This window comes from Phascolarctos cinereus, unplaced genomic scaffold (assembly GCF_003287225.1).
Source record: "Phascolarctos cinereus isolate Bilbo 61053 unplaced genomic scaffold, phaCin_HiC Scaffold_5;HRSCAF=322, whole genome shotgun sequence".
Taxonomy (NCBI): domain Eukaryota; kingdom Metazoa; phylum Chordata; class Mammalia; order Diprotodontia; family Phascolarctidae; genus Phascolarctos; species Phascolarctos cinereus.
The window spans coordinates 146,105,312-146,249,490 of record NW_027555958.1 but is presented as its reverse complement, the minus strand read 5'-3'; the positions used below and the strand labels follow the sequence as shown (position 1 = coordinate 146,249,490).

Below are 144,179 nucleotides of genomic sequence, written 5' to 3'. Positions count from 1 at the left end.
CTGGGCTGGAACAATGTCTCACCCTGTTGGCTCTGACACTCCAAATTCAATTTGAGGTGTTATTTTAAAGTTGTCTGGAGGGGAATGTTGAAAGAGTCTAGCTGAATTGTACCTCTTCTCTACCATCTTGGCTCTGCCCTCATGACATTAAATTCTTAATTCAACTTGTTATATGATAATAATAATAATAATAATAATAATAACAACAACAACAAATAGCTAGCATTTATATAAAACCTACTATATACCAGGCACTATGCTTAATGTTTTGTAAATATTATCTTATTTGATCCTTACAACAACTTTTGGAGTTAGGGTCTATTATTATCCCCATTTTACAGATGAAGAAACTGAGGCAAACAGAGATGAAATGACTTGCCTAAGGTCACAACTAATAAATATCTGAGACCGGATTTGAACTCGTGTCTTCTTGATTTCATGCCCACTGAACCACCTAGTTGTTTCTATGAGGCATTCTTAACCTGACATCGGAACTTGTTGGTTTTTTAAAAATATTCAATATAATTAGTTTCTCTTGTAATGCTATGTATTTTATCTTACGCATTTAAACACATTATTCTGAGAGGTATCCACAGGCTTCACTAGAATGCCAAAGGCATTCATGACACAAAAATGGTTGCAAATCTCTGTGTTATAGCTTCTAAACAGATCCATTACCAGCTATATGAAGGAAAAATGTCTAGACTAACAAGCCAGAGTTGGATAACTTTTGCATAAGACAGAGTTCCACTTACGTCTTTTGAAGGCAAAACTTCTACTCCTGTGGGTCTTTATAATGCTAGCTGAACAATGCCCATATATCTTATTAGTCTTCATTGATATGTATTTTCCTTTTGAAAATGCATAGCATGCTGTTTTACAAAGGCCCTTCATGGGCCTCAGCTTATTGGGCATCTTCAGTAGTACCAAAACAAATCAGCCTTGGGCACATCAGTTTCCTCTTGATACCCTTGACTTTCCTTGGCTCTCTGCCACTCTCTTGCCAGTTTTTTTTTTCATCTTTTCTTTCTCCACCACCCACTTTGCTATAGCCTCTGGGCATAACTTTTACTAAATTAAAACATACCAGTGAAAACACAATCCAGAGGCTATATCTACACCTACTATACAAAGAGCTTGGGTAGACTGAAATGTAAAGGAGGTTTCAGAAGGAACACTGGGGACCTGATCTTGAGAAGAAGGAAAGACATTTTTTATCTCCCTACACCTGAAGCTATTAGATAACTGCTCAACTTTCCATACCATTTTGCACACAATAATAAAAGCTCGTGGTTATAGAGTATTTTAGGATTGTAAGGCTTTACACATAAACCTTATTTGAGTCTCATAAAGACCCGACCAGATAGGAAGCTGAAGCATTATTTTTGTCATATTAAAGTTCAAAAAACTGATCACAAATCTTCCAGTGTTCTATTCTTTGAAGCTTGTTACATACACATTCATATATGTTCAATTCCATTACATAACTATAATCCCAGCTACCAGGGATGCTGAGCCTGGCAGGTATTGAGTTCTGATATATACAAACTTATGCCAACCAGATGTCCACACTAAGTTTGGCATTAATGTGGTGAACCCCCAGGACCTGAGGGTCACAAAGTTGCCTCAGAAAAAAAATCAGCCCAGACTGAAAATGGAGTAGGTCAAAGCTCCCAGGTAAATCATTTACCAGGTAGTTGTTGTTGTCTATCCTTTGTTCTTGAAGAGGACCATGGCATCAAGAAGATAATGCCATGACTTGAAAGTGAATTAGATTTAAGTGAGAGCAGGAGGTGCCAAGTCACCAGCCTCACTCTCTCCTCCAGAGACATCTGGGTCCAGCAGTAAGATATAAATCAGAATAGCTGGAGACTGCCCCCACCAAGTAGTAGAATTGGGCTGTAAATAGTCCCTGCATTTTAGCTCAGAGGAGAAGGGGAAAAGAATGCAGGTGAGAAGGAAGAGGACAAAGATAAGGACAAGGAAGATGAGAATGAAGAAGAAGCTTCATAGTCATTAAGGGAGATTAGGTTTATAGCACTCTAGGAATCTTGACACTCAGAATAAATTCAATTTGGGTGGAAGATCTGGGGGCGATACAGAAGACAGATTCAGTTGGGTGGAAACACAGCAGGAAAGGGAGCAGCCTGTTCCCCAGAAAGTCCATCCCCAGTCCCAGCAGCATGACCAACAACCTTTGACCACTTTAGCCTTTACCAGTCAATTTTAATAATATCCCTTCCCCCCCACCCAAAAGTGTTTGTCCTAGGTTGACAGGCTTTAAAACTTTTATGCAGTTATAAGGATCTAATATAAGCTCTTCTCATTAGCACTCAAAACCTTTCACAACCTAGCCCCAAATTATTGTAATCTGGTATCTGACCTTATCAAACAACTGAAACTATTCCCTCCAAAATGAGCAATGATCTCTTAGTTGTTACCTCTGGTTCTATTTTCTTAGTTCTCATCTTTTTGATTTATTTGCGTCCCTTAACACTGCTGACCACCATCTTTTTATGGACACTCTCTTGTCTGGGTTTTCATGATGCCATTCTCCTCCGGTTCTCTTCTGCCAGTCTGTCCACTCCTCAATCTCTTCTGCTGGGTAATCATCCAGATCACACCCTAAATGAAGTATTCCCTAAACTTCTGTCCTGGATGCCTTTCTCTTCTCCCTCTATATTCTCTCCCAGTGAAGTTATCAGCTCCATTAGTTTGTTATCTTTATCCGATAACTTACAGATCTATAAATCTAAGTCTAGTCTTTCCTCTGAGCATCTATCCAGTATCACCAGCTGCTAATAGGATATTTCAAACTGGATGTCCCAGTGATATCTCAAACTCAATGTGCATGTAACAGAACACATTATCTTTTACCCAAAACCCATTCCTCTTCCAAACTTCCTTATTTATGCAGAAAACATCATCATTCTTCTAGTCTCTCAAGTTTGTAACCTCTACTTTATCCTCAATCTTTTTTCAATCATACCATATATCGAATTAGCTGCTAAATTTTGGCATTTCTACCTCCACAATATGTCTCACATCTGTCCCCTTCTTTCAGGCCCTCATCACCTCTCACCTAAACTATTGTGACAGCATCCTACTTGAATTCACTGTTCAAGGCTCTTCCCACTCTAATCCATCCTGCATATGGCTGCCAAAGTGTTTTTCTTTAAGCTCAAGTCAGACTACGTTACTCACCTGCTCAAAAATGCAAGTGGCTCCTCTAGAATTAAATTTAAATTCCTCTGTTTAACTTTTAAAGCCCTTCACAACCTGGTCCCAATCTATTTTTCCAAACTCATTATATATGACTCCCTCTTCCTGACTCTTCAATCCGAGTACATTGACCTATTTGCTATTTCCCGGACAGGATGCTCCAACTCCTTCCTCTAGGTCTTTTCACTGCCCATCCCCCATACATGGAAAGCACTCACTCCTCACTCCCATTTCAAAATAATTCAAGAAGCACCTTCTATACGAAGCCTTTTCTGATCCTCCCCAACTGCTAACACCATCCCCTCTAATGTCTTGTGGGATTTAACGACCTTGTATTTATTTCCATTTATTCTCTTCACATTTACGTTGTATATATGCTTGCTTATTCTCTTTATAAACTGAAAGCTCCTTGAGAGAAGAGATCATTATAGTCTTCATTTTTAAGTTCTCTGTGCCTAGCACAGTGCCTGATGCCAAGCAGGTATTAAATGTTTGGTGATTAATTGGTTGATCCAAGGCCAACTTTGTATCTGCTGTACTGGAAATGTCAAACACCTGGCTGAAAGACTCCCAAATGTGGACCAAACCAGATTAAAATGTAATTGGGAAAGATTGAATGAAACAAATAAAATGCAATAAAATATAGATGTTAATATACAGTTTTCTAAATCAATATGTGGCCCACAGAGATCCTTGTGTACAATTTAATGTCCCTTCATTATATCTTATTATCCCTCATACTTATAGCTATTGCCTAAAGATATAGGGGCAGCTAGGTGGGCCTATGGAGAGAGCGCCAGACCTGGAGTCAGGAAGACACATCTTCCTGAGTTCAAATCTGGCTTCAGACACTTACTAGCTGTGTGAACCTGAGCAAGTCACTTAACCCCGTTTGCCTCAGTTTCTTCATCTGTTAAAATACGCTGGAGAAGGAAATGGCAAACCACTCTAGTATCTTTGCCAAGAAAACCCCAAATGAAGTCACAAAGAGTTGGACACAACTGAACAACTGAAAAAATATAGACATATATATGTGTATATACATATATATACACACATAAATATATGTTTATGTATCTATATAAGTGTGTGTATATCCATATATACATATGCACATCTGTATGTTATATATTACCACAAGTGTGTACATATGTATCTATATAAGGAAGGGGAGGTCCCTGACCAATTGATTTTCCCCTTAGCCCAGGTGATAAAATTAAAGAAGGGGGCAAGTAACAGAGAGATGAGGTGTTAATGCTTTAAATGTTCAAAGACATGCATATGCCCCGTTAACTTTTTATAAAGATTGAGAAAGTTTCCCTGATGGAATTAGAAGGGCAAGGTGCCATTGGCTAACTGAAGGCCACACCTCTAGTGACTCCTAAAAAGCAGTCTTGCCTGCTCTGAAATGCAGCTGAACACTCATATTAGGAAGCAGCTCTAAGAAACGTGACCCCTCGCTGCAGAGAAGGCACTGCTCTGGATTTCGGAAGTTGAGCTTCAGATAGGAGTCTGGAGAGCCTAGCTGAGCTGCCTGCTTGACTGAGGTGCTATGTCCAGAGGGGAGCAGAGTAGGGACACCACAAGAAGATATTAGGGCCCTGTAGTAACAGAGTTGCCTTGGCCATGTGTTTTCCTTACATGTGTGTCTCATTACCAATGAACTCTAAGTTTATGCTCCTTCTTCCCATTGAGGCTATGGGCATATGTCAAAAAGTATATCCCAGATTTATGGGGAAATGTATAGCTACTGTTCTGACTGTGCTGCTTTAGTTAATGTCTTTGCTTTTGAGCTATTCGTGTCTATTGGCTATTAAGAGCAAGGGTACAAGTGGGGTCTCATGAGCTATAATTTTAGAAATGTGGACTGACAGAGTACCTTGAAGCCCCTTGAGCCTGGGAGTAATAACCTTTCCCTGGAGACCCCAGGCTTTCCTACAAGTATAAAGATGAAGTTATAGGGAAAAGGGAGTCCCAGAGGGGAGCACTACATAAACACATATTTATATTTGTACAAATGTATATAGTGTAACTATATGTTTGTTGTTTAGTTATTTTTCGGTCATATCTGACTCTTTGTGACCCCATTTGGGGTTTTTTTGGCAAAGATACTGGAGTGTTTTGTTATTTCCTTCTCCAGTATAGCTACTTATTACAAATGTGTATATACGTGCATTGTATGTGTTGTGCATGTGTTCATTTAGTATGTGTATTATTATACAACAGTTAGTTAGTTTACAAGTATAAAAGTTTCTAAAAGAAGCTAGAAGGCAATGCTAATAGGTGTAGACCATCTCTGTCAGGTAGGCTATTCAACTAGGCTCCTCACATACAAATATGTACAAGTATGTCTATATACAAATATATAAGTGTATGCATGTGTACAACTGTATGTGAGAGAGAGAAGAGAGAGAGTGGAAAAAAATAAGAATGCACTAAAATTCTCTGGTTCAGTGAAAGGAGTCAGAAGTTTGGAGTCAGAAGGTATGGGTTCAAATCCTAACACTTCCATTTACTATGTGATCTTGAACACATCTCTTAATCTCTTTAAATCTCAGTCTTCCTCTTCTTTAAAATAAGGGACTTGGACTAGATAACCTCTAATGTCCCTTCTAACTCTAATCTATAACCCAATGTTCTCAAGTGCTCTGGAATCCCTCGCATACTCCTTCCATACTTTCCCCCACCACTTTATCACTCAGTCTGCACACCTTAAAAAGAAAGATAACAAAAGTGTCAAATCCAGCTCTAAATGCACTGCAAAACAAGAAAATAAATTTGCAACTTTATAATAACATCTTCAAAATCTTTAGTACTTTCTCTGAACTATTCCTCTCCTAAGGCTGGAATATTTATAACAAGAGAAAGCTTCCAATCAAACACAGCACACCATCTTTCCGTTTTATAACAGCAACCAACCAAAGGGCAGCATCTAAGCTGCCCTTTGGCACCAGGGTATAAACTTAACTGATAAATGCATCCCTGATATAACTGGGGTGCTCTCTCCCTCTCTCTGTCTCTGTCTCTGTCTCTTTCTGTCTCTCTCTCTTTGTCTCTCTCTGTCTCTCTCTCTCTCTCTCTCTCTCTCTCTCTCTCTCTCTCTCTCTCTCTCTCTCTCTCTCTCTCTCTCTTTCCTGCTCAGTCGGCTCCTTTGAACAGGGGTATCAGCTCTCCCCAATCACTATCAAAAACATGGCCATTAACTGAGGCAGATAAAATTGTTTGAATACTTCATTTGAAATCCCTTGTAATCTCTCCTGGCTTGGACTAAGTAGAAAGTCATTTGAAGCTACCTGATAAAAAAAGAAAAAAAAAATCTCACTGGGGTTTGTCTACACCCTGAAAGCTTCCTTTCTTGACTTCATGCTGAAGATACAGTACTGAAGGCAGTCAATCCAATAGAAGTTCACTCAAATTCATAGCATCATAGAATATCAGAAAGGAAGAGAATATCCGGTCCAACCCTGACACTTTATAGAGCTACCTATCCATTAAGTATTTATTGAGCAATTATTATGTGCCAGGAACTGGGCTAAGCACTGTGCTAGGCAAAGTCCAAAAATGAAATTGCTCTTGTCCTCAAGGAACTTACATTCTATTGGAGAAAGATAAGGAAACTGAGGAACAGTGAGAAGAAGTAATTTGCTCAAACTCACACAGCTAGTTAATGGCTCAGTCTGTTTCCTGGCTTCCATGGGAAACACAAAAGCATTCCGGCATTTGTCCTTTATTCTCCACTCATCCAGTCTGACATCACCCTAGTTCAGAAACTCATCATTCAATATCTTTCTCCTACATTCCGTAGGTCTCTGTTTGGGGCAGCTAGGTGGCACAATGGATAGACTACCAGACCTGGAGTTAGGAAGACTGTTCAAATCTGGCCCAAGATGCTAGCTCTGTGACCCTGGGCAAGTTACTTAATCCTGTTTGCCTCAATTTCCCACCTATAAAATGAGCTGGAGAAGGAAATGGCAAACCAGTCCATTATCTTTGCCAAGAAAACCCCAAATGGGGTCACAAAGAGCTGGCCATGACCGAAAAACGACTGAACGACACTCTTGCTCTGTTTGGCTCCAGAGGTGAGAATCTGGGGCATGCATCAGGTGGAACCTGTAAAATGGCAGATGTAGGCTTCATGAGAAGTAAATCTTTCCAACAAAGCCATCCAGAAGTGTGGTGGGTTGCCTCAGGAGATGGTGAGTGCTTGGTCATCTTTAAGCACCAGCTGCATGTTCAGTTATTGGCTCTGTTGTAATGGAGATTCCATCGTGCATATGGATTGGATGAAATGGCTCCTATGACCCCTCGTAACCAAAATTTTAGGTTTCTAGGATTCTAGAGTAACTTCCTACATGGTTTCAGTGTCTTGATTCTCTCCCCAGATGCCAAACTAAAATACTAAAACACAGGATTACACTAATTAAAAATCACAATTGCGTCTCTATAACCATTTGGTTAAAGTACAAATTACTCAGTTGGGCATTCAACACCCTCTGCCAACTCTAGGCTTCTTTGACATTTTTCCCCTTCAGGAATTTTACTTTCCAGTCATAGTGAACTACCAGCTACCTCTGAACTAGACATATCATCTCCCAGCAATCCCTTCCTCACGTTTACCTTCACAATCCTTATATTTCTTCATGGTTCAAGTGCTAGAGGAAATCCACTATGAAGTCTTCCCTGATAGTTCCAGTTGTAAATTTATCTTTCCTTTCTCAAATCACCTTATATTTGCTTATCTATGAGCATGTTTATCTATGAACTTATTTACCTATCTATGAACATATCTTTCCACAGATTAAAAATTCTGTGAGGGTAGGAACATTTTGGAGGTCAACTTTTTTTTGGAATTTTTTTATGCTTGGTACCTAACACAATGCCTTGCCCATTAAATAACATTTTTTTTTCAGCTGAATTGGATTTCTCTTTTTCCTTAGATCATACAAGTTAGGAGATTTGAGACAAGAGGTTACCAACCATGATTTTTATTGGTTTAAATGAACTCAGGCCACTTGAACAGAGAATTAGGATCAGTAGAAATAACGCAAATACCCAACCATTCTGGAAAATAATTTGGAAATAAGGCCCCCAAATCAGTATATTTTGACCCAGTAATACTGCTGCTAGGCCTCTGCCTCAAAGAGATCAAAGAAAAAGGAAAAGGACCTATATGTATACAGATATTTCTAGAAACATTTATTTTTGTGGCAAAGAACTAGAAACTAAGGGAGTACCCATTAAATTGGGGAATGGCTGAATAAAATACAGGAATGGAATAGAATGATAATAAATCATGAGAAATTATGAAAGGTACAGAGCCAGAACAATTTATACAATAATAACATAACTTAGAAAGACTTAAGAACTCTGGTCCATGCAATGACAAATCATGCTTCCAGGGGACCATTATCTATCTTGTTAGATAGATCCAGAGGATTGTTATCTACCTCCTAACCAAGAGATGAGGAACTCAAAATGAAGAATTTTGTTTGACTATGCATATTTGTTACAAGAGCTTTCTTTTTCTTTCTTCTTTTTTTTGTTCGATAGGAGAATAGGAGGTGGGAAAAAGAGAAAATAAATGCCTATAATGTTTTTTATAAATTACATTAATTTCTTGAAAAAGAAATGGACCAAATGGATCATTCAGTCTTCATTAAGCCAAGCCTAGAAGCAGTAATCTCTATGCTCTTGTCGTAATATTCAATCATATTCTATTAGGCTTGAAATCCAAATTTGGGGATTAAAAATTGAGGGAAAGAATATTTGTGACCCTATTTTGATACTTTGAATACCAAACACACCAATATGAGGGCCATGTGCTCCCCAGGGTGGAAGCTGCTTTGCTGACCACATTTGCCCTTGTACAAGCATGTTATGGGTTAATGACTCTCAAGAAATAGTCCCCCTTCTTTGGATACTCGTTTAGTTGATTTTAAGAGAAACAAAATCTCCATTGTAATCATCATAGAGAATCCTTATAACCAGCTTCAATTGACCTAAGAGCTGTAGCATGAAAGCATTTTGTGAAGGGCCCCAACTGTTGAACGGAAAATGCCAGAGCAATGACCATTCATCAGCCTGAATGCGTGCAAGGGAGAACAAAACTGCTTTATGACATTAACCAAAATTCCCAAAGGTACTTCACCCCTTCCTGACTTCTCCAGCACAATAAAAGCAAGTCAGCAAAATCCCAAGTGCTTTCACTGTACCCAGTTACTGCAGTCACCTCTCTGCTAGCCCTCCAGGGAAGGTCATACTCAGACAGAAGTCACATATTCTGCGCTATTTTCCCATAAAATCTCAGAAGACCTTGCTTAGTGGTTTGATCCCCCTTGTGAGTAAGGCTAGTGATTGTCTTTTCACTATACTTTTGCATCTCAGGAGAGGCAGCAGAGAAATGTAATACCCTATCGAAAAACACAGATCCTGGGGTCCTAGCTTAAAAGAGGAAGTTGAAGGGGTAAAGTCCTGGGAAACAATGTAAGGAGTTCAATTTATTCTATCCTTCTACCCTACAGGGAAAATCATTGCCCAATACATTGTGTGGGTAAGACCACAGAGTCTTATTTGGTCTCAATGTCCTCCAGAAACCACCAAGGCAAAGCTCAGAAGTTGTTTCAGCCCAGACCATATCTACATTGGTAGCCTTGAGATAAAAAAGAGAGGTGTGGAATAGCAATGAAGGTGAATCAGCAGAAAAAGCTAATTACTTGCTGATCACAAGCCACTCTTGTGACAGAGATGGCCTCCTTATTTTCATGCTGAAAATATGTACCTCTTAGAACCTTTACATTTGCAGTCAGTTGTGTGCTATTTGAGTTATACTCTGGAATGTACTGGGCTTGTGTTCACATGCATTCGGATTTGGGAGTCAGGTTTCCATTATGGATGGCATCCATGGTGCCTTTTGTGGTGGTCTCTGATTTTTATTGAGCACTTTCTTTATGAGACTTTATTGGCTTTATCAGGCCCTGAGCCCCAGACACCCCTCTAGAAATGGAAACACACTCTGCAAGTGCCCAGACATCTTTAGGCATAATTCCACAACTGTGCACCCATGAGGTCTAAGATGCTAGAGGTTTGGCATTCAGGAAGAGCTGCTACATATATATGAATAGCACTGAGGTCCGGAAACATCCTCCTTGGCTCCATTCCCTTGGCAGTAATTGCCTCTTGAGGAGCGTGGGGGTGGACATGGCCAGATGTATGGGATTCCAAGCTGCTCAGAGTGGTGTGATGGATCTCCTGGAAGCCAAACTTATACATTCTCTGGGACTGTTTGTGTAAATATCTGCTGCTTCCTCCTAGAGCTATATCTATCCTTGCTGGAATCACACTGGCTTGCGGCAGTGGGATGTGGCCGAAGGGGCACAGGGCTAAAAATCAAGGGGTTGGTCAGTGTGTTAGTTCCAGCTGTCTCACTGTCTGAATAAATCTGGTTGCCTTGCTGGAATATCATAGGAAGGGCACTGGAATGGGTGGGAGGCAGAAACCTTGGGCTTAAATCCCGGCTTGCTACGTAGTCCCTGTGTGACAGTCAGCACGTCTGAACTTCATTTTCCTCAGTTGTAAAATGAAAGTATTGGACCAGATGATTCCCAAAGCCCCTTTCCACTCTAAACCCCATGATCACATGGCTAGGTGATCATAAGCCTTTGTATTAGCATCATACTGCTGCGATCTTTTGCTGAAACAAACAAACAAACAAAAAAAGGCTTTGCAGAAGACTCAGGTGGCCAAGGCATTTTTTTAACCAAATCAGTAATTTCATTGGTAGAGAGAACTTCACATGAGGCAATTCCCTCTACCATTGCAGACTGGCACCTCTTCTACAATTTACACCCTTTTGGATCTTCTTGAGAAGCTAAGATGACAGTGAATTGCCAAAGGTCAAACGGCTAATACATATCGGAGGCAAGATTTGAACCTGTCTTCTTGACTCTGAAACAACTCTCTCTTCATTTTACTACTTAGTCTGAAAGCAGACTGAAAGTCTTGAATTTGGTGCCTTTATGTGAAGGCCATGAGGCTTAACTTGAGACAACCAAGAAGATATGGTAGAGGAGAGAGTCTACCTCATCACTACCCTCTTCCTCTCTGATTGGAGGGAGGGGCCAGGAACTCCACACCTCTATTTAAGGGGAGAGCTCAGCTCAGACATCCCCTCAATTTCTTACCTGGCTGCACCACTTTGGGATTTCTCTGACTTACTTCTCCAGTATGTCCCCAAGGTGAGTAACCTCCTCCTCCTCCTCCTCCCCCCTTTGACCAGCCCCTTTTCAGCCTCCTTTTAAGTTTTATCTTCCCCCATTAGATTGTAAGCTCCTGGAGGGCAGGTACTATCTTTCTTTTTTATTTGTATTTGTACCCGCAGTGCATACAAAGTGCCTGGAACATAGTAGGAACTTAACAAATGTCCATTGACTATTAGCTATTGAGAAGGCAGAAATAGTCGATTAATCAACAAGGATTTATAAAGAGTCCATCATATGCCAGGTATTATACCAATGGCTGGGAATAGGGCACAAAGAAAAAGAAAACAGTCTCTGCCCTCAAGGGAAATTGCAATGAAAACGGTAGCCCACTGAGTCTCCACACTAAGTGATATCTCCAAATTGGGACTGGTAAGCACAAGAAAAGATACAACTAAACGTGTTATCAGGAAGCTTTCCTCACAAGGGCCTGCAGGCCACACCAGCAGGAACAAGGTCAGGTGAAAGGCTGCTCTCCAGATTTACTGAGTTACACCAAGCTTGTGGATGCATCTTCACTTCATGCTGCAGAACAGCTCAGGAATGTTGTAGGGAGGAGTGAGGTCTCCCTCATGCTAGTCTTATTGGCTTCCCACTTCAGAGATCACAGACAAGAGGGTGTTGATCAGCTGGGAACTTGGGAGTTTTGAGCCTGGATGATTTTAGAACTAGAATATCCAGATATCAAGGGGTCTATAGAAGAGGAAGGGCAAGAGGGAGCCCAGACAATTGATATGTGACTAGGGCTTAGAAAGGTTGTTGGAAATAGACTAGTCTGGAAAACAGAGCTTTTTCTTGACTAGAAGAGATGTTTTATAGTCCTTGGAATCTTTTCACATACAGTTTCTCTTTTGATTCCCACAGCAATACTTCAAGGCCAGCAGCATTTGTAATCCCATTTAACAGATGAGGAAGTTGAGGTTCTGTGACTTGTCCAAGGTAAATAAATTACAGATTCAAGGCTATATCAGCAGCAATTAGAACTGCTACTATTTTTATGACACTTTGGGGTTTAAAAGCATTTTATATAATGTTATCTCGTTTGGTCCTAGCTAGATGGCTTACAGCAATGAACCTGAAATCATCTGGAAAATGAGGATGACAATAGCACCTGCCTCATAGGGTTCTTCTGAGGTTCGTATAAGTTTAATATAAGTAAAACACTTTGGAAACTTTAAAGCATTATATAAATTACAGGAATTATTTTACAAATGAGGAAACTGAGTCTGGTAAAACATAAGTGATTTGTTTAGGGTAACACAGCTAATAGGTATCTAAATCAGGATTTGAATTCAGGTCTTCCTGACTCCAACTTCAGCTCTGTAGGACTTCTAACTGCTAAAACAACGTTAATTCTTCTTTCCCCTCCCCCCCTTCCCATTATACTTCATTACTTCTAGATTACCTAGATTACAGGGATAGGGCCATTTGGCCTCTAGGCTGCAGGTTCCCCATCCCTGACCTAGAAATTCCATGATCCTGTGACTGCAATACATATTGAAAATATATGAAAACATATCCCTGGATTTGGAGTCAGAGAACCTGGGTTCAAATCCCTACTCGACTCCTTGTGACTTGTGTGACCTTGGACAATTTCTAGGCCTCCATTTTCTCATCTATAAAATGAAAAAGTTGGACTAGATGAGCTCTAAGATCTCTTCCAGATTTAGATTGATGGTCTCATAGTTTTATGTATGAGTTTATGCTTTGTGTTCCCTTCTTGGAGGACAGAGGTTCTTTTCACAAAAAAGATCCCTGTTTATTAGGTAACTGCTTAGCAATCAGGATTAGAAATAGCCCATTTGGGTTTAAGGCACCTATATGACCAACCAGATTTTATGAGTAGTCAAGTAAAGCCAATTATCAACCATGCTCACAGGTCCCTAAGGACACCCAGAATCTGCCACTTGCCCCAGCATCACAGGACATTCTGCTGTCTCTTAATGGTGTGGACAACTCACTAAGTCGGGGCCTGTTCCAGAAATGGTCTCTAATGGTCTTGTTTTCCAAATACGTTTTCTATAACCTTTAGACACAGGTTGCTAAGGTTGGCAGGATTCCTCCAGCCTCCAGCTTTCACTGACATAAAGTCTATTTGTGTTAGTCTCAGTGGTGCTGGCTCCTTTTAAAAACTGGGTGTCAAAACAGCAGAGCTAATAAAAGAGGAAAGGAAAAAAATAAAAGCTCAGTCTGGTAGAAAGGCATTAGGTGCTCAGACCATACTTGTTAATCCCTGTGGGGGAAAGTCCTCTGTGAGAACAGCACTGGACTTGAAGTCATGAAATATCTGGGTTTAAATCCCACTTTTAACATGAGCTATGTGACCACTATTATGTCATTTAATTTCACCAAACGTGGTTTCCTCATCTGTAAAATGGAGATAATAATAAATATGAATTAATCTGCATTAATTTATTTGTAAACCTTTAAGTACTATGTAAACATTAGGGATCTTATTCTATACACATTTATATTCCCCTGGGAACTTGCAGAAACAGTAGGTGCTTAATAAATAGCTAATAAATGACTGAATGAATTTACCCTATCAGTTATTTTACAGTTGCCCCCTCATACACACTTCCCTGCATTCAAAGTCATCATTGTATTTAGCAGACAGTGAGCCATGAGAAAAGAATCTGAAAAATTGCCATCTTCCCAGACAAGACAAAACACCATGCGCTTTACCCCCATGATGCAATTTCCCAGGCTGGCTCTTCTTACCCATTTTAAAAGGTTATTACCCCTAGGAACATGCCAGGGCCTTTTCCATTTCAAGGAAAAAGTAACTCCTTGGAAAGCTTCACTGAATTTTATACTTGAAAAGGGGAATTTATTTTTACTGATGGTAGTGAATTTCTTGCTTCAAGGGTAATAAACAAATGGATAGAAAGGTATATAGCCAGTCCCATCTTGGAGCTCAAGCTTGGCTTGTGTGCAGCTCCCTCCCTTATTCCTACTTAGGAGAGAGAGAGAAACTTACTGTGTATACTGAGGAGGTGAGGGGATAGAAAAGAAGCTTTTCTCACCAAGTAATTGAAGAGGAATACTATAGCCCTTCTCTTGGTGAAATTGTTTTTGCTTTTGCTTTTTTGTTTTGTTTTATTTTCCTATCAAGGAGCTGGAGAGGAATGGAGGTCTCTGCTAAGTTCATGACCACACAAAAGAGAGAAAGGGGGGAAAAGTATTCTAGCGGTGGAAAAACTGATGACTGGATACCACAAGCAAGAATGATAAATAGTGCCTAAGGCAAGTCAAGCTGGGAGCTCTGGGAAGCCACATGGTTGGGGAGAGATGGAGCAGGGTTTTGTTGGGTGAGTGTTGAGTAATTCCTGAGGCAAACTAAACTAAGAATTGTCTGGAGAGGCTGTGTTATGAGAAGAAATGTTGGGAAAGTAGGCAATCCTAGAAAGAGGCTGGGACCTTCAGTTAAACCTTCAGCCCAAGAGGATACTGTGCCCATGCCTTCCTACCAGAACTCTGAGTCTGGAGGAGCTTGAGTCCCAGTATACTCCAAGAAGAAGGAGAAAGAAACTGTACTTGTCCAGAAATATAGCAGAGATTCTTTCTGTTAGCCTGCTTGTTGTTGAGTGTTTCAGTCGTGTTCAACTCTTCATGACCCCATTTGGGGAGTTCTTGGCAAAGACACTGGAGTGGTTTGACATTTCCTTCTCCAGCTTATTTTACAGATGAGGAAACTGAGGCAAACAGGACTAAGTGACTTGCCCAGAGTCACACAACTAGTGTCGGAGGCCAGATTTGAATTCATGAAGATGAATCTTCCTGATTCCAAGCCAGTGGAATTTTATTCACTGCACAACCTAGATGCCCCTATTCTCTGACTAATTTCAGTCTCTCTCTTTCTACTTGCTGCTTCCCTGTTGCCTACAAAGAAGCCCAGGTCACTCCATCTTTAGAAATTAAAAAAAAATGCTCATTTGATCTGACCATTCCTATTAGGTGTCTCTTATATCTCTCCTTCCTTTTGTGGTCAAACTCCTTGAAAAGGTTGTCTAGATCTGTGCTTCCATTTCCTCTCCTCTCATTCTCCTCTAAACCCTGTGTAATCTGGCTTCTGACCTCATCATTCAGCTGAAGCACCTCCCTCAAACGTTACCAGTGATGTCTTTCTAGTGAAATCTGCAGGCCTTTTCTCAATACTCACCCTTCTTGACCCTTCTGAAGCCTTTGACACTGTCTCAGACTTCCAGATATCTTCTGCTTTCTAGGTTTTTCCCTAGCCTCTCCTGGTTTTCCTCCTACCTGACTGACTACTCTTTAGTCTTCTTTGCTAGACCTTCTTCCAGTTCATGACCACTAACTTTTTGGTATCTTCTAAGGCTCTTCAGTTTATCTGGGCCCTCAACTCTTCTTCCCCTAACTTATCTTGCTTGGTGATCCTATCAGCTCCCAGGGTTTCAATTGTTATCTTTATGCCTCTTTTTCCTAGATCTATTTATCCAGCCTTAATCTATCTCATGAGCTCCAGTCTTACATCACCAACCACATCTTGGGTACCTTAAACTCAATGTCTTATAGACATCACAAATTCAATATACCCTAAATAGAACTCATTGTCTCCCCACTCCACTCCCCCCCAAAAACCCTTTACTACCTTTGCTATTACAGTCAAGGACACTACCATCTTCCCAGTCAACTAGGCCCATAAATTAGATGTCATCCCCAATTTGACACTTTCACTAAGCCTACATATCCAATCTTTTGCCAAGTCTTATTGTTGAAGAGAATTTAGAACTCAGATTTAAAGGAAAAAAAAAGAATGTTAATAAGTAAACAAATGAAAGAATGAATGAATACAGTCTGTCTCCTTCCTACCTTTCCAAGTCTCCTTATATTTTACTCCACTCCATATATTCTATGATCAAACGATCCAGTGACACTGGTCCATTTGCTATTTTTAACACACAGCTCTCAGTCTCCCAACTCTGTGCCTTTTTAGTGACTGTCCCCCAAGGCTGGAAAGCTCTCACTTTGCCCCCTAACTTCAGGGCTTCCTTCAAGACTCAGTTCTAATCCTACCTTCTGCAAGTGGTCTTTCCTGCCCCGTTTCTTCCTACTGCTACTGTTTTCCCTCTGAGATTAATTCCCATTTACGTTGTATACACACACACACACACACACACACACACACACACACACACACACACACATACACACACATCTTGTATGTACTTAGTTGCTTGAATTGTTGTCTCTCCTATCGGAATGTGAGTTCCTTGAGGGCAAGCACCACGTTCTATTTTCCTTTTTAATTTTCTCTGTATCTCTAGTGCTTAGCACAGTGCCTAGGACACAGTAATCTTTTAATAAAAGCTTGTTTATGGATTGATGCTTCTTTCTTCTTCACTTCTATTCCAATTAAATGTTTTACTGCTTTATTCAATTCACTTGAACAAATATTTCTTTAGCAGCCATTATGTGTCCGGAATTGAATTTGGTGCTGGGGAATACAATGATAAAAATGAATGCTTGAGGCTATAGGAGTCAGTCATTGTGGTGAGATGGAGTGCTGGATTTGAATTCAGTTTATCTGAGTTCAGATCTCTGGGTTCTCCTATGTGGCATTAAACCAGTCACAACCTCTCTGGGCCTCAGTGTCTTCAGCCATGAAATGGGAAGGTTGGACTACGTGACCTCTTAGGCATCCCTTCCAGCTCTAAACCTATGATCTTAGCATCCAAAAATGAGATTGGAGGACAAGATAATCTCCAAGGACACATCTAACTTTAAATCTATGATCTTGTGTACTGGGATTAAAAAAAATAACCAAGGTAATTTCCTAACAAAGTACTAGAAACAGAGGGAATCAGGGATCTTCATTGACTATACCTATTAACATGGTGAGTCACTAAATACCTAGATATGAGTTAATTCTAAATTTTCCCTAGCTTTTTGTTTTTGTTTTTATTTTTGTTTTTTCCAGACTGAATAATGGCAAGTATGCCAGAGATAGGGAAATTGCCATTAAAAATCCCCTACATAGGGAGGCATCATGGTCTAGTTTAGATCTAGAGCTAAACTCAGAGTGCCTGGGTTTTAATCCTAACTCTACTGGCTATTACCTATGTGATCTTGGGTAAATCATTTAACTTCTCTGGGCCTCAGTTTCCCCATCTCTCAAAGAATCAAATTGGACTATAAGCCTTTGGAAAAGATGTCACCCTGTCCAGGTCAGTACTATGTCTCCCACCTTGTTTTGAATCTGTCCTGATACAGGACATTCCATCATTTAATCTAAGACCTATCTGTCCAAAGCTAATAATCACTAGAGATACCATTGCATGTCATGGACCATCATGACATTCCAGCCTAACAAATACTACCTCCCAATGTATGCTTTTCCCCACCACCCCCAACCAATGTCTCTTTGCCATTCAAGGTTTCCTTCCACCTATGTTATAAGTATCTTTTATGTACCTATTTATTTATATGTTGATTCTGCCCTTAGAATATAAGCTACTTGAGGGTAGGGACTGTTTTTTGCCTTTCTTTGTATGTCCAGAACTTAACACATTGGATGAAAGATGGTAAAAACTTAATAAATAGTTACTGATTGAATGATTGATTTTGTGGATGTCTATAACATGGATATGATAAATTACCCTTTATTTGTTGGGAAGAAAACACACACACACACACACACTCACACACACACACACACAAACACTTCACCAGGTAAGGTGAGACACAGAAGAGGAAAAAACAGAACCAGGAAGTGGTAACACAGGAAAAGGATATAAGCTAATGAAATACAGAAATTTTAGCAACTGGTTGTTATTGAATATTTCTGTACCACCTTACAACTGTCTTGATTCCTTCTTGGTGAGGCAAAACAAACTTGGAAAGTATCTCAGAGCTTTTTGCAGGTGGAGGTTGGAGTGGGGAGGATGATTATACCTGAAGGTAACCAAAACAGTCAATAAATTAGCAATTATTAAGAGACTCCTATGTGCCAGACACTGTGCTAAACACTGAGGAAACAAAGATAAAAAAAATCCCCACATTCAAGTATCTCATAGTCTAATTGGGGACACAATATACAACAATTACGTACAAACAAGATACATACTGGATAAGTGGGAGACGGAGGGAGGGTGCAGGGGGGTAGTCTCAGAGGGAAGGTGCTAAGATTAAGGAGGACTGAGAAAGGTTTCTTGTAGAAGGTGGAACTTTAGCTGAGACATGGAGGAAGTCAGGGAAACCAGGAGACAGAGGTGAGAAGAAATCTCAGGCATGGAATCTAGCCAGTAAAAATGCTCTGAGGGGCAGCTAGGTGGCACAGTGGATAGGGCTCCAGCCTTGGAGTCAGGAGGATCTGAGTTCAAATGTGACTTCAGACACATAACACTTACTAGCTGTGTGATCCTGGGCAAGTCACTTAACTCCATTGCCTAACCCCTCCTCCCCCCCCAAAAAATGCTCTGAGCCTGGAGAGGGAAGTGTCAGAGTGGGAGATACAGCAAGGAGACCAGTGTTCTTGGATCACAGAAGAATTTGAAGGGGAAGAAGTTGTAAGAAAACTGGAAATGTAGGAAGGGGCCAGATTACGAAGGGCCATAGTGTCTTGGCGCTTGAAATTATCACGTCAAATGAAGTAATACTCTTAGCAGGCTGTGTCCTGATATTTATCCCTAATCTCCCCAAAATGCAACTAGATTTCTGTTCCTTCATAAGTATTTCCTTAGCTGCAGTATATAGCATAGAATCAAGAGGTTCCTGGTTATGCAAAGTAGATAATAGGGTAATATAAGGTCTTTCATAGCAAAAGCCCTGTGTCCTTGTCTTCTTAGCAGTAGTGGGAAGATGGCAACAGGCAGGAACTGTTTGACACTTTACTGTAACTCACTGTCTCGTAATTGGCTATCCTGTCTCCTTTCTTCTCCTGAATCTAGCCTCAGTATGATCCAGGGCCTTGTTATATTTCTTCAGCATGTGGATTAAGAAGATAAATAAAGACAGTCCCTGAGGGCTTTCAGCACAATGAAAGATGAAGGAGAACTCAAGACTGACTCACATGGGACAAAGTAAAAATGTACTTTCATATTAAACACCAGAAAATCCCCCGGAATATTGATTATCACACATTAGAACGAGAGTATCTCAGGGATCATCTTGTCCAACCTGTGTCACATAATGGTCAGAAGTCTGGATGGAAAACACTCCACCTCCAGACGCTTGGTATTTTCAGTGTCTATCTCCAATACCCCCCTAGGATATTTGCCCCCTCTTATGTCCACTTCTACAGGACCTGAAAGGAGAGGAAGGTGACCCGATCCTCAGCCCCTTCCTTTGCCACTTACTGCCTGGCATCCTTGCTGTGAGTGAACGCGTCCTTCACTCTGGAATGCTAGAGGAAAAAGAGAAAGAGACAGAGAGACAGAGAGGGAGAGAGAGAGTGTGTGTGAGAGAGAGAGAGAGAGAGAGAGAGAGAGGGAGAGAGAGAGAGACTGTGCCTCATTCAGATAGATTTAAAGATGTAAACCATTCCAGCTACACAGTTAATGGAAAGAGGCTACTCCCAACAATATGACAGGCCAACTCAGAATATTCACTTATGCACTGGTCTCTCTGTCTCTCAGGAGATGGTCCCAAGTGTCTCCAGCACAGAGACTCCAGCATGGGTGCTGCCATTTTAGGTGGTCTAGGCATGTTCCAAACCTCGTTACACTTATCTGTGTACAATGTTATGTGTACAGAGCTTTTTGCTCTGTATCCCAAACAGGGTACACATAGAAGACACTAACATTTCAGGAATGGATGAACGAATGAATTTTCTTCATTTCTTACCTATGTGAGGTCTTGGGAAAGAAAAAATATTTAAATCAGATATACTTTCAGGAACAAGCCATACTTAGTGATGTGGGAGAAGGAATCATTCACCATACAATCACAGATTTAGAGCTGGGAGGAACCATAAAGGTTATCAAGTCCAACCACCTTATTTTCTAGATGAGGACTGAAGCTCACAGAGATTCATTGATTTGCCCGCAGCCACACAGCTAATGAGTATCTGGGGCAAAACCGAAACCCAGGTTCTCCTGACTCAACAGCCAGCACTCTGGTCACTATATCACACTGCCTGTAATCAAAGTATTTGAGAAACAAGTACACATAAGGGCCTGCCTTTGGTTACTGTCGGTTGCCTGTCCACTGTTTGCTAAATGCAGGACAGCCCCGATCTCCTAATTCTACCTTCTCTTCCCCTCAGGCTTCATCACTGCCCTGGCCAGTTCACTGCCCCTGCCTCTGTCTAAAAACACAGTTTCCTCATCACAATATGAGAGAGCTAAAGTCCACTGCTCTCACAGAGAAAAACTATGCTTCAACCCCATGGCCTTGAGCCAGACCACTGGCAGTAATATGGGCAGAAGCCAGGACTAAGCCTTTGTGAAAGAACTCCTGGCTTGAGTTCCTTCCCAGTAGTCACCTTGGAATTTCCTTTCACCAACAGAAGTTGGTGAAAGGAGGTTTTAAGTTCCAGTGATCTCTCTGGATTCTGACTTTATAAGATGATCAGGAATCATTTCTATTTCCAAATGCTCTGTGTGGCTGTGAATTGCAAAATTTTTATAGACTCAGATTGATGAAAGGGATTTTCAAGATCACTTACTCCTGAACAAAGTATTTTTCCACAAAAGGGAACTGAGACTCAAAGACAGTCAGGACCTTATCAAAGGCTACATAGGTAGTGATAGCATATGAACTGGGCCCAGACCCTCTAACTCTCAGTATAATTTTCTTTTCATTAAAAATACCACCCTATAATCTTTTCAAGTCCTGATTAAGAAGGTAGTATTACATTGAGGAATGAATAATGACCTTAGAGTCATCATGGCCTGAGTTGGATTCTTAGCTCAACTGCTGACTAGTTGTGTGACTTTGAGTAAGTCATTTAACCTTTCAATATCAATCAGATGTCTTCTATAAAATGAAGGGACAAGACTAGATCATTTCTAAGGCCCCTTTCAACTCTAATATCATATGAATCTATGAATATCTGAACATCAAAAATTTATCTTCCACTTGAAAGGAATGGCAGAGTAATTTCAAATACCCTGCTTTTCATAGGGAAAGATGTTACTAAGAATTTAAAGCAGAATAAAACCACATTGAAATGGTCTTACTTATGAGAGGCTGAGGATGATGATTGAGAATCCTGCATACCGCCTAGAGGCTAGTGAAACAATTCTAAAGGAGGCAGCAAGAAAGATCACCCCTCCAAACGAGATTCTTTCATATGCAAGAGCAAGACAATCTTTCCATTCTAAGTTCACTTGGCATGGAATGTGATCTAATCATAGACTCTGCAATAGGCACTAGGAAACATGGGTTCTGTTGCCAATCCAGACACTGGCCGTGGAGTCTCGGACAAATTGCATCATCTGTCTATGCCCCCGGTTCTGCTACCAAATAAAGATCATGTCGGAAAAGCAATGAAGTATACAGAAACTTATAAACACCAAATGCTTGTCTTCTTGTAATCATCCACAAAATAAAGCCTTCCAAGCTCACTCTGAGACGGCAGTGGAATTTCAGGGTTTCATGGGAAAAGCTCAGAAGAAGGAGGCAGGGTTTGTTGGGGGAAGGGAGGTGGAAAGGGTTTCAGAGGAGTCTTGCCATTAATACATTGATGGAGCTGTTCAAAACTGTTTCTACATAAGATACTACACAACTTCTTTAATGAGCCAAGTCTAGTGCCAAAGCTACAGAAAATTATGCCACTGCTGCCTCAAATTAAATTTGTTACTATCAACATTCAGGCAGGATTTGTAAAATATTGCTCCTTTTGCATTTGGAGTCAGGCCTTTCTTGTCTTTTCTTTTTTCCTTTTCTCTTTTATTTCTAAGTCCCTTTCACCTAGCAACTCCTTCAAAGCAATAAATAAACTTTAAACTTCAGAATTCCTAAATGCCAGTGCATGATTTTTAAGAAGAAAAAAAAATTCCTCAATAGCACAGCATTATTTACGTTGAATCTATTTTACTGAGTTGTCAATTTATATGTAAAATATACATGGAGATATGACTGAGAAAAAATCTGAGGGCATATATCCTCTATGGTTTAATTAGAGCTGACTGTTTTCCATAGGAAGTGGACGGCTATAATATACCATGTTGCCTGTGAAAGAAAAGCAATAAATATATTGAGTTTGATCTCACAACAGAAAAGGTAACAGACTGCTCTCTTTTAGCAGGAATATTAATTCTTGCATATCAGCAGTGAAAGGTTGCCCCATTTTGCCAAACTATGACATGCCTATGAATTTGCAAAGAGGGAATGGTTTATTTCCCCTTCTCCTTTTTCCTATCCTATCTCACCTCTCAGCCTCATGCCCCACTTTGGATCTGGACACATTAATATTTATACTCTCAAATAATCAGTCTATATATTGAAAAGTTTCTGTGCACAAGGATTCACGTTCTAGGAAATGCAAAAATGCGTGAGATAATGCCCCTAGACTCAATGAGAATGAGATAGCCTAGAAAACTATGATTAGCCATTCATGCACCAGAGTATCTGTACAACAGATACCTTCTCCTCCTGCCTAGTACCCTCTCCTTCCCAACCTCCCCCTTTTCTGTTGGCCTTGGCACCTTAAATCTTCCTAGCTAAGTATTACCTTCCAGTCTGTAATGTCAAAGTGGAAATCCAATCAGACTCATATAAACATGACCTTTCATTTCCATTCGTATAGCTGGCCCCTATCTGCATCATTGAGGAAGCTTATTTTGTGTAACTGCCAGAGGCATATCCACACTAACTGGACAGGTCATTAATCCCATCCCCTTCCTCCTCCCAACATAGCTTCAAGGTCATCTCATCTAAGTCCTGGATATTATACTGTTTGTACATAGTTGTTTATATATTGTTTTCCCCATTAGACTGTGAGCTCCTTGAGAGTAGGGACTGGGTTTGTTTTTTGTTGTTGTTTTGTTTTATTTTGTTGTCTTTCTTGTATCCCTAGTATTTAGTACAGCTTCTGGAACACAATAGGAGCTTAATAAATGCTAGTTGACTTTGATGTGATGCTGGAAATGCTAGTAACAGTAATAAGAGAAGAGAGAGAAATTGAAGACATAAAGCTAAGAAAAGAGGAGATAATTATTCCTATTGCTGATGACAGGATGGGATAGTTGGAAAATTCTAAGGAATCAGCAAAAATACTAAAACAACTGTTTCAGCAAAGTTTCAGGCTATAAAATAAATCCTCAAAAATCATCAGCATTTCTATACAATAATAACAAAGCACAAGAAGCAATAATAGAAAGGGAAATGTGATTCCGAATAATAACAACAAAATACATAGAATATGTGGGGAATGGCCTACCAAAGCATCCAAAGGACTTGTGTAGATTTAATTACAAAGTGTTCCTTAAAGAAGTAAAGAATAACTTAAATATTTGGTGAAATATTCAATGCTAGTTACCAGGACATACCAACTTAATAAAAGTCACAATACTACCAAAGTTAATTTATACTTAATGCTCTCCTGATCAAATTACTAAGGGAATACTTTATAGAACTTGATAAAATAATAACAAAATTCATTTGGAAAAACAGAAGATCTAGAATATCAAGGGAGATGATGAAAAGACATGGAGATGAAGGAATAATTGAATTTCCAGACCTCAAGCTATATGATAAAGCAGTAAATATCAAAATCATCCTATTAGTTAAAGAGTAGGGAGATGGGTCAATGGAACAGAGGTGATATTGGAGAATGAGAAACCATGAAATTTCATAACTCAGTGTTTGATAAAGTGGAAAACACAAATTACCTAGGGAGAAAAAAAACCTCCTTATTTGATAAAAACTGCAGGAAAAACTAAAAAGCAATTTGGCAGAAATTTGGCTTAGATCAACATATTACACCATATTCCACAATACATTCTTAATGGATTCATGACCTTAACATTAAAGATCAGACTACTGAAAAAATTAGAAGGGAAAATGTTTAATAGGAATATATATATGTAGAGCCTATATCAGATTGCACACTGTCCCGGGGAGGGAGGCGGGGAAGGAAGGAGAGAAAATTTAAAGTTCAAAAGTTTATGGAAGTTAATGCTGAAAACTAAAAATAAATTAATTATTTTTTAAAAAATTAGAAGAGTAATAGATTACATACTTCTCACAGCTATGGGTAGAAGACATGTTCTTAGCCAAACCAGAGATAGAGGCAATTACCAAAGATAAAATAGATAATTTTGATTACATGAAACTGGAAAGTTTCTGCACAGAGAAAATCAATGACTAATAGCCATTCCCTAATAGATTAGGATATGAACAAGCTTCTCAAAAGAATTGTAAACCATTAGCCATGTAAAAGAATGCTCCAAATCACTCATAGTAAGAGAAGTACAAATCAAAACAACCCTAAAGTTTTACCTCATACCTCACAAATTGGCAAAGATGACCAAAAACAAACAAACAAACAAACCCAAACAAGGCGAATGACCAATGAAGGAGTTGTGAGATAGTAGACACACTAATACATTGTTGATGGAACTGTGAAATGTACAACCAATTTGGAAAGCAATTTAGAATTATGCAAATAAAGTGAATAAAATGTCCATATACTTTCAACCAGAAACTCCATTACTGGGCTTATATTCCAAGGAAGATATCAATAAGAAAAAAGTCCCCACAGATACCAAAATATTTATAGCTGTACTTTTTGTGATAATTAAGAATTGGAGGGGCAGCTAGATGGTGCAGTGTATAGAGCACTAGCCCTGAAGTCGGGAAGACCTGAGTTCAAATCCGGCTTCAGACAAAACACTTAACACTTACTAGCTCTGTGACCCTGGGCAAGTCACTTAACCCCAATTGCCTAAAAAAAAAAAAAAAAAAGAATTGGAAACAAAGTAGGTGCCCATCAATTAGGGAATGGTTAAACAAATTGTGATGTATGAATGTAATGGAATATTATAATAAATGTTGTGTGTGATGAATATAGAGAAGCATAAAAAGATCCAAATGAGCTGGAGCTGATTAAAAGAGCAGAGTCAAGAAAACAATATATACAGGTACTGCAACAATGTAAATGGAAAGAGCGACCACACACCAAAAAATCAAAAGTAAAGGAATGCAACAAAATTATAAAGATTAAGCAAGACTCAGATGAAGAGTTCTGAGAAGATACTCTCAATCCACCTCTTCATGGATGTGGGAGGTCCACAGCTGTTATATATTGCACATGTTTTCAAATTTTATCAATGTATTGATCAGTTGAGTTCATTTTTTTCCTCTTTAAAAGATACTGTTTGTTATAAGTGGTGGCTCTCCGGGAGGGGAAGGAAGAAGGATGCTTGGGATGAATATAGTCATATGAGAAACAGAAGACATCAATAAAACTTTTTTTAAAATGTTAGTTGATTGACAGACTGGATACATTCTGACTCCTCAGAAATATGATTATAGCTGGTCATTCCAGCAGCAATGATACCTGGATAACCTTGCCCTCTCTTCTCTTTGCCCTTTTTTATGTCCCTGGATGTCAAATCTTAAACATTTTCCCATGTGTGATGTAAAATGAATCCATATTAAAGGCTTCTTGCTTTTAGCATTTTGGGTTGGTTTGCTTTTTCTATAGAAAGTAACCTCAAAATAGCAACAACAGGGACAGAGTTTATAATCTAGCTGAGGGAGATGCCATATATACACAAAAGAGTTAAGTAACAAGACATTATGTGAGAAGTAATGACTGATCAGAAAATATAAGAGCCATTGGAGTTCAGAAAAAAAAAGAGGCGGGGAGGTCCTGGGGGCTGAAACAATCAAAAAAGACTTCATAGGGGATATGGGATTTGAGATGCACTTTAAAGAATGTCTAGGATTCAAGTAAGTAGGTAGAAAGATTGGGAGAAAGCATATCAGGACAGTGGGGGTAGTGGCATGAGTAAAGGTACAGAGTTGGGAATAATAACTCACATTTATAAAGCACTTTAAGGTCTACAAAGTGCTTTGTTTACAACGGTCCTACAAGGAAAACAGTCAAAACTACTGAGTCAAACATCAAAGATAATTTTCCCACATACCAACCCATCCCCATACCTAGTGGCTTAACAGTGGAAGGAAAACTTAGTAAGAATGAGTAGTCCCAGGAAGATATAAAGTCCTTGATTTGTTTTTATAATAGACATATCGTAGATTACATATACCTTATCTTAGATCAGGTAATACCAATAATGTTGATGTGGTAGCCAAAGAAGTAATGGAATCTATGACTTCACATTTCTTTTTCTTCTTTTCTACTAGGTGGACTTCTTGGAGACTTCCTTCTTAAGAACACAGAGCCTGTCACACATGTTTTTCTGTGTATTTCCAATCCCTAGAACTTCATAGTAGGTATTTGATGAACGTTTGTTGATTTTTTTTTAACAGACCTATAAGGCAGTTAGTGCAAGTATTACATAATGCACTGAGAAAGAAGTTCACTGATAAAATTTATGAGCTTAACTCAGGAATGGGACTTTGGTTTGCAACTTTAATTGATTTGAATGGTGTAGACATATTCACTAGTGCTTGTCATCCCATTCATATCTCATTGAGGGAGAATGATTGACTCTCAGTGATTTGGATCTAAGCCACTTCTTTTATTCTAACTTATAGAAGGATAGCTTCCTTGCACACCTGAACATGAGTCCCAAAGAGCCAGGCCAGAGGGTAGCAGAGCTGAAAATGGACCTGGGTTCCTCAAAAATGGAAAAGTTTTTCAGTAACTTACCTCAAGGATAATACACAATGACCAGATAGGATTTATACCAGGAATGCAGAGCTGGTTCAATATTAGGAAAACTATCAGCATAATTGACCAAATTAACAACAAAACTAACAGAAATCATGTAATTATCTCAATAGATGCAGAAAAAGCATTTGACAAAATACAATACCCATTCCTATTAAGAAACACTAGAGAGCATAGGACTACATGGAGTCTTCCTTAAAATGATAGGTAACATTTATCTAAAACAATCAGCAAGCATTATATGTAATGGAGATAAGCTAGAAGCATTTCCAATAAGATCAGGGGTTAAGCAGGGATGTCCATTATCACCACTATTATTCAATACCGCCCTGGAAATGTTAGCTTTAGCAATAAGAGAAGAAAAAGAAATTGAAGAAATTAGAATAGGCAAAGAAGAAACAAAACTATCACTCCTTGCAGATGATATGATGATATACTTAGAGAATCCTAGAGAATCAAGTAAAAAAATTACTTGAAATAATAAACAAATTTAGCTAAGTTGCAGGATATAAAATAAACCCACACAAATCATCGACATTTCTATATGTTCCTAACAAAACCCAACAGCAAGAGATAGAAAGAGAAATTCCATTTAAAGTCACTGTAGACATTATGAAAATATTTGGGAGTCTACCTGCCAAAACAAACTCAGAAACTATATGAACACAATTACAAAACACCTTTCACACAAATAAAGTCAGATCTAAATAATTGGGAAAATATCAGTTGTTCATGGGTAGGCCAAGTTAATATAACAAAAATGACAGTTCTACCTAAATTAATTGACCTTTTCAGTGCCATATCAATCAAATTAAAATTATTTTATAGAGCTAGAAAAAAAATAACAAAATTCATCTGGAAGAACAAAAGGTCCAGAATATCAAGGGAACTAATGAAAAAAAAATGCAAAGGAAGGTGGCCTAGCTGTGCCAAATCTCAAATTGTATTATAAAGCAGCAATCATCAAAACTATTTGGTGGTGGATCAGTGGAATAGGTTAGGTGTGCAAGACATAACAGTCAATGACTATACTAACCTACTATTTGATAAATCCAAACACTCTAGCTTCTGAGATAAGAACTCACTATTTAACAAAAACTGCTGGGAAAACTGGAAAATAGTGTGGCTGAAACTAGGCATAGACTAACATTTACATCCTATACTAAGATAAAGTCAAAATGGGTACATGATTTAGATATAAAGACTGATACTATAAGCAAACTAGGACAGCAAGGAATAGTTTACCTATTAGATCTGTGGAGAAGGGAAGAGTTTATGACCAAACAAGAGATAGAGAACATCATGAAATGCAAAATGGATGACTTTGATTACATAAATTGAAAAGTTTTTGCATAAACAAAGCCAATGAAACCAAGATTAGAAGGGAAGTAGAAAGTTGGGGAACAATTTTTACAGCCAGTGTCTCTGATAAAGGCCTCATTTCTAAAATATATAGAGAACTGAATCAAATTTATAAGAATACAAGTCATTCTCCAGTTGATAAATTGTCAAAGCATATGAACAGGCAGTTTTCAGAGGAAGAAATTAAAGCTATCTATAGTGATATAAAAAAAAATGCTCTAAATCACTATTGATTAGAGAAATGCAAATCAAAACAACTCTGAGGTACCACATCACACCTATCAGATTGGCCAACATGACAAAGCAGGAAAATGATAAATGTTAGAGAAGATATGGGAAAATTGGAACACTAATGCATTATTGGTAGAGTTGTGAACTGATCCAAACATTTTGGAGAACAATTTGGAACTATGCCCAAAAGGCTATAAAATTGTGCATACTCTTTGACCCAGCAATACCACTTCTACATCTGTAACCCAAAGAGATCACAAAAACAGGAAAAGGACCCACATGTACAAAAATATTCATAGCAGCTCTTTTTGTGGTGGCAAAGAATTGGAAATTGAGGGGATGCCCATCAAGTGGGGAATGGCTGAACAAGTTGTGGTATATTAATGTAATGGAATACTATTGTACTATAAGAAATGATAAGCAAATGGACTTTAGAAAAACCTGGAAAGACATATATGAACTGATGCTGAATGAAATGAGCAGAACCAGGAGAACATTGTACACAATAACAGCCACATTGTGCGATGACTGACTGCGATAGACTTCGCTCTTCTCAGTAATGCAAGGATCTAAGACATTTCCAAAAGACTCATGATGGAAAATGCTATCCACATCCAGAGAAAAAAAACTATGACGTCTGAATGCAGATGGAAGCATACTATTTGTTCTCCTTTTCTTTTGTTGTTTTGCTTTGTTTCTTCTTTCTCTTGGTTCCTCCCATTAGTTCTAATTCTTTTTGACATCATGACTAATGTGAAAATATGCTACATATGAATGTAGAAGTAGAGCCTATATCATATTGCACACTGTCTTGGGAAGAGGGAAGGAGACGCAGGGGGAGAACATTTAAAACTCAAAAGCTTACAGAAGTGAATGTTGAAAACTAAAAATAAATAAATTACTAAAAAAAATGAAAAAGTTTGTACACCCACCAATTCTGTCCCCAGGGAGCCAGATAATAATGGCTACCTTGGGGAACGGGCCCTCTTACAGCTTTTCATGCTCTTATCCACCCAATCTGAGGCAAGAATTCCTGGATCTCAAGTTCCTGGTCCCATCCGTAGGAGAGACAGTGGCTTATCCTCTCAGACTGAGAAACAGCAACTTTGGGAAGGGGTGCCATGTATATTCATGGTAGGAGTTCTTAAAACCCCTTCCATCTGAAGAAGTGTCAAGATCTTTGAACTATTGGCAATCTGAAAATGTCTTAGTAATGTGGTGGTGGGGATGGGAAACTGGGGATGACTGGGATAGAGCCTTATTGGAAATGAAGGCTCCTACATTCCTCGTTCTGTTGTGCACTTACCAGTTCCCACATCTCAATTCTAAAGGCTAGATTGATGATGATTCTTATTATTATTATCATTTTAAAGCATGACCCTGTCAGCTGTTTCTCCATGCTGTTAAATACTTGGATTTTATTTTTCTCTTTATATATTTCCCTGTGCTCTCCCCTTGATTCCTATGTAAATAAAAGTTTCACTGTAACCAAACGGGGACACACCCAAACACAGAGTTCTCAGACCAAGTGTTCAGAAATATTGAGTTATTTGAACAGTGTAGATTCAATAAGGAAGTTGCCTGTTTCTGAGTGTCCAAGTTAATTTCCTTCTAGGGGGAATTCAGTCACCTAAGTGTAGTTCCATAAGGAGGGAGGCCTATTAGGTTCCTAGGTATAAAGGACTTCACTGGAATATTGGCGGCTGCACCTCTAGCAATAACTTCTCTTCTAAGACTGTCTAAACCACTGGATGGTACAAGGAGTCTAATGATTGTACAGGGCCTAGGGGGATGGGATGGTGATGATGACAATGATTATGATAATAATGATAATGATGAATAGGATTTTTATGCCAATTAATAGATTTTTAAGTTTGCTAAACATTTTACATACAGTATTTCATTTGATTCTCACAAACTCTATGAGGTAGATAGCATTATTATCCCATTTACATGTTATCATTAGTTTTCTCAATCAACGTTCATTAAGCAACTAATGTATGCTAGGCATTGTGTGAAATACCAGGAACTGTATGAATTGCAAAGCCTACAAAATAAATCGTCTCTGCTCTCAAGGAGCTTCTATTCTGTATCTGTATATAAGATATATACACACACACACACATACACATATACATGTATATATACATGTATGTATGTGTGTGTATGTATAACAGAAATAGTCCCTGCTCTTAAGGAGCTTATATTCTATATGTGTATACATACATACATACATACATATGACATGTATATTGTGTGTATATATGTGTGTGTGTCTGTGTATAATGTATATTATGTAATGCATATATACCAATGATCAGATATATCATGTATGCATACATGCTTGTACATGCATGTGTACCCGCGTACAGAAACATGTGTGTCTATAAGATACGTGTATTGTGTGTGGGTATATTTTTATGTATATTATACATACATATATTTCGTCATTTGGAGTGGTATTATAATTGAATGAAAAGAACCTCAGACTATGAGCAAAAAGACAAGGATAACTTAGATTATGCATGGATATATACATAGACATTTATGTACACAATGTACTTACATATAATACATATATATTATAAGCACACATGTATCTATGATCATATATATGTATTGTGAGTGCATATGTGTTTATATGTATAGGTGCATATATACATAAAGCACTGTATAGATAAGATCTATATTGTGTATGTACATAATACATATATCTTATATATATATATACATATGTATTATGTGCCTTCATACATAATACATATATTTGATCATTTGCGGTGGCATCATAATAGAGTGAAAAGAACATCAGATTATGAGCACAAAGGCAAGAAGACCTTAGTTTATATGTACATGGATGTGTTTACACATATAAAGATATGAACATATGCACATAGTACATATATTTTTATATACACACATCCATGCACATGTATCAATGACTAAAATGAATTGTGTGTACATGTATGTTTATGCATATATATGTACAGACACACATGGTGCACATAGTACATATATTTTTATATACACACATCCATGCACATGTATCAATGACTAAAATGAATTGTGTGTACATGTATGTTTATGCATATATATGTACAGACACACATGATGCACATATTTCATATAGACACATACAGGATCGAGTTGGGTAAAAGTGAACACCAAAGGTGGATGAGGAGCCCTGAAAAGGGCTCTGCAAGCCCTCACACCAGAGATATTAGCCTTCCCTGAAGACCCCATATACCTTTGGTGTTCACCTCTCACCCAACTCTTACCTGTAGCTCCAAGAGCCTCTAGCATGCACACTGGCCACATCCCAGTAAAACTATTTCAGTAGATGGGCTAAACTAGGTTGAGGGTAACTGATAGACCTCAAATCCATCAGTGAGTTAGGGTGATGTCTACCTGTAACATATGAAGACTTCCTCTAGCGGAATGGGCAGATGAAAACAATTTGTTCCAGTGTCCAAGAAAGCAACTGAAGCAGGTGCTGTGGAGCACTTAGAGCTTGGTCAAACATCAAAGATGCCAAGGTCATCCACTGCATCCTGAGCCATCTCCAATTGTCCTGACTTTTGTCTTGCCACTGGACTTTGATGTATCTGGAAAAGAAGGTGAAGCTGATGACTTTGTGCAGCTCTGACTCACTTAAATCCAATTAACGTGCAAGTTAAGACATCTTAACTTGATGTCTTTGGTCCTCTTTGAAAATGAAGGACAAACAATAATATACAGCTACATACACATATGTATGTATATTTGTATACATATATTATATATAAATCTAGTAGGGGTGCTCATTTAAAAAAAAGTATTGGTCAGATATTTCCCCTTTATCTCTGGATGTATTTCCTTGTGAGACACTTCTACCAAGGAGGGTCAGCACATTCTCTGCCATATAGATTCTGAGAGCATCGCTAAAGCACTGAGAGGTTAAGTGATTTGCCAATGTCACACAGCCAGTAATAATCCATTGATTTTGTTTCCTAAGGGGTAAAGTTTGGTTCTTGTGCAGAGGTGAGAAGGAATACAATGGGGAAGTGTTAGCCTGTAATGATGAAGTTAAGTGTGTTTATGTTGAAAGTAGCCCCATGATTGGCTTACATGAGAATAGGGTGCTTCCTCCCCTCTGACTGACACAAGTCAAACCAAGACCCTTAGTGGACTCCTACACTTTGTAAGCAACTATATTAGAATGCTAGAGTATTAAAAGATAGATTATCTCAGTGGTCTAAGTTGCTATGTGAAGAAGGGAGCCATAAATGCAGTCTGCTGGTCTTTCACTTTCACTTCTATTTCTTCTCACAAAGATTCAAGACTCACATTTATATTTATGCTGTCTGGCCTTTAAATGAGTAGTTATTTGGTGATTTGTCACTTTCTGCTCAGTTTATCTCTTCTGCTAAGAGTTGTCCATCATATTCAAGTATAATAACAAAAACCCCACAGTCTAAATGACAGATCCAAAACTACCCTCCTAAAAGAAAATAAATAAGAAATAATCATTAATCAGAGAGCTAGCCACAATATGAGACACAAGGGTATTCGAGTTCATAGATTGCAAATAATGAGCTGACAGTAATGAGTTTAATTTACACCAGAAATTGAACTTCCCTGGAACCGTGTTCATGACCATGTCACGGGAATTATAAGAGCCAAGAAATAAAAATTGTTATCATTAACCACTTTCCTGCCTCAATGGGGTGAGGGGAGAATGGGGGGGTGGGGCTAGAAGTAGTAATTATCATTTTCCTGTAGAATCATAAAATGTGGGAGATTATTTTAGCCCTATACCTTCTTGAGAAAGGAATCTTTTTTACAACATCCTCAACAATCTTATTCAATTTGAATGAGGAAGAGCCTGCCATATGATTGTGAAGAGGAGACTTAGCTGGGCCATAATACTTTAAACTAAAGAATCTAAAAGGGTTGTCACATGGAAGAGGAGTTAGAAATGCTCTGTGTAACCACAGAGGACAAAACTAGGAGCTTTCAAGGCTTCACTCATTGCTATCTCCTACAGGAAGCTTTTCCTGACCACCCTAGAGGTTGTAGCTCTCTCTAATTTTTTAGTATATGCTTGCCAGTTTAATTTTGAACAATTCTAATTGTTAAGGAAGGTCTTCCTTAAACTAAGCCAAAACCTGCTTCTCTGTAAAGTCAGGCATTTTCTCCAAATACTGTCCTTCTGGAGACAAGGAAAATAGGTCTAATTCCTTTTCCAAATGACAGCTTTATAAATATTTGAAAACATTGATCATATGTTTTCTAAGGTTTCTCTCCTCCAAACCAGAACATAGTGTGACAAACTTTGAGTTAACTTTGCTTCCAGTAGATTGACCTGAAATCCAGATGTGGACCCTTTAAGCAAGGAACATGCATGTGCGCACACACACAATATACATACATATACATATATATATGCGTGTGTATGTATATGTACATATAAAAATAATACATGCATATACATACACATGTATGTATGCATGCATACATGCTGCTTTATATACTGGTGGGGAGAGCCCGGACCTCTTGGAACCTCTTTGTAGGCTGCTTTCACCTAGGCATCATTGAATATATCTTTATTATAATAAGTGTTTATCTCAATAGACAGGACCCAAATGATCCATTATATGAAATTTGGGACCATTCGTGAAACACATTTTCATCCTTAAATGACCTTGGGATGATTTTGCTTTGTTGAGTCTCTCACCAAATTTTCTTTAAACTGTTTTTCTCTACTTCTCTTTGCTTTATAAGATAGCACTGCTCATAATTTCTAATCATCCTTCTCATAATATTTTACAGACAACTCTATATTCAAAACTTCTATTGCCTTAGCTACCAACTCTCTCTCTCTGGCAAGTAAGTTAAGTGTTAGCTGACTAAGCATTTTTTCATTTTCGGCTCCCTTTCATTCTCCAAGTTATAAGAAAAAGAAATTAAGGAAACAAACACATACAAAGAGAAAACAGAATTATGGCTTTTTGCAGATGATCTATTTAAAGAATAATAGGGATTCAACTAAAAGTTAATTGAAATAACTAATAATTTCAATAAAATAGCTAGATATAAAACAAATCTATACAAATCATCAGCATTTCTGATATTACCAATAAAACCCAGAAAGAACGGGCAGAAAGAGAAAATCACATTCAAAATAATTACCACCTATATAAAATAAATGGGAGTTCACTTACCAAGTGAATGTAACTACAAAACACTATTTTCAGAAATAAAGACAGAACTAAATAATTAGAGAAATACTAATTGTTCATGGTTGGACCATTCTAACATAGCCAAAACCATATACTGCCTAAATTAATGTATTTAATTCTATACTAAACTACCAAAAAGTTACTTTCTGTAGCAAAAAAGAAAAAAATAATAATAAAATTAATTTAGGGGAATAAAAGATCAGAATCTCAAGGGAAATAAGAGAGGAAAAGTGGGATATTGAATGATCTGGCAGTACCAACTTTCAACTACAATTAAAAGCAATAAGCATTAAAATTATTTAATAGAGTAAAAAAAATAGAAAAGTTATTCAGTGGGACAGATTCAAAATACAAGATTCAGAAGCCAATTACCACAGTAGCTTAGTATTTGATAAGCCAAAAGAATGCAAATACTGGTGTAAGAGCTCACTATTCGACAAAAACTGATGGGAAAATTAGAAAGTGTTCTGGCAGAAAATAGGCCATCATCTCACAGCAATAACACAAGTTCCAAATAGATAGAAGACCAAGGTATAAAAGAATAGAATGGAAAGGAATACCTTTTGCAACTATGAATAGAAGATTTATTGACGAAATAAGAGATAGAGAGTATCAAAGGAGATAAAATGGAACATTTTGATTACATAAAGTTGAAAAGCCTTTGCAAAAACAAAATCAATGCAGTTAAAATCATAGACTCATAGATTTTAAATTGTAAGAAATCTTAGAGATCAATGAGTCCAACCCCCTCTCTTTAGAGATGAAGAGGCATATAGAACAGCACAGCTAGTAAATGTTTGAGTTGGGAAAAAGATCTTTGCAGCAAGTTTCTCTGATAAATATCTGACATCTGAGATAAATAAGGAGATGAATTAAATATATAAGAACAAAATCCATTTTCCAAAAGAAAAATGGTCAAGGGATATAAACAGGTAGTCCTCAAAAAAAGAAAAGCAAGCTACCAACAGCCACATAGAAAAACACTTTGAATTACTAAAAATAAGGGAAATGAAAACTAGAATAACTCTAAGGCTCTATGTCACACCAGATTGGCAAAGATGACCAAAAAGGACAGTTGCTGGAGGATATGTGGGAAGACAGGCACACTTCTGGTGGAGCTATGAATTATTACAGCCCTTCTGGAAGGTAACTTAAAACCAACCACCCCCACCTTCAAAAAATTACTAAAATGTGCATGCCCGTTGGCCTAACAATACCACTAATAATCCTATAGCACAAACAGAAGAAAGAAGAAAAAAAAACCATAAGTTCAAAAAGTTTTGTTGTAGGAAAGAACAGGAAACAGAACATAAAGAGAGAAGGCTTTCATAAAGAGATGTTTAAATGAAAGAAAAGGTAAGAACCTGTGATTAAGAGGAGGTTAGAACAAAGACTGAAAAAAGTGCAAAGAATAAAATGGATAGAAATATACTATTAATGATAGCGATCATAGGATGAAATCACCCATAAAATAGAAGAGGATTGCAGAATGGATAGGAAGGAAGAAAGGAAGCAATGACATCAATAAAGCATTTAAAATGCACAGAAGAGAAAAGCACAAGGTTTAGAGGGAAACAGATAAGTAGAACAACTTTTGGAACTAATGTGCTGAATTTAATATATGCTGAAAAAAACCCAAAACTATACACAGTAAGATTCAGGGTTTTATATATAGTGCTCTTTTTTTTAATTCTTCTTTGCATACAGAAATGTTTAGAATAACAAAAAAAAAATTTAAATTAAAAAAAAAATAAATTCAGTGGATTGCTGAATACCACAGTAATTGTTAGTATTGTAGTAGTCACCAGCCAAGGATGGTGTCATTTTCCTTCAGTTAAAATGTCATGAACTTTTGGTTAATTTACTTACTTCAAAGTAGTAAGGAATGAGGTTGAGGGTAAGGAAGAGAATTTCTTTATCAGTGTGGGAGGCAACAGGCTTGTCAGAGAACAACAGGTTAACAAGTATAGCAACTTCATTATCGTGGTCTTGATGAATTTTTTTAATGGGTGAATGTGAATGTAAAATTTAAATCTCTCTAAAAAGATTTTAGAAAATCTTGAAAACTGAAATAACAGAATGATTGAAAAGAAATGAAAAACAGGAATTTTTTTTAAGCTTAAAAGATAAATTAAAATAATGGGAAGGATGCTAAAACACCTCCCAATGATCTGGTTTTCCAGGACAAATCAGACATAACCACTCAGCAGAGGGAAAGCACAGATGTCTTAAAGAAAGTTTATGTAAACTCTCAGCAGCTGAACCTGCAGTTGGCAGCTGAAGCATTGCTGAAAGGTTTAGGAGGCAATGACAACAAAGCTATGTCCTACCAGCTGTTGGACTGACCAGTCTAGAGATAAATGTCAAGACTCTCTTTGCACAGGACTTCCCAAATGCGTAGAATCTCCTGGGGATTTTGCCTCAGTGTGCATTAACTAACCTGAGCCTCTCCATGCTTTAGGAGAATCAGGCAGGGGCAGAAGTTTGTTTCATTTCTCAGGATGTCTCCTTACAATATGGACAGGAGAGACAGCACATACACATACACACATACATATACATATATGCATATACATATATACACGACGTGCATATACACACATACACATCTACAGGTATATGTGCATATGCACATACAATGCATGTATGTATATGCAGCATGTGCACATGTTTCCATGTACATTTGTATGCATATATATGTCGATTCAAAGGAGAGCCAAGAGAATTTGGGGGAGGAAGGCACTAACAGTCAGTCACTATCAGCTGGGGGGATTAGGAAAGTCTTCATTGCTATAGAAAGCCAGGAACTAGAGCTAAGCCTTAAAGGACAATTCATGAAAGTTAAATACAAAAGTTCTTTTTTCCCTAGGAGCCCATACAATTTACAATTACCCACGTGACTTACTGGGAAGTTACAAAGAGGCAAATTTAGGCTTAAAATAAGGAAAAAGTTCCAAATAACTAGTTACCCAAAAATGATTCTGAACTGCCTTAGGAAATAATGAGCTCCCTGCCCCTGGAGGTTTTTAAGCAAAGACTGAATGATCTCTTGTTGGGTATGTTGCAGACAAGATGCTTGTACTGAAATACATCAGACTAGATGATTCCTAAGGTCTTTTTCCAACTCTGAGACTCCGTAATTCTATGAATGCCCCTTTGCCTTGTGGAAAATTCCATTTTGGAAAAACTGAGAGGCAACTGGCTTGACCAACAGTACCTGACCACGCCTCCATTTAATAACCAATCTGAAATTCAGAGTAAGTTTATGTGGAGGCTCCTCGTGGTAGATAACCTCTTCATGAGCCTGAAACCTGTGGTATCTGTACCAAGGCCAAGTTCTGAGTGAACTCCAAGGCTATTTATGGTTTCAGGTGCGAGTCATGTGCTTTTCAAGATGAAACCTGGCAAATTGTGCCCAAATTCGCTTGGAATTTTATGTTGGGTAGCACCTGAAATATGAAGCATGATAGGAGGAGGCCAATTCCATTGCCACAAAAAAGACTAATAAGAAAGGCTGACCCCAATGTCATTTAAACAGAACCTTCAGGTGCTGTCTTTCCACTTGTCAAAAGAGTCACATAAACAGTACTTGAGTGAGTGTGTGCTCCTGAAGGTTTTGGCACCAGCATCTCTATTGCATAGTTTGGGCTGCCAAGACACAAGCTGAGACAGACTAGCTGGCAGAAGATGATTTAGAGAACAAGGCCAATAGACAGAGGAGTGATATTTGATAGTGTTCTCCCCAAAATAGATAAACCTCTTCTCAGAAAAAATTCTGACCTTCACACTACAGGGCAAGAAAATGGGAAAACATTATTCGACTGCCTACCCTGGTATTGAATAATAAGTCATACCTCAATGCTTCCAGCACCTGGGAATCATGACCATGGATACTCCTTTATCTGTAGCCTTAGAGGCTAGTCTCCCCTAAGGGACAGAGAGCGATGCATCGGTAGAGAATGATGGATGTGGAGTCAAAGGACCAGGCTTAAAATCCTGGCTTTGCTACTTACTACCTGTATGACATTGGGTAAGTCATTCTCTGGGCCTCAGTTTCCTCATTTGTAAAATGGGATGGGGGACTGGACTAGTGGCCTCTAAATTTTCTTAGAGCTCAAAATCTATTATCCTATTAATCTAGAACAGCCCATCACCGTGCCCACACGTGAAGCCTTTACAATCTGGTAGGACCTGTCTCTTCCTACACACCAAAGAAATGATGTATTTCTTTTTAATATATTTTGTATGTACTTACATGTGTGCATTTTGTTTCTCCCCATTACAATGTAAACTCTTTGAGGCAGGGACTGTTTCATTTTTGTCTTTGTATCCCCAGCATCTTTATGGGTGCTGATTGATTCATTGATTGCCAGAGCTCTACCAGCAGAGCCTTTGAGAATCCATGGTCACTTCTGAGCCACAATGAAGCATCAAGTAGGACTTTAGTCAAGCATTTATTAACATGGAAGAGGTCTTCAGTGCAGTTTGGTGGCACAGTAGATAGAGCCCTGGGCATGGAGTTAGGCAGATTCATTTTCCTGAGTTCAAATCTGACCTCAGACACTTACTAGCTGTGTGACCCTGGGCAAGTCACTTAACTCTGTTTGCCTCAGTTTCTCATCTGTAAAATGAGCTGGAGAAAGACATGGCAAACCGCTCCAATGTCTTTGCCAAGAAAACCCCAAATGGGATCATGTGGAGTCAGACATGACTGAAAATGACTGAAAGAAGGCATCATCTTTTTGTTTGGTGCTTACATTTTCATAGTACCTCCTATTGCATAGGTCTCAGAGTTATGACAGATCTGACAGATCATTTAGTCCTAGATCATATTTTATAGATGAGGAAACTGAGGCCCAGTGAGAAGTGACTTGTCCAAAGTTATATAGGTAGTAAGTGCAAAAGCCAGGACTCCTGACTCTAAATCTAGGGCTTTGCAGATTTCTTTTGATGAAGTAAGCATTACTCTACTCATTTTGGTTATGAGGAAATTGAGGCTAAAAAGATTGAGAAATTTTACCTAAAGTCTTTCATCTAGGAAGTAGTAGTAATTGAACCTGAACACAGGCTCTGATTCCTCAACCAAAGTTCTAGCTACTTTATTTTTGGTCTACATCTATGATAGCATTGGGGCACTCCTGAAGAGTGCCAATGCAAATTGTCACCCACTCTTTTTAAAGTCTTAGAAAATTTCCTGTGAGTTACTTCCCCAGGGTCACACAGCCAGCATGTATCAGAAAAGGAACCTGAACCCAGGTCTAGTCCATTCTAACACCAGCTCTCCATCTACTACCCCATGACTAATCAACTAGTTCAAAGGAAACCAATGAGGTTTGATGGGCAGCACTCTCTCAGTCAAAGGACTTGAACCTGTCTAGCAGCTCTCTCTATCAATGGGGGTGAGAGTGGAAGGGCGATGAGAAGTGAAGATTAAAAAGGAATGATCAATATAGTCAATTCATAGATCTTAAGAACTTCCTGAAAGGGAAGGAGAAGGAGGTCAAAGACTTTATCAGAGATTTTCATAACACAGAAGTGCTAGGAGTGCTAGGAGGTAATTCAGGTCAGGAAGCAGTTTTTCTAAGATTGGAGAGTGAGGTTTTTGCTATAGTGTAATTAAGAATATATACACACACACACACACACACACCACACACGCACACACACATCACACACGTATATATGTATATAAATAATATATAATGTGTATATGTACATGTATATACATATAATACACATACATGTACATATATGCATGTATATACATTATGCTATATGTACTATAGTATAATTAAGATTGTTTATCATACATAATTATAATTATATGTGTATACATGTATATTTACATATATACACAAATAATTGAGATTTTAAGATATTAAGATATACATAAAATCTTAATATACATAAATCTTATATATTTATACAATTTAAACAATTATACACACACATACACAAACATATAGACACAGGACAATCCCCATTGCAGAACTTTCTGTTGCGCCTTTTAGGGTAGAAAAAGACTGACCATGGAAAGAGAAGTCTAGGCAATGGAATGGCTCATAGCATTAAAGAATGTTAGCAGAGGAAGGTACATCAAGGATCATGTAGTATTACCTTCTCACTTTACACAATGGGAATCTGAGGCCCAAGAAGGGTAAGTTATTCACCCAGTATCGCACAGGGCAAGTCAGTTTGGGGAAAAGGTTAAGGATGATCTGCATCTCCATCTGTAACATGGGGGTACTATTAGCACCTAAGGCACCTCTCAGGGATGTTGTAAGGATAAAATTAGATAACATGAAAAGCAATTTGCAAACCTTAAAGCACTATGTGATGATGATGATGAATGAAAACAATGAAGATGAAGATGATGAAGATAATGGTAATGGTGATGGTGATGATGATGATGATGATGATGTGATGATATCAAGAGACAGTGTGGCACAGTGGCTGGAGAGCTGATTCCAAAGCCAGGAAGACTTAGTTTCAGGTTCTGTCTCTGACACACACTGGTTATATAACCCTAGGAAAGTCACAAGCTCTAGAAGCTTTAAGAGACCCTAAAACTCTAAGTTGCACAGAAAGTCTCCAGCTTCGTTGGTAGAGAGTTCTCTATAACAGTGAAATAAGAAGTCCAGTATCTACTTTATTATAGTATCATAAGTCTAAGAACTAGAAGGTCTTTCAAAGGCTGTCTAGTTCAACTTCTCATTTTACAGAGAAGGAAACCAACTGAGGCCCTTGAAACTAAAGCAACTTGCCCACAGTCACACAAATATTAACTCAGGAAGCAGAAATGGAACCCAGATGCTCTAATTTAAAACATATTGCTCTTTCTACTATATCACTGTTGAGCAGAAAGATGCTATAACATACTATAATATATAGAGAGGTAGCTTTGTATTCAAGAAGACCTGGGCTCAAATCCCTCAAATCTCACATTGGCTCTGTGATTCTGAGCAAGTCATTTAACCTCCCTGAGACTCAGTTTCCTCATCTATAAAATGGGTATAATAATAGCATCTACCTCATAGGATTGTGTGAATCAAATGAGATAATGCCTGCAAAGTACTTTGCACATTTAGTAAGTACTATATAAATGTTAGCAATTATTCTTATTACCACATTGCCTTCCCCAAATCAGTTTTGTTTCTGTGAGGCCAAGAATGTCTGCTCAAGTCACCAAGCATTTACTAAGTGACTCTTCTTTGCCAGGCACTGTGCTAAAGCTGGGGATACAAAGAAAAGCACAGAATAGTTCCTGCCCTCAAGTGGAAATAATTGAAACAAGGAGGGTCAAACAAAATATATAAAGAATAAATTAGAAATAATTTGCAAGGGAAGGTACTAAGTTTAAGGAAGACCACCAAAGCCTTTTTGTCAAAGGTGGTCCTCCTTAGCTGAGACAAGGAAACCAGGAGGTAAAGAAGAGAGGGAGATCTAGGCCTCCAAAGGGACAGCCATGTGGGAGAAACATTGTCCTTAGGACCACAGGTTGAGAACTGGAAAGGCCCACTTGCAGTCATTTGGACCAATTCCCCTAATTTTATAGATAAGAAAACTGAGGCCAGGGAAAGTGAAATAAGTTGTCCAAGGTCACATGGCTAGTGAGTAGTCTACTTGGTATTTGAACTCAGGTCCCTTTACTCCAAATACAGTACCCCTTTCCTTGTGCATTCTCTCCAGAATAAGAGTCCTCTGGCCTGGAATGCAAGAAAGGGAACAGTTGTGGTTGGAACCCCAGGGTCACCCAGTAAGAATGTGCCTGGTTCCACTTTAATTGTAAAGGGAGTGTCTCCCCACTCCTGGATTTGTTGCCAATTTCAAAGAATGAGTAGACCAAAAATATTTGAACTACCTTTCCCTTAGATAAAAATCAAGATATGCCTTCCCTTAGTAGTTGATGGGGAGGAGTTTGTTTTGAGAAAAGATTGAGAAGTATCAATGTGTAAAGGTAAACTGGCATCAAGGTGCTAATTGAGGTGACAGCTGAGAGCTGAGGCTGCTTCAGAAAAGTGAACAATAACACAATCTAGGTGTGCCTGGTTTTGAGAAGCCTTCCAGATGCTATTTACCTAGGCTTCTGCCTGTAGCTGCTGAAGCAGAAATCTTCAGTTTGGCTTCATTTGCATTACTAGATTTTTTTTTTCTTTTGAAGAAGCTGACCTTCTTTTGGTCTAATCTTTATGGGAAAAACACCAGTCACTAAATTGGCCTTTAGACTCACAACAGAAGTTTGATATTTTATTACTTTTTAATTGAATATACATGTCTCATATATAGAGAATTGTCTGAAAATGGGGAGCAAAAAGAAACTCCCATCCACCCTTGTTTTAATCTCTGCTAATCTAACTCTACTCCAATCTGTCTTCTACAAGCTACCAAAATGATATTCCTAAAGCACGGGTCTGACTATGTCAGGACTGTGTGAGTACCCCTGCTCACAAACCTCCAGGGGCTCCCCATTGCTGCTCAGATCAAAAACAGTGTAAACATCCCATTTTGACATTTAAAGCTCTTTGCAATCGAGCTCCAGCCTTCCTTTCCCAGGCTTATTTTATAATATTGGCCTTTACTCACTCTACCCTCCAGTCAAACTGACCTTCTGGCTCTTCCTCATACATGACGGTCCATCTACTGTCTCAGTGCTTTTGGCTAGACTGTCCCCTATACGTAGAATGCACTCACTTCACACTTCTCCCTTCCAGACTCCCTAGCTGCCTTCAAGGCTAAGCTCAGCTGATACCTCCAACATCAGGTCTTTTGTGATTTCCCCTCTACTAGTGCCTTCCTCCTCCCTCCCCTCCCTTTTTTCTACACTTTGTATCTATTTTGTGAATGCAACAGGGTTTGGGCACATACCCAGGTTATCACATAAGATAGAGACACCCACATCAGGGATACGGGGACCTGCTTTTGGGAAAAGACAGTCTGTATGGGAGCAGTCCCTTTCTATTGTCTGGATAGCCACAGTTAACTGTGTCTTTAAGACTACCAAATTGGGACACTTCTCTCTCTCTCTCTGTCTGTCCAATTATAAGAAGCTCTCTCTCTCTCCCTCTCTCTCTCTCTCTCTCTCTCTCCCTCCCTCCCTCCCTCCTTCTCCCTCCCTCTCTCTCTCTTTGTGTTCTTCTTCTTCCTCCCTCTCTACCATTATAGCCAATGACCCCGCTTCAGTCATGCCACTCCCTGCCTCAGTGCCTTCAAAGTCTCCTTATGTTCCAAAGGATAAAGTCCCAACACCTTAGTATGAAATTCAAGACTCCCTACAATCTGAGCTCCCCTACCACTCCACCATCATCTATCTTCCCCTACTAGCCTATATCATAGAATTAAAAGCTAGAAGAAATATTAGAAATTATTACCAGTAAGATGGCTTTCTCAGCCTCATCTACTGAATTCCATACATACCAACCCCTGTAATTTCCTCAAATGGACACCAATATCCCCCTTCTCTGAAAGAAATCCAAGAGCACTTAGGGTCAACATCACACAACTTAACAATTCATAGCTATTCATTTCATTTATGTTATCCTTCTGGCTAGTCTATAAGACCCTTAAGAAAAAACTGGGTGCCTTAAACTTCTTTTATTCTTCCCTCCCACCTCTCTAAACATGTAACAATGCTGAACACATAGTAAGGACTCAAACAAATATTTAAATGATTAATTGTGTGTGAAGTAGAAATGCAAAGAATTACATCAACCAGCTTTGCAGACCTTTTTGCTTACTCCTTTATTGCATGTTCCTTACATGAAGCAGAGAATTAAGCTGTTCATTAAGTATAAATGGAGAAAATGCTAGTTTTGGAGAAGTCTCTAATTTCTTTTTTTTTTAATTTTTCCTTGCCCAGAGCAAGCACCACTGTTCTGTTTAGTTTTGGGTTTTCTCGTAGTCATCACCGGAGTCACTAAGCTTGAAAAGTAGACAAATACGCGTAAGACAACAAGAAAAGAAATGCAAAAGGCTACAAGTTCTTTCTCTTTTTCCCTCATTCAAACTTCAGGCAACTTTGAAAGCCAGTGACAGTTGGTCTTATAAACATGATAATCAGCCTACTTTTCTCACTGATATTTTTCTAACCAGCTGTCCAGAAATTGAGTTTCGAGTCAATTGAGAGATCCAGGCACCAGGCCAGTAGGTTACCTTGTAGAAAAGAAAGCCTTGAAACCACATTTCCTATGACTCCTTTCAACGATTGCCTCGGCTTACAGAACTTCGCATTTATGTCATGTCGCTGGAATCAACTGAGCCAAACAAAAATGAATTTCTGACACAGCATAAGACTGAGAGTAGCCAAATCCACATCTGGGATGAGATATTAGCAATCTAGGCTTCACCATGACGGGCTGTGTGTTGGAGGAGAAGAAGGTAGAAGGAAGGAAGCACAAAAAGAAATACTTTGCAACATTACCCTTTGGATTTTGATTTTTTAAAAAATGTTTTGTTATTTAAAAGAAAAACAGAAAATATGTTTTACAGACTTTTGTTTTAACATTATGGTCACTTCCTGATATACCAACTACCTCTCCCCCACCAAAGAAGCCTTGCCTTGTAACAAAAAGCAGTTAAACAAAACTGACCAACACAGTGACCTCATCTCTCCATGTATATACCTGTCTATAGCCATTGCACGTACACATATACACCTTTCTACTGAAAAGGAGGCACTTCCTCATCTATTTTATGGGGTTAAGATTGGACATTAAAAAATAGAACTGAGGGGCAGCTAGGTAGCACAGTGGATAGAGCACCAGACCCTTGACACTTACTAGCTGTGTGAACCTGGGCAAGTCATTTAACAATAATTGTCTCACCAAAAAAAAAATTTAAGAAGTGGAACTGGTGCATCAGGAAGTAGTAGGCTCCCTTTCCTTGGAGGACTTTTACGAGGAGATGACCACTTGAAGTATGTGTTTGAGTGGGGATTCTTTGCTGCATATGGGTAGGACTAGGTGGCCAGTGAGATCCCTTCCAACTTTGAAATTCTGTGATTCTTCTTGTTGGAATAAAAAAGAAGCATTCGGTGGCACCTAGGAGAAGTGTATTCCTAATGAGGAAGGATTTATATTTTCTTCTGTGGAGGCCAGCAAGTATTTCATTGGATCAGACTCAACTAGGGGCTAGCAGATTAAACATAAGGGAGAAAACAACCCTCAGTCCCAATAGGCACCTCTACCCAACGGATCCAAAAGGATAGGTACCCAGAATACAAAGGGAGATAAGGAATCTACTGGAAAGGAACTCAACTCAAAGCTACGAACAGTATCTAGATGAAGTAGGCATGATGTGTCATGCAGAAGTTCTCTAGTTTTTTCTTTTTAACTCAAAAATCATATGTGTGTGTGATGCCCAGCTAGAGCTTGAAAATTAAAAAAAAAACTTTATTATTCAGATGCTTCCAAATATCTAAATGTTTGGGATCAAATCAACTAACTGGTTCACTGAGCTTCTCATTTTTCAACTAAATATTTGGCTTTAGGTGGAAATACTCTTGGAATAATCATTGGATCTACCATATAGGGAAGGAGATATCTCTTTTCCTAATTACACAAGGAAAAATTCCAAATAAGGTTCACAAGCCACCAATACCATTTCTATCTACATAGTAAATAACTTTTCACCATATCCAAAAATGTAGGTCTCATTCTGCATATGGAGTCTATCATTTCTTTATCACGAAATGGGTAAGTATGCTTCAACATCAGACCTTTGGAGTCATGGATGGTCATTGAATTGATCACAGTTCTTATATGTTTCAAAGTGTTTGCCTTTAAATTTTGTTGTTGTCACTTTAACTGTGTCTAATTCTTTGTGACCCATTTTTGGAGTTTTCTTGGCGAAGATACAGAAGTGGTTTGTATTTCCTTCATCAGCTCATTTTAAAGATAAGAAAACGTAGGCAGACTGGTGACTTGTCCAGGGTTACACAACTAGTAAGTTTCTGAGGCTAGATTTGAATTCAGGTCTTTCTGACTCCAGGCCTGGCACTCTATCACTGAGTCACCTAGCTGCCCTTTGCCTTTAAAATGCTATTGTATAAAGTGGTCTAGTTCTGCTCCTTTCACTCTGCATCAGCATTTACAAATCTTCCCAAGTTTCTCTGAACATTGGCATAATAATATTCTATTCCTTTCATATTCCGTAATTGATTCAGTGATTTCCCAATTGAAACGACCCTTTAGTTTTCAGGTCTTTGTCACTACAAAAAGAACTACTATAAATATACTTGTAAACATGGATCCTTTTCCTTTTCATTCATCTTTTTGGGTATAGGTCTAGTAAAATAAGTATTTCTTTTGCCAGGTACATTTTCACAGCCACACACTTGATTGAAAGGTGCAGAGAATATGAAATGCCACTATGTGTACTGTTCGTTTATTACCAAAAAGACAACAAAAATGACTGTACAGCAAAATGTAGCCTCAAAGATTCTCTCTCCTCTAACAAGGATGGCAGGTATGAAGATCATGCATGTTTCCTTAATAAATAAAAATAAATCTGTAACTAGAAATTTTGCCCCCTGGGATAAGAGTCATGAAACATACTTTCAAATCAACTCTACAATTCATGATGGGGGGAAAAACTGCAAGAGGTAATTAAGACAACTTTAGTTAAGCAGAAGGGAGAACTAGTTACATACACATGAGTATTGATGATGCCTGGGACCAGATATTTTAATTAATGATTCTAACCAGGGACTAAGCTTTCAGTTAGTAACTTTCATATTTCTAGCTGCTGAACAATGTATGTGTTAAATTTTTTGGTTCCTCTAAATTTTGGTGCCCTGGGACAAAAATCTCAACTGCTTTATAATTATAGCTCTGTCAGTGGTCTTCTGATTATTGATATCAAGAGACACATAAAACAGGGAAATATATGTTCATCCCAGGCGGTTGCCCCTGTCATAGAGAATGTCTTATACAGGGTTTGTGAGGAAGAGGGATTCTCTATACACAATTAGTTTGTCCAGATGCTCTTGTGTGTAGATATTATAGTACCAAAAATCCATGGAACATTACTGGTTGCTTAGTTGTTATCTTTTGTTCTCAGAGAGGACCAAAATGACATCACTATGTTGGGGTCAAGGTACAAAGTGTCCAACTATAGATAATCAGACCAATATGAGTTTGAAAGGCTCTATCTCAGGTCTTGCACAAATAATCCATATGAATATCTGGATATCTCTAAATTTGTGCACCTCATCCTTCTTTTGAACTGCTGTAATTCTGCTTCACTGATATAGCACAGTGCCTTCTTTGATGTAGGCACATTATGCTGGACAGTCCTATGCCAGTGCCTCCTGTGTCTCACAATTGATTTCAAAGTTCTCTAGAGAGACCTTGAGAATGTCCTTGCATTGCTTCTTCTGACCTCAGTGTGAGCAGTTGCCTCATTCGAGTTCGCCATAAACTAGTTTTTTAGGTAAGTGCACATTTGACATTGGAACAACATGGCACCCTATCATGGCTGTGCTTTCTGCAGTAGAGTTTAAATGCTTAGCATTTCAGCTCCAGAAAGGACCTCAGGAGGGGCAGTTAGGTGGCACAGTGGACAGAGCACCGGCCCTGGAGTCCTGACGACTTGAGTTCAAAACCTGCCTCAGATACATGATACTCGCTAGCTGTGTGACTCTGGGCAAGTCACTTAACCCCAGTTGCCTCACGAAAGAAAGAAAGAAGGCAGGAAAGAAAGAAAGAAGGCAGGAAAGAAAGAAGAAAGAGAAAGAGAGAAAGAGAGAAAGAGAGAAAGAGAGAAAGAGAGAAAGAGAGAAAGAGAGAAAGAGAGAAAGAGAGAAAGAGAGAAAGAGAGAAAGAGAGAGAGAGAGAGAGAGAAAGAAAGAGAGAAAGAGAGAAAGAGAGAAAGAGAGAAAGAGTGAAAGAAAGAAAGAAAGAAAGAAAGAAAGAAAGAAAGAAAGAAAGAAAGAAAGAAAGGAGCTCAGCGTCCAGTACCTTATCTTACCAGGTGGTCTTCAGGATCTTCAGAAGACAATTCAAATGGAAGTGATTCTTTTTCCTGGCATGGCACTGGTATACTGTCCAGGTTTCACAGGCATACAACAGTGAGGTCAGCACAACAGCTCCAAAGATCTTCAGTTTGGCAGGCTATCTAATATCTCTTCTCTTCCACACTTTCCTTCAGAGCCTCTCCAACACTGAGCTAGCCCTGGCAATATGTGCATCAACCTCATCATCTATGTGTACATCCCTGAAAAGTACACTGCCAAGGTAAGTGAACTTATCCACAGCATTCAAACATTAAGGAGTTATGGAACATTATAGAACCTCCTAAATGAGGTCCAGTAGTACTCAAAAGATATCAGTCTAACAATCCACAGGAGTAAAACTAAATGGATGAAAAGTTGCTCTTAGACAAGTCTCTGGGGAAACTTACCCACTCATTTTGGGACTTCTCACTCTGGGACTGAGCATTCTTCATTCAGCCACCAAATTTATTTTTCTGAAGTTCAGATCCATCCACGTCACGCCCACTTCCCACTCAAAAAACTCCAGTGGCTCCCTATTACCTAAAAGATCAAATTCAATCCTCTATTTGGTGGTCAAAGTCCTTCATGACCCAACTCCCTCCTACATTTCTAGTCTTATATCTTACTCTCTATCCCATACTCTTCACTCTAGTGTATAAGCCTCCTTGCTCTTCCACGAACAAGACATTCTCATCTCTCAGCTCCAAGCATTTTTGATGGCTTTCTCCCATGCTTGAAATGTTCCCTCTCCTCGTCTTTACTTACTGGCTTCCTTCACATCCCGACTAAAGTCCTACCTTCTACAGGAAAGCCTTTCCCAACACCTCTTAATTCTAGTAACTTCTCTCTGTTAATTATTTCCATTTATCCTGCACTATATGTAACTTGTTAGGACATACTTGTTCATGTGGTATCTCCCCCATTAGATTGTGAGCTCCTTGAGGGAAGGAACTATGTTTTGCCTCTTTTTGTATAGCCAGTACTTAACATCTTGCCTGCCTTATAGTAGGCACTTATTGAATATTTATTGACTGACTAACTGATATAACAAATGATGGAAGAGGGAATAGACCTGTGGTTTCATTGGGGCTACAGAAAGTCACAGAACAGGAAGTTCCTTCTACCAACAGGTCAGCACTTTCTCTTCAATTTACAATCTTAGGGAGTCATCTAAAGCACTGAGAAGTAAAGTGACTTGACCAGGTTCACACATCCAGGCTACCATCAAACAAGGCTTGAACCCAGTTCTTTCAGGCTCCAAGAATGTGGGAAGACCTACTTAAACAAATGAGTAGTGAAGAAAATGGAGCCAGGAGAACAATTGATACAACTACAATAATAAACCTGAAAATCACCCATAAAATTGGCTGAATTCAAATGAAGCATGGTACAATGGAAAGGACCTTAGTTCAAATCCTGACTGAATTTTTTTATATCTGTGTAATATTAGGCAAATCACATAACTTCTCTGGGCCTCAGTTTCCTCATCTGTAAAAAAAAAAACAGATTGAACTAGAAGGTTTCTATGGGTCCATTCCAGGTCTAAATCTATGATCCTAAAAATACAATGATCAGAACTTGGTCTAGGATGACATTTGATGAAACTTGATCCTCTTCAGTAGAAAGATGCAGGATGTTCCATATGCTGCCAGATGTATTTGCAGTGTGTTCCAGTTTTTGCTTACAGTTTTTCTTTGTTATGACTAGCATTTACATAGCACTTTAAAGTTTACAAAGCACTTTACATGTGTATTCCCATTTGTTCTCACAATGACCCCACGAGGTGAGGGCTATTATTATCCCTATTTTGTAGATAAGAAAACTGAGGCAGAGAGAGGTTAATTAATCTTGCCCGAGGATCTTTGATTCTTACCCAGCATCAAAAAGTTACTAAGTATCTGAGGCAGGATTTGTACTTAGGTCTTCCTGACTCCCAGTCAAGCATTCTACCCACTGCATCACTAGGCAATCTTGTTGAGAGGAAAAGGTATATCAGGAAATGATTGTGGTATAAAGAATAAAGTTCAGTTGTTTTCAGTCATGTCCTGCTCTTCATGACCCCTTTTGGAGTTTTATTGGTAAAGGTACTAGAGTGGCTCACCATTTCCTTCTTCAGCTCATTTTTACAGATGAGGAAACTGAGGCAAACAGTGACTTGCCCAGGGTCACACAGCTAGTAAGTGTCTGAATACAGATTTAAACTCAGGTCTTCCTGACTCTAGGCCAAGGCTCTATCTACTGCTGCCTCTTAAAGAGTAAAAGTCATCACTAAAAACTTTACAAAAATAAAAATTAATCACAAATATCTTTTTTGTTATTCCTTCTTTTCTGTTTGCATGTACAAGTGTTATTCCTGGGCTTCCTGATCTCTACTGAATTCAATAATGGTTCTGGACTCAGGGAACCTGGGTTCAAATCTTACCTCTGATGCTTACTAAAATGCAGGGGTTGGCCTAGTTGGCTTCTCAGGTCCCTTTCTGCTTTAAATCTATGACTCCAAGACTGTCATGTCATGTCAGAAAACATACTCGATCACACTCTAGAAACATCTCCCTGGCCTCCGGTGTCCCCAAGTAATGGAATTTCTATTCCTTATATTATTCTGCCATTAGGTCAAAATTCCATGTGTTTCTCCAGAATCAGCCAAAACAAAAGTTAAAGTCAGTACTAGAGGGAGATTTCCTGGTTCTCCTTCAAAATGCCCAGTACACCCCCCACCCACCCATCCAGAGCAAATATTTGCACTTACTGAAAAAAAATGGCTTTTGTAATCTTCTCCCTGGATAGTTACCTTTTAGGTAACTTTTCCTAAGGGCAAAGGGCAAAACAAATATGTTTCCTTCAAGTAAAGTCTGGACCAGAATTAAGCTGAAAAAAATTGAAATCTCACCAAACAAACCCCATGCCCCCTCCTCTGCCCCCCACCCCGAGCCCAGACTCGAATAGGTTGGGAAGTGAGTGGGACAATCTCAGTTAAATCATTTTGCAGCTGGCCGGTTATTTTCCTAGGAGGGCCAAGTCCTTTTAGGATAACATTTGCAAAAAGCAGTTCCTGGAGATGGCTACTAAGATAAGAAGGAAAATTTAGAATGGTTCCTAAACAGATGGAAATGATACTTCGGAGGAGATAAGAGGAATAATAGGTATTTGGAGCTACCCCCAGCTAAAGTAAACAAGCAGCCCCAGCCTTAGGAGAACACATCCCCACCAAGAGAAAGAATAAATAAGAGCCTAGAGGACCCCCCCTCCCAAGCAAGTGAAAATGAAAATCTGTCCCGTGGGCTGAAGGAAGCCCACCTGTCTGCTCTTCGCAGCATAGCAGTAATTCATCTCAAACATGTCACTGCTGTCTACCTGGATGCTTTACTATAATGAGCTCCATTTTGACCGACATTTCAAAAAGCGTGGAAGTTTAGCTCTTCTCCCCTTTAAGCCCAGTTGAGACTAATTGGAGAAGTACTGGGTCTTTCAAACTCGAGGAGGGAGCATTTGGATAATTTCATCTCCCAATTTCAAATCTGTCAAATAGTTTCTAAAGCTACTGTTTACTTTCTTCAGCATGTAACATTAAAACAAACAAACAAACAAAAACCATGATTCCATCACTTTGGGTACTCTGGCTAAAAATAATTCTGAAAGTAAGTGATGGAGAAAGCAGCATGGGAGATTCATATATTTGGAGAAGTGGGAAATCAGATGCACCCATTTGCCATAGGTTCAGTGAATTTCAGAGCCGGGAGGCCCATGGAAAAGATGGCCTACCACAAAACATCCAACAATTAACGGTCCAGCTTTTGCTTGAGGGAAGTGACTTAACATGGTGCTTGGCACACAGTAGGCACTTCATAAATGTTTGTTGACTGATTAATTGGTTGATTGAAGGCACCTCCATAGAAGGTGAACCTACCACCTTCTGAAGCAGCCCCCTTCCACTCGTGGTCAGCACTATTTGCTAAAGGTTTTCTGACCTGAAATGTGTCTCTACCTTCCTCCTATCACTCCCAGCTCTGCCGTCTGGGCCAAACAGAACAAGTCCAATCACTCTTCCAGGTGACAGCCTTTAAAATACTTGAAGACCGGTAGCTTTCTCTTCCCCAGGCTAAATATCTCCTTTCTTCAACATAACCTCATTTGACTTGGGCTCAAAGCCTTTCACCAGCCTGGTTGCCTTTCTCTTGAAACTTTCCTGCTACATTGTAGTTCTTCAGTCCAACCTGACTCCTCATGACTTCATTTGGGGTTTTCTTGGCAGAGATACTGGAGTGGTTTGCCATTTCCTTCTCCAGTTTGTTTTACAGATGAGGAAACTGAGACAAACAGAGGTTTAAATGGCTTGTGCAGGGTCACACAACTAATAAATGTCTGAGGCTGCATTTTAATTTAGGACTTCCTACCCCATTTATCCCATTTACTGAAGAAGTTGTTATTTATAATTGTTCCACAGTGAATCCATTGGTATCATGAATAATGACTGCCTTAAGTATCTTTTTGGCAGCATCAGCATAGCTGTTATTATTCACATTAGCAGTTGATTCACCTTAGAATGCCTGTAAACAGCAACATCCCCAGTGAAGGTAAATGAGATTTGATTTATAAAAGTTTGATTTATGAGGGACTTTTTAGAAACATGTCTACTGTGTAAAGTGAAGATCATAGATATCTAGCTCACTCTGTAAGAAGAACCCATGCTGTCACTTCTAGAGGTGCCGGACATAGCCAGGGAATCTTTTCTGTCCTGGCAAAAACTGGCTTAGTGATATTTTCTGTAGAAACAAGAGGAGTGAGATAATTGTCCCTTGAATTTGGATTCTGCCAGTATCATATTGTAAATACCCTGTTCTTCAAGGGCCCACTGTACAGGAAAAGGAAAGGGAAGTGCTATCAGCAAACACAAACAAAAGCTGAGTCCCCTTAGGAGGGGCATGGGGCTTCCTGCCACACCTCCAATCATTTAGCCCAGGATGTGATTCCCAGAGACAGGTTAAGGAAAGTCATTTAACCTCTGTAAGCCTCAGTTTCTTTATATGAAAAATGACAGGTCCACTAGACCCATAAACCAACAAGCCTTTGACAGGCCAAGCTATCTGTTTGTAGCTGCCTGTTGACTGAGTGAAACAGTATTCCTGTATGTGTGTAAAGCTGTCCTAAACTCAGTGTTAAAAATATTTGCAAACCAGATCGAAATATACTATTTGCTCTTTTTTTTTCATTTAATTCTGCTTCGTTTTGTTTCTTCTTTTTTGCGGTTCCTCCTATTGGTTCTAATTCTTTTTTACAACATGACTAATGTGAAAATGTTTAATAGGAATGTGTATGTAGAGCCTATGTCAGATTGCACACTGTCTTGGGGAGAGAGGTAGGAAAGGAGGGGGAGGAAATTTAAAACTCAAAAGCTTATGGAAGAGAATGTTGAAAACTAAAAATAAATTAATTTAAAAAAATTTGCAAGCAGTTTTGGGCAAGAACTACCAAAGAGATTATTCCCCCATTATATATGTAGCCATCCATCCATTGTTAAGTATCTGTTTGACATTCTTTTGGGGGCCCCAGAAATAGTTGGCTCACCCAATGTTCGTTTTATCATCCAAATTTCTCTGGCAGAACAAATGAGATAGAAAGGTCATCAGTCAGAAACATACGATTTGCTACAAGGCTTTGGGAATGTTTTAAATCTACATGTAAAAGAAGCCTGCCCATTAGCAAGTCTAGCTAAGAACAGCCAACTCAAAGAACTACTCAGGACCACTGGAAACCATGAGGTACACTCATTCTGAGATGAGCTCATTCAGGAATCCCTACTCCTCTAAACCCTTGTTCCTCTACCTCTCAAGAAGGACTCTTCATATTCTATTTTTATTTTATTTTATTAAAGGGGCCATCCCTTACACCTCTTAAATAGGCCTGTTCACTGAATGGGCCTCACTCAAAGTGAAAACTGGGAAAGATCTTAGCTTAAAAAGGCCAAGGTCTTCCACTACATTCTGGTCTATCTCTAGTCATTCTAATCTATATCTGGCCACTGGACTCAAGTGACTCTGGAGGAGAAAGTGATGCTGGTGACTGCACAGCCTTCCCTCACTCAAATCCATTCAATTGCAAGTCATGTCATCATCTTCCTGATGTCATAGTCCTCTTCGAGAATGAAGGACAAACCACACACACAATATTCCTCTCACTAGAGTACAACTTCCTTGAAGGGAGGGACTAGGTCTTTTGTTTAATCTTTGTATTCCTCAAGATGTCCAGTCTTGCAATAAATGTAACAATATAAAACCAGCTGTTAGTACAAGTGTGGATTGGGTGCTCTCTGTCTTTTTTTCTGTGTGTGTGTGTGTGTGTGTGTGTGTGTGTGTGTGTGTCTGTCTGTCTGTCTGCGTCTGCCTGTCTCTCTCTATTTCTCTCTGTCTCTGTCTGTCTCTCTGCCTCCCTCTGTCTCTCTTTCCCAATAAAAGGCCCTAGTTTACTCATGGGTAAGGACTAGGTTCAGTTCTTGTAGAACCCGGTTTCAAGAGAGAGGGGTAAGGTTCTTTTTCTCATACTTTCTGGGTTTTTGCACTTACCTCCCAACCTGGAGCCCATGGAATAACCATTTAAAGTTTTAATTTGGCTTATTTCTAGGGTCTCCTCAAAAGGGGAGGATAGCAAGATACTGAGTGAGCAATATGAATTAAGTATAGGTCAGCTATTTGTTTCCTTACACAAAAGACACTCCATCTCCCAACTTCAGACATTTTCTTGGCTATCCCCTATGCCCCCTGGAATACTCTCTAACCCAGGTTTTCTTGACTTCCTTTAAATCAAAGATAAAATTTCATGTCATATAAAAAGTATTTCCCAGACCCTCTCACTGTTAGGGCCTTCTCTGAAATTACCTCCAATTTACCTCGTGTACATATATATATATCTATATATATATCTATATATATATATATATATATCTTGTTTGTGCATGGTTGCTTGCATGTTGTATAATGTGAGGTCCTTGAGGTTAGGGGCTGTTTTCGCTTTTCTTTTTATCCCCACTAAGCGCTTGATAAATGATTGTTGACTTATAACGTCTGATAAGGCATACAACTCTCTGTACCCCTGGATGCTTACATTTTGAGAAGCTTTTCAAAGACAAAGTTGAACAAAAAAATGTTTTCTATTAACTCTTGGTTATTGTCATTCAGTCATTGAAGACTCTCTGATCCCATTAAGGGTTTTCTTGGCAAAGATACTGGGGTGGTTTGCCATTTCCTTCCCCAACTCATTTTACAGAGGAAGAACGAGGGTCACACAGTATCTGAGGCCAGATTTGAACTCATGAAGATGAGTCTTCCTGACTCTAGGCCCGCCACTTTATCTCTTTGCCATCCAGCTCCCCCTATAACTCTTGGTTAACATTAAATCAGGTTATTCAACCATTTGTCTGTCTGTTTATCTATCTTTCTATCTATCTATCTATCTATCTATCTATCTATCTATCTATCTATCTATCTATCTATCTATCTCTTGTTTGCATATTGTTGCTCGAATTTTTTCTACTCCATTAGACTATAATCCCTTTGAGGGAAGGGGCTGTTTTTGCCTTGCTTTGTATACCCAGTGCTTATCACAGTACCTGAACCAGAGTAGAAACTTAATAAATGCTTGTTGACTGACTGACCTGGAAACCAAATACCTGAATTAGAACAGAGCTCTGACACTTTTTTGCTATATGGCAATAGGCCCATAAACTCCCTTGTTCCCGGCCCTAATTTCCCTAACCTCGTATATGGGCACATGATCCTCATGTTACCTAATGTCATAAGGAAAGTAACGTGCTTTTTTCAACCTTAAAACATTTATAACAGCTCCAATGGGAGCTCTGTTCACAAAAAAATGGCCATACTCTGCCTGTTGCCAAACTACGCACTACTTCAGCGCATGTTCAGAGATGACTATTTCCAGTCTGCTAACAGTGTGGTGAAGAATCAGACTTCCTATTGGCTGCTGTGCTGGAACTGAGAGTGCACATAAAGTACTCCTTTAAAAGTGGAACAAGGAGGGTAAGCTGCTGGAGGCCTCTGGCTTGGCCACACGACCCTGCTCTTGCTGAATGAGCTGGTATCGTTGCTGTTGGCTGACTCTCCCCATTCAGAACAGACATGAAGCTGAGAGCAAATATCCCTGCTGGTGCTTCTGTACCTGTTGTTTCTATGCTTTCTTTATCTTACATGAAAGAGTATTAGAGATCAGATTGCATGCCATCTGGGGGAGGGGGAGGGAAAGAAGGGAGGGCAGAAAAATTTAGAACTCAAGATCTTATAAAAGTGAATGTTGAAACTTAAAAATAATTTTTAAAAAGAGTATTAGAGATGGAATGAACTAAACTGCAACCTTGTGGGTTTTGAAAGGTCAGATGAGAGGTCCAGGGACATACCAGAGTTTATACTAGTCTTTCAGTACAAACCCAAGGAATGAATGGGACCCAGCCCATCAGTGGAGTGACCTCACAGTCAGCCAAGTGCTGCAAACAAGGGAGCAACTCTGTCCTTGGCTATGTCAAATGTGGAAGTGAATTTGGTGAGGGTGAATGCTTTGTAGCAACTGTGTTAAGGTTGAGCCCACTCTGCTCAGTGACAAAGGTGGTATAGGGGAGAATGCATCCACAATTCTGAGGGAATGGTTTGTACTTCTATCCTTGCTATATTTTCTCAGTAAATATCCCTTTGTAAAGGCTAATTGGTTTTTACTGATTAAATGGTATTGGGACTTGAATCACTGGAGGATATTTGTGATATAAAGGACAAACTAACTATAATTGGTGATAGATATTGGGGAGAACATACCAGAATGAGAACTTAAGCCAATAGCATTAGGGGAAAAAACCCCAATTACTCAAGAATGCCCCTAGAACTTCAAGAAGGTGAGACATGCAGTGCTCTGAAAACTTGACTGTTTTCAGTGAGAATGAGAGTTGGTATAAAGATCTCCAGAGTCTAATATAAATACTATAAATTATTGATGCTATTTCAGAATTAAGCATAGACATTCTATTCAAGATCCTTCACGATATAGATCATATGCAGATTTATCTCTTGCTATTCCCTAAAATGAGTCCAAAATTAAATCTTGGCCCTATAGAAGAAATAAGAAAATGGACCATTGTACTTTCATTGGAATGATGGGGAACTATAGGTATGGAATTTTTCAGACATAGTCACTTTCTTGGTTATTTTTGATGAACTGGTTTTTTTTTTTTATTTAAGGGAAGGATTTAAGGGTGAGCCCTTCCATGGATTTCACACTAATTTCTGCCTCAAACCTTTTGCACATGCTGAAATGCCAGCAGAAAAGGAAGGCTGTCTTCTCTTCTCTTCATTCAGGGACAAGTTCAACACCCATCTCTTCCAATAAACCTTCCATGATCACTCTAGCCCAAACACATTTTTCTTTCTGAACTCCTAAAACAATTACTATCTTTACTAACCTTTTGGAGACACTTAATCAAATATGTTTTTGTCCTTCCATTTAACTTTTTCCTGGGTATGTTTCATCTCCCCAGTGAGACTGTAAACTCCTTGAAGGTCAACAGGCAGCATATAGAAGGACCTTGTTGAATTACATTTACTCTGGTTACTTTTTTCTACTTTCCAAAATTATCAAGAACAAACTTCCTTTAAGGCTGAATGTCCCACAAGTACCTACCAATGGGTTACTTTTTAGATTATTCTTCCTGGAAGGTCAGAGGTAAATTGACTTTTGTATTACCAATAGTTCTCTTTCAAAGTGTGTTGATAACTTTATTAGTTTTGAATGAACTGAAACATTTTCTGTGTTTACTGGACAGAGCTATCTACAAATGTGCAGGTTTCTACACATGGGTTGAAATTTCTACTTAGACAGGTGTCCAATCTTGGGTATTTCCTGCTATAACCCATAAAAATTCAATTTCCTGGGGAAACCACTGGGGATTCATAGCCCTGGAGGTTGGATTACTCTCTAATGAATCGGTCCCCTTCCCTGACATTAATTGCTACTCTGAGGTCTCAGTCAGTTTGGTAACCCCACCCCATAAACATAAAGGAGAGAAGGGCTCTCAGGGTTGTTAGGAAAGGCTTCGAATCTTCTCTTGGTAATTTGAACCTAATTGTGGAAGGAAGATTTTTCTCCAGCTAACCTGAGGTCAGTGAAAAAAACAAAGGTTGCCTGACTCTAGACTCAAGCTTCAGGGAGACTGCGCGGCAGCTGATCTCACAGACCAAGATGCAACCAAGATGTCCCAGGGGTACCATTTCCCTGAAACATAACACTGCTTGTGTATGGCTTTTGTTATTTCACCTGGTCATTAATCCAGGAATCAAAAAATATCTTGCCATTTGGTAGCAAGGGGAAATAATAAAACTGAATCTTCTACAATGATGTCTTGAGATGCTCAGAGAGCTCATCCTCTCTTCTTCAAGGTCTAACAAATTTGGATGAGTTTTATATTTATGCTTTTGTCTTCACATCACAGTCATTTACTCAGATATAGCATCACCACACTACCAGAGTATTGAATCTTCCATTATGGCAGAGACACTGAAGAAAAAACAATATGGTGACCATTTCTAACTACACATACAGAAATCTATCCTCATCCCTTCCCTTTCCCTCCCCTCAACTTCTAACCAAAGACAACTAGGAAGGCAGGTATGTTTCACTATCCATTCTCTGGGACCAAGATTTTTCATTACAATTATTTAAAATTCAACTTCTTAGTGTATTATCTATTTACATTATTATAGTCATTGAGTATATTGGCATGTTGGTTCTGCAAACTTTATTCTGCCTTAATATATACAAATCTTCCCATGTGTCTTTGAATTCCTCATTTCAACATTTCTTAATGGGCAATAATATTTCACTATATTTATATACCATAACTTGTTCAATCATTCATTTTGTTTTAGTTCTTTAATATCATAGAAGTGCTTCTACAAAAAATATCAATACACACATAGAAATTGTATGTGTGGGGGCAGCCAGTTGGTGCAGTGGATAGAGCTCCACCTTGGAGTCAGGAAGACCTGAATTCAAATCCAACATCAGACACTTGACACCTACTACATGTATGAGCCTGGGCAAGTCACTTAACTCTGATTGCCTCACCAAAAAGCAAAAAAAAAAAAAAAAAGGAAGACACTGGCAAGTCACTTAACCCTGATTTTCTAATCAAAAAGAAAAAGAAAAAGAAGAGAAAGAAAAGAAATTATGTGTGTATGTATGTATGTGTGTGTGTGTGTGTGTGTGTGTGTGTGTGTGATACATACAGACACATACACTAATGCATCTACAGATATATGATGGGCAGCTAGGAGGCACAGTGGATAGAGCTCTGGTCTTGGAGTCAGGAGGATTTGAGTTCAAATCCAGCCTCAGGCACTTACTAGCTGTGTAACCTTGGTCACTTAATGCTGTTTGTCTCAGTTCCTCATCTGTAAAATGAGCTGGAGAAGGAAATGGCAAACCATACCAGTATCTTTGCCAAGAAAACCCCACATGGGGTCACAGTCAGACATGACTGAAACAACTTAACAACAACAGATATATGATATATATGTATGAGATCATATATCTATATATGTATATAAAATTTCTATATATGTATTGATATGTTCATATCAATATAAATATAAGATCACCTATCTACAAATGTATCTGTAGACATGTATGTATACATATACATATATATGTGTGTAAATATTTATACATATTTGTGCACAGATGGTGTGGTAGATAGCCAGGCCTGAAGTCATGAAGACTTGAGTTCAAATCTGGCCTCACACAGCAGCTGTGTGTCCCTGGGCAAGTCACTAACCCTGAATGGCAAACTATTCCAGTATCTTTGCCAAGAAAACCCCAGATAGGGTAATGAAGAGTCAGACATAACTGAACAACAAGACCTATAAGTATGTATACACATTTGTAGATATTTGTATATTTACAGTCTTTCTGCCCTTGACCTTCTTTCGGTATATGCCCAAGTGTGGGGTCATGGGTCATTTGGTTTTTGTCACATAATTCTTTACTGATATCTAAAACAGTAAAATCTCTGAGGCTACGCAGTTTCCTTTTTGCCTGTCAGATTGCCTTCATCTGCTCTGTATGCATGCCCATACACCCCTCTGTCTGAGTCTGTGTATATTGTGATCCTAGTTATTTCTATCACCACCTCCCACCTTAGAAAGCAAGCTACTTAAAGGCAGGAACTTTAAAGAAAAAACTTTTTTTTAAAGCTTTCTTCCTCTCCCTAGCACCTAACACAGGCCCTGTACACAGTAAATGTTTAATAAATACTTATCGACTGACTGTATCCCTAGCATAATGCCTAGCTTGGGAGTAGATCCTTAATAAACATTTGTTGAATGAACACTTAGACTCATTCACAAGTACAGAACACTGTACTTTTCACTCACTCATTTCATAAGTGTTTATTAAGTACCTACTAGGTACCAGGCACTGCTAGGTTCTGGGCTATGAAGATAAAAACAAATCAAAACTGTCCTTGTCCTCAAAGAGCTTCTATTCTATTAGTGTGCCTATCCAGGTTGACTATTTCTAATTTTTATCATTTTTGCCTTTGCTAGGTGTGAATTGAAACTTAAAGTTCCTTTAATTTTGTTTCTGCTATGAGTTGATTTTGAACATTTTTTCTCCATGTGGACATCAGTAATGATAATGATAGCTAGCATTTAAATAGTGCTTTAAGGTTTGCAAAGTGTTTTATCAGCTTAATTCATTTTATACTCACAACAACACCAGGAGGTAGTTGTTATTATTATCCTTATTTTAAAAATGAGGAATCAAAGGCAGATAGCTCTTAAATGACTTGTCCAGGGTTATACTTTGGTAGTTTTCAATTTGTCTCATGAAAACTGTTCACAACTTTTGGTGCTATCAGGGAATGGCTCTTGGTCATGTATTTCTATCAATTTTTCATATATTTTGGTTGTCAAACTCTTGTTGATGTTATTTGATGCAAATATTCATTCTCAGTGGTTTCTTTTCTTATGCATTGATGTTGTTTGTGCAAAAGCTTTTTAATTTTGTTATAAAAATTGGCCATTTTGACTTTTTTGATCTCTTTTGTTGCTTGTTTAGTTAAGCATTCTCCCCTTAAGCATGGTGAAAAGGACCACCTTCTGTTTTACTCTATTTGTGTGTGTATTTGTATGTTTATCTTTTATATTGGGGTTGCATATCCATTTGGCTTTTATTGTGGTATGTGGTGTAAATACTTATCTCAACCTAATTGCTGCCAAACTGCTTTACAGTTTCCCTAGCAATTTTGATCAAATGGGGTGTCCTTACCACAATAGATTATGTTCTCAGGTTTACCAAACATTGAGTACTGTTTTCAATTATTTCTGGTTCTCACTTATGTAATCTGTTCCACTGGTTTCCTTTTCTGTTTTGTTAGCTAGGACCAAACAGTTTTGATGATTGATACTTTATACTCTTGTTTGCAATCAGATTATGTTATACTCCATTCCTATTTTTTTTTCATTATATCTCTTGAGATTCTAGACATTCTGTTCATCCAAATAAATTTTGTTATTATTTTTGTATGGCTCTATAAAGTATCCCCTTTGTAGTATGATTTGTAAGTTAATTTAAATATGTCATTTGTATTATATTGGTGTGGTCCAATCATGAGCACTGAATAGCTCTTCAATTATTTATTATTCTTTATTTTTGTAAGAGAGAATTTTGTAGTCTAGTTCATAGATATAAAACTGGGCGGAAACTAAGAGATCATCAAAGGCAGAGGTTCTTAACCTGAGGACCATTAATTTTTAAAAAAATACATATTAATTACTATTTCAATATAATTGATTTCCTTTGTGATCCTATTTATTTTATTTTATACATTCAAAAACTATTCTGAGAAATCCACAGGTTTTACCAGACTGCCAACAGGGTCCATGATAAATAAAAAGTTTAAGAACACTGATTTAAAGCTATTTCCTCATTTTATAGATAAGAACACTAAAGCCCAAGTAATCTAAATTACTTGCTAAGAGTTTCATAGTAATTAAGTGTTAGAAACCTAGTTCTGTGGCATCAAGTACTAGATTGTTCCACTATATCTACTCTATTAAGAAGGATTTCCTTGGCATTGGACTCTGGGCTCGTCTATGGTCCTTGAGAACATTCTGGACCCCTGATCCAGTGTGTTAACAAAACCAAAACACCAAAAAATACTCATTTCATTCCCAACCTTTGAGATTCCTGGAATGATAAAGCATACTCCTTTGTAGCTTCCTTCTGCATGAACATCCTTGGCTTCTTGGAATACCAACTTTATTATGGTGGTGGTGGCGCCCTGGACAAAAATTATGAAGTAGGTGAAATCAGGTCTCTGCTTTCACTAGCCTCTATTTTTGTGTTTGTTCCCCCTCCTCTTTTTTCTGCTTTCTCTTCCTCTGCCCTCCTTAAAGTAGAGCATTGTTGTGTTCTCTGGACCTACTTCCATTCTCTATCAAAACCTTCATTCAAATTCTTCATTTCACATTAAGGTATAAATGAATGATAATAGTTGAAAGTGTTACTTAACCATGTCAACATTTTTTCTGCCTTTTTTCAAATCAAAGAAATTAAGCAGAATTGCAGGTTTCAATCTCAATAATGTATGTACTTACTACAACTATTTAAAAATAACAAGAATAGAAATAAAATCAGAAGAAAAATTATAAAGAAGAAAATGGATCAGAAAGGGACACAGAAATAAGTGAGACAGATTTGTTATTATTTTGACAAACTTACTGTAAACATTTTTTTTAAAAAAATCATAAATACTTTGGAGTTTATGGTTCTATTATGAGCATTTTAAATTTTTTTTATTTAAATGTTTATTTTTATCTATGATTAGTAAGCTTGGAATTTTAAAATTCTACTCTTATTCCTCCCAAAAAATATGAGTTTCAATTCTCAAGGCCCTGTCACCATCATTGTTGTTGTTTGTCTTATACCATGACATCAGGAAGGTGATGCCACGACTTGCAAGTGAATTGGATTTAAGTGAGGGAGGGCTGTGCAAAGTCACCAGCCTCACTTTCTCTTCCGGAGCCATCTGAGTCCAGTGGCCAGATATAGATCAGGACAACTGGAGATGGTCCCCTCTCAACGCCTTTGCCAATGAGTGAAAGAAAAGGAGTAAGGGAGAGAGAGAGAGGAGGGTAAGTCCATAAGTAGTTCTGGTAGGTCCAAGTACCTGCAAAACAAAATCATCTTACTCATCAGGGCAACACTACAGGCTAGCTCAGTGGTCCCAAACTTAAATGTCACGTTGACCATATTTCTGTCACTAATCTGTTTGCACTCCTACTATTTAAATCTTTGCTTTTCTTCCCAAAAATTTGTTAAAATAATTGTGTTGTCTTTTAACCAAAAAGCTATGTATATGACACAGGGGACTATAAGTAGCACTAAGTCCCCATGGACAGTGAGTTTATATCCTCTGTCTGAAATAAAGATCAAGAAATCTCATCGTCTCCATATTCTGCATGTGACTTTAAGGATACAATTAGTAAGTTTCTGTTAGTACCTATCCTTAGCATCATGGAAAATAATGGAATATTGGCAGCTTCTGCTATCCTTACACAGGGGAATAGTGTAAACATTAATTATCCATTAATTATTGTCAGTGAAGCAGTGAGCCCTGGAGAGATAAGTGTTACAGTAACACAAAGCAGAGAGGTAATGTCAGTAGTTACCCTCCCTCCTACTTAGAGCCCCAGAATAAATAGAAAATGAGGAATTTACAAAATTATTATTCTGAAACACATGCCTTTGGAGTTTTACATATAGGACCCCAGAGATTAAGAGATGTGTACCTCAGGGAAATTAATCTACCATGGACTTTAGACGATTTAGAAATCACCTATAGGACAAAACATATTGCAGTAAAAAGATTCCCCCGCCTCTAGACCTCAGTTCACATCCCGCCTCTAATGTCTATTACCTGTGTGACCATGGGAAGGTCACTTAACTTCCCTGAGTTGCCTCATCTATAAAATGAACATCTTAGTCTAGATGGCTTGTGAGGAGGTCACTTTTAGTTTTAGATATATAATGTTATTATCCTATTAATCAGTGAAGCAATTACTTACATTTTTACTAGGTACTAGTGAGACTGAGAGCAGGGCAGACACGAGAGAGAGTTTTAATGGGACATAAATAAACTAGACCAATCTGATTCAGCCTAGGTAGAAAATCTGAATCAACATATTTTAGGAGCCAAGTAGAGGAGTTCAGATGATTGGTGGTGGGGGTGGGGGAGTTGGAGAGGGCCAAGTGGGCAGGTATAACATGACTATTTAGAGGAGAAAAGATATATCCCAGAATTCAAAAAGGGAAATAGTCTATGGCTCATTTGCTCAAATAAAGAATATCTCTATCTATAAATAGTTAAGCTATATATATATTTAATACATATTAAGAAGGGTGCTATTCCCCTACAGAGAAAATAGAAGATATGTAATAAAATAATACTTGAACAGATAGTGGTTCTCAAGATAGAACACTTTTGATATGGCATTGGGCATTCATGCAAATCAAATATTTATTTCAGATTATTTTGGAGTGGAGGAGGCATATTAAAAGAGTGAATGATCATTTTCAAATAACCTTTCCTTTTCTTTTTTTTTCCCCATGCTTTCTCTTTCTCTCTTTTCTTCACTCCTACAATTTCAAATTAAGATTCTATGATGCTCAACAATCTACTCTTCCCTAACCTAAAACATTGTGGCTCCAAGAATTGTGCTGATTGGTCAAAGCTTCCTGGCTGTCACAAAGTGCCTTAGGTTGTCCACCTTTGTCACAGTAATTATATGGCTCTGCTGACCTGAGTGGGCATCATCACAAACATGATTTCATCTTTGCTTTGAGCTGAATAATCATCATGACAATTTCTTAACAAGGCATATTTCATACATTCTCTGGAAAAGAATGAATGGACTGTTGAATGGACTGTTGAGATCTGCAGAGAACCTATGTTGGGCCTTAAGGTGATTCATTTCACCCTGTGACCTTACCAGAAGTTCCTTTAAAAAAAAAATAAAAGGATTAATTTTCTATTTTGAATCCTTTCCTCTCTTTAAAACTTCATACAAATATCCTGCCACCATTTTGTGTGAGCTAAAAGCTGTGTCCCTATAGCAGCTGATGTGTGTATATCTGGGAATGACAGAATCATAGAATTATAGGGGAAAAGCAGGTCAATAGGGATCATTTGGCTGTCCTCTGAATTTCCAACAAGGACTATGCCTTAACAGAAGAGAAACAATTTCATCTTAAAAGACCTCTCCAAAGAGGTCCACACACTATGCTCCCCCTTTTATAATCCAGTCTACGGTTGAGTTTTTTGTCAGAATGGAAATATAATAAAAATTCCTTCACCTAAAGACTTTTCTTCAGTCTTCAGAAGCTTTGTTCAGGAATTTCCAACATGTCAGGGAAGGAGAAAAGATGCAAGCTTAATCTCCTAAACATTTCTAGGAAATAGGAAGCTCTATAGATTTTCAAATGGAAAATCTCATTTTCTATCATTTTGTCACACAGCCTACATGTTTCCTATCTTTTGTTTTGGTTTGTAGTATACCTTTCACTCAAAGCATACCGACTGAGTAGATATTTTGAATTAGAAAATCAGTCCTTTCACTCAAGGTGTACCAACTGAGTAGATATTTTGAATTAGAAAATCAGTCCCCTGGAAAAGCAGTTACAATATAATGGCAATAAAAGAACAAAGTATTCTCAGAGTCTTACCAAAATAGAGCTCAGAGTTATCCTTTGTCAGTTCAATATTTGAAAAATCATCTTCTTTGTTTGTGCTTTGGAACTGAACAATGGAAGGCCTGGTTAAGTAATAATTATTCAATTAAAAAAAACAAGGAGAGAGGTTATGGAATTGAACAAATCCGTGGTACAGAATGGATATTAAATTTATTTGTAATTTTAATTTTCAATGTACTTTTTATTTTCCCATTGCAGAACTAATAGCTTTTTCATAAAAGTACTCATTGACAAGAGCCAGAACATTGGCGCTAAATTGGGCCTGTGTATTGGTTATTTTCTTTGACATTTCATTCTCATGCATCTAAAATCCAATGCTATCAGCTTTTCTCCTAATGCTCTTCTGAACTTTCAAGGATATGAAAAAAAAACTAATTTATGTTGTGCTAAACATTTAAGGAGTAAAGATGAATCAATAGTTCAGTATGATTAAAGGAAAAAAGGAACATCAGTGAATTTGCTAAGAACAGGACCCTAAAGGGTCTCTAATATAATGGCGGTTACTGCACCATCAGGACCAATGTTGGCATATGGTTTTCCTGTCTTTTGAGAAATGGAAACATATGAAAGCATAAAGTTGTAGGTAGTGTGATCCAGAGTAAACAGTGTTGGTACTAGAATCAGAGGAACTGGCTTCATATTCTGCCTCTTCTACTTAATATGTGTATGCCCACATTTGCCCTTTCTGGGCCTACTCTCCTTATCTACAAAATGAAGAGTTGGACTAGATAAGCTCTAAGGGATCTTATCTTATTTGACTTCTGTTTTCAGAGATTTTACATTTTGAGAGATCTTACTGGGAAAACACTAGGGTTTTGTAGGATGTGTTCAAACAAAATTTATCAATAAAGTCTTTTGAAAGAAATGAAAAAGACCTTAAATAAATAGTATCTAATCTTTGAAAAATCAATTCTTCATTATGAATACCTCTAAAATTATCGACTATTAAAAAAGATCAAAATGAGAAAGATCAAGAAATGTTCTTTTTTTAGTGCAAAGAATGGGAAACTAAATAGATGCCTATCAATTGAAGAATGGCTAAGCAAATTCTAGTATATGATGAATAAAATAGAATATTATTGTGTTACAAATGATGAAACCGATAGTTTCAGAGAAAACTGGAGAGACGTGTATGAACTGATGTAGAGTGAAAGCAACATTTAAAAATAAAAACACAATGAGGGTGGGTGGGGAGGGAGGAAGGGAGAAAATTTGTAACCCAAAGTTTTAAAAACATATATTAAAAATAAAAAAATAAAACAAAATTTAAGAATTAAAAAAATTAAAAATAGAAACAACTTTGAAGCATTTGATTTTGCATTTACTCAATGCAATAACAACCATAATTCCAGAGGACCAAATATGGAGCATGACAGAGAAGTGATAGTCATGAGGTACAGAAAGAGACATACATTTTATATGTGGCTAATTTGGGGTTTTACCTTGCCTTGACTATGCAAATTTGTTACTGTGGTTTTATTTTTCTTTTTTATTGTTGTTCAAATGGGGGAAGAAACAGGAGATAGGAGGGGGAAAAAAAATAAATGCTTACTAATTGAAAAATAGTATTTTTTAAATATCAAGAAATATTCAAATGAGAATAAAGTGGGTAAGGTGATGATACTAGGCCTATACATAAAAAACATTTAAAAAAGAGAAAAAGGACCCACATGTCCAAAAATGTTTATAACAGCTCTTCCGGTAGTTGTTGGCTCAACTGGTGATGGCTCAGGATGTAGTGGATGACTTCAGCATCTTTGATATTTGACCACAGCATTTGTTCTTCATGGCCATAGAAGCAAATTGTTCTCATCTGACCATTCTTCCAGGGAAAGTCTTCATATATTATGGGTAGACAGCCTCCTAACTCACCAACATGTTTGAAGCCTGTCAGTTATCCGCAACCTGGTTTAGCCCATCTGCTGAGACTGTTTTACCAAAGTGTGGCCCCTGCACATGCTACAACTTCTTGGAATCACAGATAAGAGTTGGGTGACAGGTGGACACCAAAAGTGGATAAGCAGCCCTGAAAAGGGCTTGGCAAGCCCTCACACCAGAGGAGATGGTCCTCCTTGAACACCTTATGTACCCTTCTTCTTGTTAGTAGGAAAGTCCTGGATATTAAAGGGTTACCTATCAATTAAGGAATGGATAAATAAATTATGACAGCACTATTAAGCTGTAATACTATCAGGCTGTAAGAAATGATGAAAAGTATGGTTTCAGTGAAACCTTGAAAGATGCATTAACTGATTCAAAATGAAATGAGCAGAGACCAATTTGTACAATAACAGCAACACATTTATATAGCAAAGTAAACAATAAATAAAAATAACAACACTTTATGTAACAAAAAACAAGCAAATCTAAAAAACTCTTATCAACTCCATGATTAATCATGATTGGAGAGGAATGAGAATGAATCATGCTACTCATGCTGACAGAGAAGTGTTTCACTCAGGGTATAGATTGAAAGAAATAAAATTTAATTTTTAATAATAATAAAAAGATATAAGGTGGTACAGGGCACAAAGCTAAAAGACTAGAAATACTTCTTTCCTATCACCTAGAGATCATTTTTCTCTTACTTAGACCTGTAAATTTATCAATGTAGGGCTCTCCCAAGAAGGCATACTCTCAACCATGCAGATTAGAACCTTCTCTGTAACTTACAGTCTTAGAGAGTACTCTGGGGCACTGAAAGGTTAAGTAACTTCTTCAGGGTCATACAACCAATGTGGAGCAGAGACAAGACTTGATCCCAGATCTTCCTCACCCTGAGGCCAACTCTATGTCCACTCTTCTCTATATACTACATAAGAAAGGAAGGAATTTGAAACAAAGAAATGAGGTGCAAGGCAATGTCTTGAAGCTGCTCCAAATTGGCACTTTTATTTCTCTCCTCCTCATATCTATTTATTTGCATGAGAGACCAAAAAGAATTTCAAAGAATACCTGGAGGCAAAGGGGCGAAGAGGGGAAAGGATATGAACTCAAACATAGGCAGCCTTTGGTGGCCTGTTGGAAGGTTAGCCCATAGAATGATGCTGAATAAGTGAAGTTTAAAAATTTAGACATTAAACAGGAATGACAAGGACTTTCTAATTCTAAGTCAGATGAAGCTTCAGACAGAGACACTGCTCTTGATGATTAGGAAGTTGACGTTATTTTTTAAAAATAGATTTAATACTTAAAGACATTTGGGACAGGGGATGGGAGTGTGGCTATGGGTCAGGGATGCTTGGAAGATGCAAAACTCTTTTTTGAAGAAGATAATCCTATCAAAGCCAAGACTCTAAGGAGCAAAAGACTATCCTTATAGGGCAAGGAAAACAGCTAAGGTTTATCTCCTAATCTGATACCTGAAGATCCCACTTTTTTAAAAGAACTGAAGCTTCAGCCTCTGGCTTCCAAGCTAAAAGACAGAAGAGGTTACACATTAGCCAATGAAGTGAGAAGCTGGAAATAGGGAGAAACTCTACAACCTCATGCCTAGTAAACACATCTGATAGTGTTCAGCATCAACTATGGAATCAACAGAGTACTGCCAAACAGTGGCCAGACAGGATCAGCATGGAGTAACATGTTACGGAGAATATGACTTCTATCCAAATGCCTAGCCAAGACTACACACCACATTACCATGGGTGAGAAGGGAACAGTGTAATATCACCAGGACACGTTGCTGGTCCTCCTACATCCAAGGTCAACCATCTACATGTGTGCCCAGAACAAATGTATTTGCTGTCTTTGCTCCTTTCCAATGCATGTTCCTGGACACAGATGCTCTATACAGGTATATGCTTCAATATGTATGCCCCAACCACATCTTCTAAATGTATGTTTTTCCATGTGCTTCCTAGGGATGTCCACTCTTCCAAATGGTGATGTGTCTGTTTATGGAACAGCATGCACCAGTTTTATAGGGGCAATGTTTTACTTTTACTTTCTTACCATGATATATTATAAAATTCCTTGCTTTGGATTAATTGCATGCTCTGGCTGAATAGTAAAAGTATACACATCCAAAGAGGGCTTGTGCACTACAGTTTTTATACAAATGAAAACCCATAGGGTACCTTTAATCAGGGATGGCTTACATAGGACAGGAGTCGAAGGAACAAGAAAAGATCTCCCTGGTAAAACAAATTCAAGGATAAACTTGTATCTTGAAAATTATGAGATTGGGAGCTACTGACAAATCAGTATGTTTTTTAATTAAATGAATGATTGAAAATGATTTGACTCCTTCTTGATATGGTGACTGAGGGAACTACCTCTTATAAGAAACCCTCTGAAACTGGAATACAGAGATTTAAGAATACAAAGATGAAGAATCAGAATATTTGTCAAGGGAAATGATTATGGCATGAAAGCAGATTTCATTCAAAAAGAGTCAAGGTATGAATCAAGTCCTGAGGCTATGTGATATACAGAGAAGAGAGGAAACTGGTAGGAAAGACTCAGTTTGGAAATCACACCAATGCTAATGCTGGGAGAAAAGTTGTATCTGGATTGTGCTAAGAGGAAAATTACTTTCACAGGAGTTGGCAGGGGCAAGAAAGAAGGCAAGGAGAGAAAATTGTCTGCTTCCAAACAATGTTTGTAAGGAAAGATAGTTAATGTATGGAAAGCCTTTGCCTGTCTTCTGATGTTTCATTTCTATTTCAAAGAAAACATGTTCAATAAATTTTGATTTTTTTTTTCACTCAGCACAGTTAATCTAATCCAATTTCCTGGCTGTCTGATTCAGATCTCATTCAAAGTTTAGTAACAAAATATCATGAGAAATTTGAAAAGCTGACTTGAATTCAGTTCAAACATTCCAATGCAGAAGGCCCTGTGGTTATAAAGGTGGAAACCAACACTGTATACCACTCTCAATGAGCTTTCAGTCTAGATGGGGAGAAATGACACAAGGACATTATAACTACAAGTCAGAAAATGATTAAGTCTACAGAGAAAAGGGTAAAAAGAGTGGCATGGGAGATCCAAGAAGGAAGGAATCATTTATCATCATGAAATATTCTATCAGGGAAGGCTTCATGGAGGACCTGAAAAAGAAGGATTTCCTAGGAAGAGATGGATCCATTGATAATAGATCTAGCATGTAAAGAATTTCAAAGGCAGTGAGGAAATTGAGGCCCAGGAAAGTTCAGTGACTTGTCCAAAAGATTATATTTAGTGAGTAGTAAATGTCAGAAGCAGCAATTCTGAAGTGGGGAAAAGCCATCCTGCTCACAATGTTATCTCACCATGATTCATGTATTAATAGACTTAAGAACATTTTCACATTAATAGTCTTAACACAAACACTTTTAGTTGCAAAGGAGGTATAATGGGTCCTTACCATACACTGACATTAATATCAAGAGCAGAACTAAAAAAAAACAGTAGATGATTTTTTTAAAGATCAAACAGGAACCTGAGCATTACATCATCTGCCATGACCCTGTATGAATTACTTGAATCTGTGTCGACTCTAACCAAACCCACAGAGTACCTTGAACCCACTGCAGAGGACCTGCCTTGTAATTTGGGAAGGATATGCCTGGAGTGTTAAATACATATGGAGACTTAGAGATAATGTGGCATTGTAAAAAAAAAAATTGGATTAAGAGTTTGAGGACATGGGTTCCACAGGGGATAAATCCCACCTCTATCTCTTACTCTCTTTGTACTTTTTGGGCAAGTCTTTAACCTCTCTGAGCATCAATTTTCTCATCTATAAGACATTGGAGTTGGACTGGATGGCCTCCACTGACCTTCCCCGCTATAATACTATGATCTTGATATCACCTGACATAACTTGAAAGGAACTGAGGACCCAACAATTAAAATATTCACCTGAGAATCTATGCTCCTTACTGTGACCGACTTTTCACCAAAGCATACTATTTGGTAAGATCAAAAGGTTCATGGTAGCAATTAAAAGGGGAATTTGATTGGTGGTAAAAAACTATCCCAAATATCTCTACCAAGAAAACTAGCTTCATAAAAGGTACAGTAGAAGGAAGTTGGTTGAGAAAATACCACAATGTGATATTGAAAGAAATACTGGAAGAAAGACTGTGGATAAAAAAAGAGGCATAATAAGGTTGTTAAAATTATACATAAAGAACGAGAACTCAAGTATGGCTCAATTGAATCAACCCAAATGTAGCTAATTAACATTTTGGCTACCATAAGCTGCTTTTCTTTAAAGCAATTAATTGGAGCCCTGCAGGGCTTAATATGGTTGAAATAACCGGAGGAGCAGTATAACAAGCTGGTTATTTTCATCATTTAAATAACTGAATTGACTTGACCACAGGGGGATCCAACTGATGACTTGGTGATCAACATGCAGACTGTATAGTTTTCTGTAAAAACTCTGCTGAAATGAAGAGGCCTCCTCTGTTGTTCCTGAGAGGATGGAAATGAGTCCTTTGATAATAAAGACAAGTGAAGAAACTAGAATAATTTTGAGTGAAATTGATGATGGTGGGCAGAGAGTAAAAGGCCATTTTGTATTATTAGAAGTGCATGGAAAAGAAACACTGACCTATAATAATAACTCCTATTCACATAGGTTTCCAGGTGAATGAATGAATGAATGAAAATGAAAAAATGTTTATAAAGCACATATAAAGACACTGTGTTAAATGCTGGGGGGTGGGGGGCAGAATATAAGCAATCAACAGTCTTTGCCCTCAAGGAACTTATATTCTAACATGGGAAGACAGTACATATAGAGGAGTGGTACTCAGGGAGGGAGTGTTTTGGACAAGGAAATCAGACTGAATGGTATTAGACTCATAGTAGTATGTTTTATTATCCCCATCATATGGATGTTGAAACTGAGGCTTAGAGAATTTAAGTGACTTGTTGAAGATCACATAGATAAATATAGGAGCCCTCCTTTCATGATTTCAAGTCTAAGTGCTCTCCCCCTTTTTATATTTTCATAGTTATTCCTTTTGAAGTTTTTTTAACCTCTTGTTATTTCTGAGTATCCTTCCCTAATATTGAATCTTTCCTTTATAACAAAGAAAACTAGTTAAGCAAAACCAACTGATAAAGCAACCGTATGTTAAAGTACTCTTCACCTGTCATCTCCCATGCCTCAATGCGTCTTTCATCCTCCAAAACCAAAATTATCCATTATAATGCATCTGAGTTCATCTCAGGTACGGTTCTAATCATCCTCTATATTGTTCTCCTGGTTCTTCTTTCTTTGTTCTGCATCATTTCTTATAGTTCTTTCCACGTTTCTCTGAATTCCTCACATTCATCATTTCTTATAGCACAGTGATATTCCATTAAATTCCTACATTACTATACATTTAGCAATAATCCAATTGGTGGGCACCCATTTTATTTCCAGTTTGAGAATAGAGGGGATACAACAGTGCTCTTTCCCCACATTACAACTATGAAATATCCCCTATGATCCAGTAAGTCAGATACAGTTTTATAAAAAGAAACAACAATTGTATTTGCTGAATTCCTACATTTGTTTGTTGTTGTGGAATGTAAGAAGTTTACAAAACGTTGGGGGTGGTTAAAAATACTTAAACACAATGCAATTAAATAAAGTTTTAACAGGTTATATAATAAAGCACTAAATTGTGTAGCATAAATAAGTGGAATAGGAGTTTCAAGAAAGGAGAGGTGGCTCTTAGCCAAAGTAGCACCAAAGACCACAGAGGTGGTGAGACTTCAGTTTGGCTTTGATCACTGAAAAGGATTTTGAGAGATGGAGAAGAGAGGGATAGGGAGTAGGAGCATTTTAGAAAAGGGGGCTTTTGGAAGTTCAGTAAATGTAACTGATTTCAAAATAATCCAATAGCTACAGGAGTACAAAGTTAAATATAAGTCTTCCTGGAGAAGACAGAACAGAAAATTAATCAACTCAGAGATGACCTGGGAAATCATCCTTTTAAAATCCAACTTTGATGTCACTTCCTATCAGCTCACAGAAACAAGCCTATGCCAGGGGCAGCTAGGTGGTGCAGTAGATAGAGCACCTGCCCTGAAATCAGGAGGATCTGAGTTCAAATCCAGCCTCAGACCAAACAGTTGACCCTGGGCAAGTTGCTTAACCCCAATTGCCTACAAACAAACAAAAAACAAGCATATGCCACTCACCATGTGTTTGTCCCATGAGTTTCCATTTTCTCTTCCTTGATGTACCCTGATTTGGAAGTCCTAGAGAAAGAACAGGAAAATAAAAAGTTACTTCCAATCACAGATGGGACAGCTTCTGGATAGCTGTCCATCCTCCTGAGCCTCAGTCAATCAATCATCAGGAGGCAACTCCAATCAGTGAAGACCAATCAGATGGACTGCAGCAAGGCCCACACCCTTTAATCTCCAACCAAATTGATCAAGTGAACCTAAAGAGGACTGTGACTTAAGATCTGACTCCCTCTACTTCTCTCCCTCTGCCAATTTATCAGCTCACACCCTGTGGAACATGGAAGACCAAGACAGAAGATCTCTATCTAATGTCTCTGGATCACCTGAACAGGTCAACCTGGATAGGGAGTTCTTAATAGTGAAAACACTGAAACAATGTGATCTCAAGAAGAGAAAACTTAGATGTTAACTATCAAAATATCTATTAGAAGATTGGACCCAAAATTTAGTGAGAATATCAAAGAAGTTAGTAACTAGCAACTTCCACATGTTAAGTTGCTATACATTTTTAGTTGAAGACTGTCCTGGAGGAGTAAAGTATATCACAAGATGTCTCATGTGAATAATGTACACAACTTCCATATGTGTGATCCCAAACTCTATCCCATCTTGCCCTCAGCTATTCCCTCAAAATGGGCTGCCCATAGGATTTATAGCTTCATATCTGGAAGGGGGACTCAAAGGGCCTTCTAGCCCAAGCCCCTCATTTTTCAGAGGAGAAAACTGAGCCCCAGAGAGGTAGGTAAGTGAAGATGGTGAGATTCAAACCCACATTCTCTGACTCCAAATCCATTGCTCTTAACACTGCTACCATGCTACTTGGAATGGGTGTGAACCGAGCCACAGAAGGCATTCTTTCCCTTCTATTAAAGGCAGATAGATGATACATTGGATAGTATGCAGGGACTGGACTTGAGAAAACCTAACAGCCTCAGACACTTTCTAACTGTGTGACCCTGGACAAGTCACTTAACTGCTGCCTGCCTCAGTTTCCCCAATTATAAAATGACAGTGATAATAGCACCCACCTCTCAGGGTTGTTGTGCTGATCAAATGAGATGATATTTGTAAAACACTTAGCACAGTATCTGGCACTTATTAAGCACTTAAGACATGCTTGTTTCCTTCCTTCCTTCCTTCCTTCCTTCCTTCCTTCCTTCCTTCCCTGTAAAAAACTACAGAGAGCCACCCCAATCCTTGACAAACAACACAAAGGGGTAGAATCCACCTCACCAACTTTATATTTTCTAAGATGTATCATCATAGAGTATCCATTTGTTGAATCCCAAACTCAGCAGTACTTTAGGTAATTTGGCCCAATACTGTAAAACCATCCCTTACATGATTCTTCCTTACAGAAATGCCAACAATAATACTTCATAATTACTTGGCTGTTTTTCACATTTTTCAAAACCCACTATCTCAATTTGAGCTTTATAGCAGCCCTATGAAGTAGGGAGGACAGGTGTTATTATCTCCACTTGCCATATGCAGGCTGAGAGAAGAAGCATTAGACCATGGTTCTACAGAGAAGGGATAACAAACTGCCCATAGATATGGGCTCCACAGAGACCTGGATGAATATCTCACATTGTGAAGGTGGAAATGAACCACAGGCTAATAAAGCACAGGAATGACAGGCAGTAAGTTACTGGTGTTTTCTAGACTTCCCCATGCCCCACTACCCCACCATTCTGCCATGAATGAATGAAGAATAATGTGATTGTAAAACAGAATAAGAAAGACAGGATTTCCTGTCACAAAACAAATTGATGTGGACAAGGTGATCCTTGGGGGTCCTAGGTTCCCTTCCTCTAATTGCCTGTAACTGGACACAGCAATCTTCAGCTTAAGAGGAAGCCTAGGAGCATGTCCTACATATTTGTTTTCCCTTGGGTCTGGTTGAAGACTCTGTCTAGACTCCAAAAAGCAAGCAAAGCAAGAACTGGGCCTACAAGAGAACTGCCCAATGCTGAGATGGATGCCTACAAGCTCAGCTACCTGCTGCTTGTCTCAAATTTTGCTGTCTCTACTTAAAAGCATTCCTGCTTCTGAGGTCTTGGCCTCTGGTTCCACTTCATTACTTGAGGAAATTGAGGCACCAAAGAATTAAGTGACTTGACTCTAGTGTCATTATGCAGTAGCACCAGCACCAGGATGAGAATCTTGGATCTTCCTGGAGAAATAGAGAAACACCATTCCATTGTCCACAGTCTCCTGCCTTCCTTGAGAAGAGAAGAAATGCCATTCTATTGTTCTGGATCTCCTGCCTTTCTAGCAAAGTAGAGAAATTATATCCCAGCACTCACTAGTCTTTCTGCTAAGGGGAGAAAAGCCATTCCATCCTACCATCTCTTGACTAGTCTCCTGCCTTAAGAGGAGTTAAGAGGAAAAATGTCATTCCTTCATCTTCATTTGTCCCCTTACTTGAGCTTCCTAAGGTCCTGAGAGGATTCTGCCCCAAGATCTAATCCCTAGAGATGTTTATAAGCTATCTGAATTCATTCCTCAACAATTACCAAACTCCCACTTGATTGTACCCTTCCCATGTCAATTATTGTTAACCCTCAGATACCATCATTTCCTCAATGAATTTGGTCCCTGGCTCACAGTTTTCCTGTCCTTCCCAACTCATGTCCTTATATTAAAGGACTTCCACATATATATTCATATTCTTTCAAACACTCTAACCTCTAAGTTCCTCAACTTACTCATACCCTAAATCTTGCCATCACCTGAAAAGGCATCACTTCCATTTATATGAACTCTGAAATTCTTTATCCAATTATAATCTATTCTTCTACCTTTCCCTCTGCCTTTCAACACAAAACACTATCCTTATCCTCACTATGACCTCTAATCCCACAACCCCTCAGTTCTTTCTCAGGCAAAAACTACACTTTCTTCCCTTTCTCATTTTTACCATTTGATGAACCAGTTGAACTCTACATTGTCTTCTTCTCTCAAGACCCTTGCCACCAATCATGCCCTGCTAAGCCTAGTCTTCTTCATTCATACTGCCTTCATTCATACTGCCTTCATTCCTATTCATGTGTTGCTAAATGAAGCTAGAGAAAGTCACAAAACTATGACAACTGGGTCCACTACAAATTTATGATGCATAATCTCAACTGGGCCCTCACTGGGGCAAGGCAATCTTTTTACAACTCCCAAATTAAATCAACTATCCCACTCACCACAGCATTTCTACAAACCTTGTTATCTTGCCTCAAACCTCCTGTAGCACCCTCTCAGTTGAGAACCTTGTTCCACTGAATTTTCCCTGAAAAAATTGAGGCCATTTGCCAAAAGATTCCTCTTCTCCCCTCCTCCTCATCTCAGATCACCCAGATGCCACTATTGCTTTCTTTACCTCTGTCTCCTGAAGTAGTCCTTCTCCAGGCAAAGGAAAACTCCTCTACATGCAACTAATCCCATTTCCTCCCTTTTCTTCCAGCATATTGCCCTGACCCCTTATCTATACTGTGTCACTCATCTTGCCTTCTCTCCCTGTGCACCAACTATTTCCTTACCATCTATAAATATGCTCATTTCTCCCTCATCCTCAAAAACCAAAAAACAAAACACCTCACTGGATTTACTTACTTATCCCCTGCAATCATCTCATATCTCTCTCCTCCCTTTTGTGCCTAAACTCCTTGAGAAGGCTGTCTAAACGAATGTTTTCACTTCCTTTCTCCTCTCACTCTCTTCTCAACTCTTTTCCTGCCCCATAATTCAGCTGATGATCTCTTAGTTGCCAGACTGAATAGCCTTTTTTCCATCTTCATCCTTCTTGGCCTCTTTGCAGCCTTTGACACAATCACTCTTCTTGATATTCTCTTATCTAGGTTTCCAGAACATTTTTTTATCCTAGTTCTAGTATCCTACCTACCAGTCTTACCACTTCAATCTCCTTTGCTTTCCTCTTCATCTACTTCATGCTCCCTCAAGGCTCTGCCCTGTGGGTCTTCTTGTTTTCTCCCTCTACACTATTTGAGTATTTGACCTCATCAGCATTCAATTATCATCTTTATGCAAATGATTCTTGGATCAACTTATCCAGGCCCTACCTCTCTCCTAACCACAAACTTACATTTCCACTGGCCTTTTGGACATCACCAATTGGATATTCTGTAGACATCTTAAACTCAACATGTCCAAAAAAGAGCCATTATCTTCCACCAAAAACCTTCCTAACTTCCCTATTATTGTTAAGGGCACCACCACCTCTCAGGCATCCAGACTAACAAAGTAGGTATCTCCCTTGACTTCTCTCTCTTTCATCTTCCATACGCAGTCTTTTGCCAAGTCTTGTCAATTTGACCTTTGTAATCTCCCTTCATTTCTCTGACAACTGATATCACTACCACTCTAGCGCAGGCCTTCATCATATCATACCAGGACTATTGCAATGGCCGGTAAGTTGTTCTACTTGATTCAAGTCTTTTTTCATTCCTGTCCATCTTACATCAATCTTCCTAAAGTGCAAATCTGACCATGTCACCCTCCTATACAATTAACTCCAGTATCAGTTACAAAATCTCATGTCCGATATTCAAAGTCTTTCACAATCTAGTGCCTTCCTTCCTTTCTACTCTTCTTGTACCTTGATGCCCATCCTACATACTCTCAGATTCAGTGACTCTGGCTTCTGCACTGCTTCTTTCAAGATATTCTATCTCCAAACTCTCTGTATTTTTACTAGCTATACCTCATGCCTAGTATTCTCTCCCTCTTTATCTTTGTTTCCTGGTTTTTCTGGCTTCCTTCAAGTCTCAGCTAAAATCTCCCCTTTTGTGAGGAGCCTTTCTTGACACCCCCCCCTTAATGTTAGTGCCTTCCTTCTGTGATTATCTTCAATTTATCCTGTATGTATCCTATTTATATATAGTTGTTTTCATATCGTCTCTCCCATTAAATTGTGAACTACTTGAAAGCAGAGATTTTTTTTTGCCTTTCTTTGTATATCCAGTATTTAGTACAGTGCCTGGCACATAGTAGGTACTTAATAAATGACTGAGCGGTCTAATCCAATACAGAATTAAATTACAATATAAAAGAAATGAACAGGCTATGCTAAGCCCAGCTCAAGTGTACATCAGAGGTCTCATCCATGCTGTGAACCCAATGATTACTTGTAGAAGTGAATGAGACTCATAACTCATTTTAAAAACTACATAAATTACAGCTGAATAAATGTGACTAATATGTTTATTCACAATAAAAAAAAATCATTCCCAGTCTTTCCTTTGGGTTTATTCAGATTTTAATTACTGCTGTTAGCGTATATGACTTTATTCTTAAAACAGTTTGACAAAGTTTATTGAATTGCTTATTATAAGACATCTGTGTTCCTTTTGGATTATTTATTATTCCAAGTGCTATTCATGATTATTTAATTATGGATGTTTGTCTAAGTCTCCATGTCACTATTTAAGCAGAAAAATTCTGTATTAAGCGATGCAGTAAGGAACAGCATGGCCAGATATACAAAACGAGCAGATTTATGGCTACATAGTACTATGTTTTTCTTTGGCTGGAAGACAACATTAGTACTAGTATTTTCATGTTTGTAGATACCTTTTTTTGTCCACATTTGTGATTTCATTAGTCCAAACTAGAAATTTGGAAAGGTTAGAAATAATTCTTTAAAAATTGCTTTTGCTAGTACAAATTGGAAATTCTACCATATCCTTACGCTCTTACCATAGTATTGCTTCAGAGTTAGAGGAGAAAGACAGAGAAATTAAGTGATTTGTCTATGCTTAAATTGCTAGTCTATCTCAAAGAAAGCACTTGAACACAGGTCTTCCTGGCTCGATCAGTCAACAAGCCTTTCACAGAATTATAGATTTAGAATTGGGAGTGACCTTAAAGGTCATCAAGTCCAGCCCCTTTATTTTACAGATGAGGAAACTGAGGCCCATAGAGGTTAAATGACTTGACCAAAGTCATACAGTGAGTTTCTGAGGCAGTATTTGAATCCAGGTCTTAATAATTCCACATCTAGCATTCTGTCCTCTATACCACGTCCTATGTCAGTAACTGTGTAAGGTGCTGGAGAATCAAACACAAAAGTGAGAGTACCTGTCCTCAAGGAACTTATATTCAACTAGGGAGATACAATATGTTTACAGATACATAAATAAATATATTATACATATAATACATATAATAAATAAATTATACATATAAATATATAAATACTATAAATATAAATAAATATATAAATATACATATTTATATATTGTACATACTTATACATGTATACAAATATACATATTATACATATTTACAAATATATAAATACTGCATACTTACAACATTACAAATGGGAATGGGGAGCAGAACTAACAAAAAGGGAAATCAGGAAAGGTATTTTGAAGGAGGTGAGGCTTCAACTGAGCCTTGAGAAGAGGTAGGAAAAGAGTTAGGATAAGTGGAGGTCTAGAGGGAAAGAGAATGAATTGTTTTGGTTACGTGGAGTTCGAGTTGCCTTTGGGTCATTCGGGTGGAAATGTCAAGCAAGAAATCTCTGACCCCAGATCTGGCTTCCTAACAATTAGGTCATAGTGCCTCTCAACATAACATACAGTCAATCCTCAACTTTTACAAGGGTAACATTCCTAGAAACAGTGAGAAGGTAAAAATGTTGATAACATTGAATCTATGAGAAATAGGAGATTGGGTTTACATAACCACCAGAAACTATAATCTTTCATGAGAAATTGCTAAAAATACATTTTTCTGCATGTAACTCTATAATAAAACATTAATTCTGCTAACGTGTACTTTTCCTAACACAGTAGCCATGAAATGACCCATAAAATGCAGTATACAAAATAAAATTGGTAACAAGCAAAACATTTTTCTCTCTAATAATTTCCTAGAATTCTGTGGTCTTTTGTGCTAAGATCTCAATAACAAAAATTATTTCAGACAATATTCACTTTTCATAGCACGTGAAATCTACAATACCATAAATACTATACAGCAAATAAAATTCTTAAAACTAAAAAATTTTTTTAACCTGAATCTTACCTTCCACTGTGTCAGATGCCAGTATGGGGGCATTCTACTGCATACTATATTGCTATAAACCTCTCTACCTTGGCCACCCTCTGAAAACCAAGGGACAGGTTACTGAGACTTTAGTTAATGCTGTCAGAAGACACCAATACTTGATTCTCAACATTACCTTCGACCCTTTGTCCCTCACAGATGGTGGATGGCATTGGAGATCATCATGAAGAATATACCAGCTTGAAGTAGTCCATCTGTGAAGTCTGTTTTCCTGAGCTGTTTGAGATCCTTAAGGAACTCAGAGTATGGGAGTTTATCAGAGGCAAGTTGAGATTTAACAAGGCTTCTACGGAGGATGAAATTAGTAGCTGGTTGAGTATGCCAAGCCACCCTTCAACCTTGGAAATTGTGAGTGGCACAATCTTGGGAGCTCGTTCATCATCAGTACGATACCAACCCGTCCAAAAACTTGCATGCATTGTGCCTCTTATTTTTTTCTCTACTGTGCATAGTTGTGTAGCAAAAGTGAAAATGAGACTACGAATAAAATCACACAAATGCTTGAAGTTGGGAAAGTTGTTTCATTTTTAAAAAATATATATTATTTTTTCCCAAGTACATGTTAAAACTATTCTTTAATATTTTTTCAGTTTTGACTTCCAAATTCTATCCTTCCCCCCCCCCTCCCTGAGATGGTAAGCAATCTGATTATAGGTTATACCTGTGCAATGATGTAAAACATTTCCATATTAGTTATTTGGTATAAGAACACTTGAATAAAAAAAAAAAAGAAAGTGAAAAATAGCATGCTTCAGTCTGTATCCAAACAATATCAAATCTTTCTCTGGATAGTGTGCTTCAAAATTAGTTCATTGGAATTATCTTGGATCATTGTATTGCTTAAAATAGCTAAGTCATTCACAGGTCTTCATCATTCAGTATTGCCGTTACTGCGTATAGCAGCTCTCGTGGTTTTGTTCACTTCACTATGCATCAGTTCATCTAAGTCTTTCAAGGTTTTTCTGAAATCATCCTGCTTGTCATTTCTTATAGCACAAAAATATTCATCACAATCTTATGCCACAGCTTGTTCAGCTAAGCTGAAGTTAGGAAAGTTAAACATGCAAATATTGAGAATTGACTGTATAATGTATGCACACAAATAATGGTGGGGAAAAATGTGACAAATAACCCATTCCATATTGCATAAATCAGGTCAATAAAGGATGGGGCTTCCTTGTTTTGCATCAGAAAATGCTTTTGTAGTCTGCCAGACCCAGCTTCTACTTAGGCCAATAGGAATCAGTAGGGAATATAATTTGAGAGGCTAAATTAAATTCTACTGATAAGAATCCATTCATTTTGATTTACAACCTTTTCTAAATCAAAAAAAAAATTTACTGGTGTTAGCACAGTAACTGTAAGGTCTTCTCACGTTAGCGTGAATTAAACAGATCTTGCTGCTGGGAGTATAGGAACAGAAGCTCTAATAGAAGTTATGAGAACATGTAGGGTAGCTTGCTTCACTTAGCAGGCCTTAAAATAGATCTGCCGTCACATGTAGGAAGAACAAAGTCACTAGGCACTTAGTATTGCGGAAGAGGGATCTAGAAGGAAAAAGAGGGATTCAAAAAGGGTGATGAGATGGCAACTAAGATAAATGTTGTGGACTTCACCACTGTGCTGAGAGCTTTTAATATGAAAGGTAAAATTGGAGTGTAAGAGGGAACATAACTTCTACTCTATCATTTCAAAAGACTATAAGCTTCTTGAGGACAGGGACTATTTTTTTTAAAAAGATTTTTATTATCACTAGCTAGCATAGTACATTGTATATTGTAGATAATTAATGAATATATACTGAATTAAATTGAACTTGAAACTAAGCAACCATTTCTGATAAAAGCATAGCATATGATTTGAAATAGTGTCTCAGTGAGTTCTGAGTAATGATTCTGTGGCCTGCCCCATTGCCAACTACCCCTTTAGAATACTATTAAACAATCCAAACTTGGAATCTGACTTTCCTCAAATCATCCCAACTTCGAGCTGATATTTATTAAGATAATCTTAAATTTAAAATTTAATCTTGACAATTATATTCTAAAGTATTTCACTGGAGGTCTACAAGCAAAGGTTGCAATGACCACTTGTTAGGTACATTCTTGTGACTTATTAGGTACATTGTTGTAAGGATTCTTTTCGGGTTACACTAGATGACAGCTGAGTTTCCTCCAACTCTCAGATTCTGTAAGCTATGCCATTTTAAGAGAATTTATTAGGCTATTTGTATCTCAATAGTAGGAGCACAAATTTAGAGCTTAAAGGGATCTTGGAGGTAATCTACTTTATTTTGATTTTTTTAACAGATAAGGAAACTGAGGCCCAGGGAGGTTAAATGATTCACCCAAGATTATACATGGTGGAAGTGGCAGAGGTAGGATCTTAATTAAAGTCTTCTGACTCTAGGTTCAGAGCTTTTTCCACTAAGCTACCCTACCTCCTCACTGTGCCACAAATAATCAACTCCTCTTGACAGATGAACAGATTGAAACAAATGGCTAATAACAAGTTTATCTCCTTGAAAGTTAAGTACCCAGCTTACATAGACAGACAGTTCATCCCTTTGCCATGTGAATTTGGGGAATGAGAGAATGATCTATGTGCTAAAGGAAAGGTTGGGGGAGAGGAGAGGAGGAAATACTTTTTTAATATGATCTGGTCTTAATGCACTCCCATCAATCCTGCATTCCTCAACATGCACAGACAGAATAACAGAGCAGCAATCTACCAGATCTCATTGGCAAGTCTCTCTTATTTTCTTGTTTTTCTCTTATTTTCACAATCAAGTACAGACTTAATTGTCACATAATTCCTATAAAGACACAAGCACAGTAGCAAATCCCTGTAGAGCAAACTGACCTATTTCAGTTTCCCAATAACCAACAGCATTTATTATTTATCAGAACCTGTTTGCTCTTTCTATACTTAGACACTGCTCTTTGCAGTAAAGTGGGGAGGGAAATGACTAATAGACCATTTAGTGAGAGAGTTTCTTAATCCTGTCACCAGCATAAACACACACACACACACACACACACACACACACACACACACACATATACATACACATGAAAGTTACTACTTCTAAACACTTCTTCCCTGACCTTTCCAATGTGAAGCTCAGACTGAGTAACCACTAAAGTAACACAGAAATAAAGCACATCCCAAGAGATTCCAACACTTAATTAAGTGCCAAAATTTAATTTATTTTCAGATTTTTTTCAAGAAAAGCAGTTAAAAGTTCAAAGTCATCATGGGTAAAAAGGCATGTCATATATTTTTTCTAAAGAAAAAAATCAGTAAAAATAAAATTGAGGGGATATACTAAAACTAATAATACAGTATCAGGGAAAGGGTACTTACTTGGAGTCAGAGGGTATGGATTCAAATTCTGACTATGCTGTTTACTAGCTATTTGATACTGAGCAAATCATTTCATTTCTCCAAGTCTCAGTCAGACACATACCTAGGATGAGATGAAAGAGACTTTGCTCCTAGGTGCTGGCCTGTAGCTATTGCATGGCACAGCTGAGAACCACCCACAGGGGCCCATGCTTTTCAGGACCTTCTTCTCTATTCCCCAAACCCTGTTGGGCAAGGGCCAGACTTTCTAGGGCATGGGCCCATACCCACCCCAGTATATTTACACACAAAGTTGAACTCTCTTCTTCACTAAAGCTTCCAGCATTCCCCATCCCCTACCCAAATTGCTTTCCTCCAGGTGAAAGAATTCCCCATTAAATTTGGTCTCAGTTTCCTCATCTGCAAAATGGCAATGATAAATACATGACCTATCTACCCCCACAATGATGTTTAAAAACTAATATCCTGCAACCACTTTGAATGACCAGTACATATTAAGTGAGTTTTGTACACAGACTTGTGAGTTCCTTGAGGTCTTTTGCCTTTTTTTGTATCCCCAGTACTTGGTACATTGACTGGCACATAGTAGGCCCTTAATAAATGTTTCTTGCCTGACTAATGGAGAAATCAGAGAAGGTAAAAAATGGCTAACTGAGCAGATTAACATATAATCCTTAGAAGAGATGGAGTAGAATTTTTCTGAAGCCCAGAAAGCCCAGGAGTTTTATTATTTCTAAAGTAATTTTACCATGGCATGGTTTTCACCCTTTTGTCAGTCCAAAATGATAATCAGGAGTCTTAACCTGTGTTTCTTATTTCTGAGACATCTTTGGTTTAGGGCAGAGCCCTTGAAGTCAGCAAGACTCAGCCCAAGTTCCTACAGGGATCAAACTTGTACCTCCACTTGGTGACAAGGCTTATCACCAACACCTTCAACACCTTGTCTACTGTTTTCTACACTTTGCCTTTAAGACAAGTCTAGAGGGGAAGGAAAGATTTAGGAACAAGTATCTAGAGATAAGAACTCAGTTTTTGCTTTTAACTATCTGGCTTATCTTGACTATCCTGTCCTACAGTTAGAACTTTAAGAAAGCAAGTGGGGGAGGGAGGGGAAAGGAAGATAAGTGGAAAAGGGGAGATAATGAAGGGAAAAGGAGAAAGGGAAAGGGATAGTGAAAAAATGAAAGAAGACAGTGGAAATTATGCATCTTTGTTTTTCTTTGTAAATAAGTTTTTATTTATATCTTTTTTTTACTGTTTCTAATCACTTTTTTCCTGACTTCCCATGTGGGACTAAGACTGAGTAACCATTAAAGTAACAAAGAAATCAACCACATCCCAAAAGATCCCAAGATTTAATTAAGTGCTATCGTTTTCTCCAGCATTTCCCTCCCCCTCTCAGAGAGCCATTCCATAAAAAATAGTACTTTTGAAAGTAAAAAAAGAGAGAAAGAAAAAAAAAAGGAAAGAAGGAAGGAAAGAAGGAAAGGAAGGAAGGAAGGAAGGAAGGAAGGAAGGAAGGAAGGAAGGAAGGAAGGAAGGAAGGAAGGAAGGAAGGAAAACAAGAGGAGAAATCAGCACAAGTGGTTAATATATTGAAAAAGTCCAATAACATGTGCAATGTGCAACTTCCCACATCCAGAAAAGGGTGGGTTGGGAGTATCCTTTCACATCTCTTATTTTAAGCCATGTTTGTTCTTTATAATTTTGCAACGTTTGATTTTTATTCTCTGCATGTGTTTTTTTCTATTTACATTGTTGTAGTCATTGTGTATTGAGAAGTCATGTATGTTTTCAACCCAATTTTTTTTTTCTCCTGAAACTAGTCCACAGGAGGAATGGATAGGTTCAGATGTGGCAGTTAGGACTCAGGACATTGGAACGTTTCTTAATTCTTTCATCAGTTCAATTCAACAAACATTTATTAGGTACTTACTAAATGAGTTAGGTGGCTCAGGGCATAGACCTGAAGTCAGGAAGACTTAGCTTCATGAGTTCAAATCCAGCCTCAATCACTTACTAGCTGTGTGACCCTGAGCAAGTCATTTAACTCTCTTTGCCTCAATTTCTTCATCTGTAAAATGAGCTGGAGAAGGAAATGGCAACCCATGCTAGTATCTGTGCAGCAAAGAAAACCCTAAATGGGGTCACAGAAAGTCAGACACGACTGAAGAAAGGGAGCAAGAATAACAATGAGCACAATAGGTAGAAGTTGTAAATTTAGGCTTAACACATAGAATTACTTTTTAGAAGAAATCCTATCCTGAAAGCAGAGGGCTTCCTTTCAATGAAAGTCTCATCCTCAATGAAAGATGACCAGTTTTGGGGTGTGTTGTGGAGATAATTATTTTTCAAGCTTGGATTGTACTAGAATTAACCTGAGATCCAAGAAGTTGTTTTTAATATTTTGATAACTGTATTTCAATATAATTGATTTCCTTTGTAACTTTATGTATTTTATCTTATGCTTTCAAAAACATTATCCTGAGAAGGGGTCCATAGGTTTGAATAGATTCCCAAAGGGGTCCATGACACAAAAAAGGTTAAGAAATCCTGATTTGTTTAATTATCCCATTAATACATTTTTTCCCTTTTAGACAAGATTAAGATTCCAAAGGCTTCACCAGACTGCTAAAAGGGTCCATGACACAAACCAGGTTGAAATTCTATGATTCTGTAAAACAGTTTAATGAAACATTCACTAATTCTCATTCTGAGTATGTGAATAAGGGATAAGAAGGAACACAATCAGCAATTAATGCCTTTTCAAAATGTTCATATTTTCCTGGACAGAGACACAGAGTCCAACATTCTAACAATAATAGGTCCAACAAATAATAACATACGCTTAGTTTACTTAATGAAGACTTGCTGTACTATCGCTTCTTTTTTTAACTCATTGCTTCTATTTTCTACCCAATTATATCCAAGAAGGAAGGAAATTACATTGTTTTGGTAGAATAAAAATGAAACCAATCATATTGATTCCAAAGCTCTGAGTGCACATCTCACCCAAGGATCAGAAAATTGGATTATAAAGAAAATCAGATTAGTCTATAACATAAAGAGAACCTGGAATGAATACAAACAAAGTAAGCTGAAATGACAACTATAGGTTTCTTTTGCTATTTGTACTTCTAAACAGGGATTTTTTAAAAATTAAATCAACTCTTCCACAAACCGCCAGCAACTCAACCCCAAGGGATTCCACTCCCCTCTGACTTCATATAGGACTCACTGTCTCTGCCATTCTTTTGACATCTACCATAACCTTGCGCTGAGTTACATTGGAATATATCTTGCCTCTGAAATAAATGTCTTGAGGGCGGGAACTTTAAAATAACAATAACAAAAATAACAAACTTTTTTTTTCTTTTTGGTGAGGCAGTCAGAGTTAAGTGACTTGCCCAGGGTCACACAGCTAGTAAGCATCAAGTGTTTGAGGCTAGATTTGAACTGAGGTTTTCCCTACTCTAAGGCCAGAGTCCTATCCACTGTACCACCTAGCTGCCCCTATAATAAACATTTATTAAGCACTTATGCGTACTATGAGCAAAAATGAGTAACAGACATTTATTAATTACTTACTATGTACCAGGAACTGCCCTAATCACTGGGCAGCGCAAAGAAAGGCAAAAATATGATGTCTGCCCTAAAAGAGCTCACATTCTAATGGGAGAAACAACATGCAAATAAACATTGGCATGAAAGATAGATAGATAGATAGATAGATAGATAGATAGATAGATAGATAGATAAATGTGTGTGTATGTGTGTGTGTGTGTGTGTGTGTGTATGGGGAGAGAGAGAGAAAGAGAGAGAGAGAGAGAGAGAGAGAGAGAGAGAGAGAGAGAGAGAGAGAGAAAGAGAGAGAGAGAGAGAGAGAGATCTGGTAGAGATAGGAAGTAATGCATGAGGAAAGGCACTAGTAGTTACTAGGAAAGGCCTCCTGAAGAAAGTGGGACTTGAACTGAGTCTTGAAGGTATCCAGGGAAACCAGGAGGCAGAGGTGAGGAGAGAGAACATTCCATGCCTGAAGGAAAGCCAATGAAAATGTCAGGAGCTGGTAGTCAAAAGATGGAGTAGTATGCGTGAAGAACATCAAATAGGCCAGTATAGCTGAAGTGTAGAGTATATGGAGGGGAACAAAGTGGAAAAAAAGATTGGAAAGGTAGGCAGGGGCCAGGTTGTAAATAGCTTTAAATGCCAAACAGAGGATTTTATATTTGATTCTAGAGGTAATAGGGTCTTAGAATCATAGGATTTAGAACTGGAAGGGATTTTAGAGATCATATACTCCAACCTTTACCTGACCTCATAATCTAACAGTGGGTAAGACATACACACACACACACACACACACACACACACACACACACACACACACACACACACACCCCTACACCTATAACACAAGACAGAATGTGATAAATTCAAAGGAAAAATCAAAGTTCTATGAGAATTCTGAGTAAGGAGAAATCATTTCTCACTGTGGGGAATCAGGGAAGCCTTCATGTAGAAAACGGCCCCTAAAGCAAGAGATCAATTTCAACAAGATGAAATGGAGGAAGGGAACAATTAACCCACTGCAGTCAGGAGAGATAATTTGAATATATATTGATGACAGAAGTCAGGACAAGAACAGGGGATACGGGGGAGTCAAGGAGTCCAGTATGGCTATAACAAAACAAAGAGGAATATTACAAGATGAAGTTGAATGGAAAGGCCAAAGCCACATTTTGAAGGCCTTCGAATGCTAGGATAAGAACTTTATTTTATTTTTTATTTATTCAGTAGGCAATGTGGACCTATTGATAATTCTTGAGCAAAGCAGGAATATGACCAGAAGATTATATTAGGAATATTTCAATGACAGCAGTGAAAAGGATGGTTAAGGAGAGGAAGGGAACTAGAGGCAAGAATGCTGGTTAGGAGACTATTATAATAGTTCAGTTGAGAGAGATTAAGGACCTGAACTATAACGGTTTCAATGGAAATGAAAAGAAGATGGATGAGTATATCTATTGAAATAGATACAACCACTGGGCCTGTACTTCTAGAGATATCAAATAAAGAAAAAGAGGAACCATATGTACAAAAATATTTATAGCAGTTCTTTTTTGTAGTGGCAAAGAACTGGAAAGGAAAAGAGGTGTCCATCAATTGGGGCAGCAAATAAGGGCAACTAGATGGAGCAGTAGATAGAGCAACAACCCTGGAGTCAAGAAGACCTGAGTTCAAATCTGACCTCAAACACTTACCTACTGTGACCTTAGACAAGCCATTTCACCCTGTTTGCCTCAGTTTCCTCATCTGCAAAATGAGCTAGAGAAGGAAATGGCAAACCACTCTAGTATCTGCCAAGAAGACCCCAAATGAGGTCATGGAGAGTCAGACACAACTCAACAACAACCATCAACTGGAGAAGACCTAAACAAATTATAGTATATAAATGTAATGGAATATTATCGTGCCATTAGAAATGATAAAAGAAATGAGTGCCGAGAAACCTGGAAAGACTTGTATGAATGTATTCAGAGTGAAATAAGGAGGACCAGGAGAACAATTTATATAATGATAACAATGTGGTAAAGACAAACAACTTTGAAAGAACTCTTTTAAGAACTCTGATCAATGCAGTAATTAAGGATGATTCCAGAAGACCAGTGATGAAGCATGCTACCTACCTCTTGAGAGGGAAGTAAGGTATTCAAGATGTAGAATAAGAAACTCTTGTATGTGACCAATGCAAGAGTCTGTTTTGCTTGATTAGGTATAATTGTTGTAAGGGTTTTGTTTTTCCATCTTTCATAGGGAGAGCAGGAAGGAGAGAAAATAAATGTTTGTTAATTGAAAAAAAGTCTTTTTAATAAAGAAATAACAATAGATGCCAATGATTCCAAGGATGAAGGGCAGGACTTGGCAGATGATTGCCTTAATCACTACTTCTTTGTATCCCCCACAGTGCCTTGCACTTATGTATCCAAGAGATATTTGCTTGGTTAAGTAAATGTCTGCTTTTATAATATTACTTTGTTTCTTCTGTCCCATATTCCTCTTATAACAATTATTTTATTGAGAAGTAATATTCAATAGTTTTTGCTGTCTTAGTCCTACTGGAGGTTCTCATGCTCCCTGAATTAACTATTCCTTACTCCTCAAGTCCAGAACAACAGTCTCAGGGCTGCCTTCTCAGCAGATGACCTTGCCTCCTACTCTACTGAGAAAATTAAGACTATCCATTCTGAAACAACTTCATCTCCCTTATTCCACATCTCAAAGCCCTGCTACATTTTCACCCATTTTCTCCTTATTTCCTCAAGTCTCTGATGAAGATGCAGCCCTCCTCCTTGCAAATAGCACACCTCTATTTATCATATGTCAAGGAATTATAGATTTCGAACTAGAACAAACCTGGAAGGTCATCAAATCTGACTTCCTCATTTTTCAGATGAAGAGCCAAGGCCCAGAGCAGTTAATGACTTGCCCAGGATCACATAGCTATTAAGTGACTGATGTGAAATTCTTACTCAGTCCTTCCCTGCCCTAAATCTAGTTTTCAATCCACAACACTAAGTTGCCTCTCCAAATAAAGTCTTACTGAGAGAGGAGCTAAACCACTCATCTCTAAACTCCTTATGACCATGTTTCTTCAACCAGGTTATCTGGCTTGCTACTGCTGTTGTTATTCCACCTTCCAAACTTGACCTTCAGACATAATACCTATAAAGATTTAAGTCCTCAGTTCTGGACTCCCTAGGGCCATGATTCATTGCTTTCCATTTTTTGCTCTGAGATAGGATAGTGACAGGATCTTTGATTTCAATGACATAGGGAACTGACTGCTGGATGGGGAAACTGCTTCTACCAATGTAGGTCAACACATTCTCTGTAACTTCTAGTCTTAGAGAATTGTCTAGAATATTGGGTGGTTACATGGCTTGCCCAGAGTGTCGCAGTCATTATGTATCAAAACTGGGACTTTAACTCAAGCACTCTTAGCTCCAATTTCAGCTTTCTGTAACTCAGCCACACTACTTTTATATCCCATTCCCATGATCATGATACTATTCTCATCAATGTCTTCTAAAAATCTGGCCCAATGATCATCCCTTCCCTTCTTCTCCCTTTTTTATCTTTAATCTCTCCTTTTGTATCGGATCTTTCCTCCATTTCCTGAAAATATATTTAGGTCTAGTCCATTTTTACAAAACATTTTTTTGACCCTGCCATCCCTTCAAGTCATCATCTAAAATCCATGCTCGCCTATACTCATTACCAAACACAATATAAATGTGAGTCCTTCACAAATCAATCAAACAACCAATTGATAAGCACAAAGAGGTAATCCATAAAACCACAGGTGTTGAAAGAAATCACCCACCTAGGAAATATAGAGATAGAACGGGGCTAAGGACAGAATTTTGAGGAACACCCATGTTTTAAGAGACATAAAGAAGATAAGGAGCCAGCAAAAGAGCCAAAGAAGGAGCAGTCAAAACTCTAGAATAAGAGCTGTGAAAATAAAATGTCACAGAAGCAAAGGAAGAAAAGATATCAAAAAATAAGCAGATGGTCTACAGTGTCAAATACTGTAAGAAAGAAAGAGAGAGAGAGAGAGGAAGGAAGGAAGGAAGGAAGGAAGGAAGGAAGGAAGAGAGAGAGAGAGAGAGAGAGAGAGAGAGAAAGAAGGAAGCCAGGAAGAAAGGAAGGAGGGAGGGAGGAAGGAAGGAAGGAAGGAAGGAAGGAAGGAAGGAAGGAAGGAAGGAAAGAAGGAAGGAAGGAAGGAAGGAAGGAAGGAAGGAAGAAAAAGAAGAGAAAAGAAAAATCAGAAAGGGTGAGGACAGAAACAGCTCCCTGAATTTATCTATAGGGAGTCATTGGTTGGTTGTTGTCCTTTATTCTCGAAGAGGACCCAAATGACATCACTATGTTGGAATCAAGCTACAGTGTGGCCAACTGTGACTGATCAGACGAGTATGAACTGAGAATGCTCTACCACAAGTTGGGCATAAATAGTACATATGAACTGAGCTTAGAGAGAGAGAGATTTCAGTAGAATTGTGGAGATGAAAGTCAGGTGGCAAGAGGTTGACAGGGCAGTGAAGTAAGAGCAGGTGTTTAGCAATTAATGGGAAGAGAGAAGTAGGGGAGGGAAAGAGTGGTAGGCAATGTCAAGGAAAGATGGGTTTTTTTTAAATAAGAAAGATCAAAATAGTTTTATAAGCTCAGGGGATAGACTCATTAGAAATTAAAGATGCATGAAAGGGAGGGGATGATTGATAGAACAAGATCATGAAAGAAATAGGAAGTAATGGTACGAAAGGTACAGGTGGAGAGGTCAGTTTTAGCCAGGAAGGCCATCTCCATTGAAGACTGAAGGAAAGAAGGAGAGACTGGGTAAGGACAATAAGAAGTTTAGAGAAATGAAGGAAAGGATACCTCCACTACTACCCCCTATTTAATAGCCACAGGGCCATCTCCAGTCATCCTGATCTATATCTTGCCAGTAGACCCAGATGGCTCTGGAGGAGAAAGTGAGGCTGGTGACTTTGCACAGCTTTCCTCACTTAAATCAAATTCACTTGCAAATCATGGCATCACCTCCATGATGCCATGATCCTCTGAGAATAAAGGACAAACAACAGCAACAACATAATAGATGGCCTCAATCTTCTCAGTAAAACATGAGAGGTTTTGTTATTGAGCTTCTTAACAAAAAGAAGTTCATTTGTTGCTTCTTTTCTTCTATATTGCTGCTTCCCATTCCTTGGATTCACTCACTCTTCACCTCTGATTCTCATAATCCCTATTTCTTTTTAAAGCTTGGCTCAAGCTTCACTGTCTTCATGAAGCCTTTTCCTGATCTCCACAGCTAGTGCCCTCCCTTTTTCTTCACTTTGTATCTATTTACCTATTCTGTTTATAACTCCATATGTTCACTTTGTCTCCCCCGTCGAATGTAAGTTTCTTGAGGGCAAGTAGTGTTATGCTTTTGTCTTTGTCTCCCCTTACATAATAGGTTCCTATTAAAGCTTGTTGATTATTTGATTGAGGAAAGAGAAGAATTTGGGGAAAGTTTGGAACAGTGTTCTCAAACTTTTTGGTCTCAGGATCACTTCATACTCTTAATAATTATTGAAGACTCAAAAATGTTTCTGTTTATATGCTTTAAATCTATTGATATTTAACTATATTTGGGGGCAGAGCCAAGATGGTAGAGTGAAAGCGGTGACTTGCTTGAGCTCTCCCCCAAACCCCTCCAAATACCTATAAAAATGGCTCTAAATAAATTATGAAACAGCAGAACCCACAAAAAGATAGAGTGAAACAAATTTCACACTGGGCAGGGAGAGGAGCACAGTTTGGCGTGGGTGCACAGGCCACAGTGAACCTAGAGAAGGCCTCAGAGGACTGAATCGTGGGCAGCTGTGGCAGTTTCCAGACTTCTCAACCCACGAACGCCAAAGACAACTCAGAAGGTCAGTGGGAAAAGTCTGTTTCTGTGGTGAGAGAGAAGCTAAGTTTCAGCCCTCCAGATCCTAAGCGTGGCTCAGAGCAGCGGCTGCTTCCTGAGCTTCTGGCCCACAGACTGAGGGGGAAATCGAGTGGCTGATCAGAGGGGGATTGCAGTGATCTCTTTGCCAGTGCTAAGGCAGGAATCTTTTGCTTTGCCAGTGCTTTGATCTGGATCACAGTTCTGAGGGGTGGACTTGGGGTGAGGAGGAGCGCTGGCATGGTGGAGCTTGTAGTGGAAATGGAGAGAAAACCCTCCTCACAGTTCCAAGACAGAAAAGAGGATTTGTGGTCACTCATAGTCCACAGCACAGGCCAGGAAAGGAGTAAACACCTCACCCCTTATCATACCACCTTGGAAGAACTGAAAATTTACAGGTCCCTACAAGTATCTCCGAAAATAGCTACACAAAACCCCTGCAGCTTGGAACAGTACATTCTCCACACTGGAAGCAGACCTCTACCTTAATAAAGAGTTTATAACTCAAGTAATTGGCTGGGATCATGAGCAAACCTCGCAAGAAGTGTCAGACCATAGAATCTTTTTTTGGTAACAAAGATCAAAACATACAACCAAAAGAAGACAACAAAGTCAAAGCTCCTACACCCAAAGCCTCCAAGAAAAATATGAATCGGTCCCAGGCCTTGGAAGAGCTCAAGAAGGATTTTGAGAAGCAAGTAAGATAAGTAGAGGGGAAAACTGGGAAGAGAAATGAGAGTGATGCAAGAAAATCATGAAAACAAGCCAACAGCTTGCTAAAGGAGACCCAAAAAAATACTGAAGAAAATAACACCTTAAAAAATAGCCTAACCCAAATGGCAAAAGAGGTCCAAAAAGCCAATGAGGAGAAGAATGCTCTAAAAAGCAAAACTGGCCAGATATTTAACTATATTCTAAATTAAAACTGATACATTTTAAATATTTACCAACTTGTTTAAAAATAACAATAATAAAACAACTTCACATTAATATAAATAACTACATTTTCAAAAACAAAGTTAGTGAGAAGAGTGGCATTGTTTTGCATACTTTTGCAAATATCTTTAATGTCTGGCTTAATAGAAGACAGTTAGATTCTCCTGTGTGCTTCTCCATTCAATTTATTGCAATATGTTGTTTTGGTTAAAGTATATGAAGAAAATCTGGCCATGCACATATATAGCATTGGAAATTGGAGGTATATTTTAATAAGCAAATATCACCTTAGTGATATTGCTAAAAATAGTTTTGACCTTATGGACCCCTAAGAGAGTCTGGGGGTGGTGGTGAAGGAGGGGAGGGTACCCTCAGTGTTCTATGGATCATACTTTAACAACTACTAGGGAAATGTGATAGAATCAAAAAGAGAGTAATAAAAGGATTTTCATGGAGTAATGGAGGCCCAGCTAAGATGGACCAAATCAATACAATTTCTTAATTCCCGAAGTAATAATAGGGAGTTCACAAATGAGGATAAAGTGGGTCATAGAATGAGTTAGCAAAAGTCAAGTTAATAAGATGGAAGTGGAGCAAAAGGGTTAAGGAACAAGGGATTCACAGGTTGTTCAAATATTGCAAAATAATGTACAAATATTATCTCAGTACCTTAAACCTGCCAGGTAATAACATTCCTTACATATTCAGGAAACTGTGGGATAATTAGTGGTGGAATGAGTACTAGGCTTTGACTTTCCTAAACTCCTACCTGTTCTTAAAACATGACCCCAGCACTGGGAAAAACAATATGATGCAATAGTAAGAGCACAGGACTTGGAGTTGGAAGATTTGGGTTCCAGTACTAAAAGTCTTAATAGCCTGTAATAGTTAGGAAAATCACATAGCCTCTCAGAGACTCAGTGTCCTCATCTGTAAGATAAAAATAATAATAATATACTACCTACCTCACACAGGGTCATTGTAAGCGTTCAATTAAATCAGATGATTTATGTTAAGTAACTGTAAGTGTTATCTAGATGAAAGCTTTGAGCTATTATTATTATTATTATTATTAATACATAACAAAAACTGCTCAAGTTTTGTGGTTAAAGTAAATTCACCCAATTAGGAACATCTGTACGGGGACTTGTTGAAACAACATCACAAACATATGAAGGCATGCCCTAATCCATTTTGAATGGCTCTGCCTTAAAGTACTTTCAAATCTAGTGGGACCCAGTCACATGATAAACACTTAATAATGCTTCTAGGCACTCAGTTGGGAGACTATTAGGACCACACAACCACATCAGAAACTTTCAGGAGTTATTGCAGTGTCAAATGCAAAGGAACCAACCAGACCATATCAGACGCTCTGGAGAAGTTTTTTTAAAAGTCACAAAACAAACTGACCAATTAGACCACACCCTGTGTATTGCTTTGAGTTACAGAAACAGCAATGGGTATTTCTTAGAAATGGCTTTGTAAATTTCTCTTTAAAACATTGGTTTTGATCGTCTGTTCAATACTTTAAGATCAATACTATAAGACTCAGAGGGATAACAGGATTTCAGACCAAAAATATCCTGCAAAATTTATTCTCAAAAATGGGGGAGGAAAACATTCTACCAAACTCTTTTGTGAGATATATCATCCTAATACCTAAACCAGACTAGAAGTATTGTGGCCTTTGTATAAAAGACAAAATATAGTTAGCTTTTCTATCCAACTGGGGCATAAATAGCTTCTTTCCTTCCACCTTTTATTCTCCCTCTTCCTTCCCTTCTACTCCCCTTTCTCCTCTTTCTCTCTACTTCTCTTCCCTCCTTCTTCTCTTCTCTCCTCCCTTCCTATCCTCTCTGGCTCTGTCACTGTCTCTTTCTCCCCCTGCATCCTCTTCCACTCTCTTCTTTTCTATCTCTCCTTTCTACCGCCTCTTCTTCCCATCCTTTATTCTCTTCTCTCATGTGCTCCTCTTATCTCTCTCTCCCTCTTTCTTTTTGTGTGAATGCTAAAGAAATAAATTATGTAATAGAGAATCTCATAAACTTGTCAAGAATGTCAAAAATCACAGTGTTTAATGTGAGAGGATAAAACCTGACTAGAATGAGGCAAAACTGTTTCCTTTCATTTTATGGACATTTTGACACTCTAAATCATTTCCTTTTCTGATATATCCTAGGGTCAGAAACAATCTCAGAAAAAAATTGCTTACCTAATTGCAGTCAGTATTTTCAGGGTCTGAATCTCATGATTGCTTTTGAAATATTTTTCAAACAATTGTCACGATGTATCCAAAGACAATGAGAAAAGAAAAAAAAAGTCAGTAACATTCCTTTGTCTCCATATCATCATTCCATGCATCTTTCTTCTTCAAAGATAAAAAGCCAGATTCTCACCTTCTTCTTCAGCATGCATTCATTCAGTACATATTTATTTAGTGTGCTTAGTACTTTATGGAGCACCTACTATGTTCAAGGCATTTTTTTTAGGCCCTGAATTACAATAATAAGTAAATCATAAACTCTGCTTTCAAAAAGCTTATAGTCTAGTATAGGGGTGGGGAAACTGTGGCCCTCTAGGTCCTCAAGTGCAGCCCTTTAACTGCTTTGAAACTTCACAGAACAAATCCCCATCCCTGGTCTAGTAAAGAGCCTAATTTTAATAGAGGAGGTAAACACTAGAAGAGATAACATAAAGTAGAACGTGATAAATACATAAAAGAAGGACAAAGAAGAGCTCAGAGAATTCAGAGCATAATCAACTTTCTCTGGGTATATAATATGGGAAGAATTACATAATTAATGTAGTATTTAAGGTAGCTATAAAAAATAACTAAGATATCAACAGGAAAGTTAGGACTGGAGAGTGAGAACTGTAGCCATGTGAGCAAAGACAAGGAAGTAAGAATCTATAGACTGGTTTCAAGGAATATTGAATTATCTCATTTTAATGTTGCACAGAGTATGTAAGTCTGTATAATTTAAGAGAGAAGTAGGTTATAGTGAGAATATCAAACTAAGCAGTCTAACCTTTATTCAGTAGACACAAGAACTCCTGACAGTTTTTGAGTGAGCTAGCACTGTGATAGGAGCTGTAAATTAAGAAAAAATCAGTCTAGCACTGATACACAGAATAGATTAGAAGAAGGAAAGACTAAAGAAGAGTGACCAATTAAGAGGCTAATGAAATAGTTCAGGTAAGAGGAAATGATGGCCTGAAGTAGCATGGCAGCGGTGGTAGTAGAATAAATGAGAGGTACTGTGTTAGGAAGGCACAATTGACAATATTTGTCAACTGATTAGATATAGAGTGTGAAATAAAGTGATGACTGCAAGATTTGCAGACCAGGAGGCTGAAAGAACAGTGGTGCAATGGATAGAAACAGAGAAGTCAAAAGGAAGAATAGATTTGAGAAGGAGAAGACAAAATGAATTTTGGATATAGTATTAACTTTGAGATGCAATTTCCACATCCCGATAGAGGTGTTTAACAGACATTTGTCAACGTGGATCTGAAGCTGCACATATATAATTCAAAAGTCATTCAGGTGCAGGTGATAGTTGAAGTTGTGAGAACAGATGATATCATCAAGATGGAAAGGTGTAGAGACAAGAGAAGATAAGGACAGAGGCTTTGGGCTTTAAAGGGACAAGATGGGGGAGAAGCAGAGAAGGAAGAATCAAAGAAATGAGAGAATAAATAGAGTGCAATGTTAGGAAAGCCCTGGGAGGAAAAAAATAATAGCAATGTCAAATGCTATATCGAGACCAAGAAATATGAGAACTGAAAAAAAGGTCATTAGATTCGGCAAATAGGTCACCTGTGGCCCTCTGGAAACTAGTTTCAGTAGAGAGATAGGGACAGAAGACAGACTCAGGGGAGGAGGAAAGGAACACACTTTTATTAAGCACCTATTATGTGCCAGGCACTATGCTGAGCACTTTGCAAGCATTATCTCCTTTGATCCTCACAATAAGTACAGGAGGTATGTAGGTACTATTATTATCCTCATTTTCCCATTGAAGAAACTGAGGAAGACAGTTGAGGAAACTGAAGAACACCAGTCAAGGGTTTTTGAGGCCAGGATTTGAACTCAGGTCTTCCTGACTTTAGATCCAGAGTTCTATCCACTATTCTACCTAGCATAAGAACGTGATTTGCATTACCCGTTCTCTTTAAAATGAGGCAGTCTGCTACAATGGAAATGGGACTGACTCAGGAGTCAAAGGACTCCAAGTACATATCCTGCCTCTTATGCTTACAACCCTTGGAAGCTTGAGCAAAGTCAAGAAGCATTTATTAAGTGTTTACCATGTGACACAGTGGATAGAGCGCTGGGCTTAGAATCAGGAAGACTCATCCTCTTGAGTTCAAGTCTGGCCTTAGACATTTACTAGCTGTGTGACCCTGTACAAGTCACTTAACCCTGATTGCCTCAGTTCTTCATCTGTCAAATGATCTAGAGAAGGAAATGGCAAATTACTCCAATCTCTTTTCCAAGAAAACCCCAAAATGGGGTCACGAAGAATCAGAAAGGATAGAACAACAGCAACAAAACAAAACACATGCCAGGCACTGTGCTCAGTACTAGGGATAAAAGTAGAAGCAAAAAGAAGGGTCTCTGTCCTCAAGAAGTTTTCATTCTATGGAGGAAGACAACAAGCTGAAAGTCAGAATATAATGGAGAAAGAAATCCAGAAAGTCAGGAGGATGAGCAAGAGAGAAAGGAAGAAATTTACATGGCGGCCCTGCATTTAAATGGCGGTTCTGAGGGAACTGACAGATCAGGGGAAGGGGATGCAAGTATATTCAAGGGTAAGAATGGAGAATGTTAAGGACAGAAGTCTAGAGGGTTGGGAACAAGGACCCAAGAAGGCCTTTCTTCCAAGAAGAAGACAAACGGCTTGCCCCAATGTCCCTTCTTGTTCTAGATCTATGATCCTATTTTTAAAAATGTAGCCCAATGGGGTGCAGATTCCAGAGAAGGGATGTTTGTGTGTAGAGGAATTGGCTTCTGGCCACCCCCCCTGCCCAGGAAGCTCAGGATCTAACCACAACAGGGAAGGGGCACATAATAAGTGTTAAACTAATTGTGCAGGGGTGTTCCCAAATCTGATGATCCCTTTACAAAATGCAAACAAGTTTTTCTCGATTGAATTGAAGGGAGGAGCATCATTGGCTGAGAAATTATTATTCAAGCTCTTATCAGGAGCCTATTAAAATACTGAGCTTGTTAGCTCTGAAGCCAGTCAAGACTCAATAACCCCTGCAGGGCGTGAATTCTGGGCCTGTACCTGAGGCCAGTGGGGAGGAATGTGTCCTATGCAGCTCCTGAGGGAAGGGGGAATCTACCAGAAGGAAAGGAGGCTTGTTTCCCTAAAAATACTGAGCTCTTTCCCCTTTTAGGGGCTCTCTACCCAGGGTAGTAAGGTAGTACCATAAGTCTGGAAGAATACATAGATAAATCAGTCAGACAGAGACTTCCTGGAAAGGGAAGAGGAACTGTTTATTAGCATTAATATGAATTCTGCATTTTCTGTCACATTAAATATAATTTGCCATATATTTAGTGTTCTGTTTGTCTGAGGACTTACATGAGATTTAAAACGCTTAGAAAGATATGAGCCAAATTGTTATGTTCCCAACAAAAGCTCCCCGTGTGGGCAAAAGGGTCGATGGAAAATATTAATGATCCAAAAGGCTCTAAGATTTAAAATCAAGCCTATTTGAGCCCAGAAGTTGTTTTTCTATTGCTATATGTGGATTACACTGATTTCTTCCTCCCTCCTTGTTTTCTCTTTAGACCCTTTTGCCAGTTCTGGTTGTTGTTTGTCAAGTTTATCTTTACTCCTTGTTTTAGGAGTTGTCTCCTCTCAATAATGGTAATTAAAGATTACGGCTCTGGCTACCTAAAGAAGGCTTTTGAAGGAAGTTATTTACTCAGAATTTACAAAGCCCCTAAGGAAGTGTCTAGAAGTGATATGAGAGGAGCGTCCCTCCTCACATTTCTGGTTTAATTTGTCATTTTCCAGGCTCTCAGGAACCATGGCAATAATCACGGGAACAATGAAGGGGGAGAAAAGAAGTCAATTTGGGTCAAAATGTAGCCGGATCAGTTACCAGGAGTGGTAATGCATCACCCCTATGCTCTGAAAGAAAGTCTACTGGCTTTCTGTCTGTCAGGAGCACAACATTTCTCAGAAAGCTTCCAAGTGAACTGGGTTTCCCTAGCTTTCTTATTTTACAACCTATTCAGAACACTTATCGGAATGCAAATCACCCTTCTGTTGCCTCTAGCTGACCTTCTCCAAGGGCTGGTCCCTCTCTTTTCAGTTTTCCTCAGGCCCAGATTCTCACCCCACAAGAGAGATGGCTTTACCACCTCCTTGAAGCCTTTTAAATCATTCAGAGGCTGAGCCTCACATATCTGTCTCTATATTCCCATACCCTAACCAGTATCTCTGTAGGATGCATTGTCATTCCCTGGTCCTAATGTAATCGCACTTGTGTGGATACTATGATTATTCCAAGCCATGTCAAGTGTCTGTAGCACATTACAAAACACAAAATGACAAGATCCCTGCCCTGACGAGCTTACAATCTAGGTCAGACATAAACAAAACCCTGGATAACAGGGAAAACCCCAGAGCCAGCAGATAACCAGGATGGAGGAGATTAGCATAAGAGGAGTTTTAAGAAGAGATTGAAAGATGGGATCTACAGCTGCCTAGTCTCACTAGCATGCAAAAAAGAATGCAAAAAGCCAAGAAAGAGATGGGAAAAACACTCTTGAAAGGGAGAATAGTGAAAGTGGAGGAATCAAGGACCAAAAGATGATGATACTGATGATAATAAGTACTAATAACAGAAATTTATCTTGTTATTCAGTCATGTCAGACACTTCTTGATTTTTTAAAAAAATTTTTGTTTAGTTTTGGGGGAGGCAATCGGGGTTAAGTGACTTGCCCAGGACCACACAGCTAATAAGTTTCTGAGCTGGATTTGAACTCAGGTTCTCCTGACTCCAGGGCCAATGCTCTATAAACTTCATCACCTAGCTGCCTCACCCTCCCCCCCAATTTTTTTTTTTTTGGCAGAGATACTGGAGTGGTATGACATTTCCTTCTCCAGCTCATTTTACAGATGAGGAAACTGAGGCAAGCAGGGTTAAGTGACTTGGGTCATACAACTATTAAGAGTTTGAGGCCAAATCTGAACTCAGGACAATAGTCTTCCTGACTCTAGGTCTAGGGCTCTATCCACTGCACTACCAAGCTATGCTTCACTGTTTGAAAAGGGAGGCATCACGGTGGGGCAGAAAGAGTGCTTTCATTTGTAGTTAGTGGACTTGAAGGCAAGATTTGGTTGTTACTTTGTGCAAGTTAGTTAACCTCTCTGAGCCTCAGTTTCCTTATCTGTAAAGTGGAGGGATTAAACTAGAGCAGGGATTCTTAACCTTTTTTTTTGGGGGGGGGGAGTGCCATAGAGTTCTTGGGCAATCTGGTGAAGCCTACAAACCCCTTCTCAGGATAAAAATTTTAAATTTGTAAAATAAAACACATAAGATTACAAAGGAAATCAACTATATTGAAATACAGTTGTCAAAATTAAAAAAAAAAAAAACAAGTCCAAGTTTGCCAGGTTAAGAAGCCCTGATAGAGAATGTCTAACTAATGTCCCTTCTGGCTCTAAATCAATGATCCTATTATTGTAAGTGCTTTGCATATATTATCTCCTTTAAGCCCAGGGAGAGAAGTATATTATTATCCCCATGTTACCATTGGGGAAACTGAGGCTTGGGGAGGTGCCCTGCACATGTTCATATAGTTAATAAGTGTCTACAGGTAGTTTGGGGGCCCTGGTCTTTGCAAATGCAAGTCCACCAAGCCACACTGCCAATCCTAATAAGACCATTCAAGTCAATCGTGCTTGGCCTTATATAAATTTGAAGTGAATATGGAGAAAAAAGGAAGTCAAAAAGTGTGTGCCTTGCAGAAGGATGGTAGGATCTCAGCTGGGAGAAAGGAATCAAATATTCAAGACAGACTTTTGGACCATCTGAAGATAAACATCTGGAACCTGAAAATTCAGAGATTAAGTTATTTTTATCCCTGTGTGTACAGCATGGCTGTGTTGTATGGAGTTTCTTAATCATTAACCAGTTTAAATAACATAAAAGCTAAAATATATAATACGGAGCAAGTATAAAAAATAAATGACAATAGCAGCAATAATGGAATATTTGCATTATCCTTTCCCCAATATATTCTACTAGTTGTGTACAAGTTCCCTGTACTTGTGGGAAATCCCCCTGGGGTTTTTAGGTTTGTTTTTTGTTTTCCATTACAGTCTGGTTATCCTAAACCTGAGAGAGTTTGGCTTTAGCTTAGAGATTCAGCATCTCTTTTTTCATAGATAAGGAATTCAGACATATTGGCATGTTTGTAGTTTTTCACTACAATGGGCCCTCAATGAAGCTGGCAGGAAGACCAAGCAGACAGTTTATAAATACAGCTAAAATGAAGTACAGTAAATAGCATACTAGGAAAACACCCAGCAATTTCACTGCAAAAAAGGGGGAAAAAATCAATGTTGTATTGTTGAAAGCTTTTGTAGGGCATATATTACTGTCCTTTACATTTGAAGGTGACTCTCCTGGCTATTTCTGTTTGGGAGTATGGCTGGAAACAGTAACAAGAGGCCCATAATCCCATCCTCACCATTTATAAATGAAAATTATTCTTCACTTGATTGTTGTGGCCCCCAATTACTGAACTTGCCATCCAAAGGTTTTCATTTTCCTGGAAGCTTTTACTTACTTAATGTACCAGGCCTGGGACTGGCTATGTAACAGACTAGACTTGATTATCTAGCCAATACTTTCCCAGTAGTGCCTTTCCATCTCCAACAGCAGTGTTTCCAACAGCAATGTGTTTCCAAATAGGGCTGCTAAGATAATAAGGTTGCACCTAGCAGAAATGGAATTAGCATGGCACTGGAGGCCCAATAGCCCCCTCTTACTTCAGGTTCAATGTTGGGACAAAATGAGTCCTAAAGTGAGAGTTTGACAATCAGAAGCCATTGAATGTTTAACACAAAGAGGTTGCTTTGCCCTAGGATGGGCAACAAGCATACCACAGCACTTAGCTTCTCTGGCCATGGCCTCTCAGTTTCCAAATGGAAACTCATTTGATCATCAGGGTAGATTACAGTGATGAACATGGCAATTCAAGTGGGAAGCCCAGATTCCATGTAGCTTTGATGCTCTTAGATGACCCAGTAGCTTTGTCATGGAAGCTTTGTCCAATCAGTGGGGGGCAAAGAGTTAGAAAGTGTGGGAACTGCTTTTAGGGAATTTTACCTCTACATTCCCCAATTCACATACATGGCCTGAGCCTTTTCATGAAGAAGAAAAATAGTTTTCACCCTTTCTCTTGACCCAAAGTAGGAAGCTAAGAGAAATCAATATTGGGAATGGTGGGAGAGCTAAAGAGGAGAAAGATTCATATAGAGGGTCTAAAAAAAAAGTTCTTCAAGAAACTGTACAGAGAAAAGTGTATATAAGGGCATTTTCCAGACAATCTGGCCAGAGAACACTTTGAGCCTTTAAATATATTGGCAGAACCCATAAATGGGGGTCCAGAAGTTGTAGGGATGTAGAATAGCCCTGGGAGAAAGAGAGATTGGGGAAATTGCAGCCCAAAATAAAGAAATTAAATTTATTTCACACTTTAAAATTCCTACATATAATAATGGTTTTGATATATCTGTAATTTTGTTCCTGGTGAGAAAAGTTCTCTATAGGAACATGGGAAAATCTGCTTTATTTCCTGTCTTTTTATTGTCCTTCTAGTTCCATCTATAAATACTCTTGGAACAATCAAGATTAGATGAATCTAATAGCAAGCAATTTAAACACTGGTTTTCCATTTATCGGCTATTTGCCATTGAGGAAATACTGCTAATAATCTGCTTCTGACCTTTTCTAGCTTCAGTTGTTATAACTTATTTTCAAATTTAATATTTTAGGAAGAAAAATATTGCTAGTGTTATGGGCATGAACAACAAAGAGTCATACTAAATGGAATTTAGCAATTCTGAAAAGATTCAAAAGCCCTTAGCCCCTCATGCATGGAACGGAAAAAAAATTCTATGGTACACACATATTAAAAGCTTGGACTAGCAGCCTACTGGGAGAGAAGGAAGGAAGGACAAAAAGTAAGAAGAAAGAAAAAAGGAAGGAAGGAAGGAAGGAAGGAAGGAAGGAAGGAAGGAAGGAAGGAAGGAAGGAAGGAAGGAAGGAAGGAAGGAAGGAAGGAAGAAGGAAGGAAGGAAGGAAGGAAGAAGGAAGGAAGGAAGGAAGGAAGGAAGGAAGGAAGGAAGGAAGGAAGGAAGGAAGGAAGGAAGGAAGGAAGGAAAGAAAGAAAGAAAGATTTAATAGGTGCCTACTATGTGCACTCTGCTAAGCATTTTACAAATATTATCTCATTTAATCCTTACTACAACCATGGGAGATAAGAGTTATTATTATCTTCATATTATAATTGTAAAAACTAAGGCAAACAGATCAAGTGACTTGCTCTAGTGTCTGAGGCTGAATTTAAACAGGTCTACCTGATTCCTCTATTCACTGCACTGTCTAGCTTGGCCCTATGAAAAAGTATTTATTAAGCACTTAATAGGTCAGGTACAGTGCTAAGCACCGGAGATAACAAATGTGAAAAGCAACTTAGTCCTTGAAAAGAAAAGAAAATATATATTGGAGACTGATAGCTAGGGTGAAGTGATTTGATGTAGAAAGTTACAGGGATGGTAAGTGAAATCATAGGGTATTTGATTAACAATTCTTTCCAGGAATGTATGGGTTTGATTACTATTCCCAGGTTTACAAGTGCAAAGCAGTGGGTGTATATATATATATATATATATATATATATATATATATATATATATATATAATTTAGGGGCAGCTAGGTGGCTCAGTGGAGAAAACGCTGGGCCTAGAGTCAAGAATACCCAAGTTCAAATCCATCCTTAGACATTTCCTAGCTGTGTGACGCTAGGCAAGGCACTTAACCTTGTTTGCCTCAGTTTCCTTATCTGTAAAATGAGCTGGAGAAAGAAGGAAATGGCAAACAACTCCAGTATCTTTGCCAAGAAAACCTCAAATGGAGTAACGAAAAGTCAGACAGCACTGAAGAAAAACAGAAGAACTACAATGTAGAAGTTTCAAGAGAAAGGCAAACAGGAGTGAAAGTCTTTGAGCCCTAGTCAAATAAGGATATGCTGAAGAAAATGGGGCTATTTAGTTGGACATGGTTGTAGTAAGGATTAAATGAGATAATATTTGTAAAATGCTTAGCAGAGTACACATAATTTAGGCCTTTATGGTTTGCATATGTTAGTTCACTTGATTCTCAGAACAACCTTGGGAGGGAGGTGTCATTATTATCCCCATTTTACAAAAGAGAAAACTGAGGTAGAGAAAAGTTAATAGGGCCATACAACTTGTAAATATCTAAGGCAGGATTTGAACTCAGTTTTTCACAGATCCAATCCAGTACTCTATCCACTATACCATCAAGTTGACTAAAGAAAGGGAGGGGAAGAATGCAGCCTCTGGAGATAGATACTGTAAAGAACAAGAGCCAGAAACTGAGACTAAACTAGCACATTACCCACTGAACACAGATATGCTCCACTCTGAAGCCAAGCCTAGAACTGTAAGAAACATGATGATCTGATGATATTACAACTGAAGGATGGAGGACTGAGAGGCAGAGATACAGACTGAGGAGCATGCCAGAGCAAATGAGGATGCAGAGTCCAGAGTGAAGGAAAGATGGCAGCTGACTTTTGACAGGCCATAGGCCCCCACAGTTAGAGACTTGACTAACTGGGTGGCATAAAGGGGCTCTGAATGAACCCAGAATGGGAATAGGGAGAGGAAGCAGGAAATGATACTGACCAGAAAGTGAGTTCTAAGAGTCCCTTTTTTGTTCTTTACATGTGTTCTAATTAACTTAGTCTATATTTAAATGTATATTGTAGCCTAATGCTGGTAGGGGAACCAAAGACCACTGGTAGGGATCTAGAAAAGACCCAAATTCAGATGGTCCCAGGATCTGAGCCATCACTAACTATGACTGACAATCTTCCAAGATTGAACCAGGTCCATGTGAGCCCAAAGCCACAGCTTAAACTAGCTTTGAAATCTTCTCACAAAACCACCAGTCACATCATGTGAAACCCAGCTGGTGAAATACTGGCTTATGAAGTTCCCTTTAAACCTTTCCTTGTGGCATCACATAAATGAGAAAATCTCTCTGTAGGAGAGCTACATCAGAAATCAAGGGTATAACACAATGGCAAAGCAGACCTAGTATCATGGCAACTGTTCATCTGCAGCAGCGCCAGGCATGATAGCCAGGTGGCATCTCCTTCTCTGGCTTAATAGTAAGTGAATGCCTCCTGGGAGTAACAGATTTGAGCTATAAAGGAACAGAAGGTTTAGCACACTGCTGTGTCAACTGCCTCTTCCTAGACCAGGGTAACAAGGGCAGCCATCAGTGGGAAATTTCTGCCCAGGACTGTGGAGGTCCACTATGTCAGATGTAACTTACTGGAGGAAAGAATTCTAATTTAGAAATCCTCTCTGTCTTAACATAAAAGACCAACATCTGGCAGCAACCCTAAATTAAATCTTTCTTTTATTCTAAAACCATGATTAAGGCAGTGAGCTACTTTTCACTTACCAGATGTCAGCAAAGGTGATTTAGGCAGCTGATTCAAAGAGAAATATTCAGTCTGATGTGGCATTAAACTTAGTACTGTTGCAAAGACTGAGGGAAAAAAAAAAACAACAGAGACTTAAGAAAAAACCCAGAAGTATAACTAGGGAGGGCCAAACAAGGCTTTGTGTCAAGGTGAGAAACTTAGATGATAGCGGATCCTCTCAGGATGTTGCCTGGTGGTAGTGGCAACAAGTCACTTAGGTCACCTGCTCCCCTTTCAGCATTATTTTAGCTCCCTCTGGAGCTACCATACATCCCAGTTGCAGAAATTGCTAGTTATGGCTCCGGAAAAATCAATGGAACCTTAAAAAAGGATTGATTTGGTTTCTTGGGCACGATTACTGAGCTGATCTGCACAATTAAGGCAACTTGAGGCCGCGGTGGTTGCCAACTTGTTAAGCCTCTAAAACGTCTGCATTGGCAAATATCTGTGTCTGTCCTGAATTGTGTGATTCATCTGCATATGCTTATGTCCACAATGACAGCTGTCTGCCATTCTGGCAATAACTAGGCTCAATTTGTGAAGTTGTAATAGGCATCACTCAAAGGGAGGCATTGGTCACTTAAGCTAACAAAGCTGTCAGTTAGCCAGCTCAGAAACACAATGGCTGGTAAATAAGCTAATTATGCAGGCTTACCTCAGTAATCTCAACCAACTAGTAATAATAAGCTTAAAAAAGTCTAACCCTAGGATCCAGCACTCCCAGTTTACCTTTCTCCTCCAGGGGCTCTGATCATATGAATCTAACTGTCCCCAGTAATGCCCTTTTCCCTAAGGGAAACTCCATTAAGGGGGCATATGTGGAGTATCATATGTGGATCTATTTGCACTAGCATTGCTGTGAAGTCATTGGCACACTGAAGGCCTTTCTATTATTCACCCACTGTTGTGTAGTCAATAACATTATGGAAACTTACCAAGTCCTAAGATCCTGGATTTAGTGGCAGAAGGGATCTCAAAGACCATCTCGTCCATTTTGCTTATTTTACAAAAGAGGAAACTAAAGCTCAGAGAAGTGAAATGACTTGTCCAAAGTCACACAAGTCAAAGAGCTGAGGCTTAAACCTGCATCATCTTGTATCCACATCTAGCTCTCATATATAAAGGGTATTCCAAAAGACTTAAGGAAAATAAGCCTTTAAAAAAAAAACACCTTATGTTTCCATGTGTTGAATTAGTTTTTTCCTTTGTCTTTTAAAATCACTATGCCTGGGCAGCTAGATGGCGCAGTGGGTAGAGCACTGGCCCTGGCATCAAAAGGACCTGAGTTCAAATCCAGCCTTAGACACTTACTAGCTATGTGACCCTGGACAAGTCATTTAACCCTGATTGCTTGAAAAAAAAATCTTAAAAAAAAATAAAATCACTATGCCTTGGATTTAATTCCTTCAGATATCTTGAAATCAATACCATTACTTGAGAGACAGCTCCTGCATGATCTGGAATCAAGCAAGAAAAGATGTCGGGACTGGCTCTTTGCTTGGGAGTTGCCAGGTAGACTTAACGCCTGGCCAGACATAGGATTTAAATTTTCTCCTTTTTTTTTTTTGAGTCTTCAAGTTGGAATTTCTCACTGCACAGTAAAACAAAGACTACCAGAAGGGCGGTCTGATTCAGGTTAGAAGTAAGAATAAAAGTATGACATGATTTTGCATCATATAGAGGAAAGAGCACCAGATCCAGAAATCAGAAGACTGGAATCCAAATCCCAGCTCAGCTACTTACTACCTCTGAATTCTTAAGTAATTCCCTTGGGGGAAAGGGACAGTCAGTTTCTTCTTCTGAATTTGAAGGGTTTGGGGGAGGGATTGGATTATCTGGTCTGCAAGGTCCCTTTTAGGAAGTAGCACGTTGATAAATGTTTAACAACCAGCTTTGGTGGAGGGTGGTGGGGATATGTATCCATGACACACTTTTAAATTTAATCTGCATTATTTACATTTTCTCCATCACATTCTTTTTTCTAGACAATCAACAACAAAAATAAATAAATGAAGCTATGATTTGTAGGGTCTGTCGATTTCTGAGATATAAAGGCTCACACTGCAAATTTAATAATCAGCTCTTCTGAAAGCCTGTTCAGGCTGGATCCAGAAAACTCTTTTCATGTCTAAGTTCTATGATCCTGTGAAATACGTCACCAAATTTGAGTAGAAACATTGGTTTTTACAAATAAGACTCCATATTCTTTTTTTAAAATAACTTTTCATTTCCCCTTATTTACTACTTTTTTCAATTTAGCCTTCAGTTAATCTGTATAGATTATTCCGTCACTGGAGTTACAGCTAGAAGAAATCTATTTCTACTAAATTCCAGAATAGTTATTGAGAAAACCTCATCATCCTGCAAGATCCCTTCAGCCCTGGTTACTCCATCTCATCACCCCTCTCTGTCTCTCTGATTGGAGGGTGGGGCTATGAATTACAAAACCTCCTTTTAGGGAAGGAGCCTAGGTCAAATCATCACCTCATTTCTTACCAGATGGCACTACTCCAGAACCAGATCACTCTCTTGACCTTGACCAAATCCCTTTAACTCTTATAACCTCACTGTTTTTAACTGAAAAAATTAGGTTTGGATCAGGGCAGAGATTCTTAGCACAGACTGTTCAATAGATAGAGCGCCTGGCCTGGAGTGAGAAAGACCCAAATTCAGAAAATCATTTGTCATGTCCTATTTGGGGAAATACTGTCATTGTACCAACACCCATCTTACTTCTCTCCCTAGAGAGCAGAAACAGCCAGGTAGCACAATGGATAAGGTGTTAGGCCTGGAGTCAGGAAGACTTATGTTCAAAAGACTTAAGTACAAATACATTTCAATAGCCTTTCAGGCCTGACCTCTTCTAGACAGTGCCCATATCCCTCTATTCCAACTCTTAGTGCTAAAATTTCAATTAATTGTTGGGAAAAAAGGCATCAGATTAAACTAATTCACACTAAAGTGGGAGTGGCTGATAGAGACTTCATTTGTTGGCTGTCCTGTGAGTACAAATTACAGACATTTCTCTCTAATGGCAAATACCTTCAGTAGAGATATTTTTTGGTCATAGTATATTCTCATATGCATAGTATACTCTCAAACCCTCTAAATTACAGCCCTGATGGGTCCTGTCCACTCTTTGACCTTATTTATCTTTTATTTGAAATTCTAATCCTCAGTCTTGTTATGGATATTTCATTTTGTTATTACAGATCTGAAATGATTTAAGTCCAGACAACTATATAAAACTCCAGATACTTATTAGCTGTATGACCCTGGGCAAGTCACTTAACCTCTATTGGCTTATCTGAAAAAATTGGGGATAATAATAGTACCTATCTCCTAGAGTGGTTGTAAGGAGTGAATGAGGTAATAGTTGTAAAACCCTTAGCTGTAGTGACAGGCACTCTATACTTTTTCCCTTCCCCCATATTCAAATGAAATAATGCATACATATAGAAAGCATTCTGAAAAATCTTAATATGCTAAGTTGAGATATGCTATATATTATTGTCAATAATAATTTTTTCCATCCTTGTTTTAGGTCAAATCCTGCCCACTTCATCTGAACCCCAACTGCTTTCAGCTGTGTTCTAATTGCACTTCGTTAGACAAATCATTTACACCCAGAGCTTCCTTTCTCACACTGGGGCTGGGGAAACTTTGAGAAATCTCCTTGTGGACACTTCTGGTTCTTTCTGATAATGACTCTCAGGAGCAATCTCTTTCCAGGCTGCTTATGCTAGGGGAGCTGGGGACCTATAGTGACACCCCAGGGGAGCCAAAGGCTACTTTGTTGCCAAGAGATTCTGGTAAGAGCATTTGGGTAACAGAATTAATTAGTGGGAAGTAGCCGCTGTTCATTTACAGATGAGAAAAGGAAACTGGTATGTGCTAAGAACCTCTTGTACTACATTTCAGAAATCATTTTCATTTAGTCTTTTCCAATCATTTCTCTTTAGGCAATGAATTTCTATGAGCCAGGAAAAATAGATTACTGGACTCACTTGGAAATGAGCAACACACTTACCCAAAGCGGAGAGATTCCCCCAGCTGTTATGTTTCAATTTAAGTAGTCCTCCAAGACTCTTCACCCTCTTTTGGTAGAGGGCCGGAACTGACTCTCGGTTATATTGCTAGCCAAAGTAAGGATTCGGGCCATTTTAGACTCATTTAGGGATTTTCTCTAGAGGATCCTGATTAAGGCCTCCAACAATATCCCATCTCCCCTCTTTCCCCACCCCGTCTTAAAAATTATTCTAGATTTTTAAAAACTATTTTAGATTCTATAGCCAAGATATTTTGTTCCTCATAATCAATTGTGCTTCATTCATAGGATGGATAAACAAGCATTCATAGGATAATAGATTAAGAGTTAGAAGAAACTCCCTCATATTATAGGTGAGAAAACTAAGGCAAAGAAAAGTGTCTGGGGTCACACAGCTAGTAAATATCAGAGGTGGGATTTCAATCTAGGTCTTCATGACTCCAAATACAGAGTCCTATCCACTATACTCTACTGTCTCCATTAAAATTTGTTCTTTGCCCTTTCTGTCCCGCTCAGCCCCAAGCTGGCATCTAATGTCCTCAGAGTACTCTCAAACTGATCAAGTGTCCTCAAAATTCCCACCTCAATAGAAATACACTTCAATAGCCTTTCAGGCCTGGCCTCTTCTAGACAGGGCCTATATCCCTCTATCCCAACTCTTAGTGGTAAAATTTCAATTAATTGTGGGGGGAAAAAAAGCATCAGATTAAACAAATTCACACTAAAGTGGGAGTGGCTGATAGAGACTTCATTTGTTGGCTCTCCTGTGAGTACAAATTCTAGACTTTTCTCTCTAATGGCAAATACCTTCAGCAGAGATATTTTTTGGTCATAGTACATTCTCGTATGCTTGGTATACTCTCAAACCCTCTAAATTACAGCCCTGATGGGTCCTGTCCACTCTTTGACCTTATTTATCTTTTATTTGAAGTTCTAATGCTCAGTCTTGTTATGGATATTTCATTTTGTTATCACAGATCTGAAATGATTTAAATCCAGACAGCTATATAAAATTTCAGCCCTCTCAGCAGGGAGGTAATCATTTTTAAAGCTGATCTCACTGGACAATCAACAGAGCGATTTATAAACAAGTAGTCTTACCCACCCACTGTTTAGGAGGCTAACTTTAGGGATTAAAAAGTTCTTTTTAAGGTTCTTTGAAAGGAGAAAATAGAATCTTGGTATTTTAAAGGTTAAATGGTAAAATAGTGAAATGGCAAAGGCAGAAACGGACATTGGCTTCCAATCCATCTATTTAACTACCTAAATCATTCCATGCTATAATCCCTTATCTGCTTGGGGTGGTTTAGGAAAGCAGTGCCTTCAAGGTTCCATCTAGGTTTCAGATTCTGCTCTTTCACAGAGGATTAAGCCTTGGAAAAGACAATGCCAGAAGAGCCTATCTTGGATCACAAAGTAGTCTTCTCTTATTTGTATGCAATTAATATCCTAATTTGTATTGTATTCATTTGTGTACCAGGCTGAGTCACTTTCTAGTCTAAGGGCAGAGACCCTGTGTCATTCATTCACTTTTGGATGCCCTCTGGGCCTGGCATTGTGTTTTGCCCATAGTAGGCCTTTAATAAATGATTGTTGGGTTGTTAAATGGATAGATTCTATTGGTTAAGCATAACCAAGAGTTGTTTCCTTCTACAATTTGCTGTCAACATGGCTGTATTTCCCTTGGGATTATAGAAAATAAATGAAACATGAATCAGGAGACTCCCATCCCAGACTCCAGAAGAACTAGATTTGATCCGCAGAGGGAAGGAAGACTGTCCCCATCATAGCTGAATGAGTAACAAAGATGAGGGAAGCAGGAATAACCCTAACCTGAAAACATTCCTTGCCAGTCTAGGTAAAATTGAGTTTCTGATAAAGTGAGTATACTATACTGTAAGTGGTCATTTTTACATTCCTGAATCATTCTCTGGACTAGGAAGTGAAAGAAGGCAAGATGTGTTAAGGGTTGAACAAGAGAATGCCTTTACCGGTGTAACCACGGGGTGGCTTAATTCAAGACAACGTGGACTCTTGGTTAGAGTCTCAGCTCCAATAGTTAGTAACCTTAGCATTAAAGACACTTGACTTCCTCAGATTCACAGACATAGAGCTGAAAAGGACCCTTAGTGATCATTGAGTTCAAATCCATCTTTTTCCAGATAAGGCCACTGAGGCCCAGAGAGGTTAAACTTGCCCAGGGTGCCTTAATGTAATTTGAGTAAGGTTCATGATCCTCAGGGACACCAACAAATAAAGGTAGAGCACCACAAGACAGAATACAATGCAAGAGGAGAGTCGGCAAAGAGAAAATAAAGTAAGGCAGCTTTATTGAGGGGAAATATTCACAATCAGAAGGATAGTCAGGGAGAAACGGAAATACTTCAGAGCTTCCAGGGATCACCATTGGAAGGGTTCACCCAAGCTGATAAAACCTGGTGGATTTTTGTAGGTTTCTTGTCTGGGTCAAGCAGGACCAGGCATGGGGAGGCTGGAACAAATAGGGAATCTGGACCCATGTACAGATTAAGGTTCCAGGACTGGTGCTGATTTTCTTGGGAGAGAGAGGGAAGGGAAGGGGAATGTCTAGAAAATTCAGCCTCCTCAGGTGAGAAAAGGAGATTTTGGCCTTACTTCAGGAGGGTGACTTGAGATTTGAGCTTCTCTGAGGCTTCTTCCTTTAGTGGGGAAGGGAGGCCCCTAAGTTCCCAGAGTCCCACAACTTAAACTGAGGTCTTACTAACTCTACATCCAGGACTCCTACGTCATTTTGTTACCCAAATGGTGAACCTTGTTTCCTCATCTGCAAAATTTCCTCTTGTAAGGAAAGTACTTTCGTAGGCTTTCAAGAGCTGTCATTACTATTGTGGTTGTTGCAATGTTTATTTCACTGTGACTTGGAAAAGGTCAATTTGGTTTCCATACCTTTGGAAAGGGGAGGGGGTGGATGTTACCCTGGGATGAGGGGAGTGGAGCAATGCTGAACTGTAAAAAAGGATGCAGAGTTACCCTGTGGAGTCACACAGCAAAACAGGAGGCTTCTGGAGATCGATTTGAGTTCAAAAGTGGAAGAATGAATAAAGCTGAGCAAAGAAGGAACATCTTAGGGAAGTTCACTCTCCTAAGTCAACTGGAAAGGGAAGGAAACTCTCTTCCTCTTCCTCTACCTCCTTCTTCCTGCTTGGCCTCACCCCTTGCCCTGGATACCCGTAACACTAGAAGCTGCTTTCTCCATTCCCACTAATTGGCTTACTAGGGTGAGTGCCATCAGGGCAAAAAAGGAAAGCAATTAAAGGGTGGCCAGTAGGTAGGAAGAGAACCAATGGAGAAACACTATCACAAAAACCCGTGGAAGAGAGAGTTGGGGAGGTGAGGGTAAATTGCTATCAAAGACTGCATTGAGGGCACGGAGTATGAATCAAGCAATCCAGCATCAAGTATTTATTAAGGGCCTGTTATGTGCCCAGGCGCTGTGCTGTGTACTTATGATATAAACACAAGAAATGCAGCAGCGCCACCTCTCAAGGAGTTCATAATCTGATGGGAAGAAGTCCGAGAGGCAGCAATTCAGAGATTTTTTAATAATGTTTGTAGCAGCTGAGAAGTAAAGTGGAGGGGAGAAATTGAAGGCAATTAGCACAGATAGCTTTTCCTGGAAGAAAAGCTTAGAGAGATGCAGGATTCTTGGCTCAGTAAGAAGGCAGATGAAATTCAGTTTTATGCTGATAATAATAATCCAAAGCACTTTTAGGATGCCCTGAAGGCTATTTATGGGCCAAAGACCTATGGTGCATCTGAACTACTCCGTGATGGTAGAGCCACATTGATCAGTGATAAGGAGATGATCTGAGAGAGATGGGCTGAACACTTGCATAGTGTTCTCAGCAGACCATCATCAATCAGTGCTGAAGCCACTGACTGTTTATCTCAGGTTGAAGTCAATCCCTCCCTAGCTGAAGTTCCAACTGAAGAAGAGGTTTTGAATGCCATTGGGCTCCTTTCTTGTGGCAAAGCACCTGGTGCTGATTCTATTTCAGCTGAGATTTACAAGGTAAGGGGGTCTATTGCTCATACAAAAGCTGACTAAAATTTTCCAGGTTTTATGGCAAGAGAAGGTTATCCCCCAGGAGTTCAAGGACGCCTCCATTGTCCATCTCTATAAAGGTCAAGGTACTAGATTGTCCTGTGAAGCCACTGTAGCTTCAGAAAGGGCCCAAGGAACAGTTAATAAGGTGTTTGCTGTCCGACAACTCTAGGAGAAATGCCAGGAGCAGAACAGAGTCTGTACACAACGTTTGTAGATCTGACCAAGGCCTTTGATACTGTCAGTCTCAAGGGCTTATGGAAAATTATGTCAAGATTATTGCCCAAGAGAAGTTCATCAGCCTTATAAGTCAATTTCATGATGACATGCTTGCCTGGTTCTAGATAATGTACAATGCTCTCTTGCTTTGGGCTGTGTGTTTGCTCCCATGCTTTTTAGCATAATATTTTCAGCCATGTTTTCAAATGTTTTCAATGGCATCAAGGTCAGCTACTGCACTGATGGTAAATTGTTCAACTTAAAAAGACTACAAGCCAAGACCAAAGTGGAGGGAGTGTTGGTGCATGATTTTCTGTTTGCAGATGATTGTGCACTCAATGCAGCCTCTGAAGCTGAGATGCAACAAAGTATGGATCTGCTAATTGACTGCTTGTGCTAATTTTGGCCTAACAATTAACACCAAGAAAACATAGGTGCTCCATCAGCCACCACCACACCATCCATACATGGAACCATCGGTTACAGCAAATGGAGAAGTTTTGAATGCTGTGGATAAGTTCATTTACCTTGGTAGTGTACTTTCCAGGGATGCACACATTGATAATGATATTGACACATGCATTGCCAGAGCTAGCTCAGTGTTTGGGAGGCTCTGAAGGAAAGTATGGGAGAGAAGAGGTATTAGAATGACTACCAAACTGAAGGTCTACAGAGCCATTGTGCTGACCTCATTGCTGTGTGCCTGTGAAACCAGGACAGTATACCAGGTAGCACCATGCCAGGAAACTGAAGCACTTCCATTTGAATGGTCTTTGGAAGATTCTGAAGATCACCTGGCAGGATAAGACACCAAACACTGAGGTCCTTTCTGGACCTAAACCCTGTTCTTTGTCCTAATCATGACCTCCAATCCTTCCACTCCTCAGTTCTTTCCCAGGCCACCACCTGTGCACTGGCTACACTCTCTCCTCCCTTTCCTATTTCCCTTTGGTGCTCTCCTTGGTGAATTTGTTCGACTCTACACTATTCTCCACATACAAATCTCTTTTCTCCTTATTCTATCACCAATCACACCTTGTCAGACTCTTACTATCTGTCTCCTTTATTCCTATTCAGGTGCTGCTCACTAGAGCTGAAGAAAATGAATTTTGAAACTGTGCTGATTTGGTCAATTACAAATTTGTTATATAATAGAATGTTATGCTATATAAAATAAACTTTTACACCCACCCACCCCCCCCCGGCAATTTAGTATCCCACTCATTTCAGCATTTCATTCCTCCTCAAGACTCCCGTAGCATCCCCTCCAAATACCCCCTCAGCAAAGAACATTACCCTTATGCTTTGCTGAAAAAAAATTGAGGCTATTTAATGAGCTTCCTCATTTCACATCCCTCAGACACCCCCCTTCCCCCCCTCCACCTGATACACACATACCTCTGTCTTCCTCTGCCTCACATAAAGAGGTAGTTCTTCTCCCTACAAAGGCAAATTCTTCTACATGCACACTTGATTCCATTCCGTAAAGTCTTCTCCACCAGATTATACCTTCCATCTCCAGCAAATTATGACTTTCTTGCATGGGAAAGGCATACCTTTGTCACTCCATCCCTAAAAACAAAACAACAACCTTCATTTGATCCAAACATCCTTCCTACGTATTATCCTATGTCTTTCCTCCCTTCCCTGACTAAACTCCTTGAGAAAGTCACCTATAATCGGTAGATGTTGCTTCTTCCTTTCTTCTCACTCCCTTCTAAGCCCTATGAAGTCTGGCTTCCAGTCTCGTATTCAACTGAAACTGCTCTCTCACACATGACAAGTGATCTCTTAATTGCCAAGTATGATGGCATTTTTTTTTCAATCCTCATATTTCAGTCGGTCAGTCAACAAGCATTTACTAAATGCGTAGTACGTGCCAGACATTTTGCTAACCACTGGAGATACAAAGAAGGACCCCCGCTCTCAAGGAACTCACAGTTTAATGGAGGGGAAAACAACATGAAAATAAATACATACAAAAAGATACATACAAAATAAATTAAAGATAATAAGCAGGAGGAAGGCACTACATCTAAGGGGGACTGGCAAAGGTTTGTTGCAGAAGTTGGGGTTTAACTAGGATTTGAAGGAAGCTGGAGAAACCAGGAGGCAGAAATGAGGAAAGAAAAATCTAGGCATGAGGGACAGCCAGTGAAAATGCAACATTGGCAGATAGAGCGTCATGTTTGTAGAACAGCAAAGAGCACACTGTCACCAGATCTCAGAGTATATTGAAGGGGGGAAAAGGGGGGGGGAAGGGTGGAATAAGGTATAAGACTGGAAAAGATTGGAAAGGGATTAAGGGGAGGGGAGGAAAGTTGAATGGCAAACAAAGAATTTCATATTTAATCTTGAAGATGATAGGGATCCATTAGAGTTTATTGATAGCATAATTAGAACTACACTTTTTTTTGGGGGGGTGGGCAATTGGGGTTAAGTGACTTGCCCAGGGTCACACAGCTAGTTAAGTGTCAAGTGTTTGGTCTGAGGCCGGATTTGAACTCAGGTGCTCCTGATTTCAGGGCCGGTGCTCTATCCACTGTGCCACCTAGCTGCCCCCAGAACACACTTTTGGAAAATTAATTTGACAGTTGAAGGGAGTATGGATATAGAGTGAGGAGAGATTTGAGGCACGGAGACAAACCAATAGGTGATTGCAATAGTCCAGGCTCAAGGTGATGAGCGTCAGCACCTGGGTAGTGGCAGTGTCAGAGGAGAGAAAAAACATCCAGAGGAGATGTTGTAAAGGTAAAATTGACAGGATTTGGCAACTTAAAGGCTATAAGGGCATAAGAAGGAGTGAGGGGTCAAGGATAATTAGGAAGGTGGTGATAAAGTTGACATTAATAGGGAAGTTGGGAAAAGGGAGGGTTTTGGAGAAAAGAAAATTAATCCACTATTGGACATACATGTTGAATTAAAGATGTCGGGGCAGCTAGATGGTGCAGTGGATGGAGCACCATCCCTGGATTCAGGAGGACCTGAGTTCAAATTTGACCTTAAACCCTTACTAGCTGTGTGACCCTTGGCAAGTCGCTTAACTCTGTTTGCCTTAGTTTTCTCATCTGTAAAATGAGCTGGAGAAGGAAATGGCAAATCACATTAATATCTTTGCCAAGAAAACCCCTAATGACATGACATGACACAGACACAACTGAAAATGATTGAATAACAATGAGACATTCAGTGTTAGATATCCAACAGGGAGTGGAGTTTGGAGGTTAGGAAAGAGTTTAGGACTAGATAAGTAAATCTGAGAATCATCAGCTTAGAGAGGATAATTAAATCCATCGAAGCTGATGAGATCACCAAGTGAAATAATATAATGAGAGAAAAGGGCCTAGGGTAGAGCCCAGTAGGACACCCACAATTAGTGGACATGACCTGGATGAAGATCCAACAAAGGAGATTAAGAAGAAATGAACAGACGGGTAGGAGGAGAACCAATGTTATAAATGTAGGGTTTGTTACGGGGGTCATCTCAAAGAATTCAGACTCAGACCAACTCTAATCCAAGTTAAGGCATTTATTGGTAATGCTGCCTGCAACAGGCTGAGTTCCAAGAGGAACCAGTAACTTAGTAAGAGAAGACAGACAAGTTTATAGTGTAATGGTGCTGATTACACAATAGAAATTATTAATATTAAAAAGGCAGGAGGGGTTTGTTAAGGGATTAGGTAATGGGGAAGAGTTTTGTTAAGGGATTAGGTATTTGGGGAGGGTTCTGGCCTCAGTGGAACTGAGGATGCACTGACCCACATGCACACAGAAAAATCCATTTGGGGGGACATTAATATATGATAATGGTATTATAATAAGCCTCTCTATGTCATGAGTTTACTCTAGGTCAGTTCTTTACTATTTCCATACAGGTGCTTACTTAGGGAAAGTCCCTTCTATTGTTTTGGGGTCTACATCCTGCTCAGGCCTCCTGGTGGTGCTGCTTTCTGATTGGCTGACTATTGTGGTCCTGTCTGAGATTAGATGGATGTGGTTGTGGTTGAATGCATGGACACACCTGCTGTTTTTGTGGGAAATATGAAGAGCCGGTCTGGGGGCAATGGCTAGCTAGAGGCAGTGGCTGGGATCCCATCACATGGACATGTCTGCTGTTTCTGTGAGAAATGAGTTCATGGACACACCTGTTGTTCTGGCGAGGCAGTGAGGCATATATGAGGAAGTTAGGATACTGAGTCAAGGTAGAGGACAGTGGCTAGGCAGGAGCAGTGGCTATAATGAGTCTAGGGGCCTGTGGTGTGGTTAAAGCCAGACTGTGTGGTTAAATCAGGACATGCCTGCTATTCAGTGTGGCTCATAAGGAAGTTAGAACGTTGGGGCTGGAGGGAGCTTTACTAGGATTCCATCAATATCAAAGGCTACAGAGAGGTCAAGAAGGATGAAGACCAAGACCATGAAAATGGCATTAGATTTGACCATTAAAAGATAATTGCTAACTTTGGAAAGAACAGTTTGAGTTGAATGATGAGGCTAGAAGCCAAATGCAAGAGGGATAAGGAAAGTTGGGAAGGAAAGAGGAAGCACTGATTCTAGACGGTTATCAAAGAGTTTTATAAGAGGGAGGAAAGACATGAGATGATAACCATTGGGGATGGACAGATGAAGAGAGAAGAGGGAGTTCTTGGCATGTCCAAAATAGAACTTCCCCCTGCTCAAACCCTCCCCATTCCTAACATTCCGAACTTTTCCTGAATTTAGGCTCCCAGTCACCCAAGTTTGTGACTTCAGTGTCATCCATGGCTTCTCACTCACACTCAACACACTCTTATGAAATCTGTCAGCATATTATTTTTTCTCCACCATCCTAGTGTAGAGTCTCATCACCTCTCACCTGAACTATTTCAATGGCAATAATTTATAGCCTGACCCTTCCTATTGTTTCCAATCTTAATACACTTTAATCCCTTCCTTAGACTATAGGATCCAGAGCAACAATAGCCCATTTACTGTTCCTCTCACAAGATCCTCCATTTCTGTGCTTTTGCATGGGCTGCCCTCTCTCTATTCCTGAAACTCTCCCTTTCTCACCTCTGTCTTCTGGATTCCTTTGACTCAATTCAAAACCAAATTGCTATAGACTTCTTCCAGTCTTTCCCCTTCCTTTCTCTCCCCTCCCATCCCCTTTCCCTTCTGGAATTATCTCCTATTTATACTATGTCATATATATACACATACACACACACACATATACACACATACATGTATCTACATATATATGTATATGTGTATATATACATACACATATATATATATGTGTATATATATGCATATATCTATATGTTGTCTCCCCAATTAAAATGGGAGCTCCTTGAGAGTAGGGACTGTGGGTTTTTTTCGCTTTTTTTGTGTGTGTGCCCCCAGCTCTCACATCAGTGCCTAGAATATAAAAAGTGCTTAACAAATGGTAACTGATTTTAACCTAGGTCTTCCTGACTTAAAGACAGATTCTCTATCCACTGTGACACCTCATTCCTCTTTCTAACATATGTTGTTATTGTTTAGTAGTTCAATCATGTCTAACTCTTCATGACCCTGTTGGACAGTACTGTCCATGGGGTTCTTCTGGCAAAGATACTAGAGTGGTTTGTCATTTTCTTCTTTGGTGGATTAAGCAAACAGAGGTTAAGTGACTTGCCCAAAGTCACACAGCTATTAAGTACCTGAGGTGAGATTTGAAGTCAGGTCTTCCTGACTCCAGGCCCTGAGTGCTATCCACTGAGCCTCCTAGCTGCCTTTTCAACACACACACACACACACACACACACACACACACGTCTATACTCTATACATTTATATTATGTATATTTTATATAAAATATGTATATATTTATATAAAATGTATTTTATTTATGTATTTTAAGTAAATGCACATGTTCTGAATACTAAGATCCTCCCATATTTCTTCACTGGCCATTTCCCATTTTACTGCTATGCATAGCATGCCTCCCTCTCTCCACTCCTCTTGTTATGGGAACAATAATTAGATCACCACTACAAAAGCTTATCAATTCACTACTACACTATTGTTCCATTGAGACTTTCCAGAACAAAGCTTCCTTTCCTGGTTAACACTTCCCTTTGCATATTACTAGCTCCTTCTATTAGAAAATAAGTTCCTCCAGGGCAGGATGTGTTTCATGGTTGTATTTGTGACTCTAGGGCTAAACACAGTGCCTAGCACACAGTAGGAGCTCTTTTAAAAAATGCTTCTTTTCATGCTTTTCATTCATTCATTCATCTTCCCAAAAGGGATGATCCCTAGACCAAGGAGAGTAAAGTCCAGCAAAACTGCCTGGGAGAAATAACTCCATCACAATTTGCCCTCTGGCATCAAATGGGTAAGTAACATTTGGTGTTTGTTTGGTTTTTTAAATTTTGTTGTTGTTGTTGTTTGGTTTGTTTCTTAAAGATGCAATTGTGTAAGAAAAGTCAGAAATACCGGGGTTTAAATCCTCTCACCGTAGGTAAATCCTTAGGACTTATTTATAAAGTCATAGAAGGGTTGAATCTATCTAGTCAGATGTCCTTAACCTGGGGTCTGTGAAAAGATTTCAGGGAATCTGAGAAATTTGATGAGAAAAAAAAAAGCAAATTACATCTTTATTTCTACTAGCCTCTCACTGTAATTTAGCATTTCCTTTACTTAAAATCATGATTCTGGGGCAGCTAAGTGATGCAGTGGATAAAGCACAGTCCTGGAGTCACGAGGACCTTAGTTCAAATCCAACCTCAGACACTTGACAGTTAACTAGCTGTGTGACCCTAGGCAAGTCACTTAAACCTGATTGCCTCAGGAAAAAAATTATAAATAAAAATGAAAACATCATTCTGAGAAAGGGTCCATAACTTTCACCCAACTTCTAGAGGGGTCCATGAGACACAGAAAAGGTTAAGAACCCCTGGTCTAGATGGAAGAAATCCCTACAGTTAAGGAAATCACAGAGGCTCCTCTATTTCTACTATTCCCATATAAATTCCATGGTAGTGTGTTATATTTAAATATTCTTCTTAATTAAATAAGTTTGTCAAATTTCAGTATCAGGTTCCTATCACCCAGTTTTCTACAGACTCAATGCCTCCAGTCACACAGTTTGAAGTTGCTCGGTGTTTTTCCAGAAGGAACCTTTGAGTAATTTGAACCTGGGCTGTATTTCTGGATGGCACCTTCCATCTGAGCTCTGGCCTTCAGTTAATAAGAATGGGATTCTGGCAGGCTGTACTCTGTTATAACCTTGAGCAAATCACGTCAATAACATTTCTTCATGTCTACCCCCATAATGAGGAACAATATTTGCCATCCACAGGAGTGTTTTGAAGATTCGTGAAATAATGTTTGAAAAGCTGCCCGACATTCTTGCATCTGAGATACTCTATGAGTATTTGCAGCATTAATAATGAACATTTGTAAGGATTATAGAGCACTTGAGCAGAATCCTCCTGAAGTCACACAGAGTAAGCTTTGAAAAAAACTTCAGTCTTTTTTACAGGTAATGTAGCTAAATGGCATTGGGACTTTCATTAAATAACCAGGCCTCTCATCCTTCACAGAACACACACACACACACACACACACACACACACACACACACACACACACACACACACATACACATTGACCCTAAGTAAAGCTGCCTGCCTGCCTCCTAGATCTGTATAGATTTGTATCATCTACAGGGAAAAAGGAAGAATTTTTCAGTTTGTGAGCTTTCCATTGACCTTTGCATGAACCATACCTTTGATGGAGCACAATTTACAGTACTGTGTCTTTTTCTATCTAAACATCACATATCTATACTTTGCAGATTGCACAGTTCTATGCCCATATGGACAAAAGAGTGTGACTTCTCTCCTCCCAAGCAAGAGATGGAAACCTGCCATTTTCTGTAATCCCAAACTGTGGAGGGGTTGGCCCTCTCTCCATATGAGTCTGTGGCTGGTTTGATGTTATCTAAGTAACAAAGGAGACCAGACACACCAGACACATCATTTGCATATCCTGGAGAGCCATGGAGTTCATTAACCAATATTTCCAGTGACTGTCTGAATAAACCTTGCAAATATATGGGCCTCTAACCCACCTGCATATGAAATAACTAAAAATGTAAAATTAAATAGACTCCCTCATTATGATGGGAGCTTTGTAGGAAGGCAGTTGGCTTCTTTGTTCATTCACAGTATACTGTGTCATATAGATGGCTGGGCAGCCATGAGCATAAGTGGTCTCCTGCTGGCAGCCTGTGAACTGTAATGAAGGTCTAGCCATCACTCTGGCAGAACTCCCATCTAACACACTGTCAGAGAAAGCTCCTGGTCAAAGCTGAGAGGATATTGGTCAACTTTTGCTTTGAATTCCCTAGCTTTCCCTTTTTTTAATCAAATGCTACAAGGATTTTTTAGGAACTACTCTCACCCATTACAACATGCAGGCATTCCTGGGTTTATGAACTCCTAATTTAGATGTGTCTTTTATATACAAATGGCCCACCCACTTGACACAGGGGTGGGTTCCCTCCAGGGTCCTAGAAAGCAAGATGTATTCTCTAAGCCATCATGTTTCTTACATCAAGGCAACAGAATTCACTTCCCCACAGAAGCAAATTAATAATATGTTGGCTAGGTTCCCAGGCCAGTCCACAAAAAGCCTATTTAACTCATAACATAGATTACTGAATCTACATTACTAATAGTACTATTTCAGTTAGTGATTTTAAACCAGTTTTGATACTGGTGATGTTACCCTGGGCAAGTCACATTACTCTCAGTGCTTCATACAACTCTCTAAGACTATAAAATTCCTTTTAAAAAAATATATATTTTTTCCCAATTACATGTAAAGACAAATTTTAACATTCATTAAAAAAAAATTTGAGTTCTAAATTATGCCCCTTCTTCCTTCCTGTCCCTCTTCCCTGAGACAGCAAGCAATTTGATATATTTGATACATGTGCAATCATACAAAATATATTTCCATATTAAAAACTACAAAATTCCAAAGAATGTGCTGACCATCATTGGTAGAGGGAGTTTCATCATCTGTTGTTGTTTAGCCATTCAGTCATGTCTGACTTTTCCTGTCCCCATGGACAATAGAATGCCAAGCACTTCTATACTCCACTATTTCCCTAAGTCTGACTAAGCCCATGTTCATTGCTTCCATGACACTATCCATCTCATCCTCTGCCATTCCCTTTTCCTTTTGCCTTCAATCTTTCCCAGCATCAGGGTCTTTTCCAATGAGTCCCATCCTCTCCTCATGTGGCCAAAGTATCTAAGCTTCAGCTTCAATATTTGACCTTACGGTAATAGTCTAAATCAATTTCTTTAAGTATTCACTGATTTGATCTCCTTGCTCTCCAAGGGATTCTCAAAAGTCTTCTCTAGCACCACAGTTTGAAAGCATTGATTCTTTGGTGCTCAGCTTTCCTTATAGCCTAACTCTCACAGCCATGCATCACTGCTGAAAAAAATCATAGCTTTGACTATATGGACCTTCACTTGAGAGTCTCTTATATCAGTGGAATCACAAATCCAACTCCTATCACTATTCATCTCCCTACTTTTTGCTTTTTCATCACCTACATTTCACCTCCCTGCCTAAGTGGGGTGTTTAGAGAGGACTAGAACCTCTGGTGTAAGGACTTGCTAAGACCTTTTCAGGGCTGCTCATCCAATTTTTAGCACTCAACTCTTACCTGTGGTTCCAAGAAGCTGTAGCATGTACAGCAGGCACAGCCCAGTAAAACCCCTTAAGCAAACAGGCTAAACGAGCTTGGTGGCAGCCACCAGGCCTCAGACCATTTGGTGAGTTACAGGAACGTCTACCCCAAGTATATAAAGACTTTCTCTGGCAGAATGGGTGGATAAGAACAATTTGTTCCAACAGGCCTGAAGGCAGATGACGCAGGCGCTGTGGAACACTTAGAGCTTGATCAGACACCAGAGATGCCAAGGTCATCCACTGCATCCTGTCCATCACCAGTCATCCTGACTTTCTGTCTTGTCACTGGACTCCAATGACTCAAGAAGAGAGAGTAAGGCTGACGATTTTGTGTAACTGCCTTACTTAAATTCAATTCACATGACACTTCCTGTGATGTCACTGTTCCCTGTGAAAATAGCAAGGATGAACAACAATAACAAAAAAGAAAAGAAAAGAAACTGCAGCTCAATACTAAGCAACATTTTTTCTTTAAAAGTCTAACACAATACACAGTATTCCATACCCATAGTTATCCACCTCTGCAAAGAAATGAGGCTTTCTTTGGGGCTAGGTTTAGTCACTATAAGCCTGCAGAATTCAACTTTGATATGATAGATAAAATAGAATGATAGCAAACAGGCCCTGAAGTTGGGAAGATGTAGGTTCAAGTCTTGCTTCCGACCCATACTAGCATATTTGCTATGTGACCATGAGCAAGTCACAACCTCTGACTGCCTCTGACAACTCTCAAAGTCAGTAAGTTATAGAAGAATTTCATGGAAGCCATGGCAGAAGCAAACACACACAGAGACAGACAGACAGACAGACACACACACACACACACACACACACACACACACACACACACAGGTTAAATAGGCTTTTGTAGGCTGTCCTGGGAACTTAAACTGTATTTACCACCTTGTTTCATGAGAAAACCTCATTCCCAGCTCCAAACCTCCAATTTACAAAAATTTTACAATACAACTTGTCTATATGCATATCCCAAACTACTTAGTTAAATTCAACAATTATTTATTGTTTACTATGTGCAAGGCATGTATTATATAAACATGTCTTTGTGGTCAAAGCATTCTCCTTGTTTGGGTGATGAAAAGTTTATCCTATTAAATTAAATTGTTTATCAATGATTATGGACTTCCACAGCCTCTACTCCAGCCACCCCTCTTTGAGATTTAGTGTATCCATCCATTCTTCCTTTCACTGGCTTACCTTTCCTTCTTTCCCCCATCCCCTTCTTCCTTCCTTTCTTTTTCTTTCTTTCTCTTTCTCTCTTTCTTTCACTTTCCCTTCCCCATCTCTTTCTCTCCTTCCTTTCTTTCTCTCTTTCATTTGTCCTCCCTCCCTCCTTCCTTCCTTTCTCCCTCTTCTCTCTTCCTTCCTTTCTTTTTCTTTCTTTCTCTTTCTCTCTTTCTTTCACCTTCCCTTCCCCCGTCTCTTTCTCTCCTTCCTTCCTTTCTTTCTCTCTTTCATTTGTTCTCCCTCCCTCCTTCCTTCCTTTCTCCCTCTTCTCTCTTCCTTTCTTTCTTGCTTTCTTGTTTGCTTTCCTTCTTGGCCCCTTATTGTATACAACAGAGCCTCACAGAAAGAAAGCATCTACTATTACACTAAGATACATGCCACAATATTAAAGTGTTTTCAAGTCACCTAATACTATTCCCTCCCCAGCCTCAACCAACAGAATAAGAGTAGCTCCTCTTTTTATATCCATGAAAAATTTAGCTCCAAAAAATTATCTACACCTGTTTTTCTTTACTTACAAGTTCAGGTACAAGGTTTCCATTTGCTACAACCAGGTAATGCACTACAGACAGAAAAACTAGTCTTTAAAATTCCCGTTATATTCTCTCAATTAAAAGAAACTAAAAATTAATCCCATGGGAGAAAAAGCATCTCCTTCCTTTTCTTGGTGAGGTAGGGGGCTAAGGGTCCAGAATGTTGCATACACTGTCAGAGAGGGCCACTGCGTCAGTTGTTTATGCTTAACTGCTTTTTTGTTGTTGCCCCAAGGATAGACTGATGGGGTGGGTATGGAGGCAGTATATTTGGAACGACTGGTTTAAAAATAAAAGACATCAATAAAACTTTAATTTTATAAAAAGAAATCTCAGTGCTTTCTTTTGCTTACACAGCTATTTAGCCTTTTCAGTATTACCTCCTGACCATCATCAAATTGAGCCTGGGGGTATAAAAGATTTGTTATTGACCTCACACCAAATAATCTTTATGGAGATTTCATCTGTCCAATGCTGGGACAATCATGGCAAGAACATACTAAGGTCTTTTCAGCTTAACAGGAATCAACTTCACCGGTGAGTAATGAATCTAACTCTTACTCTGGTTTCCATGTCAGCAAAATAACAGATGTACAGTATGATGGAAAAGGGGAAAAACTTGCTTTTGGGATTGTCTAGCAGGTGCTACTTGAAACATTGCATGGAACTCTCTCAAGTGCACTTGGAGCCAACTGGGGATTCGCCAAAGCCAAGGGCTTCCCGGCCATCATTGGACTCTCCAGCTGTGTGGCTGTATTAGGCCCAAGAAGCAGCTGAGCCAGTGAAGACAGTGACACCTTGTCACTCTATCAGTCATTTCATATACCTCTAGTCTCAGACAAAAGCGCTGTGAATTGCCCAACCCCACCCACAGAACACACACACGCGCGCGCACACACACATACACACAGCCCAGCTGCCACATGGGCTTTTCAGAGCATGCTAAACAAAGTCAGGTCACAATCCAGGGTGATAGCAATTTACCCTGGTTCTCTGGCTATTATTGCATTCAGCACATCAGGGGATGGAAGAGAACGTGTGCACATGTTCTAAAGGGACCTTTGGGAAAGATCTGTGCGGCTGTAGAGGGGGACACAATGGTAGCCTTTGTTGCATAGGAAGGATTTGGTCTGCCGAACAATTGCAGGCCTGATGGACACTGGGATCTGCCTGTAATGGTAGTGTCGAGGAGGCTTGCCCAGTGATTACAGAGAAGCAGTCATTAACAAGCAGAGGAAGTTTAGTGTTATTAAAAGACATCCTGAAGACGTTAGGTAAGGTCAGGCTGTTTTTAATTAATGGCGTCTATGATTTGGAAATGTGCCTGCCATCTTGTATTGAGCCTTGCTCCTCTGAGTAGCATCCCAGCAGGGAGGGAGGGTGTGTGTGAGGGTGTGTGTGTGTGTGTGTGTGTGTGTGTGTGTGTGTGTTGTGTGTGTCTGTGTCTGTGTCTGTGTGGAGGAGGGAAGGGGGGAGGAAGGCCAAGGAAAGCTGGAGACAAGAAAGTAGGGAATTGAAAAAAAAAGGAGCTGGATGGAGGGGAAATGTGGCATAAGAGAAACAAAAGAAAATTCAGAATTAAGGACTATGGATACCTAGCTAAAATTTAGCCCTGAGGAAGTGCAGCATGTTGAAAAGATTGCTGGTTTGGGAGTCAAAGGACCTGGATTCAAATCTTGCTTTTGATACTGCCTAGTTGACCTTGGACCTCATTTCCTTGGATCTCATTTTCCTCATTTAGAAAATAAAGGATTTGGACTAGCTGCCTTCCCAGGGCCCTCCAAGCTCTAAATCCCAAGATCTTCTCCCGGGCAGAAAGGGGAGGGACTCTTGAATGTTTCATATATCGTCAGATACATGTTGCTTTTGCTGAGTTATTTTTCTTTATTACAGAGGAAGCTTCACTTCCAGATGTTTGTTTTGTTGGGTTGTTTTTTGTTCTTTTTCTGGAAGGGGAAGGCATATCTAGAAATTATTTCAATATAAAGCAAAAGTCATTGATAAAACTTCTTTTAAAAATAATAAAATGGGTTTGTTACCTTTCCACCTACAGCATTATGCCAGTGACCACACTGCAGCTTTGACTTGCCCACCTCCTGCTACAGCCCAAAACTTTTATTTTTATTTTTTATTTTATTTTTATTAATATTTATTTATTATTATTTATATTTTGGACAGTTGGTCCAGACTTTTGTTGTCAGGGCTGTGAGGAACACCCAGGTAGCTGGCAATTTGTCTGAAGTTTCAAGTCACAGACAATTGTCTGTAACACTGAGAGGTCAAACTATTTCCCCATGGTAACACAGCTAATATACTTCAGAGACAGGCCACTTAAACCCAGGTAGGTCTTCCTGACACCAGGGCTAGCCCTCCCACTATACCATAGGTCTAGAGCTGGAAGGAACACCAGAGGCCATCTGCTTCACCTCCCTCACTTTACAGTTACGAAAACTGAGTAAGGTCCAGGGAGGTTAAACAACTTGTCCAAAGTCACACAGTTTCAGAGGCAAAGACCTGAGAGGCAAAGAAACTGTCTCTTATAAGACAAGTAGAAGGGGGAAAAAAATCTCATAGAATTAAGAATAACAGAAAACAGCTGAGGAAGAAACATGCCAATTTTCCCCAAATGCATGTGGTGGTTTTTTTAAACGCTGTTTTGAAGAGTCAGCTTTTTCAGTATGAGCAATGTGAATGAAGGATTTTGCACAGTCTCCATGTCTGAGAAAATGAATAAGATAAAGGTTCTATAACTATATCTACACAGGCAGAGCAAAGGAGTAGAAATTGAGACAAGATAAGCTATAAGGTCCCTTCTGACTCCAGGTTTCTATTTTTCCAAAGAGAGGTAAGCAGTTATCCAGCAGTATCAATCAACACAATAACCAATCTCATTAACAAAGGCCCACGAATCCCCTCTTTTTTTTTCCCTTTCTCATTCAATGGCTTGATATCTTGGCTGAACTATCCAGGTGTTTGCCCGAGCTATCCACTTCTCTTTCGTTTATAGACATAGCCTCTAATTGGGGAAGTGCTGCCATTTCTGCTCTGAAGGTCCCTAAGCAATAGCTAAAATTTGACTACATGCCATCGAATAGGAATAAATCCCACAATACATGGCAGTAGAAATCTAATCACAGTTGTCATGTTGAGAAAATTGTACATGCATTTCTGAAATTTCAGCTCTTTGAAGAAGAAAAAAAGCAACATAAAACTCTGCAAAGAAATCCTAAGATGTCAGATCCCCTTGGAGACAATTCATAGAATATTAGAAGCAACAAAGGAAAAACATTACCCTGTTTATAAGAGTGCCAAAATAGAAATTCTGGCTTCAATTGTTAGATACTTTCCAAAGATGAAAGTGGGGTGTCTTCCTCAATTCCTCCAGCCAGGGCCTAGTTCATAATAGCGTGCCATGACCTAATTCCATCACAAACAAGGACCAACGGCTTCCCAGGGATCAGAGTGGCAACAGTACCATTTTCAGCTTTGTTGACTGATGCCGCTTGTCTGTGTTGGACCTACTGTGTATTTAAGTATCTTAATGAAATCTTCCCAAGTAGACATTTTGAATCTACATCAAGCAGTGATTTGGAAATAAGCATTAATTACCTTCTCAGTGAAAGGCTAAATGAGCAAGTTTGGTGGAAGGGAGAAAGTTGTGTAGCCTGGAGAAGGACCAGGTTTAATATCTGCTGCTGTTCCATCATTAACCATTCTGGATGGGCAAACTCAGTAACATCCCTCCCCAGTGGACTGAATGACAATGATATTCGGCCAACAGAACAGGTCTGTTCCAAACATTTGGCAGATGGATGTTCAGATGGGAAATTATCTCCAACATAAGGTAAGGAGGGAATTTCTGAATCTGCTTGAGAACTTCTTGGCCTGTACTTAAATATTTCGTTTGGGCACTCCTCATGCTATTAAAAAATCATTCTACATTTTCCCCCTCTCCTTTCTTCCCCTAAAAATGGCTAGGAACATTTACCAAGTCTATCATAAATAATAAACAGCCTAGTGTACTTTACATATCAAAGCTATTATCATAAGTAAATTTAAGAATCAATTTTATAATTTTTATTTCATTTAGAGACTTCACACAGGCCATCAATAAAGCAATTACTCCTAACTATAATCATTTCACCAAACATTTTTTAGTGTTGGGGATGTAAAGAGTTCCTTATAAGTCCTCAACAGAAAGTAAATGTCTTGTCATATATAAAGATGCAAACTGCATCCATGCCTTCTATAAGCAAAAATAAGATATATCATCAATAGTATATTTATAGTAATAATAGGCAACATTTATATAGCATTTTACATGCATTATCTCATTTGATCTTCACAATAGTCCTTGAGGTAGGTGTTATTATTACTCCAATTTTGTGGATGAGGAGACTGAAGTTCAAAAAGATTAAGTGATTTGCCCAAGGTCATACACTAATAAAGAACGGAGGCAGTATTTGAACTCGGGTCTTTTTGACTCCAACTCCAATATGCTATACACTCTATCATTTAGCTACCACCACAATAAGAGCCAGCATTTCTACAGCACTTTTTAAAGTTTGCAAAGCACAACACATGTGAAAACATGTTATTTTGTTTGATCTTCGAAACAACTTTACTGGGTAGGTGCTATTATTATCCCCATTTCACAGATGAGGATCCTGAGTCTGAGAGAGGTTTATGACCCTTGCCCAGGGACACAAAACAAGTAAGTGTCTGAGACAAAATGTCTACCTCACCATCTTGTTGCCTGTATCCTACATAGAAACAGAGGAGATCACTCAGTCCAGGCTCCTGCCTTCAGGCAAATTAACTACTAAACTATTTAGGGAAGATGACTGAGGATCTGGAGGAGACAGTATTTAGGAGAAGAGGAGCTATGTCCTGCATTTACTTGTGAAAGTTATATTCTCTCAATAGAATAAAAGCTTTTAATTTGAATGCCTGAATTCCTTCTTTTAATTATTTCCTATTTGTCCTGTATATAGCTTGTTTATTCATATTAGTTTGCTTGTTTTCTCTCCAACTATACTTTAACAGGGCGAGGACTGTCTTTTGCCTCATTTTGTATCCCCAGCCCCTTAGCACAATGTCTGGCACCTGATAGTGCCTGATAGGCACTTAATGTTTACTGACTGACTGACTGAAGGTTGGGACTGTCTCATTTTTTTTTTAATATGTATATTCTCAGGGTTAACTCAGTATCTTGTATATAGTAGGCACTTAATAAATGTTTGTTGATTGATTGAGTTGAAGTTGATTTGATGGCCTCTGGGATCTCTTCCAGCTTTAAGATTCTATACTTTTCAGAACTGCCAACAGGATGGAAGTGTATCCAAGCTAGTTTTCTCATCAGAGTAAACATCACACTCTTAACTGATTATCATACTCCCAATGGATACCCTGAGATTGTGTTAAAAGCAGGAGGCATTTCTATACAGATCGCTCCAAAAGTCTGAAGAAGCTGATAATAGATCTTTCATCATATAAAAACTAATGCCAAAGGTTTCTTTAAAAAGAAAAAAATAACCATAATAAGGAAAACAGGCATAGACATATTGAACTTGTGACTCCACCCACATGCATTAATAAACCAGCTGGGAACTCTAAAGCAATTAGTATCTTGATTAACCGGATGCTAAGAATTAAACCGGGCAACTAGGTGGCACAGTGGATAGTGTGCTAAGCCTGGAGTCAGGAAGACTCATCTTCCTGAGTTCAAATTTGGCTTCAGGCACTTTCTAGCTGTGTGACCCTGGGCAAGTCACTGAACCCCTATTTGCCTCAGTTTCTCATCTGTAAAATGAGCTGGAGAAAGAAATGGCAAACCACTCCAGGATCTTTGCCAAGAAAATCCCAGATGGGATCATGAAGAATCAGATATGACTGAACAGCCACAAGTCCAACTTACTCATCCTGCAGATGAATAAAGTGAGGCCAGAGTGATGAAACTGCTTGCTTAGGACCACACAGCTAGTTGTCATTAAAACTGGGATAGAGCCCAGACCTTAATTCCCAGTCTGGCACTCAACTTAAAAGACCACTTTTTTCAGAGTTCCTTACCTGGAATAATAAGACATGCCTTTGACCTACTAGGTTCTGACTCTCAGAATCCACCCTAACTGTGGGCTCCGTCACAGTAACTTGCTCTTATTCAAATACTTGAGGATAACACTCAAGCCACACCAAGCAGTCCTGCTCATTGCATTCATTCCTGAATCCTTCAGTCATCAGAAACACTGCTGCCTGTGCTACTGATAGTGACTGCTTTGAGTCTATGAGCAGTTTGCCCCAGGTTTGACATTTGCAATTTTTAAGGGTCCATTATAAAGGGTACTCTAGCCACAGTTGGGACTTTCTCTTCTAATCTTGCAAGCCTGTGACCTCTTCACACTTATTTTGCCCAAAGATGCCTCTAAAAGTGATGTCAAGTCCTGTCAACATCTCAAATCTCTTTTCAGGGTCTGTTCTGTCTTCTGCAATACAAAAAATAAACACCTGATCAGCGGCTTCAAGGTCCTTCACTAGTTTTGTGCCATTTGTCTGTCTCCCTTGCTTGCTACTCTAGTCGCTCAACTCTCTGCAGGAATTCAATTAATCAACTAGATTGTATTGTTGTTATTCAGTTATTTCAGTCGTGTCAGACTCTTTGTGAGCCCATTTGGGGTTTTCTTGACAGAAATACTGGAGCAATTTGCCGTTTCCTTCTAATTTTACAGATGAGAAAACTGAGGCAAATAGAATTAAGTGACTTGCCCAGGGTCACAAAGCTGAATCCAGATTTGAACTCAGGAAGATGAGTCTTCCTGATTCCAGGCCTGGTGCTCCAGCCATTGCACCACTTATATGCTACCCTTCCTATGTGCCAGGCACATTGGATTTCATTCTAAAATCCTCTTCTTTCAGAAGGCCCTTCCTTAAATACTCAGACCCATTTGCAATCCTAGGTTAGCCTATAGTACCCATCTACTTTCTTTTCTACAAATATACGCTAAGACATATGTATGTGTGTGTGTGTGTGTGTGTGTATGTACATACACACACATACATACACATACGTATTTGCTGCAATCAACTATGCTATGGGTTTGATGCTCAAGTAGTTTATAATCTAGATTCATGAGATGTCAGAGCCAGGTAGGATGCTGAGGCTCATCTAGGAAGAAGACTAATCACAGTCTTTAATTCAGTCTTTGTATGGTTTTCATTTTTCTCTGTTTATCAGTCTTCTGTCTCCACACACTCTGGGTCTGGTCAGCAAGGTGTAGGAGACATAAGGCTAGACTCAGAGGCAAGAAGACTCGGGTTCTCATGCTACCTCTAACACCTTCTAGGAGGCACACTGGATAGAACATTGAACCTAGAGTTGGGGGGAACTGAATTCAGGTTAGGTCTCAAACACTTACTTAGATATTTTATGTTTTAGATATTTATATAAACATACATATTTAGGTATATAGAATGTTGTCTTCTCCCTCCTCCCCCAAAAAAGAGTTTGGTCACTTATACTTGACTCTTTCTGACCTCATGGACCATATTGTCTATAGGATATTCTTGGCAAAGATACTGGAGTAGTTTGCCATTTCTTTCTCCAGCTCATTTGACAGATGAGGAACTGAGGCAAGCAGGGTTAAGTGACTTGCTCAGGGTCATACAGCTTATAAGTGTCTGAGGCCAGATCTGAATGCAGGAAGAGGATTCCCAGAATTCCCAGCCCAGTGCTCTATCCACTGCACTACCTAGCTGCCCACAAATAAGGTACATCCCTATAATATATAGATATCAGTAATTGTCATCTTCTGAAAGGCAAACTAAAAAACTGGAAAAGATTAGTTTTTCACAGTGTGCATGTCGGTTTAGAAAAGAGTGTCTCAAATCTCATCAAGGACCTGAAAGCACACTAAGATGTGATTCTAGAGGACAAGTAAAGGAAGGACTTGGTCTAGAAAAATTTGAATTGCTGGGTAAAAATTTGTCAATATTTATATAGTCCTGGAAAAAGAGATACTGTATTTGGCATATGCAAGTCTTTAGGTCATGAGAAAAATGTTGATAGGGTAGTTCTCCAAGCTGAAATTGGAGAACAATGGTTAGGGAGTTTCTCAAAGATAGAAGGCCCTCAGTGATACTTGAATTGCTAGATTGAGCCTCTCACTTCCACTGACATTCCCCTACAGATTATTGAGATCCCCAGCTCTCAGTTTACCAGCCATGGCCTAGATCACATCACTCACAAGATCATTCTTCTTATTTTGCACTCACTAAGCAGCCTCCTGAAAACATATTAGATATCCCAGCCACCTCATGTATTGAGAGAGATGTATCTTAGGTAATAGACTCAAGAATTCCCTTAGAATTCAAGAATCATAGAAATGTTTGGTTCTAGTCATGGCAAGGACCTACCCCTTCCTTTATTCAGTATTTCAATGGCTACATGACCTCCAGTCATACAGATAGCAACAATTCAATAATTAAATATAGCGGGGAAAAGATTTTAATAAATACCTGCTATATACCAAAAACATTGGACTAGGCAAAGCTCTAAGGATGCAAAGACTACTCCCTTCCAAAAAAAAGTCCCTATTCTCAAAGAGCTTCCATCCTACATCATCTTTTGCCTAGACTGTTGTGATAGCCTCCCATTTAGTCTTCTTGGTTCGAGAGTCTCTCCACTCCAACTCATCCTCTTCACAAGATGTCACACCTACCTCTCTCCCAAAGAAACCCCAGTGGCTCCCTATTTCTTTTAGTGAATATCCAAATCAGGGATTTGTTCTGTGACATTTGGATTCAGTCAAAGGGCTTCACTTGAGGACCTAAAGGGCCACATGTGGCCTTGAGGCCACAGGTTCCCCACCCCTGATATAAACTCTTCTATTTGAAAATTCTATTTCTATTCTTCTATTCAAACTTTGCTTTGAATGACTCTTCTATTTAAATATAAACGCTCCTATTTGACATTTAAATCTCTTTATAACCTGACTCTCTTCTATCTTCCCCATCTTGAGCGAATAAGCATTTATTTAGCATTTACAACATACTAGGCATAAGCACTTTACTATATCTTATTTCATCCTCACAACATCTGTATTGGGTAGATTTCATTATTATTTCCATTTTACAATTGAGGAAACTGAGGCAAACAGAGGTTAATTACTTGCCCAGGGTCACACAGCTAAAATATACAGTTTTCCCTTCCACATCCTGGGGGTTAGGGGCATCGTGCTCAAACACCCCCACCCCATAATCTGGAAAATCCTTGTAAACATTTTTGGCTCTCCCTTCATACCAGAGAAGGTCTGAATTTTTTCTTTTTCTTTTATAGGATGTTTACAATACATTATTATAAAAATTTGAGTTGGGACTATACAATACTATACATATATTTTATACATTTCTGAGTTGCTAAACTTTTTCTGTGTCATCTACTGGCCTTCTTGTGTTGTCTGCGGCTTCTACAAGGTGGCTAGGTGGCGCAGCGGATAGAGTGCTAGACCTACAATCAGGAAGGCTCATCTTCCTGAGTTCAAATCTAGCCTCACATACTTGATTCCAGGCCTAGCACTCTATCTACTACACCACCTAGCTAAACAGGCATCATTTGGGGCAGCTAGGTAGTGCGGGATAGAGCACCGGCCCTGGAGTCAGGAGGACGTGAGTTCAAACCTGACCTCAGACACATAACACTTACTAGCTGTGTGACCCTGGGAAAGTCACTTAACCCCATTGCCTAACCAAAAACAAACAAACAAAAAAACTATCAAAAATTCCCATTTAATTTCTTATGCTGGCTCGTGGTACATCAAAACTGTGTTAGGGAGAGTCATGAGGTGGAAGGGATAACTATATCTGAGGTTGGATTTGAACTCAAGTCTTCCTGACTCCAGGCCCAGCACTCTACCACTCTACCAATCTAGTTGCTCAATTACATTTTACTCCCCTCCTGTAGCTCTGTGGTCTATCTAGACCAGCCTGCTCCCCTCATGGCTTTCCACCTCATATCTCCCTGATATTGCCCTGGCTATCTGTCCCATGCAGCCCCCTCCTCATCTCTGTCTCTCAGAATACCTGGTTTCCTACAAAACTCAGCTCAAGAGCCACACAATCCACTCCACCTTCTAGCGTGCCCCCTCCAAGATGCTTACTCTATATTAGGGATGTGCTAAAAAATGTTTAACAACCAGTGCCTCTCTGAAAATGCAAGACACACTTTTAAGTGTAATCTGTGCTATCAACACTTTTGCCATCACTTTCTCATGTCTAGACAATCAACCAAACAATAAATCAAGCCCTGATTTGTAGTATTTGCCTGTTTCTGAGGTTTAAATTACTCTCATCGAAAATTTAACAACTGGCTCTCAGGGGCTGGCATAGCTGCTTCCTGTACGCTCCTTTGGACATTTTATATGTTGTTTGCATATGCTTTTATGTCCACATATTGTTTCCTTCATTGGACTCCAAGGTTCCTGAGGGTAAGGGCTGTTTCACTTTCGTTTTTTATATTCTTGGAACACATACATTTACACATGCTTGTTGTTTAATGGATTCAAAATGCAATCAGTTAAGTGTATCCAAAACAATTTAAGGTACAACACCATCAGCTGAGAGATCAGAAGAGGCTTCCTGTTGGAGGTGGCCCATGAGTTAAGCCTTAAAGGTAACTAAAGAGTCTAAGGGGCAGAGGTCAAAAAATCAGGGCATTCCAGGCAGAGAGTCAGCCAGTGCAAAGGCAGTAAAGGGGTTGCTGAATTCACAGAGCAGAACATGAGTCAATTTGGCTGGGTCATAGGGAGTGTAAAGGAGAACAATCTGAAATAAGTCTTGAAAAGTAAGTTAGAACCAGATTTTGAAGGGTATAAATGTCATTTGGAGAAATTTGTATTTTAACCTACATGATCTATTTTAGGAATATCAGTCATTCCATCTGATTCTTGTCCATAAGAACTGTAGTAGATCCCCCCAGCACGTTGAAGACCCTTCTCTAGATCTTCTAACTTTGAGCACCCATACAATACTTAGGTCATCCCTCTGTTTTCTCTTGCTCTTACTACATAATTGGACTGACCTTTTTCCAAACCTACACTTCCCAGATCATATCTTTTATACTACTTCATGCAAGTTCAGCCTGAAAAAAAAAACATCATTTCCCACAGAAAATGATTTAGTGGATTAGGCAATGTACTTGCAGCTAAAGAGTTAACCTCAGAACAAGAAAGACCTGGGTTCAAGGCCCACCTCTGACTTACTGGCCCAGTAACTCTGGATAAGTCACTTAACATCTCAGTGCCCCAGGCAGCCTTTCTAAAGCTCCAAATTGAAATGAAGGTATTGAACTACATGAGAAGTTTTCCTAACTGAATATTCCCAACTCCAATGAATATCACAGGTCTTTTTCTTTTTTAACCAAAACATTTTGGGAAAATAAAAATAAGTAAATGGGATGGAACCTCCAATAACATGAAGCTAAAATGGTGTTTTCTAAGAGAAGCACAGGCTTTTCCCAACAGTAGAAACAAAATCATGATGAACTGCTGCCAAGGCAGGTTATGTAAATCATTCACTCGGATGAGAATGAGGCAGCATGACTTGAGAACATGATCAGGCAAAGCTTCATCCTTCAAGACAAGTACTCAATATTTCTGAACCAATTTTCAACAAGCAAAGCTGCAGTAGCATGATGGCAGAAGTGTTCTTTTAGTGGAAAAGAGGGAAACATTTATGCTTGTGCCTTTGACATTCCTCTGTCAACAGGGTATCTCCATTTTTCAATGGCCTTTTTGGACCATGTTCATGGTCCAAATGCATACATTCATGCACTCGGGTGTATTCTGAATTTGGAGCCCTTTAACAGTTTCCTTTCAAATGACTAGATTCAACACCCATTTTGTCAATAAAAATGTCCCATTAAAGAACAGTTAACAGGAATTAAAGAACACATTATTTTGAATTTATTCTGTTTGTGTTTATTCTGTATGTCCATTTACATGCGTGTTGCCACCACCCTTTTAATATAAATTTCTTGAGAGCAAAGATTCTCTCATTCTTTTGTATTTATATACCCAGAGTCTGATGCACATAGGAATATAATAAATGTTTATTGACTGACTGACTGACTGAGTGAGTGATTGAAACACCTCTGCTTTACTCTTTACCCCAAATGGCACTGTTTCCAAGAGCCAGGAAGAGACACTTTCCAGGCAAACATGGCTGATTCCCCAAACCCCACTACTTCTTGTGCGTTACTATACACTGCCCACTTTCAGACTGCATGAAAGTAATGGAATAAGCCAAGACTTGTTGCCAAATGAATACAGTACCTGAATGTCATTCAAAAATACGTATATTTGTTAAAAGTAATATTTTAAAAGTATCTGTTATTATGTCCTATTATCTGTTTCAGTCTAAGACTGCAGGAAAGACAATATTGTATAATGGAAAGAACGCTGAGGGTGGAGCTAAGATAGCAGATTACAGTCCGCTGAACTCTCTCAATGTTCCCTTCCAAACAACTTTAAAATAATGCCTCAAGTCAAATTTTGGAGTGGCAGAACCAACAAAAGGTTAGGATGAGACATTTTTCTGGCAGGAGAGGTCTGTGACACCAGGGTGGAGGTCTGGAACACATACATGTAGTGGAATAGCAACAGAAGCAGCTTCAGGAACTCTCAGCCCAGACAAGTGGTCAGAAAGAGATCACAGTGGAATCTTTGCTGGTACTAGGATGGGACCGATTGGCAAGTCCATTGCCCATACACGATTCTGGGTCACAATTCCAGGTTAGAGAGGGGAGCTAGGGGTCAGTCAGAAAGGAGCAGGGGCCCTGGTCACAGTTCCAGGGACAACAGGAGAGCTAGTGCTTTCAGCTGCAGGGGAGCAGAGTCCTTTCCTGGGTAAAGACCAGAGCACAGACCAGAAAAACAGAAACCACAGCTCTCCCTGGATCATACCATCTTGGAAGCATCAAAAATGTATAGCGTGCCCCCCCAAAAAAAATTAGCTCTGAAAACAGTAGCAGGAAAAAGCCTGAAGCTTGGGACAGCACCTCCCCATCCCTAGGTTGGCAGAGCCCAACTTTAACATAAAGTTCAAAATCAAGAAATAAGCTGGAAAATGAGCAAATGACCAAAAAAAATTATCTTATCCATAAAAAGCTATCATGGGTGCAGTGAAGACCAATACACAAATTCAAAAGAAGATAATAACACGAAAGTAATCATAAGAAAAGTGCTAACAGGATCTAAGCCCAACAAGAATTCCTGTGAGAATTAAAGAAAAATATAAGAATAGTAGAGGAAAATTTGGGAAAAGAAATGAGACTGATGCAAGAAAATTATGAAAAGAGACCTAAAAGCTTAGCAAAAGAGGTACCAGAAAAAGAACAACTTTTAAAATAACACCTTAAAAACAGAATTGTCCTAAGAAAAGAAATTCTGAAAAAACAGAGTAGGTCAAATAGAAAAGCAGGTACAAAAATTCACTTAAGAAAATCATTCCTTAAAAATTAGAATTGGGTAACTGGAAACTAATGACTCCATGAGACATCAAGAAACAATAAACAAAGTTTAAAAAATGAAAAAAAGAAAAAGAAAATATGAAATAAATATCTCATTTGAAAAACAACTGACCTAGAAAATAGATCAAGGAGAGATAATTTAAGAATTTTGGACTACTAGAAAGCCATGATCCAAAAAAAAAGAGCCTAGACATCATATTTCAAGAAATTGTAAAGGAAAACTGGCCTGATATTTTGGATCCAGCAGGTAAAATAGAAATTAAAAGAATCCACTGATCACCTCCTGAAAGAGATCACAAAAAGAAAATTCCTAAGAATATTATAGCCAAATTCCAGGGCTCTCAGATCAAGGAGAAAATATTGTAAGCAGCCAAAAATAAATCATTCAGATATTCTGGTGCTACAGTCAGAATCACACAAAATCTAACAGCTTCCACATTAAAGGAAAAGAGGTCTTGGAATATGATATTCCAGAAGGCAAAGGAGCTAGGCTTACAACCAAAAATCACCTACCCAGCAAAACTGAATATAATTTTTCCTAGGGAAAAAAAATGAATATTTAATTTAAAAAAAGAGGATTTTCAAGCATCCCTGATGAAAAGTCCAGAGCTGAATAGAAAATTTGACATTCAAACACCACTCAAGAGAAACATAAAAAGGTAAACATAAAAGAATAATCACAATGGACTCAGTAAGGGTCAAGAGTGGGGAAGCTGTGACCTCAAGGCCACATATAGCCTTCTATGTCCTTGGGTGCAGCCTTTGGACTGAGTACAAGTTTTACAGAACAAATCCTTTTATTAAAGGGATCATCCTTTTAATTATTATATTTATTATAAGTGTATATTTATTATATATCATATAAATTATATAAAATATAAAATAATATGCATAAATATATATTATTATAACATAATCCTTTTATTATTTGTTCTGTGAAGTTGGGATTCAAACAAAGGGTTCCCCACCCCTGGAAACTCTTTACTTTCCTATGTTTAAAGATGATACATGTAATTCCTAAGAACTTTATCATTATTAGGGGAGTTAAAAGGAGTTTACATAGACAGAGGACATGAATGTGAGTTGAATGATCTTAAAAAAAATGACAGGGTAAGAAAGAGGGATTCACTGGGAGAAGGGGGAAGGGAAAGGTAGAATGGGGAAAATTTTCCATTAAAGCAGCACACAAAGGAAGAGCTTTTAAATGGAGAGGAAAATGGGGGGGGGGAATGCTTGAACCTCACTCACATCTGAATTGATTCTAAGAGGGAAGCATATATATGTGTGTGTGTGTGTGTGTGTATACAAATACCTATACACATATATACACATACACACATACTCAGTTGTGGTATAGAAATCTACCTTACCCAATAGGGAAATAGGAGGGGAAGGGGAAGAGATATTGGGGAGATGATAAAAAGGAAGGTAGGTTAAGGGAAGCAGTGGTTAGAAGAAAAATAGACTTTTGAGGAGGGAGAGGATAAAAAGAGAGAGCAGAATAAATAGAAAAAGATGAAATAGAGGGAAATACACAGTAGTCATAACTATGAATGTGCATGGACTGAGTTCACCTATAAAACAGAAGTAGATAGCAGAATGGATTAGAAACTAGAATCCAAAAATATATTGTTTTCAAGAGGCATGCTTGAAACAGAAAGGCACAGAGTTCAAATAGAGGGCTACAGCAGAATCTAATATGCTTAAGCTTAAGTAAAAAAAGCAGAGGTAGTGACCATGATCTCAGACAAAGCAAAAGCAAAAACAGGGATGATTTTGCTAAAAGGTACTGTAGACAATAAAGTAATATCAAAAAAATTTGCAGTAAGTTTCTCTGATAAAGGCCTCATTTCTCAAATATATAGGGAACTGAATCAAATTTATAAAAATAGGACCCATTCCTCAATTGATAAATGATCAAAGGATATAAACAGGCAGTTTTCAGAAGAAGAAGTCGAAACTATCATCATATGAAAAAATGCTCTAAATCACTATTGATGAGAGAAATGCAAATTAAAATAATGCTGGGGTGCCATCTCACATTTATCAGAAATTACAAATGCTAGAGGGGTTGAGGGAAAATAGGCACACTAAG

At 38.8% G+C, this 144,179-nt stretch overlaps 1 long non-coding RNA gene across 3 annotated transcripts; it reads right to left on the bottom strand.

Annotated features, from left to right (window-relative positions):
- Window positions 1-49,466: 49,466 nt before the first annotated feature.
- On the bottom strand, window positions 49,467-118,865 carry LOC110222929 (uncharacterized). 3 transcript variants are annotated; one of them, XR_013487516.1, is made up of 7 exons: window positions 118,722-118,865; window positions 118,447-118,620; window positions 117,576-117,661; window positions 108,676-108,762; window positions 98,133-98,174; window positions 74,983-75,042; window positions 49,467-49,590 (listed from the first exon to the last, which is right to left on the bottom strand). It is a non-coding gene; the product is annotated as an uncharacterized LOC110222929 (long non-coding RNA). The 3 variants fall into 3 exon arrangements; XR_013487514.1 differs by lacking the exon at window positions 49,467-49,590 and adding an exon at window positions 68,159-68,985; XR_013487515.1 differs by lacking the exons at window positions 49,467-49,590; window positions 117,576-117,661 and adding an exon at window positions 68,159-68,985.
- Between the last annotated feature and the right edge of the window lie 25,314 nt (window positions 118,866-144,179).